A 121,896-nucleotide genomic window follows, 5' to 3' on the forward strand; every position below is an offset into this window, starting at 1 on the left:
AAGTCACTTAGCTTCCCTTAGCTGTACTTCCATAAAACTGGGATTACCAGTGTGACCTTGCACAGCACAGTGACAATAATTGTAAGGTGTGAAAGAATGATGGTAGCAGATCATTGTGCAAGTAGAATGGATATATCACATTTATTTTTCTAATAACACTTCCCAAAATAATACATATACATTTATAATTCACTTCCCTGAGTTATTTTCTTGCATAATGTGTAGCATTATAAAATCTTAATAAGGCTGAGTACCATTACACGCATATTTACAGACAGTGCAAGAAAGAGAGCTAGAACAAAAACATGAAGGAGTGGATGCAATAAGGAGCTGAATGCTCCAACCCTGTTCAAGGAAAGCAAAAGCCCTGGTCACACTGAAGCCAGTGAGTCCTTCTTTTGATTTCAATAACATGTTTAAGTGTTTTGTCAGAAGGGGGCCAAGAGCCCTCAGCACCTAGCAGGGCTCTGCACTCCCTGTGTTTCCTGAAGTCATGCAGTGGAGCAGCAGCAAAGTGGCCATATTGTGGGAATATCTTCTCTGGCTTTCTGAATAGGACAACTGAGAAATTAAAGCTAAGAATGAGAGTCTGTCCCGGGTTTTACACAAAGCTCTGTGCACTCCAGAGAAGAATTTGTAGAGCTTAGTTACTGCTGGCTAAATACATATTCAGAGCAAAATTCTTTTCTGCATGCACCTGGTTTGCATGAATGCCAGGCTTGTGTATGCAAGGGAGGTGTGTGCACAACTGAAAAGAGAAGCCAGAACAAAAATGATCCCTGATTTCATATGGCTCAGCAGGGGGAAAAGAGCAGCTCTACACAGACAGGTGTATATGACTTTCTTTAGATTAAAAATCTGGTATAGGACACTGAGGTCTGAATATGGTCTCTCTGGTTAACTGGAGTGAGCCCTTTCAACCTGAGAGTGATCCTCGCTCCTTTCAGCAACACAGAAGGAATACCCTGCCCTGTCTGCCTGTTAAAACAGAGGGAGGAAAATATTCAGTCATCGATTCTTTGATTTTTCTGTGTAGTCCTGCTAACTCCTTACATTTTTGGCTAAACCATACCTTTTTGGGGAGTAGAGGACTATCATGACACATGTGGAAAATACGCAGAGCTGGAGAGCAACATGTGGAGATGGGGAGAGCCGGCCCTGGGACCAGCAGCCCTTGGAGCCGCTGACAGCCCCACTCAGGCATCCTCTCCTCCAGGGCTCCCCAGAGCAGATTCAGATCCTTGAACGGGGGCTGAATGTGACGTGCAGGCATTCAGCAGCTTTTCATACATCTTTATCTCTTCTGTTGTAAGATTCAGTGCACTACACAGATTTATGGGAATTCTTTCCATGTTCACAACTTATAAGTATTAATAACCCGTCCAAGTTGGAAAATAATACACCATTCCTAACTCTATTAACTGCAGAAAATCTGGCTTCAGTTAAAATAAGATCCCCTTTAGCAATGCCCAATATCCAATAAATATTATGTATAAAAAAAGCCAGGCCGCATCTTATCTGACGTACGGTAACAGTAATGTTTTTGCCTGAGGCACTGCAAAATTCAGGCTTAAGAAGTCAAAATGACAGGGTGCAGATGATCGCTTGAAAGTTATAAATTTTAACCTAAAGAGTTACGTTTAAGTATTTTTTTTTTATCTAATAATGATTACAGACAGGAAAATTCAGCAGGCTCACAAATCTACAAAGAGATATTAAAGTTGTAGATAACATTCAAAAACTGTTTTCTTAATGCTTGTGTTTCTGTCACTGACCTGCAAGGAAAAATGTCATTAACATTTCTGCCACTGCTATATAAAAGTGGCTCAGAGTTTTCCAAACAAGCAGTTCCATCCAGTTATCAATGGTTTTAAAACTACTTGCCTTCGAAGTTAAGACTAAATCCTTTGGTCCTTACCTTGACAAAACTCCTGTTGCTCTTAGTGAAGGCCTTTCATTCAATAAAGACTTCTAGTTTCAGGTTATCCTCTGAGATACTTAAATGACAGATTTACATGTTTTCAGTAGATATTTGGTACTTGAATACCCAGGTGTGGACCTTACTGGTACATAAAAACTGCATTAGTGTGTTACAGTATCTCAGTATCTTTTGGGATTGAATATGCCAAGAGAAGTCATCAGAGTTATTCAGTGAGTCTTTAAGCTGGAAGTGCTTCAGACCAGCACAGCCTAACTAGAGCTTTAAACTAGCAGAAGTCACTTGCAAAGTCAGCTGCCACATCTGTACTGTTGAAGGCTGTTGGAGAATGCAAATTCCTCCAATTATTTACTGAGAGCAGCCTGTCTGCCTTCAGAAGTTCAATTAACCTGATAGACAATCAATTTAAAGTTAAAATCAAGTATTGCCTCAGGTACTCATCAGATGGCCTTCACTGAGCCCAGTGACTCTGCTACCACATTTCAACCTTTTCTCTTCCCCTTTGCTCAGGGAACTTGCAATGCCAGCCCTGAGGACAGTGTGGGGCAATGGCCCAGGAGCTGTGTCACAGACACAGTTACAGAATCCATCAGTGCCTATGATTACTATTTGCTTAATTTCTGACATCCTCATCATGATTCACATTCATTATGTGAATGCATCACAGCATGCATTCATTCATTCATTCATTCATTCATTCATTCATTCATTCATTCATTTTTCCACTTTCTTGTTTTACTTTGTGTATTAGTCTATAGATGCCATTTTGAAGAGTTAGGACCAAAATAATCCAAAATTTGGTTTTATTTGAGAGTGTGGATGAAACTTTTTAAAAAAGGAAGTAAGCTAGTGATGTTATTCATGGTAGCTGAAGAACGCTTCTACACTTATGGATGTTAAATCCAGAACATTATTTGATTACATTTTTGTTAATCAGATTGCAGCACTGGCTGTCTCAGTATTGCTTATTTTAAGGAGATTTTTTTTCTGATCAGAGGAAGTCAGAAAACTATCTATTCAGAAAACTTCTTTTATTTATCATGTTTGTCTGAGGCAGCAGCCTGGCAATCGTAGAATGGCTGAAAAAAGTCAGTTGAGAAACTGAAAGGTTTCACATGCATACCAGAAAGGAAACTCATTTTCAGAATGAGATCTGGACAGTTATCTCACTCTGAACATGACCTCATTAATTTGGCTGCTCCTACCCTTCAGCAGACTTTGAACTCTTTGGTGGATCTTTGGCTTTCTTTTCTTTGTAAGAGTGAAGTGGAACCCTCAATAATTTTGCAGGATTTTGCAATAAACTGTCAAATCACTCATTCATCAGACTTATTCAGAGGGCCTAAACCTGCTGAGTTTTTTATCCACTTAAGGTCTGTTCTTTGTCTGTTTTTGTCGCTCTATTAGGAACGGCGAGAAGAACGACACAGACTCTCTTGGGAGTCGATCAGGAGAATTTCTCTCAGTTTATTGCCTCAGGTCTTTTTTATAGACCGATACGTGAAAAATACAGAAAAGAAACTCTTATTGGTTAGCAAACTAAGACATCACCATCATTGGTCAGTGGGGTACACCACCCCTCGCCCTTCTCTTGCAAGAAAACAAGGAACAGACAAACAGCACCTGCAAGGCTGTTCTCTATCTTTGAAGATTGTTTTAATTTCCCCTTATGAATTCCCAGGCTACTTTCCCAGGCAAGACTGAGAAAGCTATGTGGCCTGCAATTTCCACAGGCACCGTGCTCTCTATTTCAGAGTTAGCATCCATATATTTTGTTTCTGATTCTTCTTCTCTTTGGTTCTTTTGGGGTTTTTTTAGGCGGGGGGAGTTGTTTGGTTGGTTGGGTTTTTTCATTTTGTTTTGTTGTTCTGGGGGTTTGTTCCTTTTTTTTTTTTGTCTTTTTGCTGTGAGTTGAGGGAGGAATTTTTTAGGGTCCCAGTGAATTCAAAGAGAATGGCACTTTTATCCCAGAGACACCATCTTGGCCAGATTTCACTACAGCTGAAATCCCCAGGACCAACATTTTTAGTTGAATGATGTCCATTTGAAGCATCAGTCCTGTCACTGGCTCTAGCAGTGACAGACCCGCACAAGTTACAGCAGGGACGTGAGCCTCCAGAGGTACTGCCCACACTGCTCCCCCAGGGATGCCGGGCTTTTCTGCTGGTCCAAAGCTTTCTGATTTAGTGAGAAGCAAGTGCAGGACACCCTGGCATGGGTTCAGACACACCTCACTTTCCCCATATAAAATCTGGCAAAGAGAAAAGCCTCATGAGGGTATCTTTCCACCTTTGCACCACATAAGCAGCAGCCTAGAAAAACCACTATTTTTCCATATGACAAATGGCAGTTTTCCAGTGAATACCCTAAAATTCTGGTTGGTATTTCCTCTCACAGGTATGCCACTTGGAAAAATAAGAAAAGCCTCTTGCAGCTTTTGTGTGATGTCGTGGCAGGGGGATACAACTGTCCCTCCTGCTCTTCTGCACCTCACTGGTCACTCACACCTCTGCAGGGCATCATGGATAGAGGTCCTCACACCCCAGCCACTGAGGGCTGTCATTTTAACCAAGGGAGCAGGAGATTTGAGGGGAAGATGTTTCCTCTGTAAACTGGATGCTCAAGGGTGTCTTGGGAAAGAGCCTGACATCAAGTCACAGGCAGAGGCAGGGCAAGGCAGGGTTGAATACAGCCTGTTTTCTTCTGAAAATGTTTGAGGACAGAAACAAAGGGCTAAATGGGAGTCTGTCAGGGTGGAGAAAGCTCTTATTTTTATTTCCTATTATAGCTTTCATCTGTGAAAGAGGTTTGGTCAAACTCATTACTTTCTGAGCAGCAGCAGTCATAGTTAATGAAAAGATACTGAGAAAACTGTAGAAATTGAAAAATACATTCTTTCATAATACAGTATGAACTAATGGCTTGCTTGGGTCTCAATAAAATTGACAGAAATTTGTAAAAGACATGAAAAATAGTAAGAATAGGAGTTTGCTTTGATCAAGAAATCTTCTGACATTTGTATTTCTAGGTTATCCTAGACAGTTACAGCAGGTTTTGAAAGTCATTAAAGGCTCCTTTCACAAAAAGGGTTTGGATTGACATTTCCTTCTAATAGCTTCCTTTCTCAACCAAACAAAGTTTTAAAGAGTGTCTTTAATTATGACAGTTATTGTTGTTACGGAGGCCGGATGCGTTTCCTGTTAAAAATTGCAGGAAAGTATTTTATAGTTTTCAGTTTGGACTCGGCGAATGGATCTGCAGAGTATCTTAGGAGTAGGTCAGAGCTGGCTAAGCCCAGTGACTGCCTGGAGCCAAGGCTGGCATGGGGCTGGTAGCAGGGAGATGCTCCAGCCCAGCCCCTGCCTCCAGCTCCATGCCTGGCAGCATGATATCCCACCTCTGGCTGACCACAGAGCCCTTTCTGCAAGAGCTCAAACAGCACCTGCTCCCACAAACATCCATTTTGTAGGCAACATAAACTGGCTCCCTTTATCCTTGTCCAGTCCTGGCTTTCCCTTGGGAAGGAAAGCAGTAGCATTCACATTAATTTTGGGACTCAGACTAATAGTATTTAACTCACATACTAGTTCCATTGAAATGAGCTGAAATTATTCACTTGTGCAGAGATCAAATCTCTTGAGAAGCTGAAGAAAAAATAAAGTCATGCTCTTAATAAATACTAGAAACATCCAGACTCCTTAAGCAGAGCCATTTTTAGTAATTAATTTGCTATAGATGTAGCTAGCTGATTTAAAGAGTCAGATTTATTCTGATTAAAGCATTTACTTCTATGTCAGCAAAAGGAAAATTTACTGCCTCAGGAAAACATAAATGTCAAATGTGTGCTTGAATATACAGAGTATGGTAGATAGAAAGAAGATGATGTTTTCACAGGTCATGTGCTTAAAGGTCAGTAGGGTTAAAGAGTATTTTTTTTGTTGTTTTAAAGCTGCCATACATGAAGAAGGAGCTGTGCAGCTGAAGGGAAAATGGCAAGACGGAATGTGCTCTAATGTCCACGGGAAGAGAGCAGGCACTCAAAAGAGGCACACACATACAAAATATAGCTGAATTTGCCTCAAGACCCATAAAGAAGACTTTTATATAATATTGCTCTGGTGCCAGAACTACTGTTTTTCTGTTCCAATGCACATTGGCACTTTTGCTTTTTCAGACAACAGTAACCATAGGTTACTTCTCTTCACAGACCTGCAAGGCTAACATCACTATACTTGTGTGAAAAATTGCTATGTCCAAATCAATTCTTATCCAGGGAGAATTCCAGTCTCCAGAAGACTAAGCCAGGAATATTTCACCTACACAAATGCAATGGGGACATTGAAGAGAAAATATTGAAATACATTGAAACCAACATCTTAGAGCCAGAAATTCCTGTTGGAACTTTTGGAGCAGTACTGGAGCCTAGCTGTGCCCATCCTGGACACCTGAGGATGCCCAGGATGCTAGCACAAGACCAGCAGCAGTGACAGAGGGCTCCTGCAAGAGACTTGTGTCCTTATGGAGTGGTGTCTGGAAGCTACCTGTATTTAGGCACCTGAATGTCTCCCTAAATAATTCTAAGAATGTGAATTTTAAAAGCAGAAATTAGTACAGAGCCTGTGAAATTCAGGCAACTATAGACAGAAACGTGAATGGGACAATGACTTCCTGGATTTTGTGTGTTCTGGAGACCAGCTCTCACTTTCTCACCACAAGTGCTGTCAGGGGCTGAGATCCTGCTCTGTACTCTCTGTAACTTCAGGTCTTGTCCTGCCTAGGCTGCTGCTGCTGGCTGTGGTCTGTTTTGAGAGCTCTCACCCAGCACCTCACAAGAGGTGCTGCAGGATGAGGCCATTAGCCTGTATTTACATTGCCTGGTAATGCCATCAAACATTCTACTTCCAGTCATTAGCAATCCATCCCTCCTGCCTTTCCTCTCCCTGAGGAAGTGCTCACAGAACCTGCCTCATGGATTTCTGTTTTTTCATTATTGTTGTAGTCTCCCCAGTTTATCTTGCTCTTTCGTGAAACAACAAACCACAGATACGGTTTCAACCCAACAGCCTGTTTGCAAGAAGCTAACCATCCAGGAGCATATCCTTCCCACATTCTTCAAAAGTTCACTTAACATGATTCATTGCCTTATTCTTTGCTCGAAGCATGTTTCACTTACATTAATAATATTTTACCTTTCACTTATGATTCAAACACAAAAGTGGTTGCCCTTCTCTAAATGATCGTACGCATAAAATATTACAAGACTATCACTTTCCAAAGGTCAAATTCTCTTCTTTCCCTTAATTAGGATTCAAGATTTTCAACAGTAAGCTGTTGCTGCAGAAGTATAGCTCTTTTATGTTTATTGATGCACATCTCTGCTTTTTTCACTTTGCAAAGAGGAAAAAGGAAATGGCTTTAAGTGGGATAAGTACACTTTTTTCTAAACAAAATTAAAAAAGAAAGTTCCAAATATGGAGGATACAGAAGTGATCTGATTCAGTAAGAATTTACACACAGAGTCCTCAGCTTTTGAAAAGTTTATCAGTCAGTCCTTCACACTGAATTGGTATCAGCATCTGCTGTACTGTGTCTCATGTGTCTGAATATACAAGTCAGAGTTCCTTTCTAATAAAGTTCCAGTCATTAAATGGATCTTTTCACACCTAAAATGGTAATACCAATATCTGGACTTCTAAGTAATTTTTTAATGTTATTGTAAGAGCAGACTTCATTTTGTGACTGAATAAAATGAAGGGTAATAGTTAATTATGAAACCATACCCTAATTTTTTAGATAATACCTGAAAGGAAGTGAGTTTTGTCTGGAGTGAAAAAGGTGTGTTAAATCAGCCAGCTTGTCTGAGAGGACAAAGATAAACATAGTGAGCAGTGTGATTTCCTCTAACATGATTTTGCTACAACTAAATATAAAAATCTCACATAACAGGAATCATACCTTTTGTGTCCCACAAGAACCTTCCTAAGGTGCCAGAGAAGAAGTTTATAAATGTTCTCTTGCAAAAAATGTCTACTTAAAAATTAAAATTTAATAATGGAGAAAAGAACAAGCAGTCCCCACAAAATGTAATATCTTATTATTAAGAAGTTTTTTTATGAAATTCCTATTTTTCTGATTTCATGTGAACATATGTCTCTAGTATTTCCTCTAAGCTGGCTATGCTACAAGTAAAGGAAGCTTTTGTGCTTTGGCTACACACCTGGACTTCAGGGTCTGGGCTAGATGCCCACCTCTGTTGGGTATGTCCATCTGTGTGTCCATGAGCAGGTGATTTCACTCTTCCCATGTCTTAGTCAGTCATTTGCAGGATACCTGGATTTTCCTGCTACAGCTCCTGGTGTAACACCACCACCACATCTGAGGAAAAAGTGTCTGTAAAGTGGACCTTGTCAGCAGTTCAAGGCACAGCAGCCCTTTATTTTCCAGCCTTGCAGATGCTGGTACCCCCAAAAAGCAAAGTTCTTGCTGGTGAGGTGGTGGGTGCAGCTTCCTAGCACCAATGCCAGCACTTTGCTTGGGAGATGCTGAGGGCCTTCTCAAGGTGCAGAAGGCTTCTTGGGCACTGCCCTGGCATTTGATTCCCTGCTCCCACCTCCAGCCCCACATTTCGAGGTTTCCAGTCCCACTGAAGAGATGACTCAGCTGCCTGTGAAGCTGTGTCAAAACCATGTCATTTTACAGCCTAATGTAAACCAGCTCTTCGTATGCCAGCCAAAAATGGTGCCAATTCTGATGCAAGTCAGAATTCTGAGTCACTCTCTCATTAATTTCTAGATATAGGTTTTAGGTGCTTTACAACTTTCCTCAAATTCCAATTCCCCCAGATTCCCAGTCACTTTGTCTTCTTTGAAGTCCTTCCAGTTTTTTAGGTATTTTTGGTAGTAGGGTATCCAGCACTGAATGTAATTTTGCTTCCCTATATATTTTCTATATCCTAGCTCTTAAAGCATTAGGGGTTTATGTGTGTGTATATATTCTATTATGTATTATAGTATATCATATAATATATAATGTGAAGAATTTGCCTTCCTATCAGTGATCCCAGTTTTACTGGGAGAAAAATATTAGCAGGATTTTATTTTGATTCGCCAGCTGTTTTTTCTTTAAGGTTATTTATTTTTTATTGGTGCTCCAGTGAATGACTAAAATATAAACTAAGTTAAGACTTAACAAAACACCAGGACGATTCATATAAGCATAAAATTATATTGGTCCAAATTTTTCTGAACCCTCTCCAGAATGCTTTGAGTTTACCGGAGAGATTTCAGGTTGCCATCACAAAAGTGCAAAACCAGACTGAACATTCACAGATATTAAAGTTGCCAGTGCCATTTTTCCAATCAAGGGAAATGCCAAGCTTGTACAGAGGATAAACAACAGCAATGGTCACAGTGCGACCTCAGTTTGCAAATCTGAGAAAATCTTTACTTCAGGCCAGTGATATTAATAATGGAGTTTCAACTAATTTCAGTGGGAACTAGCCCTTATATACACAGACAAGTATCAGCAGATATCAGCAGATATCCTCTAAACTGTGATGGCTAACACACATTGACTCAGCAGATGTGAGCACCTCTGTAAGAAAGCTGTGCCAACATGTATAATTTAGGTGGTGGGAAGGCTCAGAGATATTTCAGAGAGCTGAAGAAATAGAGAGAAGTTTTTCATGAGATACACACTTCAGTTCTGAATACCACAGATTCCTTGATGATTCTGGGCAACCTCCTTAGTCTGCCCCTGGATTTTCTGTCAAAATGAAAGTCTTCCTCACATTTTGCTAAGAGGAGAGCTGTAGGACCCAGTCTTTTCTGACTGTGACTTTGACTGCTGTAATAACAGTAATTGATTTCAGTGTCTTTGTTCCTGCGATAATTTGTCAGCATTTTGGTTTTTTCTTGTTTGGACACAAAGCTTTCCACCTTTACTGCATTTTTACCAAGCGATATGCCAGCAAAGACCCCTTGCCTGTAGCTCACATCCAGCTGGGAAAAAGGGGATCCACAACTCCACAAAGAAAATGCCAGTGAAAGCATTTTGGGTGTGGAGAGGTGCCTGGAAAGCAGACACTGCCCCTGAATTCCATTCACAGACAGAACCAGCCTCATCCTCACACCAAGAGAACATGCTGCTGGTGGCCTGGAGCTGGTATCAGCTGTGCTTTGGGGGTGCCAAGCAGTGAACTGCAAATCAAAACCATTCACCACAGCACAGACCAACAGAAGATTTCCTGCACTGCCCAACACACCCAGAATAACAACAGCTTGCTATAAACTTGTTATATGAACCTGGAAAAGAACTTAACAAACTTAACAATGTGTTTTAAGATAGAAGTATTTCATTTTCCAATTAGCTGGAAAAAAATTCTCTGCTGTCCCACACCTTGTGAAACAGCCTACCTTAAAAGCTTACGCTAATTTTGCACTGGTATAAATAACAGCAGAGAGTAATAAAAAAAAAAATTAAAAATAAAAAATAATAAAAAAAATTAAATCACTCAGTACCAGGCTGAAAAGGGCTGCAGGGATCAAGCACTGTTGTTTAGGCTGAAGGTCTTTGTGTCTATATTAGAGATAGCAGATGCTGCTGGTAACATCCAGGAGATCAATCCATGCTGAGCTGGCTATGTTTTCTGAATGCAGGATTTGAAGGTTTTAAGCAATTACATCTTTAAAATACCACTTTCCTTTGCAAGCTACACAGTTACATACTATTGCAACCCACCCTGAAACTATTAAGCTAAAGGCAAGAAATAGGAAAACATGAGGACTTTTGAGTAGTGAGAATTTGCACAGGGAATCAAAGAGGTTTCAAGTTCACTTAGTGCAGATGTTTCTATAATTGAGACACACTAGAAAAATGCATTAATGCACAAATCAGTCTTTCCTACAGTTATCTGAACCATAAAAAAATGTCCATAGCCAGGATATAATTCCCTATTAAATCCTATAGGATACTTTAAAAAAATAACATAGGTTCTTTTTTTCCTATTAAACTCTTCAGGATTTTTTCAGTAGGGGAGTCCACAGGGAGCACAAACAAACCTAAAATCTGTTGACCAATTCACCCCATAACCCCATTTCATACACTTACCCACAGATACTAAGGATCTGAATTTTAATGAGGCCAGCTAAGTGCAGCTGGTGACCTGAAAGATTTATTACTCCCATTTAAACCAGTAAGACTTCCTTTGGAATTGGCTGGAGCTCCCTTTACTGTACGTGCCCAGCCATCCATCCAGCCCAAGCACAGACTCCTGCACGCCAAGGCAGGAACTGCACCTACACCTCTGCTGCTGATGCAAAACACGCAGCCCCACAGGTAGAGGGAGAGCACGGAGCCTCACAGGCTTTTGACTTGTCAAAACTGTAATGCCTGAAGCATACAAAGGAAGGAAAATGTCTAGGACAGCTCCGAGGCAACCTGACAAGAACGTTTTTTCTGATCTTTCTAAGCATGACATAATCGTCTGCTTTTAGTGTCCAACACATATAAATAGAACTGGCATGCTCTTCTCAGCAATAAACTGCAGCTCCCTACCCAAAATCGGCAGGAACCAGCTGTACCCTGCTGTAACATCCTTGAGGAAAGATGCCTTTGGTGGAAGTCTAAGCCCCCAGGAGTGACTCCTACCTGAGAGTTGTACATCTGTTTGCTCCCCCGCAGGCACACAGCCTCCTGCTGTCATGCTAAATCAAAACAAAGATCTCCCAACCTCACATCCAGAGGTCAATTAAGATTATCAGGCGCTGATTCCCAAACATACCTGTTTGCCCGGGAATGCTCCTCTAAAAGAACAGCAAACACTACTTTTTTTTTTTTTTTTTTTTTTTTTTTTTTTTTCCCATCCAGACTTGCCTTGATTGTCTTGATGGACTGAAATAACGATACAAACAAGAAGGAAATTGTGTATCTCTTTATCTCGGCCCAGCAGGAGGCAGATGGATAAGTATTAATAACAAACTACATTGCAGTGGTTTCCACTAATCAGCCTCCGGGCTGGGCTGGTTTAGTGTGAAACCATTCTTAGCCTTTTTGACAGCGCTGGTTCAGGCGTTGGGCAGAGGACCCTACCCCCCTAATTAAGTACCTGAAACAAATTGAAAACAGCTGTGAATAATTAGACAATTTAAGTCCTGTTAAGAAGGAATAATTTTTGTAGCCATCGTAATAAATCTTATGCTGTCCGAACCCATACATTTTATGTGAATTTTTTCTGCTGGTGGGTTAGTGCATTACTCATAAAGAAACAGTATCCCTTTTGTTTTGATTGGGCCTGCTTAATAACAAAAGAGCATATCACTATAAGTGGAAGTGCGATGACAAAGAGAATAGCCTTTACTTTTCCTAATTTTCAATCGTTGTGGTTCAAATCCTGTGTCAGATTCCTGGCATGTGAGTTTGGTGAAAAAAAAAAAAAAAAAGAATTCTTGATTTGCACTGTAAATAATATCTGAAGCCAAGCTACTTAACATTTTTTAGATTTCTCTGGAAAAATACATATCAGGAAAATACTTAAAAATTCAGCAACTGGACCATTAGCTTTATGTAGTAGATAAGTTCTTGAAGTATTAACTAAGACTTAGGGAAATTATTTTTCTCTGAAATTTTCCACCTTCTTTTTCAATCTTGTCTGGAATTCGGTTAGAGTGTTTCACAGAAAGTAATTTGCAGATGGGGAGTTTTCATCATGCACTGCCAAACTATTCAGGGCCTGATTCAGCAACCCATAACTGGCTTTATTATAAATTAGTGCTAATAATTTAGTGAACAACTAAATTTATATTTAATTTTATGCTGTGTATAGCTTTTCTGAAAGCAATGTGTCTGCTCACTCACTTAATGGCAAAGGCATTCTTAAGTCTTTGTGGGAGCCAGGCTTTGCTTGAATAATGGAATTACTTGTAAACAGAATATGGAAGGAACTTGATTATTTAGAAGCACGGTTTGGCTTTATTGCTATCTTAGAATAACATACTAAGAATTCCTCTGTCATTTTGGTGGACTTGCATCATGTAATTCCAATCTGGAACAGATTCTGAACACCCAGTTTTTTGAGGATTCATGAGGTGCTGTTTTGTTTTTCTTATATTTTCTTACATTTTCAGCGAAAGGAAAACGGAGCTCACTGTGCCAGCCATGTCTTCACAGTACTGCAAACCTGCCAGCAGAAATGATGCTGTGAAGGAGCATCTGATGCAAAGTACTTGGTTCTGCACTCCGGTGGCCTAGACTTAAATGCAAGGAGAGGAGAAAAAGTATTGTGCAAAGCCTCAGAAAATTAACCTTATGTGTAACTTTTTAATTTTTTTTTTGTTTCTTTTTTCTTTTTCTTGATTCTGCTGCTTTTCTTCTGTACTTTTCTTCACTCCTGGATTTCTCAGTCCCCTTTGTGCTGAGTCCCTTTTGGATAATCCCTCATGGGGAGTCCCACTTATCTTAATTCTCTGGTTCAGAGAAAACTCCCAAGCTCGTTAGGATCTTGTTTCTAGTGTTTATTAGGATGTTATCACAAAACTTGGCAGGTCTCTCTAGACTATCTGCACAAGTTCAGTTCACTGCAACCTGGCTCATTTTGCTCTGATGGTACAAAATGGCCTTGTGGCTCACTTTGGTTTGAAAGCACAAAATGGCCCTGAACTACACAGTTTTTTTATCTTTATACTCATTCTTATCCAATTAACAGTAGACACGTATATTATTTTTCTTAATGACCCAATGACCTATCACCTGTGTGCTGCACTGTGGCATTTTCTATCCAATCACCTACTGTTACCCAAAACCTCTAGAAGAAGAACATGAAGAAGAAAGAAGAAAGAAAAGAAACAACAGTCTAAATCCTCCATCTTGCCTTCTGCTTTCTAAACTAGCTTAAACTCTAACTTTTTCACCCAGTGATTTAAGAAAACTCTCTAATCTACACGCACTTTTAGCTTTTTCTATCTAACTTCAACAGTTGTTTTCATGTATCACCATGGAAACATGCTCATAAATTTCATGTTGTACGAAATTCAGTGTTCTGGATTTCAGAGCTAGGTCTCAGAAACAAGTGCACACTGTGTTTCAGACTCCAACACTTATGAAGGTGGTGGGAGTAAGGGTGGAGATCTGTTTTCTTGATAGTATGTGGCAGGCCTCATAAGGCAGCAGGCAGCTCAGCCCTGGCTGCACACCTTCCTGCACTAGGTCCTAGGACACTTCTCTCTGTTCTCCGTCTGCCTGCACATGAGATCTGTGGCAGTGGCTCCTGGACCTGAAGCTCTCCTTATCCTTGACACTATTTAGCCAAGGCCCTGGGGGGCATTTCTTCAACTCTGAATTACCCTTTTTATGCCCAAAGTAGCATGACATCATCAGGATCTTGCTACGGGATGACTCCTTACCAAGCTTTCCATGAGCCTACTTCTGTCCTTACATTAGCATTTGGATATTGTGCATGTGGGAACAGTGGCCCCACTGGGTTCAAGTGTGTATGAGGAGCTGAGATTTAAATTTCAGATGTTGTATCATCTGACTACATGCAAGAATTATAAACCTGCTTTGTACTAAAATGTATTTTTGGAAGTTGGTTTGAAAAATCTGGGATGCCACAAAAACAGGGCAGCTGTGCTGAGCCAGGGCAAACACTTCCATCACTGAAGTTACTTACAACATTCAAGTTCCTTTAGGAAAAAAAAATGAGAAATAATGATTTAGGTTCTAGTAATGCTTTAAAAATAGAAGCACCATAAACACATTATCCTTAATTTTCCACCCTTCAGTTTTAATTCACCTATTTGCAAGCACGTGTATGAATTTCTTTTTTCAAGAACAGAGATTGAATGTCTTCCTCAGAAAACAGATGCAGCACTGACAAGGAAGGAATGAATAGATTTCCTCTGCATCCAGCAGGAGCAGAGGAAATATCAGCAGAGACATACCTATCTATTCATAGGTGCTTCTCCTCTTTCCTCCCTGACTGCTGCTCTCTTTGGAGAACTAGTGAGTAATGAAGATCCCTAGTGGTTTTCTAATTTTGGCTTAGGATGCAGAAGGAGTTTACAGTGGCCAAAAGAAGAATTTGATGTTTCAACAATACATCCTTTGGCAACACTGGGTTCAAGAAGCATATGGGCAATGCTCTCAGGCACATGGTGGGTGGGATTCTTAGGGTGTCCTGTGCAGGGCCAGGAGCTGGATTTGATGATCCTGATGGGTCCCCTCCAACTCAGCATATTCTATGATTCTGTGATAATCAGTTCAGACAGGAGTCATCAGTCACATCCATGCTTGGGGCTTGCTGTTAACCCCAGGGATGACTTCTGGATGGGTCAGTGCAAGTCTTTGAGGGCAAGCAGCCAGATTCAGAGGGAAGCAGATGCAAATTAAAACCAGCTCCTTTGGTTCCTGTTGGCCTTGATGGAGTTGCCGTAGAGAAGAGGCGGTTTTGGTCACAGAAGGAAACGCCTGCGTGTCTCCCACCAGCAGCACCTCTGGCCCTCAGCTTCTCATTCCATAAAATGCAGCTAATAGTTCCTTACTCTGTACATGGCTGCAAGGCTTAATCGACTGAGGTTTATAAGGTGCTTTAGGAGCCTTGACTGCAAGTTGCTGCAGACTTGCTAACTACATTATTTCAAAATAAAATAAACACATTTTATACAATCAAAAGGAAACAGGGGGAAAAAATTCACCACCCCTTTCTCCCCTCCAAGTCAGCTTCTCAGAACTTCTCCAGTGTAAGTTACACTGCGCTCCTTGCTCAAGGTTTCACAAATAGACATAGCTGGTTGGCCAAGAGATTTTTTTACCCTGGTGTTTATAATTCCAATTGGTGTAAAATTTCCTGATGGTTAACACATCCCGTTACAGACACTTTTGAATGAATGACTCATTCCCAAATAATTGACTAGCTTTGTAATTTGGGAAGTAAAAATCACATTTATGAGTCTCTGGGGGGAAGGACTATAATGTTGTGCATAAAAAGTAGATAAATCATAAAACCTGATTTTTTTTTTTTTTTTTCATTTGTAAAAGCTTCCATTAGCCTTTGTGTGCACATTAAAGCAATGCCCTCTAAATATGTGCAGCTGCTTTAAATCACTGGTACACTTTAAAATCAAGTCTTTTTATATCATGATGTTAAAATTACATGTTGGTTACTGTAATTCTGTCTTGTTTTTTGTGGGACATCCTTGGATCAGATCTGCTTCTGGGAAAACCTCTCCCTTCGCACTAAGTTTTCTAATCCCTGTAAGCAGAAGCCTAAGCAATTTGCAGCCAGTAGAAATGGTGTTTATCAGGTAAACAAGGAAGACAAACAGAAAGGACCAGTCAGTGCAAATAGGGCCCCATCCTCACTTAGCAGATGCATGAATTTTAGACTGAGGTTTCAAATAAATGTGCAATGTGATTCTAATGGGATTTGACAAGGGCATTTGATGGCTGCAAGGCAAATCTATTATTATCTACAGAATATTTAGTTACAAATGTAACCCCCAAAGGTGGTACTGAAACTACATAATATCTAAACTCCTGAATGAAGTGGCGATGCCACTTGCCTTGCCTTTGCAGTCTAATAGTCCCATACACCTTTATGCTAGCAAGGCCTTTTCCCACATTTTCGGAGTACTGTAAATTAGTTTAGTATGCTTGAAAGAACCTGTAATTGTAACTGCTCTTGTTGACACATCAGCTTGATGCCACACAGAGCAGGACTGGGACCATATCCTTTGGTTTTGCAGCTACAGTGCATTTCAAGTGCTTGACAGGTCTAGCGCTAAGATGTTCTGAATTAGATTTGAATTACAACCGCTAAATGCCCTTGTCAAAGCTTGTTATGCCTGAAAGTAGCCATATACATTTAACTGACTATTCCTATGGAAGATATACTGCTTAAACAAAGACATGCTCCAAAAGTTTCATACAGAATTGTCAAAATATAATTGAGTTAAAAAAACAACTAAAGCATAAGAAGAGCAATCTTTACTGCCTTTTCCCCCCTTTTCCTTCTTTGAAATAAATCCAAGGGACAATTTAGTGGAATCTTAGTGTAAAATAAAAAGAGTATATGTCTCAGAGACATTGAGATTTATACAAACAGCAGATTCATCCATACATTGATCCTAGTGTCAGGAAAGGCCATAGCAGAACTTTAGGATCTTACCCTGTGAAAAACATTTCACATCACGTTGCTGGCATCAGAGAGCATCTGGCGCTTCAGGAAGAAAATGAACTAAAGCTAGCACTTCGATGAGAATCAGGATCAAGCCTTGCATTCTGGAGGACTCCAAATTCATGCTTCATCAAATAAGGGAAGCACGATGTTTATACATCTAGACGTGTGTGGAAGCATATACTTCAATGCACATATGCAGTACGTCGTGCATGTGTGCAATCTTTACACAATTCAATAGAAATGTAATAGAAACTTCCTTCTAACTTGCAGATGCATTCATGATCACATACTGGTGTACAAGGCAATAATCATACCTTCTTAGGCTAGAAAATAGCAACCAAAGAGCACAAAGCTGATTTTGACAGTGTTTGAAACTCAGTTGGTGCCATGGAGATGTCAGTAGCTCACAGGGCCTGCATTGTGCTGCTGCTTGTTAAACCCTGGGCTGCTGGCACTGGCTGTGTGATTGCTGGAGGGCTCTGCTGAGGCTGACCTGGCTGGAAAAGAAGTGCTGGTTGTGAGCACTGCAGTGGGCAAAGGAGACGGCCTAAAGCTGAAGGCTGCGAGGAAAGAGTGAGGACTTCCTGCAGCCTAGCTGACTGTCTCAAACCCTTTCTGAGCACAAGAAGCAAGACAGGTTTGCTTAACCTAAACCCACAAAGGCTCAGGCAGCACAGAAGAGGGGGAGCAGGCTATTGCAGCTCTTAAAGACAACCACAGGTCTGCATGTATACGTGAGTTAACATCACCAGCTTCTCTTCCAAATTCTCCTCCATGAATGAAACAGAACATCTTGGGAACATATCTGTTGCTTCTTCATAGATTTCCTGTTTGATTTTGAAAGTCACATACTTCTGGAAGTTTCTAGACTGGATGGCAGGTCTACTATGATGTGCTCTCAGGTTTGCACTTGCTGACCTGACTGCAGACACAGCCCGTGGTGTCCTCGCTTACTGCTCCTCTCTTTCTCACAATTGGGAGCACAGAACATTTCAGAAGGGGTTTGTTGGCATTCCCCAGCAGGGAGCCAGCACACAGCTGAGGCATCTGTTCTGAAGGATCCCATGAACTTCCACCCACAGTATATGTACTCCACATCAGTCCTTTCTTCCCACAATAAGGATAAATGTCCTTCCTGCGTGTGCCTTGGCCTGTAGCTTGTAGCTTCTTTGGGGAAGAGACTATCCATCCCTGGGAAGTGAAGGAACACCCAGCACAAGGGCCTGCCATTTCACCCGAGGCCTCTAGAAGGTACTGTAAGACAAACAGAGAATAATCCTGCTTTACAAGTGATAAGGGCTAGACAAAGACCGGGGCGCTGATCAGGGCTGTGTTCCCATCTCTGGTGGAGCAGTGGTGCAAACAGACTGAGAACACACAACCAAGATTTCTCCCTTCTGAAGCTGCCCTAAGCATTACCGCAAAATATGAATTCTCCAGCAGCAGCAACTACAAAAAGGTTTTTAACCCCATTCCAAGAGCAAAATGTGGCTTGAACTGGTCAGAACCTGCTGACAGCCTTAAGCAGCATGAGAAACCTGTTTCATGATGGCAGTTGGTTATTTTAAAACTGAGCTGAAAGATTAATGGTGAGATTTTCAAAAAATGTAGGCTCTCAATGACAGGAACTGACAATTTGCTCATGCAATTTCCCATAGCTGTGTGTGCAGTAGGGAGGAACGGGTGGGCAAAATGACACACGGCCATTCTGTGCCTACACTTTTTCTGGAAATCCTAGCCCTGAAAAAGCAATAAGCAAATAATAAAAGTATTTATATGAAAGGCAGAAAGACTTAGGCTGAGAAATGCATTTATATTCTTTGTTAATTTTTTTATTCAATTAAAAGGCACATGCTGATTATTTTTAGCAGTGTCCCCCTGATACAATTCAGATGTAAATCACATTTCTGTAGTCAGCTGCTGCTGTTTAAGCAGAAATATTTTGACACTATAATTATAGGGTTGAAACTATGCTTTACATTAGTGTATAAAACACTCATTAAATTAAAATTCCTCCATGAAATCATGAAAATAAACAGTCTGTCTGAAATAGCATCAACAAATTCACAGGATGCTTCTGCGTTTTCTCAGGGCTGGCCTTCAAGTGACTGTGTTACAAGGCCCTTATTTAACCGTGAAGTGTTAAAGGTTCACATTCTTTTGAAGGTCCCATTCTGCTTATTTTAAAAATTATTGCTTTAATTGTTTTTACAACTTGTAAGATTTTAAAGCTATTAAGCCTCAAAGTTGTGGGAAAAATTAAAATTGTGATTATTACAACTTGCATAAGTCTGTGAGATGGCTGTGGCACTGCATTTTTTTCCAAGGTGGATTAAATGAAAGGTGTCTGTGGCACCATATGTGGCATGTCACTTTGGTCTATTATGGCTGAGAAGCAGGATACATAATGTATACACAGCACCTTGAGGGATGGAAAAGAAACCAAAAACTTGGGATAGTAATGTGTTAGGGGATCCTTCTTGTCCTCTCCTTTGCTCCCCACCATCTCCTTGTCTTTCATTTCCTCCCGTCCATCATGAACCTGACAACAGGCCCAACTGTCTGCACCTCGAGGCAGGCAGAAGTTTCTGGCAGGAGGTGCCAGGACAAGAGCATCCCAGTGAGGTTCATCCACACTGCAGGAGTGGGAATGAGGGAAGGAGTGCCTTATTAACTTAGTGCCCTAGCCCTACCCTGCTAACACGGGGATTCATTTACCAGGTCTGTTTTCGTTTGCTTTGCTCCCCAAGGATAAGAAGCCTCAAAGAGAGGTCACTGACCGTGGGAAGAGGCAATCTCCTCTGGCCTGATGGTCTCACTAGAGGGACCCACGGATGGGCAATTGCATCAGTCCAGGTTCCTCCACCACCCACCATGGGCAGACCTTCCTGGGTGGGACCATGGTCAAGACCCCTGAGCCTCAGAGGCATTCCCTGAGAATGCTGGAAAACCTGCATACGCTGGCACACTAATCCCTGTAAGCCCTGACTGGGTTTTGTTTGTTTTCTCTTCATCTGTACAGTATCACTGGTCTTTAAAGTGCACCGAGCAAGCTGCGGCTGTGTCGGGCTTGGGAGTGAACGGCACGGGATCTTCAAGATGCAGATGATGTAATCACAGTGGTCTGAACCATTTTTGCTACATCTATATTCCACTGAAATCCACAATTATGGTTGACTTTTCTTTGATTGAAGATGTTCCAGAAAGATGGACTGCAATGGTAATTGCACCATTTTATCTTAAGATACGAATCTGAGACTGATCCCTCTGGTCTTACAAAATTACGGTCAACATGTTATTTTCTCCATTTGTGCATGAAACGTATATGCAACAGTGGTTGCTGAAATGTGTATTTAGCCTTAGCTTGTCAGAGCCATCAGTTAGAAAATATTCAAACCCTTCAACCATTTTATTAATCAGGATTATTCACAAGAAAGTCTGTTTCAGAGTGTGAGTTTTAGTACACATTGTAATTCAATAGTAAAGGCCTTTTTTAATGCTACAGTTGTTTTCTTTCAGCTGCCAAATAGATGATTGTTTTTTCTGTCCAGTATTACTAGCATTATGGTTAGCCCTCCTCTACCACAGGATGACATTTTCCACGCTGCATAGGAATAACATTCTTTGCAGAGCCTAGATATAATAGCCCAGTGAATTAAATTAAAGAAAGTAAAACATTTTACCACTGGAAGACATTAATATATTATTCTAGCTTCACATTATCATGAAACCTGTGGGGTATGTTCAGTGTGATTTTGAGAAATCCCTCTAATAACAGCAGAAGTTACCCTTTTATTTTTGTTCCAGATCATTCATAAAATAATAATACTAAAATACATTTAGTTCTCAAATTAGATAACTGACAATTTTAATTTTTTACTTAATATGTTTATTCAGATTAATTATTTGAACTTTTGGTCACTGGATTTTCAGGTTCTAAACAGCACCTCATGATGATTTCTTCAGATTTTTAAACATTTCATGCAGTTTTGTTGTTGAACAAGGAAAGAAAGCCCAGAAAAAAGCCCAGAGCACCATTTCTTGGCTAATACAGGCTTCTTCAGAAGAAGGACAAAGAATTTTAAAAAATTAATTTTTTTTTTTGATAAAGTAAAAAACAGTCAAAAATATTTCTGGTAAGTTATTAAAAATATCCAACATTAAATTTCTCAAACACATTACTTTTACTGCCTCTGTTTAGATTACCACAGGATAGGTGTTAATGGACCCCTCTACATAGTTATAGTTAGCTTTCTGTTGATATTTTCTAGTGTCTGCTCACCACTCTTTTTTCCTAAAAACATCACTGTTAGCAAAGTTCCTCTCTACAACAGTCACAGAAGAGAGACACAGCTGAAGTGAACTCAGGACTTCTTTTAAGAAAAATATTTTTCTAGAAATTCTTTGCTGGGACTATCTCTTATTGAGGACATAATACATAAAATTTAGTGAGAAGTAAATGATGACACATTGGTATAAGTGTGAGTGTAAACTCTGAGGGCAGAGTGACTTAAAACAGAACCTAGTGACAGCAGCATAAACAGACATTAGTAAACACTTGCTATGACCAATACCCAAATAAATCAGATTACTCTGCAGTATATATGTTTATAGAAATAGTAATTTTGGTGAATTTAAGGCACATCAGATATTATTAACCTTACATTTCAGAGCTGTGTGACTGCCCACTGATGTCAGAGAATTTAACTGCCTGGTCCTACCTCTTCAGGCACAACTTTTGGAATATTTTTGAGTAACTCCACAAACACAACTCCATAATCTTCATTTTCCAATGGCTACCTACCTACTCTACCTTCCCATTTGCCCCCTGTGACAGGAACAGCTCTAGGGATATTCAGGAAACACTGAGCTACTTCTGGTTGAAGAAGAACTGTCACTGACAATGAGAACTAGAAATCCAGCCCTACATGTCTCAAGAAAGGCAGTTTGACACCCATTTTGCATTCAGTTTCATCTACCTGTTTTAGCTTTGTGTTCCTCAGGAACAACTCCATTTCTCCTACCCTATGGTAGGGTGGTCTGTTTGTAGCTCCTTACTTTAACAGTGATGATGGAGACATCTGAATTCCTCTGAGTCCAAGATCAGCAGCTGACACAACCATGACTACAGACTCATCTTCTTGCCCATACCTACCCCACCTATGGAAATCCAGGAGCTTGTGACCTCCTCAGCTTTCCCATGGCCAGAAAACACCAATCTAGCCCAAACCATTGCGAAATATTAGCTCTTCCCCAACCTTCTTCACATCCTTCCATATTTTCTTACATTCTCCAGGAAGATGTTTGCTCTCCTCTACCTTCTCACATGCAGGAGTTGAAAGAGTAAAGTAGGGACTAGATCCCTGTCCTTCTTAAGACCCCAGATGATGACTGCTGCTATGGGGTGGCTCAGGCACCTGGGTCAGCACCATCAGCTGGCTCTGCTGGCAGCCAACTCAAAGAACACATAGCTGAAGGAGGCAGAATGAGGAATTATGACCAATGACTTGCTCATTCTCTCAGTAAAGCAGATTTCTGTAGGGAATAGGATTTTACTCTTTTTTTAAAGTTGAGGAAACTGCAGCCTAAGTCTTCCAGTGGTACAGCCATCATCCCAGCTGGAAGGCCTTGGTGGGAGGTAGAAGTGGAGGTGATAGACAGACAATCTTTGGAAAATGTGAACGTATCACTCACACACACACCCTCCACCATGGTGACAAAGACTGTTAACAGAGGACCAGATCACTGTCAGTGTTACAGATGGAAGCGGACTTCAATTTAATGCTCACATTTTTCCTGAACACTGGAGAGGTGCCTCAGGCTCCTCTATTTCAGAGACCCAGGAAAAATTTAGGAGGCAAAGAGAGGGGCCAGCCCCCTTTTTGTGCCCAGGACTTCTCCTGGACCTGTTCCAGAGTGGCTCGAAGGCCAATTTCCATACAAGACTTCTGCCTGAGCAAAGTGCAAGGGTCTCCTGCAACATCCTGTGGACAGCAAAGCTTGAGCCAGAGATCTAGTGTTGTACTGCTTCTCCTCTCTCTTGATAACCAGCTGTGTATCAAGAACAAACTCAAACCTTGGAAAAAATACCCTTAATTGCCACTTTGTCCCCAGGGGTTTGGGAGGCACTGTTTGCAGGGAAAGTGTTGGATGGTAACTCCTGAGCATAAAGGATAAAACCTTCAGGGCCGCACCCACAAAGGGGCATCTGGCAGCCCTTCCACCAGCTGGCTTCTGGCAACTGGGTGTTAATGGCCATCTTCACCTCAGCTGACTGTCCAATGATTAGGTTAGAGCATTAACAGTCAGACTGACACAGAAAAAATTAGATGGGAACATTACTTGGCTTTGCAGACAGCTAGAACTCCCTCTCTCCACCACATCCACCTCCCTCATCCTTTCACTCACATGTCTCCAGGCACACTTGGAGCCTCTGATCACTTTATTGGTTCCAGGGGAAGAGCATTACTTGTTCTTTGCACAGATCTCTCTGCCTTCCCCTACCTCTCTTTTTCTTCCCATCCCCAATTCCTGAATATGTTAGTAGTACTAAATAAGCAGCACATCAAATAGTTTTGAAGCTTCCTCTGGCAAAACCATAAAATCTGCGCTGGTAAAATATATATATATTTCTGTCCCAGATTCCCAATCTGTTTCCTTTAAATCCAATAAAATTTATATCATAGGGCTTAAGGGCAGAGAGCTTCATACAATTGAAACTGATTCAGTAAATGCAAAACATAAAAATACAGTATTGGCATTTGGTATTCCTATGTTTCAATACTGCTTTGATATTTCACTATGAAACTTAAACTGAGCTGGGGTTTTATGCATTCTTTTTCCCCCTCTTTTGTTCCCCCACTTTTTCCTTTGAATTTCATCTCTTTAATCACTGGACCATGGATCAGAAATTCTCACAACTTGTTTGTGGATGGCCAGAGTCTAAAGCAACAGCTTGTTTAGGAGTTATTTCACCATCTGTTCTTGCTTTTTCCATTAGATGGCTGGTTTTACACAGAGATTCATTTTATCGTTCTCTCTGTAGTGCTTCATCTTGTTTCATTCACATACTCACACAATTGCTCACTTATCTTCCTGTTTGTGCACAGTACCTATTTGCACAGGAGTGCACAGACTTCAACAAGCAATATTCTCCACCAATTTTCACCAGGACCACGAGTAACTCATGGGAGCCAGGCCTGGGATTTCCTAAAATTGTAAAATAGATCCAAAGTTCTGGTGGCTGAAAGGGGCTGTTATGATTATCTAGTCTGACTTTTGATATAACAAAGGCCATAAAACAACAAAGACCAAGAAGCAATTCCTGAACCAAAAAAAAACCTTTGGCTGAGCTGGAAAATGTTAACAGAGATCTCCAGTTTGAGTAATCCACTACAGCTTTGGAGAAGTTGTTCCAGCAGTCAGAGGTAGCTGGCCTCTTTTTGTGAAGAAAACCTCACTGCCTTCTAAAGTTTCCCTTTGCAGACACTGATTTGTATTCCCTTTGTACTGATAAAATCAAGACCTATCTGATATCCAAAATTTTCTCCCCATAATGGATTCTGGGTGTGTTGGTGGCTCCCAGAGCAGGCACCCAGGCTATCCTTCTGAGCAGCAGTGAGCTGTTGGAGTTGTTCTTTCATCTGCAACCGTGCCCAGTTTCTGTCTGACAAAATAAATATGTTGCATTGCTTTCAAATTTTGCTATAAAGCAGGTTTTGAAGACCTTATCAGCTTATACATTTCTGAACATTTCTCAGTCATAGTCCTGCAACAAACCTGCAAGAAAAGATGCTGCAAAATACTACCAGTGCTGGGCTGAGGAAGCTTTTTCAGCATCAAGGTGAATCACCTATTCCTGCCTGCATCACAGCAAGGTGTGAGCTCTGCTGTCTGAAAGCAAGGACAGAGGGCCATGTGCATAGGTCACACACTTCTGATCACTGCAAACCCTCCACCTACATAGGAAGAAGCAGATTAGACTCCACATGACACGTGAAGTTGATCCCACCTCAGCAGAGAAAGTTGGAATAATTAATGTTTTGAATTTGTTCCCAGTCCTGTTTCCCATGAGTCTAAAATACATTTAATTCACAAGACTGTGTAATTAATGTTTATTTTCCTACCATCACCTGCATTCAGTGAGTTAAACATCTCCCTAGGGCTTCCCCAGGCAATTTCAAACAGCCATTTAAAATACATATATAGTGGTATATATACACATATATGTGATATATATCACATATATCTAGATATACTAGAAAAATCTTTTATTTCCTCCAAAACCTTGAATTCTATACCAATATGATAATTTCCTGGCATATTCTTCTTTCAACATTTAATGTGATATAGTGACACCTTTACCATAACTAAAACTACCGAAAACTGAGGGGCTGAGAACTCCCAGCCTGAAAAGTGAGAGGTTGGAGCCTTGCACTACTGGGGGGGTGAATGGAGCTGGAGCATGGCAGGGTCAGCCAGTACTTGCCCCAGCCCTGGACTAAACAAGGGATTAGACATAAAAACCTGAATGGTTTTAGCTTTAGGAAAACTATTTTTGATACAACTGTTCATTTATTATTTGATAAAAATTTTCCACCCAAGAAGTGCTATTTGTCAATAAGCTTTTTTCAGAACATTTAGATTCTCAAGAAGATCTTTGTAAGGGGAAGATTTGTACTGTTCACTGAGGAATGAAAAAAAAAAAAAATCAAGAAACTTTATAATTTCTTGTTCTTGATAATCCTTTTACATTCCTGGCTTATTTAATCTTATGAACTATTCTTGAAGTTACCAAGAACAGCACCTGGACTATTATTTCCTCTTGTGTGGAGGTGAAAGGATGTGTGTCACTTTTCTTGTCATACTTGGTGGCTCATGGAATTTTTTTAGGGTTTTATCTGATCTGGTGTTATTTTCATAAATTAATTTTTTCATGTACACAGAGACATTTTGCAATGGGGGTCTGAAAAAGACAGAATTCAACTGGAGTATCACAAATTCTGAAGCATCTTTTTAATGGCCAAATAGCTGATATCTGACTGTTGGGAAGGAGCCCAGGACAATTCAGCCTGTTCTGTGGAGTAACTGCCATTTTAAGTCGTATCATGCCTGTTTGCTAGTGCAAATTGTTTAACACATCCAACTCTTTTAAGACAGCAAGAAATCAGTTTGACAAGCATTCATTATTCTGAAATCACATATTAAAAAGAGTAACATTTGCAAAAGTACCACAACTATTAAGGGAGAAGAACTTATATGAGGTATAACCTTACTGTGCAGAGGGTAACAGAAGCATTAATAGGAGAAACCTAAGTGGAAACACTTGACAAAATAAATTAAAGCACAGCTCTCTCCTGAAAAGTGACTAAAAATGGCATCCTAGGGTCCCATGTTTATTATGTGTTTCCAAGTCCAGATCAGATTTGCTCAGTGTACAAATAAGGGGTGAAATTCTAGCTGGGTTGAATTCAACTAGAGGTTTGCAGATTACTTCAATGGGGCCAGGATTTCATTTTAGGAAACTTTTTTTTTTTCCTTTTGAGCAGTCTGTGGAGCCTTGACTTGGAAGATCACAAGACTGGTTGAAATGCAAAACAGAAAAATCCTAAAAAATTTCAAAATTGTTTCCATTTAGTAGGGCTGAACACAGGCCAGTGTTTCACTTCTGTGTTTTATAGCTTAAGATTTTGCATGTGGTGTTTTTAATAAATCTTCTTATCAAGGATATCACTGACATGTTTATTAGCATTCTTTTCTGCCAGAAACACAGAATTTGGAAAAATGAAAATTCTAAATGATCATGCTGGCACTGATCTTGATATGCTTCTCAGTAAAAATGTCAACAACAAAAAAAAGCCAAATCATGATGTGAAAAAGTCTCTTTTTCTCTAATGATCTTGAGGAAAAGTCAGCTTTTGAAAGAGAGGAGGAGAGAGCAGCTTTCCCAAAACGCAGGCTCGCACTCCCCAGTGGTTTGTGTATGTGGACTGATTTTTTGGGTGCCTCCTGTGATTTCTCAGCCTGCAGCCCACGGAGGCTGGTGGCTGATAGCCCTGAGTGCTTTAAGACATTGTAGAAGCCTGTGGAGAATGGTGGCCCACTGTGCTTCCCTCCTCTCTGGCACTGATGGGGTGCTGGATAGGGCTGAGGAAGGAAGTTTGTTTTGCCATTTCCCATGCTGTACTCTTTCTGTGGTTAAAAAGAGGCTCCAGACTCCAGAGCTGTCAATCTGGCACTTTTCACTAGCACTTAAAAACAATTTCAAAATCTATTAAAAAAATGAGATCCCAAACCTGCTGTATGTGAACAGACAATGGCAGGAGCCATATCAAGGGCTTTGATTGCAGGCGAGGCTGGCTGGAAAAGAGTCGGTGCTGTGCGGATATTGCATTTTATTCTTGATAGCACAGGACCTCGCTGTGCTTCTGTCATGTTTAAGCTGTCTGTTTCCATCAGGGAAAGGTCTTACAAGCACAAAACACATGGGCAGCCTTTCAGCCCTGTTTCAAATTTCTGCAACACAATAAATCCGTTTGTTTTTATTTCTTCTTTCTGTAAACATTTCTCCATCTAACATAGTAACTGCTGTTTATACAGTGCAGTAAAAGCACAGGTCAGAGCACAATAAGATTATAGTCTTACTTCAATATGTCCAATCCACAATAAAATAAAACCTTACAAAATATCCAGAGGAACAGTTTGGGGTTCTCTTCATATTAATGCATGTCGTATGGGAGGGTTGTATTGGGGCATAATATTTTCCACAGCTGTCAGGACTTATTTAAAAGGCAATATCCTTTTTCTGGGATTTTATTTAGGTTCTGTTTATACCATGTGTAGGATTGTTAATCCCATGATGTATGACTCAGTGGTGTATGATTACTTGAAGGTAATATGTACAAAATGAGCTAAATATTTTGGGATAGATCCTTGGGATTACACACACTGGGCTCACAACAGAGAGGCAGTATGATAAGGAGGGGACAGAAAGGTAACTGCAATCTGCTTTTGTGTCCTGCTTGGCCTAAAGGCAAACAACATCAGTCCTGCTCCAGTGCATTCCCCATTCTCTGTGGCCCCTGTGCTCCCTTCCACAGGGAGGCTCAGATACTTTGAAGGTTTTGAATCCTTCTCCTCAGCTCTCTGTGCTGTACCCCTCTGGGAAGGAAGGTGCCCCCCTGCCCTGGCTCTGTTCCATTCACTGGGGCGTGCCTGAAGAGGCAGAAATCCTAAAAATCCAGCTACCTCAGCTTTCATGGGTGAGTTAATCATGAAGGTTGATACAGCATTCTGGGGGCTATTTGACAAGAAACACAAAACATATAGTGTGTTTTCAGGATTAAAGAACATGAAACGTGGGTTCATTTATGGACGGCATGAATGTACTGAGATGTGTTTTCGATCAGCTGAGAGTTCTTGGACATGGAAAACAGAGGCATACCTAAATCCACTGAGCAAAACCTGTCCCAAGTGTAACTTCATTGGCCTTACACCAGGAGTGTGTTTGGCCCGGGGACTCCGCAGGTACTTATTTTTGCCATTTAGTCAGGTTCTTTCCAAATGAATGGAAATGAAAGGGTGCATTAAAAGGCCATAAAGGAGCTGTACTATTATGTTGCTAATTTTCTTGTACTTAGTGTGTTTGGTAACCAGCTTGTTTGGCTAGAGAATTTGCAGAGACACCAACTTCAGTACTCCAAGCTCTGGGAACCCCTGGAAAAAGATGAAATATGAAGAAATTTAGACTTGTTAAGGTGCCAACCAGCACCAGAGTAACAAGGTGCAACAAGGCCAGAGCCTTGTAAGTATTCAAGTGCCTGGAAAAGAAGACAGACTCCCAAGGGAATTGTTTTACAGTGCCCATATACCTGACTCACCCAGGTCATGCAAGAGTGGTTGACATGGGAAGGAGGAGCTCATTTTACTCATCTGAGTAAGATGCCAGGCCAGGATGATTTAGCAGCTGAGATCCAGGTTAGTGTTTTTGCCATTTTAATGCATGCTATAACCAGCTTTTGAAGGGTATGAAGCTGTACAAGTCTCTTAAAGGACAGGACCTGAAAAGAACTTAGTTGCTGGGTGCATCACCAGGAGGTATCAATGTGAAACCTTGACATCTCTGAGACCTTGGCTCATCCCAACCCTGCAGTTACCTTGAATGATGCTTTTGAGCTCTGGACGCTAATCTTACACAGCTCACAGCTGCATAAAACTACCAGGAACAACGTGCACTGCTGTACAGTGTTCAAGATCTCCTACCAAAAAGCACACTGAGAGAGGTGCCCCACCAATGCAAGGCTGGGAGGAGGCTCCAGCCCCAGCCACGGGCAGGCAAGGGCAAAGAGGCAGCAGCAAAGTAGGAGCAGAGGAGATAACCCCCATGGCAGAATGGTCCTGCTTTGCCTGAGATTTAGGATACCACCTGGAGAGATGCTGTGTGTGGGGCTGGGGGGTACAATCCCCTGCATTGTTGTTTGTCCTCGCTGCAGGGTTGATGCACAGAGCAACACGGGGGCAGAGGGACAAAAAGCAGCTGGGAAGGGTTCATGAAATACTGGGAGAGCCAGCATGGGACCAGGATACTCAGCTGTGTTACCTCAACATGAAGGAGTCAGGAAGAATATGGCCTGTTTCAGAGAAAATAGATGGGTTTGAGGCACTTTCATCACTTAAAGCCAGAATCAGAAGTATTTACATATCCCTAGGTAGAAATCTGAAACCTGATTAGAAGGAACAGCTGGAAGGTATTCAGTGCAGCACAGCTGTAGTAGGCTGGATTTGTACATTCCCCAGGTGGAAACTCATGCTCAAACTTTGCTCTTGTCATGGAATCATGTATTAGTTTGGGTTGGAAGGCATCTTTGAGATCATCTAGTTCCAACCTCCCTGCCATGGGCAGGGACAATTTCCACTAGACCAAGTTGCTGCAAGCCCTGTCCAGTCTGGCCTTGGACACTTCCAGGGATGGGGCATCCACAGCTTCTCTGGCCAACCTGTGCCAATGTCTGACTACCCTCACAGTGAAGAATTTCTTCCTAATATCTGATTGAAATCTTCTCTCTTTCAATTTTCTGCAACCATTAACTCTTTTCAAGCTCGAAGAGGCCATACAGACAGCCTTGGCACCACAGCTGAGGGCAGGAACTGGGAGGAGATTGTGAAGAACTGTGGGGAGAAGTGGGGAGATGTCTAGGAGAGCAGGAAGGGTGCTAAAAGTACTCCCTAGGCTGAACTAGGTGAGCCAGGCAGTGGTTTCACTACCATACCACTCACAGGCAGCACAGTTCCACCAGCAGCACAAGCAGCAGCCTTGGTTACAGCTGAGCAATGACTGCTTTGATGGCTTACAGCTCTTACTGGGATGGATTGGGTAACTGCAATTTTCCTCCAAACTGTCAGTATGAGACTTACTCAGCAGGGAAATGACTCTCAAGGAGAGTGGCAGAGCTTTTCTCACACAGGATGTTAAACACAGCAAGATGCTACATGGGATGCTACTGAAGTACCTGTAGGTGAGATTCCAACCAGCACACATTGTGCTGGCCACTGGCAAACCAGGGGGCATCTGCTGGTTCCTGACACAACCTCTTCTTCCCTCTTCTTCCCAGATGATACACTGCATTAAAAAAAAAAGAAAAAAAAGGTGAAATGGGGAGCAAAATTAGTTTCCTCATGTCAAAGTGTTTGCTAGAAAATTACAAGGAGACAATGTGATCCCAGAGAGGGGGGAACAAGCAGTGGGATGTATCCTTCCTGTGCAGGAACAGCAATGAATCCTCATAAAATTTGGACAGTGGCTTAAAAATAATCCATGTGTTTAATTTGCTTAAAAATGCAGGGCAACTTCTGCCTTCAACTCTGAATAATGGGCAACTGAGCTTGCTTACAGCTCCAAAGTTTTCTGTGTCACCATGACATCTAGAAATTTACAGTTCTACATTTAAACGTTGAGGAATATTGATTGTTTAGGCTTGTTTGGTTTTTTTTTCCCTACCAAGACAGTGGGGCATTATGCAATATACTGGATATTATGATCTTGGGTAGCTTTTGACATCATGTCTCCTTAAATGTACAGCCACAGTTAGAAAAAAATTGAGAAATCTTATGTACACTTCATAATCTGACAGACTTATCCCATTTATCATTTATATGGGCCAAATCCTGAAGATATTTATTAGCTATGGATAAGATTCTTGTTTATTTTTCAATGCAGATAAAAGACCTTGTCTCAGAGCAGGACCTTCTGCTGGATGCTGTACAAGCCTTCCTTTTACTTTAGGGAAAAGAACATTTACACAGTGTTTTCCAGACAAACATTGCCTCACTCTGCCCATGCTCAAAGCAGACTGAATGCAGTGGGGTTGTGTTAGCACAGTGTGGTATCTGTGCTAATCTACATTTCAAATAATTAATAGAGCTGCAGTAACCATAACTTCTGGTCAAGACAGGCCATAGCAGAGAAAGTTTGTGTTTGTACAGAGAGATGTTAAACCACTTCAGAAAATGGACAGAGCAGGCTCAAATAAAGGCAAACTCTACAAGTGGCTTGCAGAAGCTGTTAGTTTAAGCTGGTGAAAGATGCAGGATTTTCTGCCGCAATTTGATATTTTTTACAAGTAAAAGAGGCTGAAGACCTTCTGAAGCCATAAATGTGTCTGGTGAAAACCGTGGAAATTGATGGAAATTTTGTTTAACCTTCCTGTAAGCATTATTTGATGATGAAGGCAAATGGTGTAGCTAACTCTTGTGGTTTGCTCTTTGGAGTTCCAGCACCACCCAAAACAGGTGCTTTCTACAAAAACCCCTACACTTCCTCATGCCCCATGTTCCCCTTCCCACTTTACTCTGAAGCTGACTGACCTCTGAAGAGGAACTTGCCTGGAGAGCTGATATTTGGAAGCTGCCACTGCGACCATATTTTAGGCCCAGTCAGAAGATGCAGTTTCCAATTATCTGCATTCTGCAGCACAGAAAGAAAATTAAGCTCCTGTGTTGGCATTCTTGAGGCAAAGAGGTTCCATGGTGTGCCTGGCATCCAAGGGCAGGGGCTTTCCTCTAATTCTCATTACATGTGACAAGCTCTGCTTGCATGTAAATAACTCCTGCACACAATAATGCTATTATCCAGTAGTGTCTTTTTCTTGCCTTTCAATATCATTGTCAAGTTTATTTACATGGCCCCTTGCTCTTCAGTTAACACCCTTCCAGACATACTATTTTCTTGCTCTATAATTATCTAGCCATTGTAAAGCTGAATTGGCAGACACTATATTGTAATTCTGGCACTTTTAGCCTAATTGGGGATAACTACATCAAAAGATGGTCAGTGACAAATGATCACTTTTTTCCCCTGAAAAATAATAGTTAGCTGCTGCTTCAATCACTTTTTTGACAGCTCAACATTTTTATATTTTTTGAATATATATTTCTACAAGGAGAAAGCTATTACCAATGCACCAGACAAGCCTGTCCTGTCCCTAAATCTTTATTTTTTTTTATTACTGTGGAGCTTCACAACTCAAAAGAGTGTGGGTGACTTTCTGCATTAATTTCAGTAGGCATGTCCAGCAAGAACTACAGCCTCTCCACCTGGTGAAGCAGGACCAAGAACTGCTAGACATCCTGTGGGCCACTAAAGGGGTCCTGGAACTGCTTAATGAACAAACCAGAGAAGTCACAGACTTTTTCTCAGCTCAAGAGAAACATGTGATATCAGCAATGTGAAAATCTGGGACTGCTGTCCCTGGGATTAAAGAGGTTTTTCTATACTTTGCAAAGCATTTCATCTCATTCATGACATATGGGCCTCGGGCAAGTCACAAGTCTTGTGAGATAATAAATATGCAATGCCTTGTGGTGACAAATGTACACTGCTGAACAGAGGGTAAGAGGGGCCATGTCCCCTGCTGGACCTGTCCAGGCACACATGTGGCATCCCAGGGGTGAGCTGTCACCATGCAGCCTGCCCACACCACACTGGCCATTTGCTTCCTTCTCTGTGTCTTATTAATTCCTTTAGCCAAAGAGCAAAGCTTTGGTGAGAAGCAGCTTGTTTTGTCACCTCTTTGTGGGGCTTGATGTGAGCACAGAGCTCAGTGCTCGGACATGCCAATGCAAACATTCTCCACGACCTATCCAGCATCCCAGCCAACACAGATCCCCATGGGCTGAAGTCAGAACAGACTTCAGATCCTCCAGAAAACTTCTCATGACACCACGAGACCCATTGGGATGCAAGAGACCTTCTGCCTCTCCGGTCTTTTTTCTCACCTCAGGTCAGCTCCAAAATCCCTTTGGTCTGTGGGAACCCAGAGCACTCTCCATGAAACACTCTTTCATTTCACTTTTGTGTTGGTGTCTATGGCAGTACAAGAATAAAATTTCTCAAACCTTTCATAGGTCTTTCATCTAAGTGTTTCAACCTACACATTTGTACCTTTCTCAAATATCTTTCTTATTCCATCTCCAAATTTCTGCATAATCCATCCATCCAATACACCCTATACCAAATATTTTGCCCTGTCATCTCCTTGTAAAGAGAGGGTGTCAAATACACAGCCAGCTCATTGGACACAGCTAGGGAAACAGTTTAGTTTTCCCAGTAGAGTAATTAAAGAAATCATCCCACCTAGTTGGTCAGCTCCAGCCACACACCTAATCAGCCAGGCTGGAAGCAGGAGACTTGTGATACACATGGACTGGAAGGGGAAGGACACACAGCACATGTAGTCATACACAGGGAATTCATGTTTTTGGCACCTGTGTTCTCGAGGATCCAACAGTGGGATTCAGTCTGAGAAAAGTGGCTCTGAGTACAGGAGAGCTGTTCAAAGGCCTGTGCTGGATTCTCTGGTAACTCCTGCAGGGAAGGCAAATCTGTGAGCTCAGCTGTGGTTGTGTACATCATGTCCCTGGATGATAAAATTGCTATCATTCTTTGGGCAGTAACACTCCAGCTGCAGTCACAAGCAAGAAATCTTGCCCACCAAAACAATAAGAAAGTTATCCAGGAAACTTCTTTTGGGCCAGTATTTATACAGTATAGTACAAAAACCTTATTGTATCCCACCACATGCTTGCTACAAACTCTGAGCAAAAAGGATCTGATAACCCAAAGACTGGAGATTCCTCCTTTCCTCATTTTCTTGAAGTTTCTTTCTGCCCTGCTTGGAGTTGTGCTGCATGTTAAAAACCACCAAATTCTCCAAAATAATAATTGTCTGTTGTGACAATAACTCAATAACAGGTCTGGAATTTAATTAAAATCTCTTATTTCAATCCTTCTATGTACAAGTTAGTAATCCTTGAACTTTCTGTGAACTAAAAGTCCTTTTCAAAGAGCCAGGCACTTTGGCAGAGGAAAGAATGGAGATGAGTAAACTTGAGAAGTGCATTGACAGTGCTGTTCTTGCTGTGTCTTCAGTCCTTGAAGGGCAGACAAGAAAAGGAACTTGACCAATATTGACAGACAACACTCATTTTTGCTTTGTCCCATGGTGGCAGTGCAGGAATTGATTCTTGTCTTTTTTACCTAGTACTAGGATTTTAATGGGCCTTATTTTTCCTCTTTATCTCCATAGGGAAGAATATTTCTTTCCCTTTCAGTTTTATTTCCATTTGCCTCACCAAAGGAATTCTTCATAGAAAAAAAGAGGAAACTACAACAGAATGTTCATCCTAACGTGTTTCTAGCATGGTTCCACATTTATAGATGAGACTTAGCTGTGCTTCTCTATGTGCTTTAATTAAGTCAAAGTGCAAAATCCCACCACACCCAACAGAAACCTTTGGCTTGGAAGTGTCACTGGAGGCATTGAGGGAAACATGGAATTCAGTGCAACAAGGTAGTCAGTGCATTAATTAGTGTCCAACATCTTCATCAAAAGTCTGAAAAATGTGATTTTGAGCCTGCACCTGAAAGGGCATGAGCTGTTCTTCCCTTTGTGCTCAGCATGTGCTTGACATGTACCTGTCTCTCACGGTGCTTGAAGCAGGACTTGAGCAGGTGAGGCCATTGGATGAGAGAACTGATCTGACTGATCCAAGAAAACACAAAGCAAAAGGACAGAAAAATCCGATAAAACCCATATGTCTCTAGGATGATGAGGAGGCAACAGCTGGCTGTAAAGCTACACCCAGGTATATGGAAAATAACATTTAAAACATCTGATATATAATTATTTAATGCTGTGCATCAGCAGAATATCTTTTTAGTATAGAATAAATTCACTCTAGAGTTCTCCTGCCTCAGCTCACCAAAAAATTTGTATGTTTAAGTTCTCAAACTCAAACAAAAACACATTTCTTTGAAGAGTGAAGTATGCTTGGAATTCATAAAAAATGTTCTTGTATGGGTTTTAATATTTATTTTAACTTTCTGAAGAACCAGAAGAAAAGGCTCATTTATCAATTGTGTATTTAAGCAGGAGAAATTTGCTTCCATAGGGGTGTCTGTCTGCTGCTGTTAGGAGAAAGGCAGCAGGTTTCCAAAGGTTTGCCTATTTGTACCAGAGGTCTCAATTAGGTCTGAGTACCTCACTTGCTGAAACAGGCTGCCATGAGATTTCCAAGCTGACATTCCTAAAGTGCTGTAATAGAAAAAAAAACTATCTGACTTGTGAACTGAAATGAGGCTTTTGATAATTGCAGAAGCAAAATACATCCTATTCATCAGTGACGTTCAGATGGGCTACAGTGTAAAACACATTTCAGGATCACTGCTTAGATATCTGCCGGAGAAAGGCAAGCGAACCTCATAGGAGAAGACATTTTTCAATCAGTAGGGCTCATAACACTGCCCATGGAAGCTGTTCCATTACAAACAGCTCTGTTTCCTCTGCTGAAGGTAGAGTGGAAACATCTCATTTTTATTTAGCTGATCAGACAACCATTTCTTTGCAAAGTGGAGTGTGGTATAAAACATGCAGAATGAGGTCTTTTAGAAGTTATACATTTTCTTGGACAGTTTTTAATTTTAGATGTCTGAGTCTTATTACTGTCCAGTCAGAGCTTGCTGGCACTTGGGGAGTGCCAGGTTCTTTAGTGTTTGAAGTGACAACTACATGAACTGTGACATTTTAAAAGCATGATGTCTGCTAGGCATGTCTCAAAAGTTGTATGTATTTGTTAAGTCCATAAATCTTCATGTCCACTTGTTGCATTACAGTTTTAAATTCAGATTCCAACTTCTGCTTCTTTTTGCCAAAAAAAATGTATATGCCAGTGTTTAATATTTCACTGCAAATTTATTAAAACTGGAAGAACTCATGTAGAGTAAGACTCTCAGCCAGAGGGTGTGTCTGTACTGCAGTCTGGAGGTGTGACTGTGACTTGAGCAGACAGCAGGAGTAGCCTTCATCTGGCTTGCTGGGTACTGATAACAGTGCAGTGATGGCAGCAGAAGGCTGAGTAACCCATGGAGATCCGTGCACCTTCCCATCATTTCCAAGCGCTCTGAGGCTGCTAGTTTCAAGCTGGGTTGGAAAGTTTTCATGAGCTGCAATCCCTTTTGGTTTTCTACAAGTGGACAGACAAAAGCAAAAGGAGACTATATTAGAAAAAGATACTTTTCAAAGTATATGCAAAGATAATTTTTATAATAGCCAATGGCCATTATGGTGGTCAGGTGAACAAGTCTCAAAACAAGTTTTGAAAAAAGGTCAGAAACCTGCTTTTCCTTACACCAAAGGTCTTCAAGGACAAGGATGATCTCCTCTTGCAAATTAAAAAATGGCTGGATAAAAGGTATGAAAAAATCCATGTGAATGTGAACAGAGGAAAGGTCTCCTAAGGACTGTGAGAACAAAAATAAATGCAACCTCCTGGCCAAGAAGTTTCCAAGCCACAGATATGGAAAACATGTACAGAAAATATCACAGTATAACACCTGGTTCTTTCCCTATGCCTCCACAAGCCACTATCAGAGAGTGGCCAAGATGCATTTCTGGTCTGATTCAAAATTGCCATAATTTCATTCTTATGAAGAATTTAGAAGAACCATTTTTCATTTGTGCAGAGGAGAGAAAATACCTACAAGGAGTTGTCTCAAGGAGTTTTTCCTGGAGTTGTGCTCCTTAAGAAGGCTCAAAATCTTCTTAGGAAATAGAACTGGGATTCACTGTAGTTTGTCCTCTGAAAGTATCAGCTCTGGGTTTCACAGTAGTCTAAAGAGCAGTCATGAACCTGGGGTCAGGAGAACATAACCACAGTGCTCGTTGTCCCACTGTGTAAATGCACAGTGTCCCTACATTGTAAATCCCTGGTGCTGTTTTGGCCACCCTGCCTTTAGCAGGATGCATCAGAATCCAAAAGGGAAAGGCAAAAGAATGTTGGAGAAAAGTGCATGGAGGGCAGTGAAAGACAAGGATATTTGGAACTTTCATATATGGAAGCAGTCAGTGGAGAAGGTAGTTTGAAATTACTTAAGTTTGTTGGGGTGGCAAAGATGAGCAGATACCATAGAAGTGGACAAAGTCACAGATGCCACAGAGAAAGTACATAGCAAAAACTTAGATCACTTGCAAGGTCAAGGAGAAAAGAAAGTCAAACCTACTGCATCTAGGGTTCAGAACAACAAATATTTGTGAGCCTTGCCCCTTTACTCAGCCCTGGTGAGGGGCATCTCTGGTGCTGTGTCCCATTCTGGGCTTCTTGGTACAGAGGGACATGGAGCTCCTGGAACAGGTCCAGCAGAAACCACAAAGATAATGAGGGGACTGGAGCACCTCTCTTGTGAGGAAAGGCTGAGAGACTTGGGCCTTTTCAGCCTTCAGAAGAGACAGCTGAGAGGGGATCGTACCAGTGTATATAAGTATCTGAAGGAGGCAGGTCAAGAGGGTGGATCCAGGCTCTGCTCAGTGGTGCTGAGCAATAGGGCAAGGGGCAATGGGCAGGAACTGATTCACAGGAAGTTCTGTCTGAATTTGAGGAAGAACTTCTTTACTGTGCAGTGACCACACACTGGAACAGAATGTCGAGAGGCTGTGGAGTGTCGCTCAACAGTATTCTTGAATGCTGGAGGTATTCAGAACAGTCTGTGCCACATGCTCTGGGATGACCCTGCTGGAGCAGGGAGGTTGGACCAGGTGACCTGATGTGATCCCTCCCAACCTGACCCATTCCATGATTCTGTGTCTCTTGCTGAGCCCATCTGACTAGAGGTGCTACAGCTCTTCTTTGGAAGAGGAGAGTAAGGGAGCAACAGAGGCTCTGAGATGTCTCAGGATCTGCTGGGTGAAAAGGCAGGAAAAAGAAGGTCCAAGAAATGTCCCTGGGGCCATAATATCTTGTGGGAATGACTGTTCACTCTACTCTATCTTATGGCACTGGGCTAAGCAAGCTCAGAACAACCAGAAGAAGGAGCCTTCTTACCCAGAAGATGAGACAACATGGCATGACACTGCTACAGCGTGTAGTGATGGCCAAAATATAAAAATTATTCAAGAAGGAATAAAAATTCTACACGTGTGTATAAATCCCTGTGGTGGGGACATAACCTGAAGCTCCACTAGGAATCCACAAGGTATGAAGCCCCACAGTTAGATGGTTTAACAGGAAGGATAACTCTTCACTAACTCCATTGCTTATGTTCTTTCCTCAGACACCTCCAGACAACTGCAAAGGTCCCTCCTGGGCAGGGCAGCCTTCCATCCTGATCTGTCCTGACAGTTGTATGTAGTTCACCCCCAAACAGACTGGTTTCCTCCATATATATGTTTTCATTTCTAATGAACAATTTGCCAGTGAGATGAAATGACAACCAACCATTCATATAATAGCAATCTACAAGAGTGACAGATCTGGGATATAATATTTTTTTTTACATTGTTTGAAAAAGCAGTTATTTTCCAGGGCACAGAAAGAACCAGGGTGAGTGCTGCTCTAACAGCTCTAGAATGCATATGCAATACTGTATAATTAATGGGAAACATGCTTGACAGAGTGGATCAGACCAGTGGTCTACTGTCTTCATCAGTAACTATTCCAGCAGAGTTCATAGGAATGTGAGAGACATCCCACAACAGACCACTAGAAAATAATTTATTCATAAGAAAACCATCTCCTTAACTCACTTTGTTTAATGATGTCCTGCCTACTTTGAACGTTGATACCTTTTCCACTTTGGACCTCTCACTATTCATATAAATTCCTAACCCTGCAGAGTGGTCGGCCTCAGTAATACTTCCTGGCAGAAAGTTCCACAGGTTAATTATGTGTTAATTATTTCCCATGTTCCCTTTAAAATACCTGCATCCAAGTCAAAGAGAATGCTCACCTCCCTTCGGTTTCAGCGGACTCAGGGGCTCTCAGCCTTGGAAGCTGGGGGTGGCACTGACAAGGTGGTAAGGAATCCAGCAGTTTACATTAAATGGAGCATGCTCCAGCTGCCCTCATTTTTGATAGAGATCTGAGCACTGCAGAGATTTAAGGTTCCCCACAGTGATCCATCATGGCTCTAGACGCAAACAGAGCTGCATTCTGGGATGTGCAGCTCCCTGTGGAGCACTTTTCCACTCCAACAAAGAAGTCACTGTGTGTGTGTGTGTGTGTGTGTGTGTGGTGGATGGGGAGCAGGGAGAAAGCCACAGCACACAGACACAGATACCTGCAGAAGTATTAAGTAAATTGCTTCTGTCCCATCTTCAAGGTAAATTATTAAATGCCCCCTTGTGTCTGACATGAGAATGCTGAGCTGGTGCTTTGATTCGTGCCTTCATGCAGGTCCAGTTTCACACCACACCTATTCTGACCCACAGTCAGCCTGAAAGAAATGGCCCAGCTCTCTCTCACCTGTCCACTGCCAACCACTTCCAATGAGCTCCTTGTGCTGGGACCACAGGGCTCGACAGAGACACATCAGCTCACTGAGTAACCTGAGCAGCAGGTCAGCAGCTGGTCCTGGTGACGCTGCCATGGCTGGTGTGATGTGAGACACAGCTTGGGAGCACATGGCTGGAGGTCTCGCAGAAGCTCACAGCCAGGGGCAGGGGAGATTGGTGTCATCTTGTGCTTCCCTGCCTCCAGCAGCCCTGCCTGCTCCCTCCCACTGGCATCCTCTGATGCCAGTACTTCTGAAATCATGCAGCAGGTTAATTGAGGAGCCTGATCCAGCTTAAAGCTAGCATGACCTTAAAAGAGGAAAATACCTAAAGACAGGCTGTGATGAGAATATTTTCCTTGCCCAGCTTAGTGTGCAGGCTGCAAACACTGCTGCTGGGGTGTCAGGGGCAGGAACACAGTGCTGGAGGGCAGGAAAGCAAGATTGGATGTCAATCTACACAGTGATTAGATTACAGGGATTGAAAAACGATAATCTTTTTCACCTTTTAGTCCTTTCATTTGGGAAACTCTAAACATGCTACCGACACAGCCAGCAGCCTTGGGCTTGCACAGCATGTTGTGCACAGATGCTGGCCTGTCTGTGAGGCTGAGTGCTCCCAGCACAGGCTGCACTGATCCCATGTGTCCTCCACAGCACAGGGGCAGGATGTGAACGGGAACATGAGATCCAGCAGGAGTCCAGATAAGGGGAGCCTTGCAAAGAAAAGGAAAACAAGCAGCACAAGAGTTCAGGAACATGAAATCAGAGGAGAGCCAGGTGAGCAAGAAGCAGATTTGTTTTTGAGGGTACTCAAGCTTTATCACAAGAGCTCTGAAACATCATATGTTTGCTTGTTATCTCCCTCTGGGACAGTAGCTGCTCAGACATGGTGGGAGGTGACATGTGATAGCCTGGAACCTCTCACCCAGGTCTGAGAGACCAGACCAACCCAACGGCCCTGCTAGACAGGATGGGCATTTTTTTTCAGACCAGAACACCAAGGCTATTATAACTGTGCTTAATGTCACCAGAGTTTCAGTCTTATCTTAATGGATAGGCAGGCCCTATTTTTAGAATCAGTCAAGAATCCAAGATCAGCTCAAAAAAAAACCAGTTTCTTTCAGCACCCAGGTTATATTGCTCTCACTTTGAGGAAAGAGAATAAACCCAGAGACCAAAATTTCAAAATAGAAACACATGAACAGGGATATTTTAGGATATAATTTTCACAGGTCATGGAGTGCTTGATGGATTTGTCGGATGTGTGCTAGCATCAGAACTGCTGGCTCCTGATCCAGTAGCCATTTCCCTCCATATTTCCAGATGCAGAATATTTTTTCCATAGTGTTAGTGATAAATTAAAGATGGCAGCAAAGGAACAAAGACCATTGTCTCTGTGCCTACTGGAGCTTTCCTAGGGAATGGTGTGATGACAAATTTACCCATTCCAGCCTTAAAGACAAAACCTGAAAACCCAGCCTTCATTCTTTCCCTCTGTAAATGTTGGGTTTTCCTAGCTAGCCAAAAATCATAGCACCTAAATGCTTGGAAGAGAACAGTCATCAAGAACAGTATAAGCACTTCTGCTATACCTTGGCATTAGCAGTGACTGCACTGCTTCTTTAGAAGCTTCTAAGTGGCAGAAAAGTAGATATAAAAAAGAAGAAACAGTTAGAAATTATACAATATTCAAGCAGACTGTAATAATGTTAAATACCATTTTAAAGCCCCTAAACTACTTTAAAAACAACAAAAAAGGGGCTGATTTACAATCTGCTTCACAGCTGAAGGGTGGAGTCCAGTAGGAATATTTGCCTTTGGATATGCTAGTAAAATAACAAACCTATATTAATCCAGTCTTGAACATAACTGCCAACATTTTGAGTGTATCCGTCTGTTAACAGTACAGCAAAACAGACTTTATTTTTAAAATGAATAAAAAGATGAAGGCACCACTAAGACAGAAGCCAGTTATTCATTATAATACTTTTTGCAGCAGTGCTTCACTTCAGAAGCTGGAGAGCTGGTGGTTTTCTTTGCTTTGTCGTCAGATGTTTGACATGCAAGTCATAGATGAACAAGTCATGTACACACCCACTGTGCCTGTGTATATATACAGATATATATGTACTAAAGATTGAATTAGTAAACTTCTTTACTTGGGGAAGAGGCATGAGGTATAGACACAAGTCCCAGTGCAGAGAGAAAATCGTATTTCAATCATGGTTCATGGGCACCGTGGTAGAATTAGGTCACCAATCAAGTAGCCTCTTGTGACCAGCTAATCACAATGTCAATAGCTAATGGGCATCAAGCAAGAGAGCAGCTGCCTTCAAAGCCATTGAACAGAACAGGCACGTTTGAATTGAAGTATTACATGGTGGGGCACAATCATGACTGGCAAGCAAAAGAGGGAAGAGGTACCAGCAGCTGCCACATTACACTGCCCTGTAGGAAGAGATGAACTGCCAGAGCAAAGTGACTGTGAGAGACAGAACAGCTCAGAGACGTCTCTGCAAAACTCAGCTGATCAGCTCATGGTGCTAACAGGTTTGCTCAAAATTGCTAACAGATTGCAATTATTCACACCACACAGAATACTGGGAGTGAGCCGAGATGTCTCTTATGGAAACCATTACAGAGCAAACCACTGGGCCCTATCTTCTCTGTATAAATGAACAGAGCTTGAATGAGTCAGCAGAGGTTCCCCTTTTAACATGAGCAAAGAATGTGGCCCCCCGGCTTCAAGCCCTCAAAACATGCCAAAACTGTCACCTTTAAGTCTGAGTGATCAAGGTTTGCTCTTTACCTCCCAAACAATTCTTTCACCAACTCCCTCAACATAGATAAAGCAAAATAAATTGAAATATTCCAACCCATACTTGAACAAAAATTAAATAATAAAAAATACAGACTTACAGATTGTACTTGATTCTTGGTACCAAACTCTTCCTCAGTGAGAAGTTTGTCTTTGTTTGGCAGGTAGCTGTAGACAACGTGGTGGAGACACAGGCTTGCCCCAGCACCAGTGACTGGAAGATGACAGATGGCACATGACAGGAGGAAAACATCTTCCTGTGATGTGTCAGAATCTTGAAGAATCATGCTGCTTATTGCCTTCACTATTGCCAGTAGTTTAAAACAAAATAATAGCATCCGAAGATGTCAATAATAGCTTTTCACTGTGGGGATTACTCTAAAAATGAGTGAAGAAACCTTCTCTTTACCACATAACTTCAAACACAAAAAGCTGAAGTCTAAGGGCATAAGTACAGGCAATTCTAAAATAAAACATTTTTTTATATCAAACAGCTCCCCTACACACCTGTCCCAAAAAGTACTTGTTGGGCATCCCTCATTGTTCGTGGCAGAACAGGAGCACTTTGGGTTGAAGAAAAGTGCTATCACCATGCTTTGGTTTTGTTTCACTGTACAGATGAGCAGCCCTCCGCCTCAGCTCCATTCTCCAGTTAGCTTTCTTCTGGTACTTCCACATTAAATTCAGGGTGACACTGACACCCCAGCTGTCTCCGTCAGTCAGCTCCAAAATGACAGCTCTCATTTTAATGACAAAAATTAATAATTATGTGATAATTACCTATGACTTGGGCTTCTGGTTACTATCTTTATGTAAAGCAAAAGAAAATGCTGGCACGCTCCTGAGTACACTGCAGCCAGTGGGTCTGAAGGATTGATGGGCTGAGGCCAACTCTATGAGGGTCAAGGCAAATTGCTGCATTTGGCCACAACAGCCCCAGGCAGTGCCACAGGCTGGGGGCAGAGTGGCTGGGAAGCTGTGTGATGGAAAAGGACCTCAGGGTGCCATTTGACAGCAGCTGAACATGAGCCAGCTGTGCCCAGGTGTGGCCAGGAAGGCCAATGGCATCCTGCCCTGTGTCAGCAGTAGTGTGGCCAGCAGGAGGAGGGCAGGGATTGTCCCCCTGTACCCAGCACTGGTGAGGCCACACCTCAAATCCTGTGTTCAGTTCTGGGCCCCTCATGACAAGAAAGACACCGAGGGGCTGGAGTGTGTCCAGAGAAGGGCAACAGAGCTGGGGAAGAGTCCAGAACATGGCTCTGATGAGGAGCAGCTGAGGGAACCAGGGCTGTCTAGCCTGGAGAAAAGGAGGCTCAGAAAGGACCTTACCACTTTATACAACTATGTGAAAAGAGCTTCTAGCCAGGTGGGGATTGGTGTCTTCTCCCAGGCAACACGTGATAGGACAAGAGGACATTGTCTCAAGCTGTGCTGTAGGAGGTTTAGATATCAAGAAGAATTTGTTCTCTGAAGGAGTTGTGTATTAGGCTGCCCAGGGAAGTTGTGGAATCACCTTCCCTGGAGGTGTTCAAGAAATGACTGGAGATGGCACTTAGTGCTGTGGTCTAGTTGACAAGGAGGTGATCAGTACAAGATTGAACTAGATGATCTTGAAGGTCTTTCCTAACCTAAATAATTTAATGACTCCGTGATGTTCAGCATCAGTATCAAAGGATTAGGATTTCAATCCATACTCTAGCTCAGACTATAAAGTTTTTCTGGGTAAATTACTTAACGACCCATTTAATAATTTATTGCTTTTGAGAGAGTTACTTATTTCCCCCGCCTTTGTTTTCTCCTCTGATAGAACACTCAGAGCTTTATAAACCATAATTAGCAAGTTTAGAAAGCACTTAGAGATCTTGAGATAACAGCACAGTACAGGTGCACAGTGTATTTATTCTTAACACTTCAGGGCAGTGATCCTCAACCTAGAAGCTGCACAGCCATAGCTTACAGAGTTGGGTTGCAAGTTCTTTGGAAGCACAAACGGTTCACAAGCAGAAACCGTGACATGAACCTAGAAGTGGTATTGGGAGTGAGGTCACAAACCTTGTGGTGAAACCAGAAGAAACGTCCATCAGTTTTGCTAGTTCCAGAAGAGCTTAAAATAGCAGGCTTTGCGCTGATAAATATGTTTCCACTCAAGGGTACAATGCAAAGTCCCACAAATGTGCTCTTCTGTTGAGCTCTCCCTCAAGAACAACAGAAAGTTCTGCCAACACCAGTGATCTACTCAATTAGATTTTACTTCAATATGTGTTAAGAGATTGGAACAAGATTTAAACAAATGTTTACCTCCAAAAAGAGCCTTAACAGACTCAAACCTATATTTCCCATGTGTATACATCATCCGAATAATAATAATAATAAAAAGTCTCTGGGACATACTGTGAATATCAGTTTGGCTACCAGCTTTACTGCATGGAAAACTTCCCAGCAGGTGGTTGTAATCCTTCTAGAAAGGGACAGGGCTGGATCAGCAGCGCCTTGGGGTGTTAGGTGCCTGTCCCTTATTGGATTTACACTGTGATAATCTAAGCACAAAACCACTGCTTCTTGGGTTACTTCATTAAAAAGCTGACATTTTGGTTCATGAGGCCATGTCCAATCTAAGCACGTGGCTTGCATTCAGTTTATTAATGGTAAACAACTGTTGTCTTCAGATTTTACAAACCCTACTGGTTTTTCCTGGGCATTGGACTCTCTCTTTGTCCTAAAAACATATTTCATTTTCCAGGAACATAATGTCCTGGAAAACATTTTTCATAGGCCAATAATAAATAAATAAAGAAATTCCCCTCCAAAGGGTTTTCATTTGTCACATATAATTTATGCCCACATAAGATTCATTTGTTAAAATAAATAGTGAGACCTCAGAGAAAGCCCTTGTTCAGGTCTGCAAAGGGAAAAAGCGCCGTGTAAATGGGAGTGGTGGTTCAGCGCAGCCTGAGCCCCACTGGTACCCTCAGAGAGCAGAGCAGCAGACCGGGGTTTTTACAGGCCTCTGTTGTGTCTGTTGAACTGTTGCTCCGTCTTTAGTGAAATCTCAAGCAACAGAAATCCTCTATTAAAACCACCTGCACAGCTTTGTCAGCCGAGCTCCGTGCTGTCAAATGACTTAGCTTCTTAAGCCAATACAAGTCATTAAGAAGAAGGTGAATTAGAGATTTAGACGTTGCCGATAGTTACTATCTCTGATCAATTGATATCTTCCTCTGATAAAGTGGCGCTCCCGGGCCGACCCCCTTCTCTGCCTCATCCGTGCAGACCCCGACCACTGGATCTAATTACGGGTGAGGAACACCAGGCCCTCGTCAGCGCTGAAAGGCCATCAGTAGGCCTATCCATTAATAACTCTCCTGTGCGCTGTACATTGTAATTGTCAGACTGCAATTTACAGTAATCCTCCAATGCAAAACTTAAATAGCTGCAGCTGATTTGAAATTCATACAACCAGTTGAAAGAGAGAAAAACAAGATGCACGGGTTAAAAGGCCAAATTGTGCAAGTGTGTGCGCTGAGTGACAGACATTTTAGTACTAGCCTGGGACCATATTTTAAAAGGTCACTGAAAACTTTTGGCTTGGGCCCTCTGACAAACAATGAACTTTCCATATATTTATTTGCCATCTCTTTGTTTTTACAGCAAGCAGAATAAATGAGTTAAATGACGTTGTGCGGGTCTGCACATTGTCAGCACAGGTTATAAGTCATTATTAAACTCCATCAAATCAGACCAAACCCGGTCTAGGCAATGAGACTAAAAGTTATTTGCATTCCTTCTGTCATAAAAAATCATATCCCCTTACCCAAGACTTTCGTTTCTTTATTAAATGCAGCCACAAGAGTATTTCAGGTCTGGCAATGTGAGCTCAGGAAAACCTACTCTGTATAACTCAGTGTAACAGCTTAGAACCGATTCCACTAAAATGTCCCAGTTGAGTGTATCTGGGCACTCAATCAAGACACACATATTACTTTTAAATAAGATTAGCCTTTATATTTTGCTGCTTAAGTTAAAACTTTTCATGTCATTCTCTCATTTTATGTAAACTCCAACATAATTCTGTTTTAGAGAATACTTCAAACAAATTAAAATCCTCAGCTTCAATGTGTCTAGCAAAACTCGCCTAATGGCATAGCAAGCTGTTTGGTGACACTAAAACACTTTTAAATAAGATGAATTTTCCCTGCGTTGCCCTGGCTTTGTAATTACTGCTGCTGAACAGCAGACGCCTCTGGTTACAATGGCAAAAGCAGCGGCTTGTGCTCTGAAACTTATTTGACAAATAACTTACAAGTGACCTGCAACATCTGTTTAAAAAATCGTCCTTTCGTATCTGCCTCAAGTCGAGTTCAGCATCAATTATGAAATGCAAACATATCATCTGGGGCCAAGTGCAGCTTTTACACATACACAAGGCTTGGTGTGGGGAGGGGGCGGGCTGCAGGCGCCTTCCTTACGCCAGTCAAGGGGAAAGAAAATGTTTGGGTAAGAGTCCATGTGAGCTACCGACTTGTAGCATCACTCCAGTGTGATCCAGTGACACTCAGCCATGGGCCTGATGGCAGTGGTGCTCAGGAGGACATGAGCCATGGTGGGATGGGACTTGTAGAGGTGGGCAGTGATGACCAAGACATCAGCTGGAGCAGTAGGACCACAGAACCTCTGAAACCCAGCCATGAGCTTCGCTCATCTGAAAGGTGCCAGCAATGGCTACGGAGGTGTGTAAGTCACGTCAACCCCTCTGGAGCTGAAAACACCTACTTAGCAGGCCAAGAACTCCACACTCCAAAGAACACCAGCAAAAGGCTTTCATAAAACTAATGACAGCCTGGTTTACACTCACAAAAATCTTAGAGTGATGAAGTGGATGCTCTTCAGTCTCTAAAGCTCTCCTCAACCCTACCTCTCAACAGTTTAATACTGTGCTGCTTGGCATAACATCAGCTCAGGCTGAGATTTAGTTCATGGTACAAAAGCAGATGGAAGAGTGAAATAGAGTGCTTCTCTCTTCTTCAGAGATTGGATGTTTTTTTCAAGTTCTTATAAGTCTTTTTATGTGGAAGTCAGTAAAAAATAAGAACAAGAAATTCTGACTATGTAATCCTGAATTACATTATTTTGGAACTGATTTAAAAGCTATACTACAAGGTTTTATTCAAATAACATGTGCAGTACAGATATCCCTTCACATCAATACATATAAATAGTTTAACTATTGAATATAAACTTTTAGAGAACTATTTCATTATTGAAATCAAAATAGTCTGCTTCTAACTTATGTGGAAGCACATGTAAAATACAGGTTGAACAATACTGAAAATATTGATTTCTGCAGCTTTACAAGATATTTGTACGTAAGAGATCAAAGGCAGATCTAAAAGTTTACTTGTGCAGGGTCTCTTTTTTTTCTGCTTTTTTCATTTACCTTCTTATACATGAACTTAATCAGCAACTAAGCTCAACTATCAAGTGGTAACATTTCTGCAGCTAATTGTAGCATATTGGAGTCTAGTAAGGAGTATTATTAAACTGTCCTACAACTCATGTTTTGTGTGAAAAACTGGGACTTGAAAAACACCTGCCCAAACAATTCATAAACACACAGCACAGCAAATACCTATGGTAATTCACTGGATTTACAACCGTCATATTATATTAAACATACAGTATCAAAATTTATCACCTATTACACAGATTCCTGTTTTAATAATATCTTGTTCTTGTACAATTGCACCTTCTCTCCCAGAGGGTCCCAAAGCACTTTAAAATCATACATACAGGAATTGCTTCATTCACTGTGGAAATACAGCTGCCTCTGGGGTGGAGTGGGGGTTAGGGGAGCAGAGGAATTGTGCACATTGTGCACAGCCATTATAAATGCTGTCAGTCTAGAGAGAAGGTTGGGGACGGGGAGTGGAGAAAATTATACCAAACTCTCAGGAGCATCGTATAAAAAGCATGATCATGTTGCAGGTGAGGGAGGTGCACAAGCAGCTGTGGCAGAACTTAGCACAATTTAGGCCATTCTTGCCCAAACCATCACTGGTAAGCAATCCTACCATCAGTGCAGGGCCAGCCTGCAGCCTTCAGCTCCAGCCCTCAGGCAGTGGGCCATGGACAGAGATGAGGCTCCCCATGGTGCAGCTCTGGCTGGTGAGGGAGTTGTGCTGAAGGCTTGAAGGCTCCATCTCTGGTATCACCACACTGCACTGCCCAGATTCCCCAGAGACAACCCCAGCTGTGCTTCTAGGAAACCACAGGAAAATGGGAGTGCACTGATAGATATCTCTGTGCTGGGCAACTGGATGAGATTGTACAAAAATAAAGCTGTATTAGAACAGATCAGGAAATGCATGGATTTTTGGTAGGATGTTTACTCAGTTAGAGTAAACTGTCAAAGTCTGCTGCTGCCTGCACCACTGAAAAATGTTTGTGCTCCTCAGCTGGCTTCAGCTGCAGCTACATCTCCTTCATATCTACCATAATTGCCAGTCTCTTGTTCCCTCATGTCACCCCAAATCTCTCCAGCTCATTCAGGACCTTCTCTGACCCTCTTTGATCAAGGCAAGGAATCAACTTTTGAATTGTTAGATTTACCTTTACAAGGAAATCAAGTGAGAAGCTTAAAACTGGCCCCTGAAAATCACTACCATTGGATTTACTCCTGCCGATGAGGCTACTCTGGTTCTGCCATTTTCCCACCACTGCCCATCTCTTCCCCACAATGCTCACCCCTTTCTGGGGGTGTTATTTATGTGCTGGGTTGCCCAGGTCTGTTTCTTTCCTCTGTATATTTGAAGGGTCTCTGACTCTTGGCATTTCTTCGAGCATATTTTCAGTCCACACCTTTCTCTATTTGTTGATACATTTCAGGTGTTTATGCAGGTCCCCCATCACTCAGTCATTGACCCTTGCCTCAGTCATTGCAGTTTCTGGGATTTCTTGACACACATCAACACACCGTATCCTATAGAAAAAGCAGCTGTTGTGTATCTAGCATGGACTACGTACTCACGTCTAGTTTAGCTCCTACAGCCTATGTGCTTAAGGCTCTGCTGCAATTTATTTAGCTTCACCTTAGCTAACCTGCCAATAAACCAACATCACTTTACAAGAAACCTTCCACAGAGGTTGCTGTATGGTTATTTTACACTAAATTCAGCAGCTTGCAATTAAATTTTGAGTAAAATAAGGATTTCCCTCCCAATGTGCAGGCACAAGGATGTGTGTTTGATTCAGCCCTGCAAGGTGGATGGGGTAGATGTCACTTGCCTTTCTCTGCCTTGCTGTACCTGCTGAGAAGAGTGGCATTCTTTGGAAACTGAGCCCTCTGTGGCAGGCAATATATTCAGTGCTCTGTGCAGGAACCCTTCTAGCTGACAGATTCCACAAAAAGAACAACTTTTTTAAAGCACAACAAAGGCATTCGGTCCAGAAAAAAATGGTTACTACATCTTCCATAGATCCCTTTCCACCTCCACCACAAGCAATTTCAACATCATTGTTGAGGAAGAGTCCTGGGAACTTTTGCCCTTGTTCCACACAAGCTTTTTGCTGGCACAGCCCTGCACAGCAGCCAGTTGGCCAGACAGGGAGTACAGCTGCCTATGCCATGCTTGTTTGTATAATGAGATCTCTTTTGCCTAGAGCATATGTACTATGTAAAGCTGAGAAAAAAAGGTGATGAGTGTTGCTGGCAGGAGCATAATGCCCTGCTATTCCAGCTAGAATCACTCTAAAAGCAGTAATTTCTTAACTTGAAATTGGCGCTGCAAAACAGCATTAATTGGTATAGTTGTGTGAGAATAGGGCAGATCTTAGAATAGGCAGAGAAGTTGTGGATGTCTAGTCCCTGGAAGTGTTGAAGGCCAGCCTGGATGGGGCTTTGATCTAACTGGTGTAGTGGAAGATGTCCCTGACCATCGTGGGGCAGGGTGGAACTACACTTCAAGATCCTTTTCATTCCATTCTATAACTCCCTAATCTTAACTATCAAGCTCCTAAGGCTCTACTGATTTCAGGGAGGGTTCCATTCAGACACTTTAGAGAGACAAGTCAGGTGGTGACTGGAGAATGAATGCACAAAAATGGAAATAACTGATCTGGGTGGCTGTTGTATAAACATGGAAGCAAGTGTCTGTGCTTAACAAGATGTGCTTGCTGCTTTTTTCTAATGATGGTAGTGAGACAGGCAATACACACAAACAGTACTGCTCCTCACTCGATGTTGCTGTATACATGAGAAACTAAGTAAAGTTACCCTAAAAGAGATGTGACAGTGCTACTCAAGTACTTCTGTGATAACTGCTTTTTTAAAGGAATATATAGTTAAGGACTGGACTGGTGATCCTGTAGTCTCCTCATGGAACTCAGTGCCTCAGTCAAGTCTGCAGCTTAGCACCAGCTTATTACAAATGCTGGAACAGCTGCAGCAGTTCATCCCCCCCTGCTTCAGGCCAAGTGGCTGTAAAGAAGAGAGGATCATCCTCACCTAGGCAAGAGATGAGAGTGATCCTGGAGTAACAGGTGATTCCCTGGCTATGCTGCACTCTAATTAAATCCTCTTTCTCCTTGTTCCATCACTTTCTCTGGAGAAACATTTCCAGCTTCAGGCTACTGCGTGAGACCCATGTCATCAGCTGAGTGCCATGCCGAGGTTAGGGAGGAAGAGACTCTTTCTCACTCAACTCACCTCATTCTGAAAGGGTGAGGAAAACCAAATGGTGTCCTGCAGCTGCACTGAGAGCACAGAAATGGGTGGGAGTTGGCCCCAACATGCAGAGGGGGCACCTGAAGAAGAATCGTCATAGACCCATTGAGTTGTTTAGGATGAAAAAGATCTCTCCATTAACCCAGCACCACAGTGCCCACCACAAAACCATGTCCTTAAGTGCCACATCCACACACCTTTTGAATACTTCCAGGGACAGTGATTCTCCTAGTTCCCTGAGCAGCCTGTTCCAGTGCCTGATCACTCTTTCAGTAAAGAAATTTTTCCTAAAATCCAACAACCTGCACAACTCAAGGCCATATCCTCTAGTTCACTTGTTACTTGGGACAAGAGACTGGCTTATCTCAGATGTGGGCAGCTGGTGAATGTGCCACATTTTATTTAAAAGCCCCAAAAAACAGAAGCAGAACAGCAGAGGCTGCCTTTGCACAGCCCTGTGTTTCTCACCTTTTGCTTGACATCTGGAATTTACACTTGTCATGTCTGAAGGACTTTTGTGTTAAATTCAAATACAAACAAGTTACAGACCCCAAGTGGATGTCTTCCCAGTGACTTTAGTGAGTCCAGACAGGAACTCAGAACTACAGGAAATTTTCAAGCTAACAGAAGAAAATTACTTCAATTTAAAAGCTAGCATGAGACTTCCAATAAAATACACATAAAAAGTAATGTTAAAAATATAGTATAGGCCAGGTAAATGGAGATGGTTAAGCAGCAAAGTAAATGATATTGTTTCCATAAAACTGGGAAGGTTCTTGGTTATTTTGCTCACCAAAATGAAATTATTGTTCACATTCTACAATAGGGAAAGACCTAATCACTGCTATGAGGGAAATAAAACGTGCTTACATGTCAGTACTGCCTGTGTCCACTGACATGGAGATTTCCTCTAAGGAACAGATCCTGCACCTGGACTCTGGCAGCAGTGTTAGGGGAAGCCCATACATGCACCAAACCCGCTCCTCTGTGTTTCTGGACTTGAAGTTATGATTAGTTCTGTTACTGCTTCTTTTCAGGACAGGCATTGTCCAAAACTTACTCCCCTCAGTTTTCAAACTTTTTTTGGGTATCATTTTACTTGAAAGTAATAACAGCCAACCATATACATCTTATTTCAACTGATGCAATTATGAAACACATTTTTTCTTGCAATAAGGAGATGAGAAACCAGTACCTGTAGACTCTTCCTCAGATAGACAGGTGCATTCTCTCCAATTCCTATAGGGTGAGCACTGAGGATGGTCAGAAGGACAAATAGCAGAGCTTTAAACTAGCATTGAAGGGGGAAAGGGGCAAAACCAGGCTTGTCAGTGATGAGTGATGGGATGATGTGTCAGAACTTGAGGAAACGAGCACTAATGGGATCTCTTAGTCTGCTTCACCAGGCACTGGCTAAACTGCACCGCACCTGAAATATTTCTACACTAATGCACACAACATGAGGAGCAAAGGAAGAGCTCAAGGCTTTGGGCTAGTCACAGAGATTTGACATCATTGGCATAAGTGAAAACTGGTGGGATGAGTCCTGTGGCTGGAATGCCCTTTTGGAGGGTTCCAGGCTCTTCAGGAGAGACAGGCAGGACAGAAGAGGAAGGGGGTGGTGCTGCAGGTAATAGAACGGGTAGAATGTATGGACATCACAACAATGGCACAGTTGACAGCCTCTGGGTAAGAATCAAGAAGCAAACAAAAAATGTGTATCACTGTGGGAGAGTCTAATGGACCTCCCCACCGGGATGATGGCAATGACAAATAATTCTTTGAGGAACGAAGAGTCACTTCCAAGCCAACTTCCCTTGTCCTTACGGGAACTTCAAGTTGCCAGGAATCAATTGGGAGCATCACACAGCTAATACAACCCTGGCCAGATGATTCCTAAAAAACCTGGATAACTTTATGAAACAGGTCCTAAGTAAGCCAACTCAGAAAGATGCCCTCCTTGATCTGCTGCTTGTCAGCAGAGAGGACCTCGTAAGCCAAGTGGAGATTGGTGAGCACAAAGTGAGAAAGTTTAAAATCTCTGGTGACATGAGGAAAAGCACCAGCAAAACCTCAACTCTAGACTTCGGGATGCTCACGTTACTAGTAAGTAAAGTCTCCTGGGACAATGTTTTTGCAGCTGCTGGGGTCCATTATTAGTGCTGATCACTTTTTGAACATCACCTCATAATGGCACAAGAACATGCCAATTCCCATATGTCAGAAATCAAGCAGGGGAGGCAGAAAGCCAGCTTGCCTGAACAGTAATCTCTTGGAAATAAGGCAAAAAAACCAGGAAGGTGCATACCCAGTAGAAGCAAGGTCAAGTGACAGAGGATTAGAGATGCTTCTCGCCACTGTAGGGACAAAGTTAGTGTGGCCAGAGCTCAACTGGAGCTGAAGCTGCCAGAAATGTGGGGGTAATAAAAAATTTTCAAATATATTAACAGCAATAGGCAGTGTAGAAACATCAGCCTATTCCAGGATGAGGATCCTCACAAGAGGGGCAGGGAGAAGGCAGTGGTGTTTAATGCATTCTTTACCCCTGTCTTCAGCACTGGTGATGGACTAAGGAAGTCTCAGTGCCCTGAGCTGAAGGACAATGACTCTGAGAATGATCGAACCCCAGTCAAGCCTGAATTTGTGTGGGATCTGCTGCTCCATCTGGATCCCCGTAAATCTTTGGGGCCTCATGGGATTTATCTAAGAGTCCTCAAAGAGCTGGCTGATGTTATCACAAAAATTTCTCTTTGATAATTTCTGAGCAGTCTTGGGAATCTAAGACTTCACAATGTGAAGTTTTCAGAAAGGAATACTCCTGATCTTTGTCTGGCAGGTCTGAATTGTCTCCATAAAAGATACATGACAGTACTGTACCAGACAGAACATTCTACAAACACACTGCTAATATTCAGGATAAACAAAATACTAACAGAAAACAAACAGAAAAAGAATGAAATTGACTTCATTAATGCTGAGACTATAGCTCATAGTAACATATTATTCTTAAACCATGTGCCAGTCATGCAAAGCTGTGTTGCAGAACCCTTGTGCTCTGGGGCCTCCCAGCTACAGCAGACATTTTGCAGGTATAACGGTCAACACAGAGATCAAATCGTACCACATACACCATCATTTTTAACCTGAGTGTCCCTTAAGAGTCTTCACATAGCTCTGAAGACAGTTCATTCATCAGAGCAAGGAGACATGCAGACTTGTCTTTAAACAAGGTGAAGAAATATTGTTTTCAAAAATGTTTTCACAATTTTAAAAAAATTTAGACTTAACAGCAATTTTTTTGTAAATGCTAGAAGATTTATGGAGATACTAACAGGAATTAAAAAAAAAAGCAAAACAACAATACAAGGTGAACAGACCATAACTTTATTGAAGATATACTCAGCTACAATTATTACAAAAAACTATTAAAGGTAATTGTGATCCATAAGGTGCAGATTGCAAACTTCTGCAGCATGATTACAGTATGAATGAATTACATTTTATGTCCCTTAAAGACAGCTGCAGCATGTGATGGTAAATATTTTATTGTCCATCAAATTATATTTGTTATTCTTTCTACTTGATTTTAACCATCTTTTCAGTCACACTATTTACAATAAAAATGCCTGCAATTTCCAATTATTGTTCACAAACATTTTTCTCCCCAACTTGCTGCTGCAGTAAATTCTGAGTGCATCTACAAAGCAATTAAAGTAGTCTGTGGTTGCCATTCAAATAAGAGGGAAAACCCCAAGGACTTTATTGGATGAAATTTATTTTTAAGAATTGTAGTTAGCTTTGATAGAAATTAATTTTAACTGCTAGTGGAGTATACTACAATGACCTCTAGATATTTGCTAACATAATTAATATTGAGTTACAGCTGATATTTAGATTACATTTGATGGTCATGAACTGTAGTGTTTAAAGTTTAAAATCTAATATCAAAGTAAAGAAATTAACTTCTTGAATATTAGAGCAATTGAAAAAGGATCAATGTCAGTAATTAAGTACTGAAAATCTAAATGCTTCTTGCTTCATTCATATGAAAAATAGAGATTTCCATGAAAATGTGTTCATGGGCAACCCCATCCAAAACAAACCCAGAATACTGTCAGAGTCAAGTGCAGTATCATAGCAGACCACAATGCTATTTGTCATTTTTGGATTGTGTGTGCTGCTGTGACTGGGATACAAAGAATCAATTTTCTGTACAGAAAAATGCATAGAACATGTAGCATATGTTATATCATATGCAGTAACATAAACCCCCCACATTTTCCAGTTGATGGTTCTGTATTTGCTCACAAGGAGGAAAAATGAAACTCTGTAACATACATACAAGATCTTCAGGCATGTAAATGAATGCATTTCCATTGACTAAAATGATACTACATCAATTTGCACCAGCTGAGGATCCAGCACCTCATCCCTAGGCCACCACTATTCTCCTCCCCAGCACCAAAACTGGTTCTAGTTCAAGTTCTGTACTCAGCAGTTGCAACATACTATTGTGTAATGATACTTAAAAATAGTAGGCGCTTTTTTTGTATGGACTTTAGCAGCATCAAGCTGAACAAACACTTCAGAAGTCACTACTGGGCACTCAATATCCAGACTGGATAGTTTAGTTTATTTGAGGTTGACCAAATTACTAGGGGCTGTCTTCTCCCAAAAGTTACATTATATGTGTAAAATGTTGGTTTGTTCAGAGATAATTACTGGAGTGTCAGTCAGAGGTCATTCTAATTTTAATTACTTCACATAACAGTAAAATGATGTAGTAGAAAAATAATAGCTTTAAAATACAATCAAGAGGTGTGACACATCTTTGTTGTATTTTTCCACGTACAGTAAAAATGCCACAGACGTTACAAATGACCTATTTAAGTTGTGCAAGTAAATGACACATTGCAGGCATTAAAAACTATCTTTTTCAAAGTCATTAAATCAGAACAGCAGCAAGGCCAAACCACATTTTTCCTCTCTGTTAAGCATTTTTTTCCTTGAAATGAGGTAAAGCATGGTACCAAGTGCAATGCTTATTTGTGCTACATGAACAGAACAGCGCAAAAAAAAGCCATAAAAATAAAAACGCAGCATAGTTAGGAGGACTGTTTAAAGTACAGTATAACAGGACTTAGATAAAAAACCCCAAGGTTCATGCCAACTAACCCCCACACTATTAATGATGAGCCTGTGTGGTTACTTTTGAAGATGGGCTACAACAGTCCGCTTACACTTGTGCTTATAGCATGCCAAGTGATTTCTATCCCAACCTTCAAATGATCAGATTTAGGTCTTTAATAGCGTACACTGTCCAGTATCAAAATCATATCAACTGTAGGGTAAAACACACAGATGCATAACATGGAAACTAATATGGATTTTCTGCCTCAAAGGATAAAAAGTATTTCAATGAGGTCACACTGGAAAAAATCGTGGCATTTAAAATGCATTTAAAAATGCATCAGCAGCAGAAACTACTTTATAGTCAGCCACTACACATTTTGGATGTCCAAATCACACGCTTTATCTAGTAACAAAGTGATCATTAAACTGTTCTGAAACACAGAGTAGGTTCAGCTGATTTTGTCTGCACCCAAACACCCCGCAACCACTTCACTGCTAGCAATTACCTGAAACCCTGAGAATCTATAACCTTGTAACAATCAGTAAGAATTTTAGGCATTCAAAGAATAACTGAAATTTTAGCTTTTCATAATGCAATTAAAACTACTTAAGACTTTCTAGATGGTCTGATTTCATCTGCTAATTGATGTCTGGCCAGAAACACAGAATTGTTGACATCAGTAATCATGTATTTTCACTAAGAAACTTCAGTCCTACCACAAAGAGCAAGCTATAGCTAAAATCAGTGATAACTTTTTTTTAGTTTTTCAAACAGCTAACACAAAGCAATTTACATTTGAGAATTCGGACTGCATGTTTTTATGTTACATAACAACATATCATCTACACTTGCAGTTCTTATACCTCCTTTCATGACTGAAGTACCAAACAAATCCTAGACTTTTTTTATAAGCTAGGATTTTAATTCTTGGTCTGACTCCTATAACAAGCAGCTTTCAAATACAAGAAGGGTCCTTTTCACAGACTGAAAAGTGACAAATAGCAAATATACGAACTTTTGAAAACTGTATTTCAGAAAAGCTTAATGTCTGACCCTTGTCACTAAGGCATTTACTTTATTTTTTTGTAAAGAAAGCAAGAGCTGACAGTTTTTGTTTTGTTTTAGTGTGCATTTGTGAGGAAAGGGTTTAAAAGCAGGAAATACAGTATTTGTTTGTAATTTAGTTCATAAGACACAGCATCAAGTTCAAACTATTGTGCTGGAAAACGTTAGAACACCTTGCTCTGCTTTCTCAAACTTCAAGCATAATTAACAGGGCAAAATTGCAGCAAACCTCTACTGATACTGGTGGGAATACAAGACCCACAGCTTTTTTTAAAAGGTAAATTAAGAGGTATTATAGTTACAGTGCAAAAAATTAAAATTTCAAGCATAATATATAAACATAGCACCAAAACAGAAAAAAAACCAATGCATGCAAAAATAAAAAGGAAAAGAGAAGAAAAGAACTGAGGTATTTAAGTGAAGAGTGCCTACAAAAATCTAATTAAAGAAGTATAGGCAAAGCCTAAAAAATACAAGTATGATTTCCCCCCACGCTCCCAGTAGACCAAAACACCAATGAGCTAGTTTCTCTAAATTAAGGACCTAAATCACGGATGTATCAAAAGTACGGCAGTTATATCTCAAACATCAACTTTCATGTTATTTAACAGCACAGCTTTGGTAGATGAAATATGCATGCAACTCTGAAAAGTACAGTAAGAAATTTACGTGGAAATATCTCTAAGTGTAAAGGTGCTCTGTTTGTTAAATACGTAACCAATTGACTATAAAATCTGCAGCATATCTTAGGTGTGATATGTCTAAGGTTATTTTGTTAGTGACAGTTTGCACTGTGCAATTATTTGTTGCTGTTTCCAGTATTGGAACTATTTAGCTTGCAGGTTTGTGTAAAATTGGAATTTTAGCCAAAGACCATATTTCGTTTATGGTATAAAAAAAACTGTAGACTAACCACCTCCTCAGAATTGTTAAAAATAACCTAATTACATATATATGAATATAATTTCTATTATAATCCTGTAATAAGTCACAGCTATAGTAATGAGTTGTACTGTAAATATAGAGCTGTATCATTGTAAAATGCATAAGAAAATGAAGGGAATGTAAAACAGTTTGTTCCAAAAAAGATCAGAAATTAAAGATTATTAATGAGGGTTTATTTATTTTTAAGGCAAGAACCTTTTTTTATGCAAGACTGTGTGGCATAAGGAAACCGAAGTTTCACTCTACCAGTATGCCAGCCACTTCAATTAAAATCTGTCCCTAACAAATAAGTGCAATAATGATTGGGAATGCCATCTTAATGTAAAAAGATGACATGGAGAGAAAAAAAAAAGGAAAATAAAAAGGAGAATACTGGCACACTTAATCTTTCTTATACCCAATCATCCAGTACAGTTTATCAACTGCATTATGACTGGCACTAGTGCACAGATTGAAGAATTCCAAGATTACTATATATATAAATCTAGCAACTGCATTAGGCATAAGCTCCCTGGCCTTCTAATACTAAGCAAAGCTGTACTGACAAGAAAAGTAAACCAAAAAGACCTGACAACAATTATTCTGAACACTTGCTAAATATCATCATTAAAGCACTCTCGTGATTAAACAAAGCAGAAGTGAGGAAAGAAGACAAGATTGTGTTTGCGCAAAAAACTATAACTACAATTAGTTCCAAAATTTTATACATGTTAAATGTATTGTTATCTATTCTGTTATCAAACTTTAAATTCTGTCTTCCAATTTGTTCCTCTCAACATCAACTTTTTTTAAAAATTTGCTTTATTTGTATGTTATTTTTTCCCCATTTCATTTATTTTTAAGAGGAGTCTCAGCTGTTTGGGACCTGAGGTTGATTTGCTTTGAGGCTTCGTAGTGCTCTTCTCGCAGCTGCAGATTTGGCAATCCTGTAGCTTCTGCCAACACCTTTAAACTTTCCCTTTCCTACAACTTCCACTGTAACTCTGACCTTTCCATCGTAAGTTCTTTCCGCAGGACTGCAAAAATATACACAAGAATTACTTACTGCCAAGGCAAGGTAATGTGAAATAAGAGACCTACATTCTTTTTTCTACAGAAGTTAAAGCAGTAAAATTAAACAGAAATCATTACATTTCTCAGAAAGCTATGCAAGGAAAAAAAAAATAAAGAACAATGGACACAGTGATGATTAGGTTAGCTGATTAGTGCAAAAGAAATTACAAGTACTTAGCGACATTTAAAAATTCTCTGTATTCATGAGAATTCATGAGGCCCAGTTTAAAAACACTTTCTGTCATTGTGTATGGAAGAAAGCATATTCTTACCTAAATTTGGCTGTCTCTGGCTCCATTTCCAGCAGCTCTCGCACTGGGGAACGGGGCACATTTGCAGAAAATTTTTCTATTTGGGGAAACAAAGCGAAAAACAAAAATTAGTTTTGTTCTTTTCATAACAGATGGCACTTAATAATTAGTAATTTTCTGAAAGCTGGCAATACCTATTAGTGGCCTCATCATTGGATAGTACACTTGCCAAACCATTTCCAAAGACATTCCACTATCCATATAAATGGCACCAGCAAGGGACTCAAATATATCCCCCATGGCCTTTGGTACTTCAATGTCTTCCTCTTTTTCTTCATCTTCTTCAGATCTTCTGAGCTGTTTGCAATTAAAAAAAGACAAAAGTGGGAGAGGGAGAGAAGGGGAGGAGAAAAGAGAGAAACGATTGCTTCACTTTCAGTAAAACAAAGATCTTCAGAAATGTAAGCTCTCTTACATCCTGTATCCTGTGATGCTTCCTTCAAGTTTTTAACTGACAACTTCCCAAAACAGCACTGTTGTTTTATTCCCCAGTGAAACCACGTTGCTGGTTATATCATTTTTCAAATACGGAAAAAAATTCCCAACCACCACTGTGTACAGGGAACTTTTGTACTTTGTGAATTCCCTCTGTGATAATTCTTTAGGATTTCTCCATGGATCTGTTTTTCCCAATCAGAACCAGACTTCTATCAGTTAATACCAGAAAGCTACCCATAACAAATGAAGAGTTCACACACTGTCTCCCAAAAAGAAACTCTAAAAATCTCTAAGTCCAGTCTCTGGATGAAAGTTGTACATGCCTCTCCGTACCTTATTCACCCCTGAAGACAAGCATGAAACAAGCACTAGTAAAATAAGACATTAATAACTAAAAAACAACACCACCAGACTGAGCTAACAGACATTTTGCTGTTTAAGTGCAGCAGGCAGTGTTTTCTTCTATGCTACAAATTTAAGACATGAATCTATTCTCACTATCAAAAATAAACTTTCAGTATAGGTCTTAAAGGTCTTGAGCTGATCTAATCCTTTACTAAAATACTTTAAACACATGTAATATACATTTGCCTAACTTCAAACAATATAACTTGAAAGCAAAGATTTTGGCCATTACGCTACTCTGCCTAAAGAGAAATAAGTTTCTGTCAGTCTTCTCCCCCAGCAGCTACTCTCTCACTCCATTTGGGGTTTAAAATCCAATTCAGCCCTCTTAAGAGTGACCATAATACTTCATAAATGTGTTCCACCCAATATTTCTACCTGAAATAAATCAAACAAGTAGTCAGGCCTGACACATACAGCAATACAAACAGGAATTTTGACATTAAAAACTGAGTTCAACTGTTTTGAATAGGGTACTTCATACCAAGTGTAAACTGAAATACTTCTGCATTATAATGAAATAACAGAAGAAGAGAGAAACTAAGAGCTGTAAGGCAAGGGACAGATGTTTCATGAGTGAGATTTGAAAAAACAGAAAAGCAGATGACGTGGAGACACACATGGAAACCAGTCTAGCTGGCATGAACTGCAGAAACAAAGACTCTTACATTAAGTGATGAAATAAGAGTTTCAGTAATTCAGTGCCAGACCAAGATAGGGAGCAGGCGTAGGGAGAGTGAAACAAGGATTTTATTTGAAACAGCTATCACACAGTTTGGTTGCAACTTTGGTGAAAGTTTCTTTTTGCATGCTTTCAGAAACTGAACAAAGCAAAAATAACACTGTAAGCTCTGAAAACAAGTTCCTAGCCTTTTCACTCATATTGTGGAGAAAACAAGAGACTCGAGAGTTTAATCCTCTAATGTAAAGTCATTTATATTATCTAAACCCCAATGACAAATTTCTTATTCAATGTTTAATACATTTTTCCCTTAAAACATGGTTTTCACTCTGCAACAGAGTGCAAGGGCTGTGAACATATATACGTGACTGAAATATTTTGATTCCTAAAGTTTTAAATAAAAAAATATTAAATACAAAAATAACATGCTTGTTTAGAGTGCTGGCATGTTGGCAGACAGAATATTTTTAAAGACATTGGTCCATTTTTCAGAAGACAAATTATTATGGACATTACTGGGTAACACTTTTAAAGAAGGATAATGAGAAGTCCATCTCTTCCAGATCCTGATTAGAGCTTGACTCACACGGTCCTTGCTCTCACAGATTTCCTAACCAGCTTATATAAATGAATTACTTTTACCACATTCTTCAGAAAACAGAGGTTCATTATCATCAGCTTTCCTGCACAGCACAAAACATGACCTGTGTTTGCAGGTCTTCAGTGAAACCACTTTTCAAGTGGCTTACTTGAAAGATGCATATAATGTTTCCATGGCTAGCAGAATGCCTTTAGGAGCATGTCAGACATACTTTAGTATAATGCAGTAACATCTCCTCCAGTAGAAATCATAAGAAAAAAAGCAGAAATCTCTTGTCAGTGTACTGCATTTAATAATCCCAGCATTGTGCCAAGGTAGCTTTGTTCATGGTGTTGTATGGATACCCTACTCTGAGTCAGCACTACATGACTTAGCAACTCTTCCCCACAATTTTATGTTGTAGTGGTGCTTCCTATCAGTTAATGAAAGCAGCAAGCTAAGTGTGTGTCCCACATTGTTCTAACAACACAAAGAGCAAAACAACTACTAAAATCAAGTGCCACAGAAAAACCTAGAGGCAAATGGCTTTCAAATTAATTAATTTCTGCAAATTCTAATTGATTTCATACTTTCTGAAGGCTGTAGTTTACTTTGCATATTGTGACCTTTTATTCCTGGGAGCCTGCTTCTTTGGCTGCTGTGTGCATAAAATGTAACAAAAATGCCAAGAAATCCAGTGACATGCTTCAAATCAGATACTGAACATATTTCTTCTACTTTCACTAACCTCAGAATCCATTCCTTGCATTTCATTCTTTTCCATTTGAAACTGCACAAAGTCATCAATAACATGAAACAGTTCAGGAGAGACAGCTTTGAAGTACTTGTGGTAGTCATACTTTACAGCTAATGATGCAAAAATGGTATTATTGACTAGAGCAGATCGTAGGTCAGTAAGAACTCCTGGAGAGTGTTGCCGTGGGTCTTCATAAAGGTGCTTGGTTATGAGGTAGTCCAAAATTGCATCTCCCAGGAATTCTAAGCGCTGGTAACAATCTTAAAGCATTGGAAATAAAAGAATGTACAACACCACAATTAAGTTTAACACACACATTCTTTCCAGGCTTTCTGGATAAGAAGTTTGGTACAGTGCCATGTAAATTCCACAAACTAACAATGCTCAGAGAAGACAATCTGTTTTTTAAAGGAAGTATCCTTGTGTTTAAACAGATTGCTAATGAAATACTAAAAAAAATAAATCATGAAAACTAGGAGCTATATCTAATAATAAAGCCAACTTTGAACAAAATGTTAATCTGGCAGGCTAGAAAAACAGCTGTGTTTTTAATCAGTTATCAAGACCTTCATGTGCTGAGAAACATCGAAAAGTAAATTTAAGAGATTCTGCCAGCATGCTGATCTGAAAACTGTAACAGTTAAAAAAAATTAAAAAGTAGAAACAATTAATATAAAAAAATCAATGTATTAAGGGCAGGGGAACCCAAAATCTGAGTTTTTTGTCTGATTTCCCACCCATTAAGACACCTTCAACAAAGATCCCTATTTAGGATATGTCTTACAAACTGGAAATCAAAATTGTCAAGCCTTTGCTTTTTTGACAATTGACAGGAGCCATGGGAACAGAGAACTAAGAACATATTTTTAGAACACAAACAAAAGCAAAAACCCTCTTGAATGTAAATATGGGTAGGTAGATTGAGAAGGAAGAAGATGAACTACACAGAAGTTACCGTGAGAGTGAACTGACTAGCACTAAGTTGCTTTTATAGCAGCTGAACCTAAAACACTGCCAGATCTCAACTGCTAGCTACTACTTGAAGAGAAAAAGTTACAGGTAACAGCTAGTCACAGTTGTCTCACTTGGTATACAGAAATGAAATCAAAAGTTTTCCTACAGTGTCAACAATGTAATTTTAACTGGACATTATGCCTCAAGGTTTCTGGAAGTGTATATATATATTTATGTATGTCTAAAAATAAAGGAATCATTTACTTTCAATACATTTTGTGAAATATTTGTAAAAAGTAAATACATATGTGGGTAATATCCCCTACAAAGAAAAACCAAGGAGTGCTTCTGTGTTTTGTCAGAACTGTTTCTCATTGCAGTAGCATTTCAAAATTACTTATTTCTTTAATGAAAGCAGAGCTTTCTCACTTCTTGGAATAAGGGCCTAATTCACAATGGGGAAAAATTCAGACTGCTGACTGCAAAGAAATTTGCAAATCACTACAAATAGGGCTGGAAATTTACCATAGTTTGCTTTTGATTGCTTATTATTGTAGGAAAATACGCAAGTTTTACAATGAACAAATACTACATTAATTAGTATAAGCAAGAGCAATTAAAGATCACAAAAATACAAATCTCTACCCCACTAAAATGTTTTATGAGATCATGTACAGAAACATTAAATGTTAATCTGAAACTAATATTTCGTCTAATTTAGTCAATTAATTCAAAGTTTGACTTTAAATATTTACTCAATAAAATGCTTAGACTTAAATTAAGACTTTGAATTCACATATTCAAAGAGAAGTCCCCACATTCTGCGCTCCTATAGATTATTCACCTAATAAAAGCTGTAGTCTATAGTTCATCTTCAGAAGTACGAAATATTACATTATTGGGATTCAATTACAGAAAAAAATTGCTAGATATATTTGGAAAATATGTCTGCTATTTCCTGAAGTACATGGCAATTTTCCAGAGTTCTACAAGAACGTATTTCCATTAAATGAGGATCTAATGTCAGTGATACACAGCTAGTGATAGAGCATTTATCACTGATGCTGTTTCTCAAAACCTGGTGAGGCCTCAGTAAATATACTTTATCTGCATCAAGTCAAAATATCACTGACTAATCAATGAGATATAAACTGAGCAAGTATCCCCCTCTAAATGGTGAGCAAAATACTATTTTTTATGATATTGTATTCCAAGACTATTGCAACATGTGATGTCTAAAGAAAGTCTATATATGGGAGAACACAAGATGCTACTTCTCTTGCTTTTGCAATATGGAGAAAAAACTATAGAGCTTTTTGAAAACAACTTACCAGTAATGGTATTATAATGGTAAGAGGCATGAGTAAATGCCTGAAGAAGATAAGCCTTGTTCTTAAAACTGTAATTTATTTTCTTCTCAAAGTTTTCAAAACCAGAAATAAGGTGATTTAGGGTTTTTTCAGCATCTGGGTGATCAAACATACACCTTGGTGGAATCTTCAAACAGCCATACTCCAGGTCTTTACACAGAGAAGGCTCTGAATTAGCTACAGAAGCAGAAACAGAATTTGGTGAATGATTTTTCTGCTCACTGTTACAGTTCTCTGTGGTAGCACACAGAGTGCCTTCCCAATCAGTCTTTTTAATTACAGGGAGCACCTTCAGCCCCAAGGAACACAGGAAAAGCTGAGCAGCTCTTTCACCACAGCTGGTCAGATAGCAGCCCAACAGGGCTTCCACACAGTCTGCAATGCTCTTGTCAGCAATACACTGCTCTGTATGCAAGTCATAGGAGATCGACTGTTTTCCTGCATCAACACCGCAGTTTTCCTCTGATGGATTCCAGAAGCCCACTACAAAATCATCCTCTTCAACAGCCTTGCTAGGATCCAGATAGCACATAGCATCCCAAGAGCTATAGTCAAAATCATCAAAATCTGATGAACACTGAACATTACCCATGGATGACTTTTTGGGTGCTTTCCATTCATAGTTTGAATCAGTGGTTGAAAAGTGTGAGAGTGAAATTTTCTTCACAAAAGCCCCTGACCCCATTAACATATTATCGATGAATTTGATATGCTCCTGATCATACTCCAGAAAATCATCTTCAAAGTCTGTTTCCTCCTTGGGCAACCTCCACATTAGGTCTTCATTCTCTTCATCATCATTATAATCATCAAGTTTACCATTAGCCAACATGTTTTCCTTTGTCTATGAAAGAACACAAAAAAAAATGAAGAAGGAAATGAGACACATTTACTGCAGAAAGATCAGAAAAGCAGGATTTGAGAAGTATCTCCTAATCATAATACTGATTTTTTTACTTGTTCCAAAGTACATTGTCTGATCAGATGCACAATACAACCTCAACTTACACAGGGACTGCAATTATTGTCCTGGAACACAAACTGTTACTAACCTACAATAGTGTGTGTTCTACACATAGCACACGCTGCATTTCAGAGGAACCTGTGCTCGTACATGAATGTGAGGCACACACAATGAACTTTATATCCACTGAACATTATACACTTACACACCGAAATAACAACAGAAAAATCTAAATTAACAAATTTTAGGAAGTCTAAGAAAGTTCTGGGTGCATCCTTCTCTCAAGCTGCTAAGTAAGGCTATTACAAATGTTGAATCAATGCAATTTTGAAGATTTGTTTCCTGCATCTTTCTACAGAGAAAATGCATTCAAGTAGGGGTTTTTTTCAGGTTTTTTGTTGTTTCTGTTTTTTACAGGCTATACTTCTAGCTCTAACTAATAAAAGAGAAGGCAAAATTGTCATCAATTTTCTAATACATACATACACACCCACAACAGTAAAATTAATGATGTCTTATGCCTTTTCCCTCCTCATATTGAACAAATTGGCACGGACTGATGTAAATTACAAACTGAACACAAATATTCCCAAACTATGTAACTCTTTACAATTTGCCATGGCCCCTATCCAGGAAAGCACTTAAACATATTAGCTAAATGCACTGGTAGTCTTCGTAACATCAAAAGGACTATTAACAGGCTCAACACAGCAACACTGATGTCAGCAGGAATTCTGCCACTGAATTTGATAGGAGCAAGATCAGATTCAAAGCACTTTCCTGGACTGGGTCCTGAAAGCCAACAACATTTTGAGTCAAGTGAAACAGCCTTTATCAGCCTATGCAGGCCATAACTGTAGGGCTCAGTCACTAAATCCTGCAAATCTGTGAACCAGATGCTACCATGGGGGATGCTCCCCTTTGGGCAAAATGCACACCCAACCAGAGGGTGGATGGGTGGCAGCTTTAAGGGGCACTAGGTAGCACTTAAAACTGCCTAAGGATCAAAGAGTGCTCCTCAATGGGATGGACCAGGCTTAGTCAAGTTTAGTAATGAGAGGAAAAAAAATGGCTACAGAAGTTCTTAGTTTAGACATTCTGCTGACAGAATTCCTGCTGCTGTAATTACCTATCTCACACACACACACACACAGAAGGGACTTCTGTAACTTTAATTGATCAGAAAGAGATAACAAAACTGAATTTAAGATAGTTATTTTAGATACTTGTAGTAATATAACACTTAATATAAGATTAATTTAACCAGTCCCAACAAGGACAAGTGCTGCTTTTTTCTTGATACACACTACTCGCCACATTTACTACTGAAATAAAAAAAGTGTCTGAATGAGACATGTCTATATAGATGCTCCAAAACAGATTTTGGCATTTGTTTTCACAAAGATGGAACAAATTATAATTTTTTTACTGTGGTTTCATTCAAAAGTTTCTTAAAATGAAATTTTAAGTAGCAGGACAGCTACATGAACCATCCTAACGTTGTCTGTAAATTACTTCTTGTACATTGAAAAAAAATTCATTAGAAAAAAAATTCTAAGGGGTAAGAATGAGCAGTGGCTAAAGGAAACAGAAAATAATCCTGATCATTAATTTTTATGTCATTAGCATTTAAAAAACAAATCAACGATGAACCCCAGAAGAATGATTTTTTCTTAAATAATATCTGACTAATTTTCAGGAAATTATTGCCAATTAAAAGGTGATGCAAAATACAGGTTAAGTGCTTTTTTAATGCTCTTTTGGAAGATAGCCATTTGATAAATGAAGACTTTTCCCCCTAATAAAGCTTGTATAGTATACAAGTCAAATACTCGTATTTGACAACTATGTTCTTGTAATAATTTGTCACAATGAGATCTCTATTTTCAGTTATGGACCATCAGCCCATGGATGGAGAATGAAATTTACATCCAAGAAAGCAAAGTATCTACTTGGCACAACTCCCCCACCCCTACTATTTAGCTGCATCACTCTCTGCATTTTGGTCTGAAACTGTATGTTTTATTTACAAATAAACAGTGACTATCACAGAGGAGTTGTTGTAGAAAACTGAAATCTTTTAAAAACCAACAATTAGCTCCAGTCCCAAATGTACTATCTAATTTTCCAGAAAGGTATTGCAGGAAGTCTCTTTGAAATGAAATCTTGGCAAAGTACAGAACCACAATAATCAGGTTGTTTTATTCTGCAATAAACATTTATTTTCACAGTACATCCATCCACTCTCATGTGCCCTCTGGTGGTTCTACAGTCTGAGTGTGGTCTTCAGAACAGGGGAAAGAAAGACATCCTTCCACCTCCTTCCCCTGAGCTCCAAACCAGTCCGAAACACTTCAGGGTCATACCACTGACTGCTACGATCACTGGCTTTTCTGAACTTGTCCTTCTACTCCTACAATGTCAGAAGATAGTGTGAACATTTCCTCATTAAGATCTGTCATTGTGAAGCATTTGATAAGACAGTGAAGGTGTCAGACAGTGCTAGAAAGTTTAAGCCAGCACTGTATTTGACATGAGAAGCAGCTCTCAGTCATACCCATGGTGTAGCCACCAGTTCAGTATCGAACATTATCTCAAGCCAGTTCTACTCTTCAATCTGCCTTAGCACTATGAAAAACACCAACAGTTTTTCATATATCCTATAAAGGTGAACTCATTATTTATTAAAAAGCAGACAGTGTTCTGCCTGAACATATTACAACTAAATCAGTGATATTGCCACTAAAATTTCCAACAGAAACTTCTGAAAAACTCCTGGGACCAGGCTAAATAGCAGCAGAAAAGCATTTCTCCTCTGCTCTCTAAGATCTACACTCAATACTGGATGATGTGCAATAAATTTCCTTCACGTTCTGTTTATAATCAGTTTTCCTACATGTTCTTACAGGGAAGTTTTATAAAGAAAATAAATTTACAGATTTACCATTTCTTTGGTGAAAACAGCAAAATAACTGGGGGTGCTGGGATGAGGTAGGGATGAAAGAATACAGACACACAAATAACTACTCATCAACATAGTAGAACAAATTCATACCATTTCATCTTTCTCCCACTTGTCAGTGTTGCTCTTGTCCTGATTTACTATGTAACCAGGAGGAAGCCAATTGACTGGGGGATCAAAAATCGACACCACCATGCGACTTGGCAGTCCTTTCTTTTTTCCAAGGCGATACAAGTTACAGTTGCTGACCTTTAAGAAGAACATTCTGGTAAACCTCTGAACATACATTTATATAAATAGGCTAAAAGGCAAAAGCAAAAAAATGTTGTGTCAAGCTGGACCTTGTATTATTACATTTTCTCCAACCCTCAAAAGGCAGTTCAGTTTTTGTAATACAGCAGAACCAACTCAAAGCAAGATACACATCTTCCTCTTTTTTTTTTTTTTCCTGAGGCCAAGCATATTAGGTGTGACTGTTTCAGATGAAGAAATTTAATATATTACATTTTCCTCACAAAACAAACTGATTGCTAGTTCTAAAATAATAGTAAATAGAACCTGTACAAGTGTCATTTATTACCAGTATAAATAATCATCACTCAGAGTACATTTGGAATGAAAAATTCTTATTTATAGGTATATTGACCTAACTCTTGGCACTAGAAAGTGTTAAAACAGTTCCATATAACACTTACTAAGTCATAATCCAGATGTTATTTTGATAGCCTCTAGAATGATTGGAAGTATTTTAAAGGGAAGGGAAAAAAGCATTCACAGATACAAATATATTTCCTTTTCCTTTTTAACTATCAACCACAGATCTTTTTTTCCTCTTTTTAAATCCACTTTACATGTTTTAAACTCCTGAAATTTGAACTTGAATATTCAATCACTTCTTTTATTTGAACAGCACAACTCAATTAGCACTCCTTATTTTCAAAGATTAAACTATACAATCATTTCATTTTCAGAATGATACATTTTATTAGAGGTAGACAATCAATGCCTTGGCACTTAATTGAAATTATCACATCATGTGGGAGAAAAAACCAACCAACCAGAAGTTTTCATGGTTGATTATTCTAGTAGAAGCAGAACTGAAGACTCTTGTCCCCACTGTTTACATTTACTCTACAATACTTTCACAAGTTTTGTTGCAACAGTTCTGTAAGACATTTTTGTTGTTTCACTTTTAAGTAAGATGCTACAAATTTCAAGGGAAGTATCTTCTTGAGGAAACAAAGGAAAGGTAAAGCTGCAACCTAAGGCTCTGTGCTGCTAATTCAATCCTTCATTCAAGTGTTGCTGTTAAAGAGCTCCTACTCAATTCAGCTCTAGAGTTTCAGTGCACCAAATGTTCTCACTAACCCAGAACTTTTAGTTTCATTCAATCCTGTCTTTTCTTAGGTTTGTAATCAGCTGGTTTAGATTTCAAACTGAACTGCAGAAAACAGTTCCTATCAATCACAGTTATGGCAACATTAAGCCCACAGTCCTGTATGATACTGAATGTATAATGAACAAAGCTGTGGAATTAAATCAACCTGTTCCCATTCAACCTTCCAGCAAAAATTTCATGTATGTGGCTTGTTACAGCATGCCTTTTACACAGTACAACTGGATTGTTACTACTCACTTTTTTGCTTCTCATGTATGACAGCCGTCCCTCGTGAGCATCAGGGTAAGTGCAAAACAAGTATGTAGTGATGGCATGCTTTAAAAATGAATCACCAAGCATCTCTAGCCGCTCCAGGTTGAATCCATCACTAGCATTTGAAAGAGTCAAAGCTTGAAGAATGAGACCAGGATTAGGACCGAGAGTTTTTGAGGAGTACCCACTGCAAGGGCTCTTTTCAGAATCTGCTCTGTCTTTTGAAAGATTAATAGCTTTTGAAGTACTGGTGGTCACTGCCACTATGGGGCATCCATCTGAGGTAGATCTGTTAGCATTTCCATCAAGGTATTTATTACTCGGTAGAGTACATTCATTGCTGGGCTTGGGCTGGTTCTCACTGTTGTATAAATTCTGAATGGGATATGAGGTAGTTGGTTGTACAGGTATTTCCTGCCTGCAGTAATTCAGCTGATTTCCTTGGCAAAAGTCTCTGTTAACTAAATCACAATTGCCATTGGCAAGATTTTTATTATAAGAAACACCATTAATTGCTGCAAGTTCTACCGAGACATCAATTTGGAGTTTACTGGGTGACTCACTGAGCAATGTTCTGTAACTCACAGACATTTGGTCATGGTTTTCTGCAGAAGAGGTTCTATTAGCACCTTGATGTGCAGCATTTTCAGGGACTACAATTGTGCTGTGCTTACAGTAATTTTCATTCTCTACTACAGAGGAGTTAGGAAGAGAGATGAAGGACTTGCTGTCAATAGACTTTTTCCATCCAAAGTCCAAGTTAGGATATCTGTAAAGATAAACAGGAGGTTTGTTAACAAAAAATATTAGCACAAGACAAGGAGACTACATGCACATACATGCTTTAAAAGGCCACAGCCTTCTAGAAAGAGCAACCTGTAACTTCATCTCTCACAATCAAGTATTTTTAAACTGTGCTTCTAAGAAGTGCCACGAGTTAAACAAGAGTTACCAGTTTTATAATTCACGCAGTAATAGCTGTTTCCATCATGTAAATCAGACATCATATTGAAAAATACCTATTGAAAAAATACATGCCTGAAATCTGCAGGAAGTGATTCAACCCCTACACCAGCATCAGTAGCTGTTTGAGCTCTCAGTTCCTCTGCTGTCAAAAGGCAGTGTAGGCGGTAAAGTATGCTGGGGAGGCAAACTGCTTTTCTCCACAATGATGCTGGAATAGGATGTATAGCACAGAGCTCAGGAACCAGTATCTGGGAGAGGAGGGAAAACAAAAGAATTTTCCTTGTAAAGGTAGCCAGATCACTATTAATAGAGTCCACTTGAATTAATTAGATGCTTCTATTTTACCTGTTTATTCTGCAAACTTTCCCATTTTGCTTTCCTCTTCTCAGCACTGCTCAGTGGAAGTGCTTTTCCCTTCTGATTCAAATGGCGAGGAGTCAAAAGATTAAGTCTAAAAACCATGTGAAAATACTGTGGTGTAAGTACATAATTAATAAATAGAACTTACTAGCCTAAACTTTCTTAAGTTTCTTAGTATTTAACGTCAATGCACTGCGATATGACAGTGCCATTACCTCTGGGAAAGAACAGACTGAATTCACAGTTCTTGTTACACAAGTATCTCTCAAGAAAAAAAAAACCTAACCAGTAATTATTTTGAAAGACACAAACCCTAAGCTTTATCCCATATTTTAAAGAAAAAAAGGGCACTTTACTGTCAAACTACAAACATCAGACACAAAACATGACTGCTGTTACCTTGAAGATGTGTGGTCCACATCCAGCAGTGGCTGGTTAAGATTAGTAAGGTCAAGATTATACTTTGTTTTATAATATTCAGCAAAAGTTTCATATTCAGGGGAAGGGAATTTACTGAGTGGAGTAAGATCAGTGTATACATCAGCTACGTAGAATCGATGAGGCTGATCAAAATTTCGGTATCTAAAAAAAAACACATTTGGGCATTACAGTAAAGCTTTTGTTAAGTTCTTCATGTTCTAACCTGGTAAGGAGATTAACAGTTAAACAGTGCACTTGAGATTTTTGGTTAATGAGTGGTTTTTTTTGTTGTAGAAATCATTTATCTAGCTAACTCAAATGTTAAATGAGGAATGTGCTTTAAGACAAAGATGAATGAAGTCAATCTAATCTGTGAAATTCCCTCTACAAGATAAACATTTAAATTAAATGGAGGATTTATGTCTTTGATATGTAATACAAACTCAAGCTACGGACAACAGTAATGCTACAAATGATAATTTCTTAATTCAAAACATCTAACAATTAAGTTTGATAATTTGGCTTTTTAGCATGTGGTCTCCAATATGGTATTCTACATCAGTTCCTCTGCATACAAAGACTGTACTTCCTCCTGTCTAAACTGGCATTTTAACCAAGTTATCCTCCAAATAAAGTTAAAATACAAAACCTCAAATACATAGCAAGGTAAATTCACAAGCCTTTCAAGGATAGTGAGGTTCTTGTATTACAGGCAGAATATTAAAATTAAAGCTAGACTGTAACAACATCTTTTTTGTGGCTACCAAGGCTCATTCGAAACTATGGTGATAAACATGCCCAGATAATAATACTACTACTAATAATAAATAATGAAAACAATATTCAACAATTAGATTTGCATATTAAGTTATTTCACATTTTGACCTGCTGCATCTATCATTTTAAGTTTCTACTAAAATATCTAATTAGAAATGCTAAACAAATAGTATCTCTAAACAAAATTTACACACTATTACTGAGACCTTTCAGCTTCTTTAAAAAAAAAACAAAGTCTGAGACAGATGAGGCCAAAAAACAAAGTCTAAACTTAAATTTATCCTCTCTGTATATTCATCAAGTACCATTGTTTACAATACACAACACAAGCCAGTTGGTCCATAGGGAACAATTAAGCCTCCACAAAGCCTACCAATTCTGAAGAACCTTTGCATATCCAGTACATAAAATGAGTATCATTCAATATAAAGATTCTATTAAATGATCTTTATCACTTGTAATTTTCCCATCTACAAACATGATACCTTTATTTAGCAGGCCTTGGGTATACATAAGCAGTAGCCAGAGAATAGGACTCCCATGCATTTTATCAGAATACTATGTAAGTTTTGTGGTGAGCTTACTATTCCTTTTAAAAATGTAATCTTGGATTCCTTTTAAAAATGAATCTTGGGATGCCTAAACACTTAAATCCTACTAATATAAGATTAACTATTGATTTAAAAAACCTTTAAATTATTTTAAACACTACCAGATACCTTCAGACCAACAGCAGACCAACAATTCTTAAAAAGCAATTCTGCTGCAGATACTAACATGCCCTTATTACAAATGTTTGTATAAATACAATGGGTACACATCTAAACTATGTAGAGTACTCACCGTGGAATGATAACGGCATCCTGGTAATCTTCTAACTTGAAAATAAAAGGCATTTCTTTTGTATACTGTGTATTGGGAATGCCTGTACGTGCCTCAGATTTCTCAATGTCTTCCATAAACTTAAAGTCAATGTCCAAAGTGCTGGAGTCATCAACTTAAAAAGGAAAATGCGGAACTCAGTTTTCTAGGCTGAACTTTTTTGACAAGTTGTAAATTACAAAATTTTTGTTCTTACCAACATTTAGAGGTAGAACACAATAGGCTGAATCAGCTTCTGTAGGTTTGAACTCTAGTGCAGGTTTCTCAAGACGAAGAATATGTGAAAAAATGTACTGGTGGAGTCGTGTAATCAGCTCAAGCATTTGCAGAGACAGAGTAAAACCAGATTTCTTAAGCTCAATGGATATTGTAACCTCTCCAGAGCGAGTGTACACAGGAAAGTGAGGAATCTAAACAAGAACACAATCGAAAGAAATCACAAAAGAAAATCCAAAGTGGGATTCCTTTACAGAGTTCTGGCTGTTTAGTGCACATTCTGAGGTAATGCTTGACTCACTCTACAGCAAATTGGATCAAACAGGATCAGAATTTTGAACTGTGATGACCCTTCAATTCCAGATGAGACTCCAAATGTTTAAGAATGACGATATGTTTTTTTTAATAGTTCTCCTTGTGTTTTACAGCTCTTCTCTTTATAAAAGCTACAGTGGAAAAGGACGTATTTTCTATTATGAAGAGAGAAATGTGAAAACCAGCAATATTCCTGAAATGTCTTCTTACAAGAACAGAAAATACAATTTGAAAAAATCTTCCTCAGTTGAGTCTCACCAACAGAAAATGCCTATTAAAAATTTTCTGAAGCAAGAGGTGCCAATTTCAATTAACATGGCCCACTTTTTCTGCTGCTGCCACAGACTAGGAATGCTGAGAGGATTTGTTACCATAGCTTTTGTACAGGTAGTGTGGTGCAGGCCACTTCCATAGCTGGTATGTCTATTCCTATCATACCTCATACAAAAAAGGAGGGACATCTTGAATTTGCCAGTGCAAAACCCTGAATTTATAAACCAAAAGCTCAGCAAAAATAGATTGTTCCATCCCTAAAGACAGAAAAAGAAGTGGTGCCTTGATTGGATGGGTAGTATTGCTTATTTTCCGGAGGTTACTTGATACAAGCATCATTTATGGTCATTTCCAACTCTTCACTCTGTTGGGTGGGGAGTAAGTGGAAAGCAACAGGTTGCAAGGCATGCAGAATAAGGAAAGGAAAGGAAAGAGACTCCTTACTTGAGGTATAGGTTTGGCTGTCAATATGCCAAAACATCTTGTTGTATCCTCGGGAGGATACAGCTTTCGTCTCCTGAAGTTGAGCTCATCAGGTAGAGGAGTCGTTAACACCATTCCTATTACATACAAGTAACAGGGCTGATCAGGTTTGGGATAACTATCCCTCAAACACTCTGGAATCTGAAAAAAATAAAGAAAAAACATTAACATGAAAAAAATCAGCAAAGTTTACCTAGTTATTATTCTTTGAATAAGTCCTCTTAGGTTTTTTAGGAAACACATTGCTAAAAATAAGGAACAAAAAAAATTATTCTGGGCTCAAGCAGTGTTTTCTTTCTAAAGCAAAAATATTTGGCCAGCAGCCTGGCATAGCAGACATGAGATTTCCTTTGTCCTCAGTAGGTGAGCTGGGGAACAGAGGGTGGCTTTCCCTAAGGAGACTTACTAATAACCTGGCCTATTTGTCCCCATAAAGTTCCTGTAACTTTTCTAGTAGATAGTGGAGCTCAAATGTCTGCCCTCAAAGTTGAAGATGTCTTTTCATGTGGAATCATTCCCTCAAATAAAGGTGTATTTGTTGGGGGTGCTTTTGTACATGCCCAGCCTCAAAAGACTGCTAAAGTAAGGTGCTGGTTGCCGGGTAAGGAGAAAGCAATTGAAACTGATAGTTTTGGGACACTTCCCTACAAATTTCTTAGGACTGTATTATTTCTTCTTAAAAGGGAAGTCGTGGACTGATGAAGAAGGTAAGATATGGGCAATATACCCTATTAGGTACTGCCCTAACTCTTTCTCCCTCCCTTGTAACCAATGTCAAACTTACCCCTTACCCCTGGGAGCATGTACAGATCACCCCAGTTACTGACTACTTGAAAAACAGCAGGGTATTGATTCCAGCACATTCTCCCTGTAACTGAGTGTTGCATTACCATCCATAATGTCTCATCCTCCACTGAGGAGGCATGAGCCAAAATGAAAGAAATAAGTGATCAAGAGAACAATTTCCATCTATGCAAACATGAGACGGGTTTGATGGATCAGAACCTAGATCATGGGTTACTACCCTCCTAAAGTCTTTAGTGCTTACAGGATGGGGAAAGTGGATAGCACTAATTAAGAGTTGCAACTGTCACCAGATTTGTATTTCTAATTGCTGGCATTAGCCTGGTTACATGCATGATAACACACTTATTCATCCTGCTCTCCCCCTCTGTTCACTATACTTGTATCACCACCATGGCAGAAGAATACTACATCCGTATTCCTCAAGGCAATGTAGAAACACTGGGTGGAATGTCGTGATGGAGTAAAAAGTAACGAATGTTTCTCCATCACCTCTTTGAAGATTAAGGTTTGAAAAACCAAGTTTCAAATTGCCTCTAACCAAATCCTTAGAAACTGCTTTGTTTTAGAAAATTACGTGCCCTTTTTGAAAATTATTGAACTAGCTTGTAGTTGATACATCAAGTAAGCAAGTAGCAGACTCTTGATACATCATGAGAGCCAACCAACAAACTGTATGAGGTGGACCTGTTGCTGCCACTCTCAAAACCCTCTATAAACAAGTGCCCAACTTGCCCCAGGTGCTCTCTGCTGTCTGTACTGTCCTGTACTGTCCTACACTGTCCTGTGAGGCTGCTCACGCCCCCTACCCAGCAGGACTGGTGCTGGTCCCGCTGCCCTGGCACTGCTCCCTCACTGGCAGGCCTGACTGCTCTGGGAGGGGTTTCACCACAGAGACACCAACATCGCACCTGATGCAGATCCCCTCACCGCACTGTCAGCCAGCACTGGACCCATGGGAGTGGTAGCCCCTTTCCTGTGCTTCTCATAATTATTCTGGGTATTCTTCTACTTTCCTATTTTCTCTCCTTTCCTCTTTTATAAAATATAAAGTCATATTATTGCTTTGGATCACACCATTTAACCTTGTTCATTAATTTGTTTGTGTTTTAGTCTTGCTTTCGGGTATGCTTAGAACTTTCTGCCATAATGGATAAAGGCAGAACATGCCTCTTCTCACTTTAAGCAGATTGAAACAAGCTTTGATGCAAATGTCTGCATTTAACCAGTAACACCAGGGCACATTTCATGTCCAAGATCTTTGGAACTTAACAGCAGAACAGGAAAAAAAGGTAAAAAGAAAATGTGCATGCTCTGAAAAAAAAATACAACAAAATTTGACTGAACTTACAGCTTCATTAACACAGATTCTTTTTCCAACAGAATTGTTTAAAAGTATCAAAAATGTTTCGATACACTTGGGACAAACACATAAACAAAGTCCAATACACCGCCCCTTTGCCCAGGCACTACACTATATGAGTTTTCTCATTACAATTCTATCTTGCAGATGTGAATATTTGCAACAGCCATGAGCATTTTAATTCTGCTGCTCATACTTGTCATAGACTTTAAGAAATCATGCTTTATGTTTGGTAGATGTTCATTACTTTGCAGGTCTCAAAATGATCCTCCTGTTTATCTAAAACTAAATTGCAATACATGTAGTCCTGGATTTTAAAGTTACACTGCAGTAAAACTATGGCTTTGGCTTAATGGAAAATTACTCATAAATTTAATAACTACACTAAACCCAAGAGGATCTTGCAGACCTTAAACATTTGCCAAAGCTTCTTTTCCAGATGTGAGAAGCTGGGACAAAGACAAGGGAAAGTATTCTTAGATTCCCTATTAAAAAAGAAATAACTGAGAAAGAATGATACATCACTTGACAAATCAACTCCTCTGAATGAGATACCATAATGTTGCATTTTATGAATCACCCCTATTCCAACAACCTCTAGTGATGTAAGAGGACAGAGAAAAGCACTTGTAACAAGAAATACTGTGCAAAAATGCAAACTGTGCGTCTTTGTGAAATTCAAAGATTATCAGATTCTATGAGTTACCTGTCCTATTCAAAGGACCTTAGACAGAACCTGTAACAACTGCAGAGGAAAAAGGAAGGTTCCAGAGTAGTTGCAAAATACTCCAACAAAGCTTCTTTTCTCCATTTTCTCTTACAGTATTTCCAATTCCCCCACAAACACCATTTAAGAAGTGCAATTTTACAAGCTGGTATGGTTGAAACCTGTTGTAACACACTGTGAATATATTACTTAACACAGAGCTATTTTCTTTTGTGACCCTTTCAACAGATCAAGTATAATATTAAGTATAATATTTAGAACTACTTTAAAAGTAAAAACAATAAAAAGTATATTTATTTGATATTTTAAGATTTAAACCAGGAATTATGAAATTCTGTGTTCAACAAGTAAACTTGCCAAACTAAACCAAGCATCCAAAAAAAAAAAAACGAACAAACAAACCAAACCAAACCAAAACCCAAAAAAACCCCCAAACATATTTCTGTATTTAGCCCAGGGCACATCTTTAAGTGTTCAATTATTTGTCCTGAAAGCCAGTAATAAGGTAAAGATTATATAGATTTTTAATGCAGGACTATTTTGCTCAGTTATTTTCATACAAGGCAAGTAAGTATTTGCCAACGAGCTCTACAGAAAGTGAATGCTCTTTGAGCTTACAGGCATGCTTCCAAAGCATGTGGTGCCTTAAACTCCAGTAGCACTGCAGGCTTCCACAGAATCAGAACAGCAAAGTATTTCTACTGTAAATACAAGACTTCTAAAAATTTCTAATCAGCTAAGATTAAGAGTTGGCAATTCTGTCTTGTTAGTACATAAAACATTAGATGAGATATCTGAGCAGTAAATGATACGAACAGCTTTAGGATAGCACTGTCTTCGTTTGGTAGAGCCTGGCCTTCCTGGAACACTGGTTTCTTCTTCATCATGTAAATCAAGTTCCTCCTCATATTTAACCGTTTCTTTACCAACTGGCATCAAATGATCATCCAGTTCACCTGAATATTATGAAAGAGTATAAAGAAATAGCATTATGAAAAATCACATCTTGCTTCCTTCAGATCCTACAAAGTACTGAGATTGCTTGTGAAAGCACCTTACATGTAAGGTTGTGAAATACATGGACTACTGCATGGCTCCAAAAGTGCAGCTTTAGGAAAGAGTGATAAAGAGTGAGTTTTGGGCAAAAATGCTTATTTGTAGTAAAAAACCTCTTATATTTAATTACAAAAATAAATTATGTAACAAAAATAGCCAAGGATTCTTTTTGCCCATAAAAAGTGATCTTTGACTTATTTTAAAATCACTCACATGGAGTTATACAAAGGAAGAGTGAAAATTTCTATTTCTCTATCATTCTAAAAAGCAAATTACTGTTGTTGAATGTGCACTTCCAACACTGGGTTGAGCCACCACCAGGGTGCCATTCTTGGATGTATTTGTTGGTATGAAATCAGTGTTCAAAAAGTTTAACTCAGGAAAGAAATACAAACCCCAGACCTACAAAATTCTTTTTTGCTTAAAAAAAATACATGAATACTTCTGTACTTCATAAAAAAAACCAGTAACACAGAATTATCCTTAAAATGTTCCACAATGAAGAACATGCTCCATTATACTTAATAGAAAAAAAAACTGAAGTAGTCCTGCAATGCCCTATTTTTGGACCATGGCTTAGCATACAGTAGAGAAAGCAATAAATTTAGGCTTGTGTATTTAATATTTTGTCACAATTCACTTTAAAAACTGTGTTCCTTTGGCTGTAGGATGTAGCCCCTGACCTATAATCAGTATCCTCTAGAGAAGACTATTTTCCCCTGTTAAGTATATTCAGTGCCAAAATCTTTGTGTCTTGTACTAACGTTGCTTTTGCTGTTTAATACAAAATTTGTTAAATAACAAATTTAACTTCAGCTTAGAAGGTGTAAGCTAAATTAGTAAGTACATGACCACATCACAAGACAAGGCAAGCAAAAGAAAGCTGTAATAGATGGCTACAGAAGGACATGTACATATATAACATCCATACCATATGCAATTTCTCAACTACAAAATATACTTTAAGAAAGAAGTTGTTTTTCCAGCTCTTACCAATTTTGTGCAGTTTTTCACAGCAAATAAGAGCAACAACTCTCTCAGCCAGTCTTGCACAACTCATTGGAGGGCCCTATAAACATTTAAATACTTCGTAAAAACTTCGGTTTGCTAGCAAGTTACTTACACATTTTTAGTTTAACACAAGCATTTGAGGCAAGCAAAATTTTTGGTAAAAAAACACATTGATGGCAGTTTTGTGAAGATATTCAAGCTTTTTTTTGCATGGAAACCAAAATTACAAGACCTCAACTGTACTATTGATCAAAACCAATAAAGGACAAGTGCATAAACAACAATGTACAGGGAAGAATATCTAAATATTTTTGTCTTTGGCATAAACAGTAACTGATGGAAAATTAATTGTAACAAAAACAGACAGTGATCTAAAACCAGTTAGAGAGTACAATACAGAAAAAACTAGTTTTCATTACCAAGAGTGAACCTTAATCCAGAAACAGCAGAGACCAATTGTTAGCCCAACATATTCATGTATTTCCATGCTTTTCCTTCCCCAAATACCTACAACAATTGAAGCTCGAAGAGGTGAGTTGATTGGCAGGTAGAGAGTAGAGTAAAACGTATGGTCAGGCAGTTCCCGGGTCTTACACTTGGGAGCCAGGTGTGTAAATGGATCACTTGGTAATCTAGCGCAGTACCTAAGTTGACAAAACATTTTACACATCATGAAAATCTGCAAATCAAAACCTAAACACATTTCAGTGCAACCTCACCTTACTGGGATGAATGTTAGAAAAGATGATTTCAGGCATACTGACCACTGTAAAGGTGCACTACTGACTCATATTCAACCAACTTCTGAGCAGAAGACCTCCAAGTCCTTTATCATAAACTGGTCTCCACAAAGGTCACTCCAGCTCGTAATGATGCACAAAGCTATTTCCTGCCAGGTCCCAGGGTTCCCATTATGTCTCCTGAACTTACTGTTGTCTTACTCCTCCTGTTTATTACGGTTTCCCCCTCCCGCCTTTCCTCCCTTGTACTGACTTCCCTCTATCCCAACTTGTTATTAAATGCAAACATCCACATGTTAATAAACTGGACCTCCTAACAGTCCAGAAGTAATGCCACATATAACCAGCTGCTAGACAATCTTTAAAACATTCACCATCTGCCATTCATCCTTCAAATCTGACTGCTTTGAGAGGCTTTATTTACCAGGCAGTCCATCAAAATGGTCTGCATCTCAAGAAGTCACTGGCAAATTCATCAAAAGCGTAAGTAAATGACATTCACTGCTTTTTATAAAGTCAACCACTTCATGACACCAGAGACAAAAATCCCCCAGTAAAACTTGGTTGGTTTCTGCCCATTCCCTTTTCTTTATGGGCCAATAATCTGTTGCTACGAGGACTTGGTCCATAGCATTCAATATCACTATAGTTACTGGGCTGGTCCACAGCTCCCTGGATCTTCTTCCTTGTCTTTTTTGTCTTCCTATCACTGAGAACATACTCCAATCGCCTTACAGAGTTGGTATTTGAGTAGTTCCCATCCTGTCTTATAGACTATAATTATTGTGGTTTTGTTTGTAAAGATGACAACAAGATTGCTATTACAAACGTGAATATTAGACCTGAGATTTAACTATGGTTTTAATAGTTATTTTATTTATTTTTAAAAGTAGCTTGACAAGAGCAAAAATGCAAATTCACTACACATTTTGAAGCTGAATGTTTTCAGATAAGCTTTTAATTAAACAGGAATCAACATCACTGCAGTTATTATCAGAGCTAGAACCTCTGGTAGGATGAAGAAAGCAAATAATCCCTTCAAACCTGTGACTACTTTCTTTAGGAGAGAAGATTCTGTCAAAATGCCTAACAGGAAATGTGTAGAATGCCCCAGCCCATGCATCCATGTTGCAAGACCATGTAAGAAACCTTTCATTCAGTGACATGAAAAAAGAAGTGAATATACCTCTTACCTATTTATATGTCCAATAGCAGTGTTAATAGTAACCCTTGGACTGTTCTCATCTGGCCTCAATACATAGGGTGGAAAGACATCATCATCATCAACAATGGGTTCAGTTTCAGTTTCATTGGCATCAACAGATTTTGAGCATTTGTTTCGGAGGATCTTAACATTTCAAGAACAGAACATAAAGATAGGTTTTTCCCTGAAAAAGTACTGTGACACACTAAAAAAACCAGTCCCATTCCTTTGATCTCATACCTTCTCAATGGCTTTGTATGTCTTAAGATCTTCTTCAAAACTTTTGATTTTGTCTGTATCTGCTAACATAATGTAATTGGAAATTGGTGCTCTAGCTCTTCCTTTTGACTGCACATAGGAACGGTATTCTGTGGGCAAATCAAAACGCACCACTAAGTTGCATTTTGGTATGTCAACACCCTCTTCTACAATACTTGTAGCAATAAGTAGGTTGGTCTCGTGTGCTCGAAATTTTCTAAGAACCTGCAAAAGTAATGAAAACAAATTTGACATATTAGTCCAAGATCTTTTTCCATCATGAGTTTCAACAAGTCAGTAAAATCAAGATCAGTGGCTCGAACACCCCCAAAACATGTCCAGACATGAAAATACAAAACTAGTACAAAGAATCTTTTCAGAAACAAGACTATTTATCAGAAGCAGAAGATTTCAAGGAATAAAATCATGTATGTGGAATCACATGAAGCTACTGCAACCCCTAGCAATGGAGAGGATCCCCCCTATTTACTTACAAGTTTTCATCTGTGGTATTAAAGAAAAAACAAATGTTGCTTTTAGGACACCATCTTTTCCCAAACATTCCTGAGGCTGAAGCATCCTCAGGGGATAGAGTGCATTCTAGAGCTGGCACTTCTGATATTTTTACTGTATATGAAACAATACTAGGGAAAAGTGTGGTGCCTGGAGCACAACCCAGCTAGGATGAGCTTTAAGTGATGTTAAATCAGGGTTTTTTTTTTAACATTTAATGATTAATCAAATTCACATTTAGAAAAGATAAATATTAAAATCAGCTTAACTATTGAAAATGTCAGTAAGCCTGACATTCCTTATATTCTTAACATATTATTATATTACCACTAACACAATGTAGAAAAATTAAACAATGATCTGACTAGATATAAACCTGATTTTACATGAAGTTTTAATTTCTATTTGTGTAATGTGAGACAATGACAATGTCTCCGAACATGCTTTTACTGTTTTACAAACAACATCTGTATCTCCAGTAAGTATGCATATTTGTTAAAAAAAAGCCATAAATTTCCAATGACTGTGCCCCAGACTCTTGCCTATTGATTTGTTTTCAAAGACACACACAGACACACAAAAAGGGTACTGCCAGTTTAAATTTTTCTTTTCTTGAAGTTACCTCTTCCTGCTTTCTAAATTCTACTTCCATCTGCTTGCTACGAGGCTGGTTCTTGCCAATGCCATGTCCAGTTATAAAATTGCTACTGATGTAAGCCAGTTCTGGATCTTGCTTGCCAGCTTCTTTTATCAACCTAAAAATATTACATGTGTTTTTAGAAGTTACACAACCTACAAAATGGAGGAAAATCTATTATTTTTAAGACCTACATTAAAAGGAAAAGTGGAAGCATGACAATTAAGTCATGTTAACACATAAATCGACTGCAGTCTTTTTGAAAACCTCTGTAAGGTTACCACAAGACAGACTGCATACAGAAAAACAAGGAGTGCTCATGCATCACACACATTTCAGACCTACCACAGTAAAACTAGATATTTTTAAACCAGTCTATTACTCTAAGGCTTCCTGTTGTTAAAGCACTCTACTCAAAATTTCTTTCTTAAATCTTTTTCTGTAAGCTCTAGCTGACTTTAGAAGATATAAAAGTATAAAATGTTAACTTCTAGGTTAAAATGTAAGATTGCAATTGTACTTAATATTAGAATATACATCATATTCAAGTATACTGGTGACAAAATGCTGACCTGTTTTTCTCAAGTGATGCACAGCCAACATGGTGAAATGTTCCCTACTTGTGAAATTAACTGAAATAGAGGACACAATTTAATTCTTTAAAAGGAATACTCAACAGGGATGTGGGGAACACTCATGCTCTCACTTTGTTTCAGCTCAGTTTATTTTTTATGTTACAGAAGCAGAAAAGGCTGGCTTCTGCAGTGCTCTGGTTTCACAGATAAAGTATTAGGATTGCTCACCTTCATAATGCACTAAATCTAAGAACGAGGCATTTATGGATTTAAAACCACAATTACAGTGTGCAATCTAAGTAAGTATACTGGAGCATCATTAGTTGATTAGTTTTCAGGATGAACAGAATTTGGAATTACTCAACTGTAACAAGCTTTTGAGCAGGAAATAAAAACCAAGGGATTATATACAGCAAATAATCCCTTGCATGTGTCACTACAGCCATCCCAGTACTACTCTGCTCAACGCATATCCATCATGCCCATTACCAGGTGCTCCCCACAGCCAAAGAACAGCCTGCCTCGCTACACTTCCAGCAGTAACTCGAACCTTTCCCAAAAACATCTCTAGCACTTCTGCCTCACATGGGAGTATATGGATGCTGTGCTACAAGCCTACCCATCTGCCCAGCAAGCTGCTGCCAAACCAGAGGGAAAATGGCAAAGTTCTCCCTGCTCTTTCTACCCCTGGAAAACTACTGAAGTCTTGCACCCTTTCCTAGTCCCCACTGCAAACAAAATTTATGGGAACATAAAACACCTTGAAGGCTTTCCTCCTCTGTAATCTGTTAAAACTGGAATGAACAGGGAGATAGGCAAGAGGCCAAAAAAGAGGCATACAGCTTGCCATCCCTAGGGGAACAGACTTGAAGGATCCTCCGTGCTAAAGTGCAAATAGGGGTTGTTAGTTCAAGGCCAAATGGAGTTACATTTCTGTATGCAGAAAGTCTAGACTCTTGAGAGAGACACTCTAAGAAAGTATGGGTTAATAACTGGACAGAATTTTTTTTTGTATTTCTTTTTCAACATGGCATTTCTATGAGGTCATACAAACTGAGTACCTACTAAACATCTCAAATATTCTTACTTTAGTTCACTTGTGTAGAAATGGACAATTAAAAGCATTTGAATGAACATTTCACTGCAAATCTTTGCCAAGTTCCTGAGAAACAGGACTTCAACTTTGTGACTAAAAAAGCCTATTTGTAGTAGGTAACAAGTAGTGTTTTTCAAACAGATATAAGGACTTCTGCTTTCCCTTCTCTTAAGGGTGCTGAGAGGCACTGCAATGCAAATGGAAGGAAACTGGACTTCAGAAAACGTCTTCTATTCTGAAAAGGAGTGTAGAGGCACCAGAACTCAACTGCATACACCAAATTAAATAGTGAGCAGCCACTCCATCAACTGATTGTAATAACAAAGACAGAAAGTACAACTCATGTCATGAATTTCACCCTTCTTCACTCATCCTGGATTTCATAAAATGGTATTCTAAATACTACTATCATAACTATGTTTCAAGAAAAATTGTACTTCTTTTTAACTCAGTTCCATTTAATGATCCATACTGAATTACTGTAACTGTGGTACACCAATTCAAACACTCAAGACTTTCTCATTCAGTAGAGTCTTTTTTCTTATATATAACGTAAGTATAGCTGTCATCATCAGAGGCCCTTGAATTAAATGCACTCTTCTGAAGAGGGCCTACAGTGACCTTCTCCACCAAAGGCTTCCAGTCTTAATTCCAACAGTTCAACTCTGATGGTCAATACAATATCAGGTTTTCTGAAATCAGTTGCTACGTGAAGTAAAGGAGCATTTTGAGAGTCTGGCAGCTAGCTTTCAGAAGGGGATAAAAAGTTACATATAATTTTATATTTTGCCACCAATAATCTCTACTCAAGGTGCCTAAAGCTCAAAGATGGCAGAACTTGATCACCTATTTCATCTAGAGTCTGTATTCTGTCAGGTTCAACAGCAGTTAGGATATTGTATGGTGTATAAATCTTGGAATATGAGAATGTACAGTGGAAAACCAATATGATTTAAATCACATTCATAACTTAACAGAGAAGAAAAAAGTTTTCAGAATTCTGTTCATTCCCTGTAGGGTAATGAAATACTCATTTCAGCTCAGCAAAAGACTCTGTTAGTATTATTTCTTCAGGACTTATTAACAGAGTATGTTCATTTTGCTGAACAGCTTGGTTTGCCTCATACTTCAGATTTATGTGAACATATTTAAAATGCAAAAAAGGAAAAGAGGAAAGATAAAAGTTGATGAAAACACGTAGGCAAGTCTGCAGATCAAAGGATATGTTATGCACTTATTAACTCAAGCTAAAATGTACCAACAGAGGGGTCAGTCTTAGAGGTATCCAGAATGCAAGGAACACCTCACACAGGACATTTGCTACACTATCAGAGAAACCTAACAAAAACCAAAACCAGGATAGGTGAATCAAGCATTTCATTCACAGTTTGTGGAAACAGCTTTTAACAATTCAGTGTTATACGTAACATGTATCACACTCAAGAATACGAACTGATAAGGAACTACAATATTGCCAATTGGCAATTACTCCCACATTCTTATTTTTCTTGGTGGAGACTTTAAGAAAGCACTTAGTGTTTGACTAAATAGGTGCTTTATAAACATCCACTGTGAAAATAGTACTGGTAAATCTTGAGCAATATTTGTGCAAGGCTAAATTTGATTTTCTCTAGACTTGGATCATATAATACTTTGATTTAGTAGGGCAATTGTGAGATTTCTGAAAGTACTGAACTCAGTAGGCTAGAGAAGTTTCCAACATACACTGAAAATATAAATCTAACGACCAATTACAACAAATCAATATATGCTTATTTTACAGGTTTAGTACAGTATGCCACATTTTGCCTTCTAAAAGAATCAAATTAAAAACTCAGGTCTGAAACAAGTCCTTGAGTACAACTTTCAAAGACATATGCTCTTCCCATATGCTTTAGAAATATTCCACGTGATCTCCTTTACCAACTTTATGAATATGAGTTCTGAAAATACAAGGCAACCTCCTACATATTCATGATATTAACATCTTGGCAGCTGAGTCTGCCTTTTTTCTTCAGAATATATTTCTTTTTTTAAATAAAAAGCTTTACCTATTTAGAACAACTGCTGTGTATCTTCTTTCCACAAAAATAATTCCACATAAAATATTAGTAAAGGGAGATGGGAAATTAGTCTCTGGCTTCTCTTTCTCCTCAATTTCTTCATCCTCATCATCATCTTCAGAATCACTCCAAGATACGTAATTATCCTGATTCCTATTGTTATACCATTCAACACTTTCAAACTGCTGCCGTTCATATGGTTTGTATTTGCGCAAGATTTCAAGCAGCTTTATTACTTTTGGGGTCACAAATTTCAGGTCAAGTGAGGCAGGCGAGAAGTGCTCTTCACAGAGTGCATGTATTTTCCTTAGGAAAGTGTCTGTAAACAATAAAAATTTCCTGTGCAGCTCCTCTTGTTCATGTTTGATATACTTCTGCAGCTCTCTCACCATCATCCCAGCTACCTTATCTGCACACCACGGTCCCAGAACAACCAACACAGCTCGACAGTCTGACAATATCTACAACAAATGAATTCAAGTATCAGTTCAAAGAGTACATTCATGAACTATTCATTTAAGACTAGGGGCTTTACTCTCTAACATCACAGTCTTTGTAAGGATTATGACATTTTTCTACTTTAAAATAAATGCAGAAGTCTGCTTTTCTTATTTAGATGAACTTGGGAAATTTGGTGTTTCTAATGGAGCAAGTTCCCACCCCCCCTTAAATAATTACCAATCAACTTCAAACTGTATTTCTGAAACTCCAAAAAACCCCAATCAAATTTTGCTTAATCAAAATTTTGCCATTTTGTAGAACTGCAATTTGAAATGTATACTGAAAAGAATACTTTTTGAAGCAGATAGATAAACAAAGCAAAAATTCTTATCTTTATTATATAACACAGAACTAATAGAATAAACACTTTACTGGAAATTTTTACTTTATTTACTACTGACAGCTGGCAGGGTTTCAGAAGTATATAATCAGAAAGTTCCACAGTAGCCTTCAGGTAGCCTTAGGAAGTCTATCCTTTCAAAGGGAAAACAGAACACAGTAGTTTGTACGTGTGGGTAGAATATTAAAAAGAGAGAACTATATCCCTATTCATAGAAAACAGAATAGGCATTTAAGTACCAACATAATCTGATCTGATGAGAAGTTGTTTCCTCCAGAAGAGTGAAGTTGTCAGACAATAAACTAGGAATTCAGAAATGTGGTACACTGATAACACCACTAAAAGGACTTATTGTTTGGATGCCCTATATTGTACCAGAAGAACTACAACTGAACTGTAACAATCAGGATGCTGGTTTTCAGCTGCTGCTTTAATTTCTCTTCCTTCTTCCCTTCTGTGAGGAAAGAAAGATCAGGCTATCATCCTCTTGAGTCTGTCCTATCCTCTGTGAAGTTATTTAGTTCTAAGACTTAAGGGCAAAACCATCTACACTAATTGTAACTGCATATAGAGGCTTGATATTCTACATTGCCAAGATAAAAAGCACCACAGTCTGAAACTCATTTCTTTTCTTAATATGGGTACCTCCATCTTCTTGGAGAGCTACTGGTTTAAAACAAGCAAGAGGGTTGCAAGCTTTAGATGTATAGCAGTTAATCCACTCTTCTAGACTCTGCAAGTCATGAAGATCACCTCCAGCCAGCATTCCTTATGTATTTTAGCTTATTATGGTTTAAGTTTAGCACAAAAGTAACCAGGACTTCCAATTCCCATGCACTGTGATAGGCTGCCTTATGTACAATCTTTCCCTCTGGCACAAATAATATTTTATAGATAGTGTCACAGCCCTCATTTTTAAGAATGCTAAAGAAAACTGGAATATTTTGGGCTGAAGAAAGTAATATATTCTCCAAATTTCTTGTGGACTATTATAGGAATAGTCACAGCAGTGACTCACTACTGACTTCTTGTTCAAACAGCTACATACTGACACAGTGGTAACTTAGCAGGCAATTCCAAACCAGGAAGTCCAAGCAGGGTTAAAAAAGGTACCTGGACCCACTGTGTGAGAGGTCCCTGCTTTCTCCACACTTTCTGGACCATCCTCTGCCAAAGGTCAAGACAACACAGGGGCAAACACAGAGAAAATCAGGTGCAAGCCTGAGATTCAAATTCTGTTCAAGCAAGATGTGGCACTGGTCCAATATTGTTCTAAGATAAACTACAGACACTGTACATCTCTGACTGGAATTTTTGCCTAAATTCTTCCTTTATCAACTTTTAATTCAATGGAGTACAGTCCAAATTCTTCCTGAAGCATTATTTCCTCTTCTGTACTGAATTAATAGGAGATTGTGAAAATGTCAAATTCTTGCCTTCAGAGATAAGGACCTACAACATAAGGGTGCAGAATTGTTTTAAACAAATCTGAACCTCAAACTAAATGGAATTCTAATCAATGCCTGACATTGAAGCCTCACTCATGTATGAAAACAACTGCACGTTAATGAACACAAAAATCAGAAGTCTGTTTGCTTCAGATAATCAAGGATGGCTAGCTAAGGAGGTTTCAGTTATGTAACATACATGGCAAAGAAAAACAGTAGTAAGATTTCTATTCCCCAGGTTTCTCACATTTCTTGATATCCTTACCTGCTTAGAAATTAAGGTAGAATCTCTTTCTTTTGAATGTACAGATATGTTGCAGTCATTTAGAAAAGCAAGTGCTTCATCCAATTCCTTTAATAATCTTCCATACAACCCACTTTTGTCAGTATATGGTCCACAGTCTACAACAATCTCACATGGCTGAGAAGTATATCTTAATGAGGGGAAAGATCAAGTTAAATAGAGCTTCTGAAAGCCAAAGCTATTTCAGCTCTTAAGGTTATACAGCAAACACAACAGCAAAATTTTGTGTATTCAAGAACACCATGAATCAATAATTATTAAAAGTTACACAGTTAAACACTTCAGAAAAACCTCCACCACCGAAAATACTGAAATACTTCATTCTAGATGCTGTTTGAATACACCCCTAAAAAGAAGGCTAACATTGCTATCCTCATTTCAAATATTGGAAAATTTAAGTAAATTCTATTTACTTTATCAACATTCTCACTTGTTTTTCCATAGCGCACTCTCTTGTTATACAAAAGAAAACCAATCCACTTCATGTAAATTCATGTCTATATATACATTTATGCAAGTAATTACTACTCTTGAGTGGAAGCAAGAAATTCTTAAAAGGAAATGGTTCACAAAAGTTAAAAAAAATGCATTTAAAACATTTATACATGGGTGAAACACCTGTTCCCTAACATGGAAAAACCACCTTTAGCTTTGTCTGAAACTCAATACCGTACAGGTGGCAGAAGAAAACATGCTACATAGCAATCATTTCACCCTAATTTCCCTACAAGTCATAGCATTATCACCACCTTTAGTTTAAACAACATTCACAGGATTCTAGTTTCTTTAACCCACTTGGTTTGTCATTTAAGTATTTACTACTTCCTCTAATCTCCCTCTATCTTTCATTAGCCTTTAAAACCCAGTCAATGCATCTGGGGGGACAAAAATAAAAGGCAATTAATCTGGCATTAAGAGCACATTGCACTGTGGATGTTGCCACATTTTCCTAAATAGTGACATTACGGCATACACTGGACATGAAACAGTTAACACTCTATACAAAAGACTGCATTTTAGAAGTTCAGAAACATTTTGTGAAATGTCAGTTTTTCAGCTTGGTGGTGTATTGAGGGGTTTTTTCAGTTGTTTTGGGTTGGGTTATTTTGTTTGAGTATCTATTTTGTTGCACCTTTTTGTTTTGTTTTTTTAACTACAGAAAATCTCTCCCTACCAAGGCCAATCAGACTTTATACTCAAAAACCATTTAACATTCCATCTTCTAAAATAGAGGTTTATTCCTCTATTCAAAATGAAAATGCAGGCATCGATTTATCAAAAATCATTATAAAACATACCTGTCTAAGACCACCAAATCAGTTGCAGTTTCAGCATTGCTCTTCAAAATTTTCTCCAGTTTCTGGATCTTCTCCTCTAACTCAGCAGGATCACATTTCCCATTTAAAATGGAAGCTGTTAATCCCAAAATTCGAGGACATGATGGATAATCCTCACAGATCTGTGAAAAAAAAAAAAATCAAATTATTTATGACAGGTATCCTGTTAATCTACCTGCAAATTTATGATGATTTGGCTGCAAACTTTTATTTCAATAGCAGGTGTTTTAAAAGGAACCAAACATTAAACTAGTATTTTCTTTTCTAATGAATGGAAGTTGAACAGCCATGACATTTAAAGGTAAATATTTACAACATGGAAAAATAGGAACAGTTAGCATTAAACAGAATATTCTCGTCACACTTACAATATATAACGTAATACTTCCATGCCATATAAACAGGCATATGCACTTGAAAAGAGATCTGGAAAGATATTTATGTAGGTATCTCTCATAAGCAAAAAATGACATGGAGCCAATAATACTCTGGAATGAGCCCCAGAAACACCTTTAGAGACCAGCATTTTTAAAAACAATACAAACTGATGATTAGCATATCCCATTCTCTAACTCAAATATTTTATTAATAAATTTTTAAAATTCCCTTAATTCAATAAATTTAGCTTCTCTGTTAAAGACAGATTTTTCCTTAATCCCCACTGTAAAATACAGTAAATACATTATTATTCTGCCACACACTATCTCAGAAGTCTTAAGACAGTAATTTTACAGTCCCAGGAACATGCTAACACTGGTTCCTCTAATATTTTTTTTTGGTAGCAAATGTCCCCTTAAAAGGTTTCCAATTCTCCAGCCCTCCCACTGGCTTTTCATCCTCAACCAAGTATATTAAACATTCACACAATAAATGCACCTTCATAATTTCACGGTATGGATGATCCTGGATTGCAAGATGGCACTCATCAAACACCAGAAGATTAATATTTGACAGGGATAAATACTCGTTTCTCAAAACAGTCAAAGCAACATGACACGTCATAACCAGAACCTAGGTTGAAAGGAAAAAAAAGTCAGTACAAGAAAAGCACAAGCTGTCTGAGGTCAAGGTGAAGGAGGAAAGCCTTCTGCAGGTCTTGTGAGACAGCACTGGCAACTATCAACCCCTATTCATCCACCGACACCAGGTAAGGACAAAAGAGAATAAAACATTCTCTACTGAAGAAAGCCATCTGTTTGAATGGGGGTGTATTTATATCTATATATTTATATAGATATATGTCTGTATCTCTCCTGTCACATGCCTTGTTAAGAAATGAATACAACAGACAATCTCAACACCAATCAGAGTACACAGAACAAGTATCATTAAATCCTAATAAATTAGTGTCCTTATATGTGTCCCATCATCATGTCTCTGGCAAGACAGCTCTTAATTATTTGCAGCTGTAACATGAACAGGATATTATTAGAATCCTTTTTAAAGAAAAACTTATTTTTTGTACGCTAACACATAAAAGTTGAGTTTGTTGATATAATTATGTAGTTTTTACACTCACTTTGAACTTCACACTTCAGTAACACTTTAGTATATTAACACTTTCTTCTGCCAGAGTTTCTCAGACATATTCCATAGAGCATTACTAATCACCAGAAAGTAAACCCCAAAACTCTAACATTTAATAAAATTTTAAGAGCATTTGAGGTATAGTATACACACTCAAAATTTCTTCTGCAATCAACATAATGAACAACAAGTCAGGGAGATTGAACACAAAGGACTTAGAGGATGACTTTTTTAAAAACAACCTGAAAACACCTACATATATTTGCCTCAAAGTTAACATACAAATATTACCAATATGATGGATTTCTTTTTAATAAAGATCAAATGTATAATTGGAAGGAATCACTTCTGATCCAAACAAACTCTCTGTATGCTTTACTTATGGTTTTTTACTTAATACATTACCTGATGCTTAGAGAATTCTTGACTCCACTTCTCTTTTGTCCATGATTCAGTTACCTCCAAACTTGAATATTCTCCCACTTTAAGGTCTGAATGTGTCCTGACAGCTGACACTTGTTGAGCAACTTGATTTGCTTCAGGAAAAAAAAATAAATCCCATTTACATAAAGGTCTTCTCATACTTTCAATTTATAAGATGTGTGTCATATGACTTAGCACCACATTTCATCTAGCTTCGACTAATGTTAAACCATGTGTACATGGCAACTGCCCCTATGCAAAATCACATCAAGGAAACAGATGGGTAACTAAATTGCACTTCAGACTCAGTATCTTAACTTTAAACTAGAAAGCAGAATATGTTATATATATAAACAGATTATATTAAACAGATGATGAAACAAAAGATGAAAGGCATCACATCCTTGCTGTTGAAGACTTTACACGATAGTTTCTCTCAACTTTGCTTTCATGGAACTACTGTTACAGAATATTCCATGGAAATATTAGCAGGGTGTTTAGGAACATTTCCTCTTACCTGAGTTGACCAAGAACACAGTTCTTTTTCCATTTTTGTTGAAATCTCCCCTGATCTGATAGGACAGCTCTTTAGTGAGTAGTACTGCAATAAAAGTCTTCCCTGAGCCAGTGTTTAAGCAGACTATTGTATTATGATCCAAAGCTGCTTCAAGCAGTTCAACCTAGATTTAAAAAATAATGTCCTTACTTGCAGCAATGCAGTGAAAAAGCCGACAAGAAATAACAAGAGTGATAAATAAACTATAGACAAATACAAGTCACAGTATCACTTGAGATCCTTCAAGTGCCATATAATTAACACGTCTCTTTCATAACAATGTATTCTCATAATCCTTCAAAAACATTAACAGACTACACATAGTCCAGCTTTTAAATATAAAATCCTTCAGTACCACCATCTGCTTTCAGGTAGCTTTCTGAATGTATCTTTCCAATAGATGATTCTGTTGCTATATACATGGTGTGAAGAAAGAAGCTACAGCTTTTAAATCTAATTGCAGACATCAATTCAGTCCAATCAAGCAGACTAGCTCAAAGTGAACTGATATTCTAGAACTCAGTTTTCTTTAAAGTGAAAAATCAGAGTATCCTGATGGGGTTTCTGACTTAAGAGGGCTGCTTTGACCAGTTTGTGAACCAAAAATCAAAATTACTGTATAATGTGGAAGACAAAGTGAGAGATGAAAGAAGGCATGATGTATGCATGCAATTGAGAGGCGCATTTTATTTGTCCCTCTTAAAAGCTGTTCTGCTTGTTAGCGCAAACTGAGAAGAGGGAAGGGGGGGATATAACAAATGTCAAACAAAGCCAAACTAAAGAATTAGCTCCCAAGAGATGGAGTTAAGAGAGATGTGTCCTGACAATGTGCATGACAGCACATTCTCCACCTGCTCTTGTTCTTTTTCCATTAATGAATGGATTTAATTGTACTTTTTTTTATGCTACTAATACTGTTAGTACTATTGCCAGTACCTGATATTTTCTTGGTGTGTAAATGTTATCATGAATTGCTTCTTGTTGCCATGGTAGTCCAAAAAAAGGACCCATTGGGGAGGAAGCAGGGGTCATGAGCTGCAGTCCCGCCATGCTGAGGGATTGCAAAGCAGGGCTTTTCATTCATTCATCCAGTGTTTCTTTCATTGCATTTTTGTTCCAGCACAGCCTACTATGAGAAGAAAATGAAACAGTATTAAATATACTTGCAATCCCAAGCAATAAGAGAAATTTTTTAATCAAGAAAAGGACATTACTTGATTTTACTTACGCAAGTGTTTCTTCTCACACTATTTTCAGCAGAAACTTAATTTTAAATTTACAGGAACTTCTCCACTTGAAGATGTGTGCTTATCAAAGTACCCCAAAACTTCAAAAAGAGCTGTACTCTACAGGACAATGTTCATTCTAGGCATTTTGAATTACAGACATACATTTTAATATGAAGTTCCATTTATAGCCTACAGAATCTCATTTTAAATTCACACTTTAAAAAGTTAAGCCATCTTAGCTTTACTTCTGGAGAGAAAAACTGAATTTTACAGCACAGGCACAAGTATCAGATTTTCCATTTTTCTTTCCAACCAAAAAGTACTCTGACCAATTAAAGCTTTAAATACACACAAACAGGCATTTTATTCTAACTGCTAGGAAAAGAACAGAAGCTACACAAGAATGTCAGTTTTCAAATCATCAGATTCTGATGAGATTATCTTTTTAAAAACTGGCAAAAACATTATAGATAACTGCTGATGACTCTGGTAAGGACTAATAGAGAATGGAATCCTTACCAGGCTACCAACTTCCATAAAAACACTATGATTCATAAACAAACAAAGCATTCAGAACTTCATGACAATTGAACACCAGAGAACACATTCCTACTGAGGCTATGAAGTTCTTATCATCGGTGTGTGTTTGCATGTTAAAAACATTTGCTATTTGTCAGGAATGACCAAAGTTACAACAAACAAAATGAAAGGAAAAAAACCTACCAACTAAAACAAACAAACCCCACAACATAAAAACCTTTAGCCTAGGAAAGTGATTATGGCCTGATGACATAGAATAATATTGCTGAAGTATACAGAAGCATGCTACATGAAATCTAAGAAATTTTGAGTACTCCCTCTTTAATCTGAATACATACCCTACTCAAAGAAACAGTATTTTCAGAAGTTAGTTTTCATCAAAAGTCCTACATGTTCTACATTAATTTTAGCATCAATATGGGTTGAGAAATGCATAAAATTGATGAATTCATATTTAATAATTCATTTAAAAGACATGAGGAAAAGCTAATTATCATTTTATCACATTGGAATGTGCTCCCTTTTCTACAGAACAGGAAAGTTGCTTAAGTTTTGCAAATGTGCAGGAATAAAGTAGTAAGGAATAAAAAAAAAAAAAAAAGAGAAAAGTATAATACACTATCTAAGAGAGACCAGTAATGGTTACCAGAAATAATTGAAAAGAGACAGAATAAATAATAAATCATCAAAAATAAGGCATTGACTAGATTTCCAGAGGTCCCTTCCAACTATAGTAATTATGAAAAGTATTCATTTAAATTTGTTCCATAGTCTCCAACTAATAAGTTATGGCACTGTTGCTCTGTTATATGCTAATATTTTTAAATTAAATATTATAATCTGGACCATGTCTAGACACTGATGTTAAATTAGTACTAAATAATTTTAGGAAGCTCTGAAAAAAGAGACTAAACCAGTTATCTCACTTTCCATCACAGGTATATATTGCAAAATAAAGAGAAGGCAATACATAGAACTACATGATCACTCCTCTTGCAGAGTCAGAAGTAATTTCACTTTACAGCAAGTGGTCAGACAAAGCTTGGTCTCAATTCACTGGCAACTGGCAGGGGAAGCCCTGAAGGACAGTGTGGTTAAGCTGAAGTAGTAACATTATACACACAGTTCCCTTGTAAAAACGTATTTATCTTCTGAAGACAAACATTTAGTAGTAAATGTTACTTAGTGAACAAGTATAAATATAACTTTGGGAGTTTAGGATCAGCAACAAATGTACTTCCCCTTCCATCAAAAATGATCCTCTTTAACATAAAAACTGTGCTGATACTGCTGGAATACTGTCTGATATTTTTATTTGGGTGTCACAAAAACTGTCATAGTGAGAAGATTCCAGAAAGAAAAGATGCCTTCAAATCTTTAAAAAAACTCAAAAGGAGCAAATGTATGTTTTCTCAGGACATGGCAACACATGCTTGACATTCTGTTTTTTCAGTTGCTTTACAACGATCTCCAAACTCATGGCAACCTCATTCACTTTTCACTCCTGTAATGTATGTTCCCATTTGAACCCAAGTATTTCAGATTACCTAAACAGATAAAATGGATCAATACTGTTTTATTTTGCTGTAAATAAAGAACAACACAGTCTACACAAATCACAAAATCAGTACTACGTCATTATTCATTTCAACTGCAATACAAAAAAAAGACTCCTGTAGATTCTTAAATTGTTTCTGTACGTTTCAAAGAAGGCACACAAGCACATTCAGGTTCTAACAATGCAACTATAGTAATTTTACAGAGTGTTCTAATCTGGCACAACTGAAGATGTTTTGGTTCATTCTCTCCTTGGAACTAGTGGCTGTTTCTCCACCAGGACTCCAAAGCTTTGGGTCATAGGAGACAGCTGGCAGGAAAGATACAGTCATCATAGAAAGGTGGTATACAGCTGCGTGTAGCAACCTGATCATCCTTGACATTCTGATCTACTAAGCATTCACACATCAAATGTACTTGATGTTTATCAGTATGCGGCTGATAGACTAAATCAGTCACATGGCAAGGACAGTAGCATGACACACAATCTTCCCCAGACACCAGCAGAAATCATCAGAAAATTCTGGGCACTATTAACGTCACTGAAGCTTTTGCATGAACTGACAGCTTAGGTGCAGGCGAACTGGGAAGAAGGGAGAAAAAGCAGGGAAAGGTCATCCTCAACACCCCCTTCTCCAAGCTCATAGATGAAGCTCTCCTTTAATATATCTAGCTTCTCTTTTTGTATTCCAGTGAGTGGAAGCACTAGTTGGTAACACAGACAAAAAAAATCCTTAGAATCACAGAATGGTTTGGGTTGGAATAGACCTTAAATCGTATATCAAACCCCCTGTAGTGTTTGAAGAAACACAAAGTTCTTTCACATGACTACAATATTTCATTGAAAGGGGTCTCAATCATGCTTCTCTACTTACATAGAGCAACTGGTGAAAAACAACTAAATGTTTGCTTTGTTTAAAATGAGACCTCACTGTCATAATAATTGGTAGAACAGACCATGGGAAAAAACCCCAAACATTTTCCATAGTAAAAGCTGAAGATGATTCCTCAATCATTCTTGTACGTAAGCCCAGCCACTTGAATTTTATAGATCACTTTAAATTAGTAGCTCCTGCTCTTTGTTTATTGTTCCATCTTCATGTATTTCTTTTTCAAATGATAAATACAACTTTGAGAACATGTAAAATAGCTATATCACATCACCAGGAGGGAATTAAGGAGAGAAAGTCAACCTTGTTTTAAAAGGCTGCTAATAAAAAACAAGTACAGGATCAAATATTACAAATAATTCACATCTTTTGTTATGCACCTAATAACAGTGATACCAATTTAGCTACCCTGCTGTAAGAGGCAAGAGGATTTATGCTTACATATGGTTCCAACTTGATCTGGAAAGGCTGTGAAACAACATATACTCTAAACTACAGCTTTGGTTTCTGTGTACTTCACAGAAGACCTTCTCTTAAATACAATCATGTCACTGAGACCAAAAAGCATTCTCAAAAAACAACCTTTGAAGTTTGAAGGAAGAAGTATATGCAGATTTGTAACCTGAAAAGTACACACAACCAAAACAGCATTGTGTGCCACTGCAATTATATCTGGGTAGAGCTTGCATGAGACACAATACATTTGAAAGAACATATATAGGCGGAGGAAATTTAAGCTAAGTCAGGTAAAAAGTTATCCTCCCAAATCAACATTTCTTTCTGCTATACTAAGGTTTCTAGTTCTGGCCCTCATTTCTATGATTTGTACTGGAAGTATATAAGATCTGACAAGATCAATGGCAATATGGGAGTAATATGGGAGTAAGCCAGAATAATGCAGTAATTGTATCATTCTAGAGTCTCTATTTCAATAGCAAGGAAAAATATCAAGTTCTTCAATAAAAGAAATGCAGTACAAGATCATCTAGAAATAAAAAGGGAAAGAACATATCTTCTTGAAGAACAAATTTTAAATTGAAAACATTTGAGATGTAAGCACATATGTTCAGAATCTCTGGACAGAAAACTGAACATGAGCTAACTGAAACTAGCTAACAGTGAAGCAAAACAAAAAGCCAAAGTAGTCCTGCTCAGCCAGTGTTGGGTAATAAAGATACTTGCTAAGATGTTCCATCTTTGTCCACTGCATTATTTTGAAATCTGATAGAACAAGAAACTGTAAGAAATTGCTGAAGCTGAACTTGGAGCGAGAAACACCTGAAACTAATCATACTTCTTGCGCCTCTGGACTAATTATGGAAGCTGGATAAGGCAGCACAGTGCTCAAGCTTATTTGTTCTAGTCAAATAATAGTGAAAGTTCCTCTTTAATGGCCATCAATCTTGAGAATTTTAAGAGCAGACTCTTAACAACTTAACAACTATTGTCTTTATTTTAATGAACATTTATGTGAACAGATAGTGAATTGCAGAGCTAAAATTAACCCTTTATTCCATCATTTAAAGAACTGTTTTTCAGAAAAATACACCGTGTTGGAAGTGAAGTCAACAACATGCAATAGCAATTTTTTCCAGTCTGCAATGAATCTGGAACTGTGGTGTAGGTTTTTTCAGTCACATGACTGTATCCAATTTGAAGCCATCCCCTGGCGCACAAAAAATTCAAGGTTTACTGCACTAAGGAATACAAGCCAAACTGACCAGAGGCTTCACCTGGAATGAAACATCCTGGATCTAGTCCTGCTTGAAGGACAGTTTAAAACATTTATGGAATGGCACTGAGGTACACAGAGAAGAGAATAGCGTCCTGGGGATACAAGTTTCAAGTTTTTAATCACCATTTGTGAGTGTAGTTTGTTCTGTATCCACAAGTTAGTGCAAAACTATAACCATCTCATATTAACAGAAATTTCTTACTGCCATTTGCAATGTATTTAATTTGCTTTCTATACTGATTTGTAAATTTGTCCCTAATATAATCCTTGTGATACAAACATTATTTCTGATGCTTCAGGATTTCATCTTTGTCCAGGAATGTCTAAATTTAACCTCTAAAAACACTCTCAGCATCAGCCAAAACAAGTTAACCTCAAGAGGTAAAAATAATCCACTTACTCTAAAGGAAATAAACCACAATTTATCAAAAAAAAAAGTGAATAGAACCGGCTGCTTGAATATTCTCTTACACGAACACTTGAAGATTCTGAATGCAGTGCTACATTAAACATTAACTTGCTGAATGACCTAACACAGAAAATTCTTACTTGGGTAAAGGAGGACCAAATTAAAAAAAAAAAGTAAAATATTAAAAATACAAAATACAGAGTAGAAAATTAATGTAAATGTTAATATATAAAGTGTGAAATGTCACTGAGAATGTTACCTATCAACTTACACTGTAAGCATTCAGAAGCAAGAATTGATTTTTCCCCAATTTAGGGGAACTTGCAATATTTCTATGTTGTCTGGTTTCTAAGCCTTCTTTTAAAAGAAGTGTACTTTTAAAAAGGATTTGACTTTTTCAGTGGCAGCCCAGAAGAACACACTACCTCTTCCAGAAAAAGAAGTGCGTTTTGTTAATATTACTCCTGCAACTTCAGAACTTTGGTTCTCTTAACAGAACTTAAAAATACCAAACCAAACACCCCAAGTTTTATTTGCAAAAAAAAAAAGTCCAAAACTCAAACATCAAACTGTCAATCTCAGTAAGATGAATCAGAAATCTCTTTTATATTGTGCTGTCTTTAACAGAGAACACATCTTACGAGACACTCTTTCTCTCTCATCCTTCAAAGATCTTTATTGCATGCACTGCCTACCAGCAACTTTTCCATTTGGTCTTACAATATTCTTAAATGAAAAAGAAGAATGCATTTCACATGCATTCCTTTCCAAGCAGATGCTTACAAAGCTCAAATATAAGCATTCCTTTAAGGACCATCTTCCCTGGTTTCCCTAGCACAATCAGAAACATTCTTTGTGAATATTCATTTTGAACTATAAGAATTCTATTTTTTCTACTTTTCTGATACAGAACCAGTCTAATATTGGTCTTTAATAGCCTACCAAGGCACATCAGCACAACAATGGCTGCTTTCTGCTGTCTAGGAAAAGTTTCATTAAAGAGCTTATTAAAATGGAAGTTAAATTGAGGCTCTACATCTGGATGAGCTAATTCTGAAGCACTTCTACAAGCAGTACAACAGTTAACAAGTGAAATTCCTGGAAGACTCCTCCTAAATGTCTGTTCGTAGGAGAGAAATGGAGTAAAACAGGATACTTAGCAGACTTGGAAAACCCCTAAAGTCCTTCATGTAACATTCATTATGAACAAACCTGGACTTGGGGCAATAGCCTAATAAATACTTTGTGCTGCAATCAGTCCACCTCGACCAACAGAGCCAGCAAGTCATCGTTCACACAGGAGCTGTGCTGCTGCACACTGAACAGTCAAATGCAAAAGGATTATGCCACTATTTATCAGCATAACACAAACAAGCTGTAGGGCATTTACAAATAAAACAATACAATGTAAAAACAAGAATCGGTTTTGTAACACATCTCTAGTGATACCAATGCATGAAGCACTCAGAATAAAAGTTCAGGAAGGGGATGTTTCTCCTTTAAAGAACACAGACAGGCAGCCAGATTCTGACTTCCATTTTTTAATACTTTCATTTTTTAAAATGATGTGCACAAGGCCTGTGCAACAATCCTAACTATGCAATTGCTTAATCAGCAGAGTAGAACAGGTGCTATGCAGACTCCTGTCACCTAACAGAGATGACAAAAGATAAAGAACGAAGTATATGGATCTAAGATGCAAGGCAAGGTGAGCACCAGTGGAACTAATAAATACATTTCTGTCTTCCCTACGTTATCATAACACACTTTTCTGCTATGTAGTTTTAATAAGATAGCCTCTTTCCTTATTTTTGCTGAACTCATATTTCAAACTGAAGCATACTATTGAAACCATGACCTTAATTTACCTGTCATTTATTTTCCTTACCATTTACTTGTATCTCCTATCTGAAACAACATATGAATTCAATTCTAATTCTAACCCCTTGTGTCAACTCTTTTTTTTTTTTAACTGATCGTATTTCACCAATACAACCATGTTTGAATATAAAATCCACAAGAAAAACACATACATATCCTTCTAAAAAACTGAATAGATTTCTAATCATATTCAGCTTCACAAGAAGTATCAGGGTAAGTGTTTCATGACAAATATCTGAACTTCTATGAATAAAATGAAGTAGCTACTTTAATTTTTCTTTCTGAAGAAATTAAATTTCTATAAACTCACACATAGAAGTTACTTTATGGTTCTGAAGCATCTTTAAATATAAAACAGGAGAATACATTGCAGTGATACATTAAAACCTGCTTCTCCCATACTACAAAGCACAGTCTTACCGTTTTAATTTCCACAGTCTCTGTGTTTATGCTTCCCGAATTGCATTTTGACATCATGATATCAGCTTGTAGATTAATCACATAATTTGCAAGCCTTGACTCTTAAGAAAAAACAAGAACAAAAACCTATGAACTATAAAAATTATTTGAAAATGGAACTACAATAGCAAGATTAATTGTGGTAATTCAGTTGCTTATAAACATTTATATGTGTTGAGCTTACACTACAACTTGCTGACAGAAATGAGTCACTCTGAACATGAATTATTGTAGTTTACTATCAGAAATCAAAATTTAAAAGACAATTTAATTTAAATGTGCACATTCCGTAGTTCTATTTCCAGGTTACTATCATTAACCACTGGCTCATGTGAGAAATACAAGAGTAGAGTGTTTGATATAATTTTACTATGGTTTATATAATTGTAAATTATATAAACTGCTTTTTCCGTGCACATGTATTTTCACTTTGACTTAGACATTAAAAAAAAAATCAGAATTCAAGCTTCTTTAAACTATTTCAATTTGAAACTGCAAGTAATACAGTCAATTCATGAAAAAGCAACAACCATTTCTCTCAAAGTACAGTAGTCCCTTTAGTAAAAGAAAAAATACTGTGCACTTAAGATGGTGATTTAACCATAGAAGTAAAATTCAGAAAGATAATGTCTTAGGCTGCAAACCAAGACAGATAGAAATTCATGACAGTGAATTTCTATATATATTAGCCAAACGTATGTACTATATATTTATATCCAACACATTATGTATATATACATATATGTATATAAACTACAACTTTAAGCAAAATACCATACTTAAGCAGATCTAGAGTGTTCTTAAAGCTATAAAATAAAAAATTTGCACAATATGTACATCTAAAAGTGTGAGTTTTGTCAGACCTAAAAAAGAAAGATTGTGAACTGCAATTTTTTAAAATCAATACTGAAAACTTAAACACAAAATTAATCTTGATGAAAATTTCTCCTCCAATCAACTCCATAAAGTTAACAAAGAGGACACTCTCAAGATTAGTTCAGTATGTTCATTTTTACCTCAAACGCTGATGCTGAGCTTTTCCAGAGTCTCCAAGCCTGTAATTTTGTTTCACCCTAGGTAACCTAAAAGGCAACATAAAGAGAGAGCATTTTATCATGAAGTGCCATTAAAATCAACCATGCCATGTGGTAGTCTGCTTTCTTGCATTTCAATATTTAGCTCTGTAGCAAGACCACATGGTCCTTCAAAATCTAATTATCATATGCCCCTTTTTGGCTAGGGATGCAGACAGTCAGTGTCTGAAAGATCAGCCTTAAGTGCTCAGGAGATATTTGCATGTTTTGTTTTATCTGCTAAAGTAATTGCTAGCTAAAGCCAACTAGATTCACAACTTTTCTCCCCTGTGCTCCATGCATATTTCACCTAACACAGTAGGGAAATCCAGAAGTAAATTATTTTTCAAAACATTTAAGAAAGAGATCTGAAAGAATGTATGTTTTTTCAGAGAACAAAGTAAACCGTTATTATTTTATTTTACAAGAATACAAAAGGAACGCAGCAGAGAAAATTTGATGGATACTGCATTCATGTACAAAATAGACTGACAAAAAATTTATTCCCTGGGCTACATTTTAAATTTGTGTTTGCAGCATACATAAATACATCCTTTATTTTCAGCACAAAATACAGCGAATTGCTTCTTAGATGTCATAAGTAGAACTCAGATTTATTATAGCACGTTCCTGTTATGTTTAGGTTATTAATTTATTCACTGCCTCTAAATATGAACCAGAATATACATTCCATTGAATCAGAAAATAAGCTAACAACAGAAAACTGCCACATCCACGGTAAAAATATAGAAATATACTCCACTCTCTATATGTTTGCAAGAAAAGCTGAAGAGAACAATGCAGCATTTGGATACCTCAGCAAAAAGTAAACATGAACAGAAAGAAAGGTTCAACCCTTGTCAGTAAAGCTAATGTGGCATGTGTGGCTTAACAGAACAAATTTATTTTACTGCCAAATCACAGATGGCAAATAGAAAGCACTGAGACCAGTAGGTAAGATCTGGAGATCCGAAAAACTGTGTAATTCTAATTCTCCACCAGCACAACCGCTCCCTTCGGCACACACGGGAGCCAAAAAGACCGAGGCTTTAATCTATCGATCGGCCAGCAGGAATTACAGTAGGCCCTTTGAATACCAACCTAAAACCAGACAGGCCACATTCCTGAGATGCAGTCAAGGTCTAGCACAAAACAGCAGCGTGTATGACATTAGCATCTAAATGGCGCTGGAGCACCGCGCACACAAAGCCGGGTGCGCTCCTTCCCGGGCGGCCCGGGGCACCTGCGCTGCCCACGGCCCTCGGGCCAGCGGCACGGCCGGGGCTGCCCCGCGCTCAGCATCCCCCGTGCTGCAGCCACAGCCGGCAAAACACTTCTTGGTACCCCATCAGAAAAAAACAACCAAACAAAAAGATACTTATGTATATACACGTTTATTTTTGCTCTACAGTTTCTGAGCATATTGTTTAAAAAAAAAAGAAAAAAAAGCAAAGGGACAAAAATGAAAAAAATAGTGACATTTTAGAAACCTAATTTTTAGGAATGTCAATGCCTTCTATCAAACAGCAAGGCTCCCCGTTTTTTTTAAATGTCATATTTTCTTTTAAGAGCTCAACACTCAAGTATTTTATCAACAGGTAGAAGACAAGAGTTCTAAAATAATCAGACACTTGGAGAGCCTAACTCAGTAACACACCACAAACAAAATAAATACTCAAAGCACTAACTTAAAAAAAAAAAAAATCAGTTCATATAGACATCAAGAGGAGCATCCAAGAAGTGACACAGCAGGCACTTCTGCAAATCTCCAGCGTTTTAGAAATCTGCAAGCAACCACAAATTACTTCTGCAAATCTCAGCCAAATTCTTCAAGTATCTTGACTATTTGCTACTGAAACACTACTAATTCAAAAACCAAGTATCTGAATATATTGGAGAATACAGAATATATCAGCAAGTTTTATTTTTATTTAATGGGTTTGGAATTCAGTCCGTGAAAATAATCACATTCATATGATACCTAACTTGCCACAGATGGTCAGAAAATGGATAACTGAAATTTACAGTATAACACCTGCTGTCACACTATAAGCAACAGGCTGAATCTGAAAGACTATCAACGTTCTTGCTCTTCAACATCTTCAACAATTTGAAATAAAACAACTAGTCCCTCGAGTAATTAAACCATTATTCAAACTGTTAATTTGAAAACAAAGTTATTTTGTAGTAAGTTCTTTGCAACTGGACTCTTAAAATTACATTCTTTATTTAGTGAATAATCTTTATACAAATACAACTGAATTCCGGCGCACGCAAAGTTCTGCATGATCTTTAGGGGGGTAAGGTTAAGACTGCATTTATGATTGGGAAGAAAAAGTACATCTGGGCTGGCATCCTGCCTCTATAACCACAGCTGCTTGCAGATGCTGAGGGCAGGGTGACTATAGAACAGGACTTACCCTTTTCTTCCTTTTGTTATTCCAGCAACTTCATATTTCAACTATTTTTCTTTGGTTTATTATGGTACAAACAATAAAGTTACATCAGAAACCATAGTACAAACTCCCTACTGCCTCAGATTAATTTGAAAGCAAAGTACTCTGACATCCAAGGACCTAACCTTCATGGAAGTCAGGAAAAAAAACTACTGAGAACATGCACCTCTCTAAATAAAAAATCTGAAGTATACAACCACTTGGAAACACATTTATTAAGTCTTAACAACAATTATAATTAAATTATGCCACATATTTGAGTTTTTTGCTGCATAGAAATATTGCTCAATGTGTAGATCCTAATTTATGGGTAACTATAATATCAGTATCACAAGTAGGGATAACTAACCAGATCTGTGAATTTATTTATAATTTGGTCATTTACTTGGGTACCAAATTATTTACTTGTGATGATTTAGTTAATTTAAAGGTTATGTTCAAGCTTTTCAGGCACTTATGTCTTTCTACAGGAAGGCAATTAAGCAGACATTAGAGCAGGGATTTCTCTCCTCCCCAATTTGGGGGCAAGCTGTGAGGCAAGTACAATTCCAAAGCATTAATTATTCTTGCTTTGGATAAGTAAAAGCAGCAGCTGCCCCCTGAATGTAACCCCATGTGGAGACTTCAATCCCATTATTTGCATAAACATAAACACTTTCTCTGCATGTGGCTGAAAGTCAAGCTCCTCAAAATATGGGTATTCAACAGTTCACCATTATCACTGTGCCACAACATCCAAACTTACTAAATTCCCTACATTACAAAAGGCTTTCTCTGAAGTCAGTAATCGTATGATGCAAGGCCAGCAGACATTTGGATTGTAAATCAAGCTCTAAAACTTCTACCAATTCTAAAATGAGAGTTCAAATCTACTTCAGTCAGCCATATTAATTTATATGCCACCCAAAAATCAGTGTTCAAATCATAGGCTTAGGTCCAAAAAAACCCACCAACAAAACAAACAGTAAATCAAAACAACTCTTCCTAGTGCAACCTTAAAACGAGCATTGTATGCTGGTCAGCACATTATTTACACCACATGTTACACTCTGTTGTTTTTAATTTCATCCTAAAAAAGAAAGACTTCTCACCAGTTACACTACTTGTCTTCACATAGCCTTTCCCTGCAACAAACTTGCAGGCACACTACTAGAATTTTCTTTTATGTGAAGTTTGGATGAAATCAGTATTAAATTCATAAAAATACGTAGTTCAAAAAAACTTTTTTCCTCCCAAATTCAGAAGACATTCAAAAATCCTCAGCTGCCACAGAATTCAACAGAGGAGAGAAAAAAGAACCCGCAACAAACAAAAAACGTATTTGATTATTTCATTTTATTGAAGGAAAATATGTGACTAACTTCCAAGACTTTTCCATAGGCCCACTGGGTTGTTCCTTTTTGATTTGGTTTTTTGTTTGCTTGTTGTTGGGTTTGTCTTTGATTTTCTTTTGGAATATGTAAGAATATGTAAAGGTGAAGATGCTACCCAGGTTGAGTCAACACCCCTGGAGGTGTTTAACCAAATGTGTAGATGTGGCACCTAGGGACACGGTTTTGTGTGGACTGGGCAGTCTTACATTGATAGCTGGATTTTAGGGGTCCTTCCCCTAAATCATACGGAATTCCACAGTTCTATGAAAATGCACTATGGCAGACCGACGGTGTTGCAAGGGCTCTTACACAAGATATCAACAGAAAAAAATATCCATCATGAAAAATGATCTGACTTAATTCCAAAGTTAAGAAGATACAGTTATTTCCCTTTCTGTAAATACACGTGCTTAGACTACAATATGAGCATTCCTTCACATTCATTACAGTTAAACTAGAATAAGACTTCAGCAGTTCGTATCAATCAACAACTTTTATCTTTTAATGCAGTCTTTATTTTTCAATATTGTCCAACAAAGCAAACATTTGCACACCAGGGTTCAAAACTGGTAAGAAGCCATAAATATTACATTTTACCAGTGTAATGCTTCAAGCCTCATGTAGCATTTTCGTATCACAGGTTATCTGTAGCACTGCTGACCTTCCAGAACAACTGACACAATACTGAAACTGAATCAAAAATATTCAACAATTTACTTGACAAAAAGGTAATGAAGGAAGAGCTGAAGTTCTTATCTAAAGTGGCAAAAAATAACTATGAGAAGATATGATTGTTCAGTGTACTGTCAGTCCTGAACTAATGGCAGGAAAAACTGGAACGATTTGCAGAGATTCGAGGACTTCCTCTCGTGCTAAGTAACTCTAAAGGTTTTTATCTTCAATTAAAGTTTATTTTTTAATAGATGCCTTAAACTGAATTCTTAGGTTTAGGAGTAAATATGGAATCCCAATTGAATTTAAAAAATAAAAGTATTTAAGATCCACAAAATGCGACGTGGACAGCTTCTTTTCTCCAATATGTGGGGCCATAGCATCTAAATATTGACTGAGAAGCTCTGTATTTTCTTCCCTCCTTTAAAAGCTCTTCATATTATGATCAACCATGAAAGCTAGAACGAGCTCACACATACTTCACTGATAACAGAGGAGGTGGTTTAACCAGTTCAAAAAGGTCCCTTAGCTCCAATCCTGTTGCACCTAAGCACCATTAAACCTTGCAGTACAGAGATTCAAATCAGACCCATTCCTGATTCATCCATCAATCTTCCACAACAGCAGAACAAATGCTGGATGACAAAGAATAAATTGAGATAAAATAGGAATCCTTGTGAGAGTTCTCTGAATATATATTGATAGGTATCTTTCCCTAATGCTAAATGTAGATTACAGTCCAGTGCAGCATTTGTCCAATTTTCCACATTAGATCTGCTCATAACATATTTAGTAATGGATATTCTTAGCTATGTGGGTTAAAAACAAAAAATATCCAAGTGGCTTCTCCTCATTGAATGCTAACAAAGATTCAAAAACTGAAATAAGCTGTTTTGCTACAACCACCATTAAAAAAAAAAGGGGGGGAGGCATGAATAGAGAGGTAACTTTTTACCTTTCATTTTTCAGAATGGAGTGAGAGTTTATATGCATATATTCCTGCACATATGCAAAAGCATTCCCAGATATGCAAATGACAGGATTGTTCCAGACATTAAAGCAGTTGTGGTTTACTGGATACAGCGTTTACTGAATACTCATTTAATGATTACAGAGGCAAGTTAGAAGGAAAGAAAAGTGAAATTATTGTTAAACAATTCCATTTTTTTATATTATTATCTAAAACTACTTAGGCTGAAAAATAATGTTTTAAAGGAGTTAAATCCCTGTAAATGGTGCAGCTGAGGGTTTCTGACACTATGCTGGGTTCTGGAAGCAATATAACTAAGTTAATATAATTAATAATCAATTAACTCTTCTGCTACACACAACTCAGAATTAATGTATTTCTATATTCATTTCAATTCCAGACCCTGTCTGCATTACTAACACAATATGACATTAAAAAGACATGTATGTACACAACCCTAGTCCACAGCCATCAACTGAAGGGAGTTCCTTTCCTCGGTAATATTACAATAGCTAGTCCTGTAATTCAATCAGTTGTGAACTGCATTTTCAGAGCAGAACACCAACATACAAGTTTGAGTAAACTCTTGTGTAAAATCAAAACAGCAGATTTTGCTTTGTTCAGGATTACCAGTTCTACAAACCCTGCTTATCAAAAAAAAGAAAATACACAGTGAAAGAATTACATCCTGTTCTTACCATGTTAGTCGTAGTTTGCATCAATGTTGCCAAACCACCAATTATTATGCCTGTTATCATCTAATTACCAGTATAAGTATAGCAGCTTACTTGCAGCAATATTAAGTACCCAACATCAAGAAAGTATGAGCAAAATCTCTGAGGTGTTCTCTTAATTCAGCAGTTCTCTATTTTCAGAAAAAAAAGCAGCCAAATTCTGGAAGGTTGACTGGCAGCTGCATTGGCAGACCTTGGACTACCTCCTTTTGCTGCTGCTGCTGTGCTCAACTTCTGTTTTGGATATATTAAGACCTACCAAAAGAAAACAGTAACGGCCTGGCAGGTACATTCCTGGTGACTGACAAGGAACGACCTGGAAAGGACGGAAGAATGAGATAAGCAGTAGAACACATTCTGAATGTGGGAAACAAAACCCAAATTCACATACAATCTCTCACACTTATCACTGTATCACTCCTCCAGTCTAGGCAGCTCTGCACATGCATCAATTCTTTCACTTAATGATGAGTACTGGATTAAGAGTACCTTCTTACCCTCATTTATTCTCACAGTACCCTGCGCAGATGACCAAATCCAGCAGGTCAGACTATGTTTCTCCAGAGGTCAATCAAACCCAGACTCTCTGAATACATCCGTGAAGCAGCACAGAAGTGAAGGGCAGCTGTAGTGAGCACACAGTCAGACTGGCTGGATAAAAAGAAGCACTGGAAGCATGCAAGCAACAAAGAACTCAACCTAGTTATGAGGGAATTAAAGGGAAGGAGGAAGTTTCTAGATGCAAAACAAAAAATACATGAATGCAATCAAATATTTGGAAAAGCAGAGATATTTCAGATTTTAAAAAAAGAAAAAAAACAAACCAAAAATCCCAAAACCTTACTAAAAATCTTTAGATAGCAGGAATGATCAAGTATCTTAAAGTAAATTACTCCACCATTAACATGCCAATACAGCAAGTACAATTAAATCAGAGGCATTAACATCCCTAATTTTGATGTATACTGATAAACATCCCAGATGGATGTTATCTAAAGTGGGAAAGCTTACATCTAGGGTTGTTACAAAACTACTCTATTAATTGGGAACTTGCATTGTTTTTATAGTTTTCCTTAGAAACAAGTTCATCCATATTGACATAATTTAGGCTAATTCACAACATAGGCATCTGATTAATTAGGAGAATAGTATCATAGCCATCAACATTGCAGTAATCACACCATCTACCTTACTGTTATCCTGAATTATGTAGAACAATTTTCCCCCCGCATATTGTAGTGTATTTGGAAATAATTCATAACTCAATTAATTCAAGTATATATTATATTTATAATAATAAATAAGTTTAAATTATTCAGAAAAAATATTTAAATACAACTGACTTTCAATTGCACTGACTTATCATTTGCTTTCATCAGCTAATGAGCAGCTTATTTGAGTAGGCATACACAGATGGATTAAGATGCCTAAAGAGGGAGATAATTGATGACTTCCAGAATGACTTAAGCAGATTATGTACCTAACTTTCAATGGAGATTTCCCTCTTCTTTCTCAGCACTGCTTTCTCAACCCTGAACAGGAAGTCTCTCAGTTCTGTTTAGGTAATGATTTTAAGAAATTATCTTTTCCATAATTTCCTAATTTGCAATTCATGCTACTTTAAATATATACTAAAACTGGTGGAAAAAACCACCAAACCACTGAAGCAAAACAAAGAAAACCTCTAGGCTGCTAAGACTTGAACTAGAAAAGTAGTTTTGAAATGAAATTTTAAAGGTATATGATTTTTACATTAAAAAATATTAAGTTTAACCTTGTTGCACAGACAAGATATTAAAGAAACTGAGACTAATCAACTAAAGCAATGAAGTACATTGAAAAGGAAAAGTGCCTTAAATCCTTATGAGCAAGCTATCACTGAGAAGAGTGACCTTATTATTCCTCTTTTAGTAGGATTAACCATGTGGCATATGTAGAGTTTTTACATCACATCATTTTACCAGTTCAGTATTTCACTTTAGCTTTCTCAAATATGCTTATAAAAATCTCCAGCTGGTTGTACAGCCAAATTTTTTTAGAACAATCAGTGACAAAATAAATTCCTGATGTAAACAAAGCACAGGAAAGATTCTTTTCAACACTTTTCCCTCATTTGCACTCAGCAGCAAGACAAAACGCTGCATAATAAAGGCTTCCTGATCACAGCTTACCACACATTTAGTATGGCATTTATAAACCCAAACAATCACTGCTTCTCCTCTACCTGCTGCCTCCACAACTGCTTCCAAGTAATCTGTGACCACATCTGAGTCAGAAGATACTAGAATGAAAGAAATCACACAGATTAAATAATTTCTTAGAAGAACTCGTTTTGTTAATTCGCTTGACCAAAAAAGTTCAGAAATGCTTGCTCCAATGAAGCTTAATAACAAATACCAGGACATGCCTGGGGGGAAAATTTTTATCTAGGCAGAAATGCCATCTAAAATGCATATCAAACTAGAGCCCAAGGTCTGCTCCTATGCTCCTCAGGTGCCTAACAGGAAAAAACCATACTGTTTGGAGTAGCACGTCTGTCTGTGATCATGTACCCCGTAATTAAAAAGGCAAATTGTAAATCATCTAAAGGTTTCTGAATTTGTCTCTTTAAATAACCCTCTCGACAGGATCATAATATTAACTAAAATACTCCTGGCCTTCAGCATTGGCTACTTCTTCATATGAAAACTACACATCCACTCAAACTGTATTCCTAAAGTGTGCCAGTAAACCGAAATTTGTAAACATTATTTACCTTTTAAACCCAACAGGACACAAGAGTTTAGCCCACACTCAACTTGTAACATTGAAAAGCACATTGTTTACATTTTGGACATTCTTACTTGAAGAGCCAGTATATCTACCACAGCTGCATAGTATTACAATCCAATTACAAGTTTTAACAAAAACTGCAGTCAATTTTTACCATAAAATTGAGTTTAGCCTATGGAGAAAAACAAACAAACACCAAAAGCATGGTTTGGAAAATTTGTATAGCCTAAGCCCACCCCTAGTTCTACTCTGAAGGCAAATTCATGGGAGGGGGAGAAATATCTTACTCAAGCTGGGGAAAAAAAAAACCAAACCCAAACAAGGAAGTTTTCCTGATTTGCAAAGGTAACCTACTTCTTTCAACTACTATAACTTGTTACTTTTGAATTTCTGAAATTCTGCTCTGGATAGTGTGGAGTCCTAAAGCTCTAATTCCAAGTGAGTGATTACAAATTTCTATCAGGTTCATGATAAACAAATTAGAGAGTTGTTTGGCTTTGTTTGGGGACAATGACGGTTGGTTTTAAGGGTTTTGTTTGTTTTTTTTAAAATGAGGACAATGATTTCCCCTTCCCTCACTAAAATGGAAAACCTGAGCTTTGAAGCCCATTTAAAAGCAAATGAAATTATACCAAAGATCTTGAGCATATCATTACAAAAAAACCTCACCCCACCACTTTAGTAAGAATGGAAAAGTGGATAGAGGTAAACATTCATTTTTAATAAAATTTAATAACTTGATGTTAAGTCATTGATTTGTATCTAATTGTATTAGTGTTTTGGAACATAAAATCACTACATTTGAGGCAAAAAGGAAAGTACGTCCTAGAATTTTAAGCCATTTCTTGTACAGATTCCTAATTATGGAGTCACAACTACAAATTACCACTAGGTAAAAATGAGAGGTTTTAAACTAGGCATAACTTCAGATGTGAATTTTCCAAGCTAATAGCTAGTCTAAGTATTCCATGTTGATTACTGCACTGATTATAGTTACTTTTATTAAAAGTTCATATCTCAGAATAGCTGGTAAATCAAAGATTTACCTAAAGAATTGTTGGTAAATCAAATTGGTTTTTATTTAATTTTTATAGCATAATTTTCTCTTCACTTTAGTTCCTATCCTGGATTTACTACAGCTGATTTTTATCCAAAAACCCACAAAACTACTGTCATAACACACTTGTTTATAACAGCAGCTATAAACAGTAAATGAGGAAGTACAAAGTAGAGAAAAACGTGCTACAATTATTTCAATTAACTGGTGAGAAGTAGTAATTTGAGATTACTTTTCATGACACTGTAGATCTGATCTGATGACAACCTAGTGCTCAATGAAGCACCCCACTGTCACTGCTCCTTCCCTTCTCTAACAGCTTTGACACTTGTCTGACTCTATGGGAGAAAAATAATTCAGGACTATATAACCAAGTGATATTTTTTTTTCCTTGACCCAGGCAAGTTTTCCACTGGCTCAGCAATCTGAATTGAGTAGTTGATACGGATCAGAGGAGTATCAGAGCTGGCATGAGGAAGAGATTGTCATCCAGTTTGACAGCCACTTGAAGGCCTTCATTACAGAAAACAAGGAAATCGGATTCAACAGGTTTTTGACCATGTGATTTAGACACCAGCTTCTCTTCTCTAGTGCTCCTCTAGTACCTACTGCTGAACTGTGTCACACTAAGATCAATAAAAATTCCAAACCCAAAACATCTTCCTGTGTAGTCCAAGATTATTTAAATGGTGCCAGACGAAACACCTAGAGGCAGCAGACTGCAGTAATGGGATGAACTGATAAAAGGTTTCAACAACTCCTAACAGCTGGCAATGTATACATTAGTAGCATTAGTGACATACTACTCCAAATGCCTGCAAGAAATCAGCACCTGCTTCATCATTATGTCAGTCACTACATGCCCTAAAATCATTCAGTAATTCCTTGCAGACCCCCATCAACTAACAACTGGTCAGTAGACAGTTTTAATGAATCATGAATTTTGTCACTAAAAACTCATCCTGTATTCACTTTAGGCAATACATAGTCATTAGAAGATCATTTTCCAGACAGCTTACTATTAATCAAGGCAGGTTTAACTTCTTAACTTTAACATAGCAAAGCATTAACTATGCAAGGATTACAACAGGGAAAATTGCTCATCTTGTGGAAGTTGATCATATGTCTTTCAAAGACCCAGGGAGCTCATAAATGTCTTCGGCATTCTTCCAATAGGTTTTTCAATTAAATACTTGAAGAGAAAACCTACACACTTTCTCCTCCAGAGCTCCATCACCCATCATGCCTCAAACTCCGCTGCTCTCAAAATGCTCAGTAGGTGGTACAGCCACGCTTCTGTAGTGGAAGATTTAATTAACTCAGCGCCTTTGTGATTAATTACACAGTAAACAAATGAACTGATCAATTCAGTATACAAACCTATGGATATATTGAGTATACATTTCTGGAAATACCTGAATATATGTTTATTTTTTGGTTTATAATCTTTGAAAAATGCAGTTTCTTCTTGCCCTGTCATTTACAGCTTGCTATCTTTCTTTAGTGTCAGTGAACTCCTGAGACCAATGCTGATAGAGTTCAGTATTCTTTAGAAACAATAAAGAAAGGAAAAACTTTCTCTACATGCTTTTTTAACAAGTTGTAAAAAACTGTAAGGCAGTCCATGAGACCTTGCTGACAGTAACTGTAGAAATAATGAAAAAGATACAAAGATAATCCCATGGCTCTCAGTAACATGCTTCTGTCACTTCCCCCTTACAGTCTCTGCAATTCATACTGACTCTGTTCATTAAACTGGTAGAAAATATTAAAATTCCAATTTTCCTCTTATTTTGTTTCATGGAAACAGGAAGGTATAAGCAGCAAGAAGAACAAATGACAAAAACACACAGATCTTCTTGGGGACTCAAAAACCACACAGCAGAAACAGAGGTTTAAAAATGTGTGTTTATTTGGGGTTACTTTGTTTTAAGAAGTAGTGTACTTTTTTATGCCTGCTATCTATCTCCAGTAATAATTTAAGTTTCTACAGTCTTGGAGGTCATTGAGATAGCACTACATTAGACAGCAAGAACCATGAAAAATTATCTTCAGTAGCTGGGGGGGAAGGGAGGAGCATTTGACTTTTTTCCCCCAAACAAATTCTAAGAGAGGTCACATCCCTTCTCAACAACTTTATACAGCAAGTTGACAATATGGGCATTTAACGTTAGTTGAAAGACGGCAAAGGTTGTGGATCACTAAAAAAAAATTGACCAACCAGAGCTTTTGCTTGTATTGTAAGCACTCATGTCTTCTTCCAAATACACAGCTTCAGTGAGGAATTAAAAGTCTTGCTTGAGATGGATCCCAGACACTAATATTCCGAATAAAGAAGAAATGCTATCAAGTATTATGAATTTATAAAACCCCAATTAATAAGTCAGATTAAATACATTTAAATGTTTTAAGATATGCAGAATATAAACATCTGAAAAATGGCTTTTACTTATGCACTTGAAAGCTGAACTCCAAAGGGGGCGAAAACAAAAATACCTGAATAAACTTGCCAAAACTCAGTGAGAGAAGTTAGGTCTTCTATAGTTTGAATGCTGTCTAGAGTTCAGATCACCTCTAGAAGATTTTACTACAAACTACAAGGCAACTTTACCTTTAGATAGCTAAGTCTCTTTTGCTTCTGCTTCAACAAAAAATATTTGAGGAAAAAAAATTGAGAAAAATATTTGAGAAAATATTTGAGAGAAAATATCATAAAATGCCAGTAACAGTTCAAAGAAAGCTGTAAGAAACTTGGTCTAGATCAGAAACAAAGCAGACTTTGCAAACAAAAGAAACATGAACTGCAAAGGTAGCCAGCCCAGACATGCTTGCATAGCCAAATCACCTCAATGGAATCAAACAAATTAACTTTAAAAAGCAAAATGTATTTACCTCACTTCCTAAGGAAAGGAGATTTATGCAATTAGTAAGGGGGCAGGGCTAAAACTCCAATTCATTTCTCAAAAATAAAAGATTAAAAGAAATTTCTAAATTCCTATATTTAAGACCAATTTCTTTATTGCTACCCAGCTACTTACTATCATCTGAGCAGAGGAAAAGGCTGCTACATGGCTTGACAGATTATCAAGAATTAGAATCCAGTAGAGGAGACAGGCAATGGAAATCAGGTTTTAATACTAACAATAAGGGATTGATTCAAACATGCTTTTGCAGTTGGGTTTTTTAATGTGTGTGTGTGTGTATTTGCACAAATGAAAAAACTCAAGGATACTGATACTTAAACAAAAAAAATCCCAAGGCCAGCTAAAACAGTCCCAAACTGACCACCAGTTTCCAGCAACCAATCCGTCAAGTCAGTAGCCACCCTGCTGCTTCTCAGATCTCTCACGTTCGTTCAATGAACCCAGAAGAATTAATTCTTTATGAAGAATAACAGAATATTGAAAACATGGGCAGAAACTGATCATGCCCGCTTACATCACAGAAGTACTGAGTCACTGACATAAAGAAAAGAAAGCACAGCAAACCAAAATTTTCTACAACCATTAGCAAAAATCAAGAGAGAACACTTTTGATTTTTTGTCTTGGTAAGAAGGAATTCAGTAGTAACATCCATGCCAACCCAAACACAGATCACAGACTGACAAGTGTATTGCACTTGAAGGAAGGGCAACAACAAGCAGTACCGAAAGTCTCTTGGATCCAGGAGTATTTACAACAGGAGAAAGTGGAAAATATTGCTCTTTATTCTCTTTCCCAATAGAGAACAGTCTTTCAACACCTGTGCAACAACCCGAGTAAATTCCTTGACACAAGTTGCAGTTCTCTGTTTCTTGACTGTGTGATTTTGAAGGTGACAAATACAATGGAAAACTGATTTAACTAATGCAGTTTGCAATACAGAGTAGAAATAACATGGGAATTCCAAATATACTGCTCAGCACGCAAACTTGAAAACTATAATGTTACTAGATAAGCATGCAAGAACTATCAAAACCAAGAGCTTACCTAATATAGGAACATGGCATACATTAAAGTGGGCACTGCTTTGTTCTCTAGATGAAGTCTTCTAGAAAATATATTTTAGTAACAGTCCTAAAGCCACCATACCCTAAATCAACACAGTTTAAACACCAAAATTTGAAATGTCAACAAAGACTGTAACTTCAGCTAAAAAATTAACTTCTACTTTTTACTATGTATCAAGTTTCTTCTCTTCTGGTTTATCACAATACATATGGTACTCACAAAAGGCAGAAGGATGAAAAAAAAGACATCAGGAAGGTGTAAAGCAAAATCATGCTTTCTGATCTACTCCAACTATTCCTAGCCTTCAGGATATAGCATTCTAAAAGCACACTGCACACATTTTTTAGAAGCTCCTGTTCCACACAACACTATGATTATACTCTCACCATTCTTTAAAAGTAGCACCTCCTATATATATATATTAAACCAAACTTCTGTGAGTTGAAGAAATTACTTGAACACATGAAGGTGATGGGATACAGATGGCTGGTTACATAGTCAGGTACCAAGACATAAGAGCCACCTTGCTCTTGTTCTGCCAACAACCTATCACGCTCAGTAAACTCCTAGTTTGATTACCTACATGAGAGGGAAAAAGGTCAGAGGGAATTATGGAACAACCCATCTCAGAATGCTCTGAAGTTCCACCTGCTGCCTGAGAGCAATGCCTTTTCACTGGCCCTAAAATCACAAGCCAGACAGGTGATAAAAGAGGGTTACCTTTACAAGGATTCTTATGGTGCACAACATGCTGGATGAACAGCGCTGGTGGACACAATTTCTATGTTTAACAAGTCAGCATAATTGACAAGAATCCCCAGTTAGAGACACAGGCAATAAGGAGATTCCCCCCTGGTTCTACCCTTTCCTGAAACATCCCCTAGGATAATAACTAAACTTTGCTCATGTAAATGTGTCTTGAGAAGTCATTTTGACCACATTTCCCAGAGAACCTAACCTCAGACCACGAGGGCATGGAGCCACTGGTGAATTTCTTTTGTCTTTCTCTAACAGATTAGGGAAAATGCTAGCTACAAATGCAATAATAAGCTACAGAGCTACAAATATATATGTAAAGAATATAGAGAATATATAAAAGCAAAAAAAAGCCCAATTTGGTATTAATAGATTAACCTATGCCCCAAAATAAAAAACCTGTCTGTAGTCTTAGTACTTACTATAGAGCTCATTGCCCTAGAATCCTTTTCAAAATCTTCCTGAGCTCTTGCTCTCACTTATATTCTAGAGCTTATCTAAGAAGAAATCAAACTATTTCAGCTTTTACCCATTTTACTAAATAACTCCTCACTTTTCTAAGAACACATGTGTTTTCATTTGGCTTTGCCAGTAACTTGCATTCAGTACAGATCAATGCACATTTAGCCAGTTCATGCTGAAAGCCAACATGGGTCAAGCAGTGATACTCAGACTCTAAGCACCTGTGCTAAAGCAAATCCATACACTTTGCTGAAAAAGTGACAAAATACTTTGCATATTTTTCAGGTGGGAAAGGAGAAACATCTATGGACTACATTAAAAAAAAAAACAAACATAAAAATACACTTGTTTTTGACCTGCAAGTTTTAGGTTTTTTTTCCATTTGTATGCTATAGATGATTGAGGTATTAAAAAAAAAAAAAAAAAAAGAAAGAAAAAAAGTGTAACTTCTAGAAAAACATTAGTGTAATATAACAGACAAAATATCTTGGTTGTCTTCCCCCTATCAGTAACCAGTGGAGGACAAGTATGGAGCTGTATAATTGCAGGGCAGGCAGGAGTACCTTTCACAGACCAGCCACCTTGGAATTTGCCAAGACTGAAAAGATACTCTTGTTTTTAAATCCTTGGATGAATTTCACTACAAATTAATTGTTCCAACTGTCTTGTAAACTTCTGGCATTCCCACCAGACTGATGCACCATGTCTTTCAGTTACAGCGTAAAGGAGCATCACATTTGTGTTCAGTCTGTAGGATACAGAAATCCTTCAAAAATAGGAGAAAAAAGCAAACTATCAACACTTCCCTCTTCTACTTTTTTCATGACTCTCTTTGTGATGTTTGTTATCCTTTCACTGGTATGTCCTTCCTCATGTGAAAAGTCCAGTCAATTTTCAATCTATGCTTCTCTTAGCCTAATACAACCGTCCTAAAGTAGAAGAGAGATAAAGAGAAAATACCCAAACTGCATCTAATATTAAACATATGGACTGAGAACGGGTTTATACAATGACATATTGATGCCATTTCCTTCTCAATTAGTTGTTAATTCTGGTACTAATCACTTTGAGGCTTTGAAACCTGCCACTTTCACAGAACTGTATCATCAGGATGCTCTGAAGAACAACACCAGTAGCTAATTCAGGGTCAACACTTCTGAATAAATATATACATATTTTTTAACCCTACCAATTAATCAAGTACCAAGCCAGTTATGAAACCTGTAAAAAAAGCACCTTCCAGCTGAAAACTGCTAGTAGCATCTTCAAAGCTCACAGATCACAGTGTGAAGATAGACAATAAGAAAAACTCTCTTAAGAGAGGAACTTACGAGTTCAGCTAGTTAATTTCAGTTAGTGTCTCTATGAACTTGCTAAAACAAGCACCACCCCCACCTACGGAACATACACGTGCATTTCAACAGAGCATCCAGAGTGGCTTATGTAAAGAAAACACACAAAACACAGTAAAACGGGGGAAACTGAGTGTCTGCAAAGTTAACTGCTTTGATTACCACATTCAGGGAAAGAAAACGGAAGACAATCTTCCAGCCTACAAACTTTCACCACTTGGGCCCACCACGTAACTTGAAGACCCAAATCTTAACATCAAAAATACTCAAAGCTGATCTGAAGTACCAAACATGCTCCGGACTGTTAGCAGTTAACTGAGATTCACTATTCGCTTTGAGAGTCACTTTTATTAAACACTAATTTCTGGTAAGGCATAATGCGCACGAAAAATACCTTTTTTTTTACTCAGATATCAGTATCACGCCTATTTTCTACTCATGCGGTCTATTTCTATATTACCTAACACAACAACAAAGTGCTGTCCAAAATTTTATGTCTTTTTAACCTTTCATTTTTCAACGCACATTCACATAGCACACGGTCTGCCTTAATCACGCTGTGATTATCAATTTACCCTGGAAAAGGATGGAAAGGAAGCAAAGACGAGGGCCAAGACATTTTTATATCGCCTTTAACATCAGCAGTGCGGAGTTTAAACTCCTTTACTACCCGCCACTGTTTTCCCCGGGCACGGCGGGAGGCCCCAGAGCCCCCGGGAGGCTCCGGCGCGGCTGCCCGGGGGGCGCCGCTCAGACAAAGCCGAGAGGGGCCGCAGCGCGGCCCAGCCGTGCGGGCCCCATCGGCGCCGAGTGAGCTGCCCAGGCCGATCCCGGGGCCCGGGCGTCGGCACGGGCGGCCGCTGGGGCGGAGGCGGGGCAGCACTGCCCGGGCCCCGGGAGGGAGGGACGTCCTGCCGCCATCCCACCCGGCTGGCGGCGGGGCCGCGGCAGCTGCGGCCAGCGGGCGCGACACACCCGCGCTCGGGCGCCATGCAGCTAACGGGGCGCCATCTCCTACCTGCTCGGACCGGACCCAGCCCGGCGCTTCCCCCTACTATAGGCCGCGTCTCATTGTGCTCCCGCCGCCGCCATTTCCCCGCCGCCGCCGCCTCAGTCCCCGCAGCTGTCAGGTCCCTCCATTCACCTGGGCCCGGGACGGCCTCCCCCTCCCTCCCTTGCCCCTGCGCTACGGCCGGCACTACGCAAACGGAGCGCCGCCCCCGCCCCTCCCGCCCGTACCAACGGGGGCCGCCCAGCGCCCGCGGCGCAACCCCGCTCCGAGAATTCCGCCCTGCGCAGTCCGCTCGCTCCGCATCCCCCACGCTATGAGAGGAAGCAGGCGATTGGCGGCCGCCGCCGGGTAAAAGGTGAAAGGTTCTCGAGGCGGCCAATGGGACGGCGGGATACAGCGACTGCTGGAGAGCCTCCGGGCGCTCACGTGCGTGCGCGCTCCCTCCCCTCCCCCGCCGGAGCAGGGCGGGAGCTCGGCCGTGCCCCGCGGGCGGGCGGGGCTCGCGAGCTGAGGCGGGAGGCGGCGGGCGCCATCTTGGGAGGGGGGCCGAGGCCGCGGCCTTCGCTTCTTGTGCCGCTGAGGCAGGGCTGGTCATGGAGAG

The 121,896-nt window shown here is 38.8% G+C and overlaps 1 protein-coding gene across 10 annotated transcripts; it reads right to left on the reverse strand.

Annotated features, from left to right (window-relative positions):
* Window positions 1-54,833: 54,833 nt before the first annotated feature.
* On the reverse strand, window positions 54,834-121,603 carry DICER1 (dicer 1, ribonuclease III). 10 transcript variants are annotated; one of them, XM_058836660.1, is made up of 30 exons: window positions 121,523-121,582; window positions 110,392-110,519; window positions 103,633-103,698; window positions 102,578-102,678; window positions 94,853-95,045; window positions 93,878-94,040; window positions 93,343-93,473; window positions 92,287-92,421; window positions 91,372-91,532; window positions 90,035-90,203; window positions 87,469-87,941; window positions 83,732-83,864; window positions 82,579-82,821; window positions 82,328-82,482; window positions 80,906-81,038; window positions 80,377-80,452; window positions 79,144-79,283; window positions 75,395-75,574; window positions 74,343-74,556; window positions 74,108-74,261; window positions 72,467-72,649; window positions 72,053-72,158; window positions 71,780-71,955; window positions 70,727-71,510; window positions 69,184-69,339; window positions 65,126-66,008; window positions 62,832-63,100; window positions 60,113-60,275; window positions 59,940-60,015; window positions 54,834-59,630 (listed from the first exon to the last, which is right to left on the reverse strand). In XM_058836660.1, the coding sequence occupies exons 5-30, from the start codon at window positions 94,994-94,996 to the stop codon at window positions 59,465-59,467; spliced, it is 5,766 nt and encodes a 1,921-aa protein (XP_058692643.1). In that variant the 5' UTR covers window positions 94,997-95,045; window positions 102,578-102,678; window positions 103,633-103,698; window positions 110,392-110,519; window positions 121,523-121,582; the 3' UTR covers window positions 54,834-59,464. The 10 variants fall into 10 exon arrangements, with proteins under 10 accessions (XP_058692643.1, XP_058692634.1, XP_058692616.1 ...); XM_058836651.1 differs by lacking the exon at window positions 121,523-121,582 and adding an exon at window positions 121,302-121,444; XM_058836633.1 differs by lacking the exon at window positions 110,392-110,519 and having other exon boundaries at window positions 94,853-95,042; window positions 121,523-121,603.
* Between the last annotated feature and the right edge of the window lie 293 nt (window positions 121,604-121,896).

Source organism: Poecile atricapillus, chromosome 1, assembly GCF_030490865.1.
Source record: "Poecile atricapillus isolate bPoeAtr1 chromosome 1, bPoeAtr1.hap1, whole genome shotgun sequence".
Classification (NCBI taxonomy): domain Eukaryota; kingdom Metazoa; phylum Chordata; class Aves; order Passeriformes; family Paridae; genus Poecile; species Poecile atricapillus.

Coding starts and splice junctions, on each gene's coding strand:
- DICER1 (XM_058836633.1), bottom strand. CDS start 94,996: ATGAAAAGCCCTGCTTTGCAATCCCTCAGCATGGCGGGACTGCAGCTC. Junction 91,533..92,286: donor CATACCGTGAAATTATGAAG/GTGCATTTATTG, acceptor TTTTTTTCACAG/ATCTGTGAGGATTATCCATC. Junction 66,009..69,183: donor AGTGGGAGAAAGATGAAATG/GTATGAATTTGT, acceptor GTTCTTTCATAG/ACAAAGGAAAACATGTTGGC.